The sequence below is a fragment of the Fundulus heteroclitus genome, chromosome 1 (assembly GCF_011125445.2).
Source record: "Fundulus heteroclitus isolate FHET01 chromosome 1, MU-UCD_Fhet_4.1, whole genome shotgun sequence".
Lineage (NCBI taxonomy): Eukaryota > Metazoa > Chordata > Actinopteri > Cyprinodontiformes > Fundulidae > Fundulus > Fundulus heteroclitus.
Window position 1 is genome coordinate 25321328 of NC_046361.1, and position 143624 is coordinate 25464951.

The 143624-nt window shown below is 39.8% G+C and overlaps 6 protein-coding genes across 14 annotated transcripts; 3 read left to right on the plus strand and 3 right to left on the minus strand.

Annotated features, from left to right (window-relative positions):
* Positions 1-6419: 6419 nt before the first annotated feature.
* Positions 6420-11094, minus strand: ogg1 (8-oxoguanine DNA glycosylase). Of its 4 annotated transcripts, none has more exons than XM_036138739.1 (9): positions 10736-11094; positions 10566-10646; positions 10309-10463; positions 9905-10215; positions 9643-9822; positions 7670-7848; positions 7427-7574; positions 7299-7348; positions 6420-7223 (listed from the first exon to the last, which is right to left on the minus strand). In XM_036138739.1, the coding sequence occupies exons 3-9, from the start codon at positions 10416-10418 to the stop codon at positions 7020-7022; spliced, it is 1182 nt and encodes a 393-aa protein (XP_035994632.1). In that variant the 5' UTR covers positions 10419-10463; positions 10566-10646; positions 10736-11094; the 3' UTR covers positions 6420-7019. The 4 variants fall into 4 exon arrangements, with proteins under 4 accessions (XP_035994632.1, XP_012717733.2, XP_035994648.1 ...); XM_012862279.3 differs by having other exon boundaries at positions 10309-10469; XM_036138755.1 differs by lacking the exon at positions 10736-11094 and having other exon boundaries at positions 10309-10469; positions 10566-10677.
* Positions 11095-11554: 460 nt separating this feature from the next.
* Positions 11555-25098, plus strand: qars1 (glutaminyl-tRNA synthetase 1). Its single transcript, XM_012862274.3, has 23 exons — positions 11555-11748; positions 12020-12170; positions 12966-13075; positions 14410-14485; positions 14572-14636; positions 14729-14782; positions 14927-14990; positions 15083-15157; positions 15589-15674; positions 15768-15854; positions 15946-16045; positions 18712-18790; positions 18879-19118; positions 19202-19294; positions 19397-19534; positions 20425-20512; positions 20611-20757; positions 20864-20965; positions 21055-21147; positions 23306-23433; positions 23520-23586; positions 24238-24363; positions 24548-25098. Exons 1-23 carry the CDS (start codon positions 11635-11637, stop codon positions 24596-24598), a joined length of 2334 nt encoding a protein of 777 aa, XP_012717728.2. The 5' UTR covers positions 11555-11634; the 3' UTR covers positions 24599-25098.
* A 1305-nt stretch (positions 25099-26403) lies between these two features.
* On the plus strand, positions 26404-43899 carry LOC105926088 (glutamine-rich protein 1). 3 transcript variants are annotated; one of them, XR_002428149.2, is made up of 13 exons: positions 26404-26625; positions 27242-27532; positions 29538-29636; positions 29733-29873; positions 31615-32391; positions 32478-32655; positions 32762-32916; positions 33194-33308; positions 33478-33586; positions 36317-36465; positions 36890-37307; positions 40840-40930; positions 42848-42870. XR_002428149.2 is itself a non-coding variant. In XM_012862277.3 (12 exons), exons 2-12 carry the CDS (start codon positions 27278-27280, stop codon positions 43032-43034), a joined length of 2256 nt encoding a protein of 751 aa, XP_012717731.2. In that variant the 5' UTR covers positions 26406-26625; positions 27242-27277; the 3' UTR covers positions 43035-43899. The 3 variants fall into 3 exon arrangements, 2 of the variants coding, with proteins under 2 accessions (XP_012717731.2, XP_021171948.2); XM_012862277.3 differs by lacking the exon at positions 36890-37307 and having other exon boundaries at positions 26406-26625; positions 42848-43899; XM_021316273.2 differs by lacking the exons at positions 26404-26625; positions 36890-37307 and having other exon boundaries at positions 27417-27532; positions 31615-31780; positions 31932-32391; positions 42848-43899.
* On the minus strand, positions 43605-51414 carry LOC105926090 (receptor-type tyrosine-protein phosphatase beta). 4 transcript variants are annotated; one of them, XM_021316274.2, is made up of 11 exons: positions 51168-51414; positions 50844-50948; positions 50314-50413; positions 50133-50226; positions 49949-50025; positions 49705-49839; positions 47763-47885; positions 47513-47670; positions 47272-47407; positions 44899-44960; positions 43605-44805 (listed from the first exon to the last, which is right to left on the minus strand). In XM_021316274.2, exons 2-11 carry the CDS (start codon positions 50846-50848, stop codon positions 44580-44582), a joined length of 1116 nt encoding a protein of 371 aa, XP_021171949.2. In that variant the 5' UTR covers positions 50849-50948; positions 51168-51414; the 3' UTR covers positions 43605-44579. The 4 variants fall into 4 exon arrangements, with proteins under 4 accessions (XP_021171949.2, XP_035994689.1, XP_035994694.1 ...); XM_036138796.1 differs by lacking the exon at positions 51168-51414 and adding an exon at positions 51035-51140 and having other exon boundaries at positions 50133-50223; XM_036138801.1 differs by lacking the exon at positions 51168-51414 and adding an exon at positions 51035-51140 and having other exon boundaries at positions 43605-44802.
* A 2104-nt stretch (positions 51415-53518) lies between these two features.
* LOC105926091 (periphilin-1) lies at positions 53519-69521 on the plus strand. Its single transcript, XM_012862283.3, has 7 exons — positions 53519-53971; positions 58000-58041; positions 58144-58247; positions 58342-58583; positions 60036-60094; positions 67985-68143; positions 68909-69521. The coding sequence occupies exons 1-7, from the start codon at positions 53912-53914 to the stop codon at positions 69089-69091; spliced, it is 849 nt and encodes a 282-aa protein (XP_012717737.2). The 5' UTR covers positions 53519-53911; the 3' UTR covers positions 69092-69521.
* An 8163-nt stretch (positions 69522-77684) lies between these two features.
* On the minus strand, positions 77685-138909 carry LOC105926135 (prickle-like protein 2). Its single transcript, XM_012862351.3, has 9 exons — positions 138713-138909; positions 93249-93433; positions 87030-87143; positions 86763-86900; positions 86322-86525; positions 81662-81848; positions 80971-81125; positions 80062-80863; positions 77685-79778 (listed from the first exon to the last, which is right to left on the minus strand). Exons 2-9 carry the CDS (start codon positions 93378-93380, stop codon positions 78826-78828), a joined length of 2685 nt encoding a protein of 894 aa, XP_012717805.2. The 5' UTR covers positions 93381-93433; positions 138713-138909; the 3' UTR covers positions 77685-78825.
* Positions 138910-143624: the final 4715 nt, after the last annotated feature.

Genomic DNA, 143624 nt, shown 5'->3' on the forward strand with positions numbered 1-143624 from the left:
CAAAGCCCATCTCTGGGCCCCAATCAGACCTCCATGTGGGGACCACCTCCCCCGTCCATCAGGCTCCGTCACAGCTGCCTCTGGAAGTGTTAGATTTCACCACATCTAAGGTGAACTGACGCTGCTCCTTAAGCTTTTTCCGTCTTACTACTATATCAAACTGTCTGTCACTACTGTGGAATAATAAAATCCATCTGTGTAAACAGAAGAAGGGGGAAAAAAGAGACTAGTCGTTCCAATGGTTGAATGAGAACACTGTTAGGTTTCTCACAAATCATTGATCATGTTTTTCTCCATCATCCTGATAACCAGCTTTAATTGTGTCAAGACTAAAATAGAGATGAATTGTCCTTAAAGAGATAAAGTTTACTTTTAACTAAAATATATAATTTGTATTATGAACAGACTATTTTAAAATTTTGAGGTCTGGTGTTACACAGTGTTAAATTAACTAAAGTAACGTGTTGAAAAGAAACCAAAGGTAGCTGAAACTGTAACATGTTCAAAATGATTCATACTGGGAATGTGTTTGAATGCAAAGAAGAAACCCATAATATCCTCCAAACCCATAATATACCATGTTTTAAAATGCACAGCCATTATCTAACAACAGTTGTGAATCCTTGTAAAATGTAAATAAAAACCAAATGCAATGACGCAAATTATTTTAACACCGTATTTAAACATATTATAAAAGGTATAACAAGTAGTAAAACTGAGAAGTGTGTTGGTTTGGTCAGATGAAAGTTAGGGAGGGATTCACTACTGGGTGAAGTTTTCAACATGGTCAACAACTGAGTGTCAAAGGCTTCTTATCTCTGAACATTCAGCATAAGAAGCAATTTTGTTGTCTGAATGACCAAATATCACCAAAAAGACCCCTAAAACAAAATGCCAGTCATAATTCACTTTTCTCTCCTCAATTGAAATCAAAAGCCTTATTTGCAAAGATAAGAAATATCTAAATTTTCTTTGTTAAAACTCATAGTACAATCATTAAGGTGAAGGAACTTCTTTTGGTTCTGACAGTCAAACTAAATGTAATTACAAATGAGCTAAAGAGAAGAAGCATCCATTGTTGGAGCTTAACAGTGTGTGTTACACCCCCTCATGTAATATTAATACATTGTAATTTAATATACCTTTCATTATTATATTGTAAAATGAAGTAATGTAACGGATCATATGCCTACACGGTTGTGACACTGCTACCCTCTCAGTAAGTTTAACTCAGGGAACCATTTTGCACATTACAAAACGGCAGGACCAAAACCCTGACCAATCCCTGCCAGTGGGAACGAACACAAGGGATTGGTCAGGGTTTTTGCAGGCCTGCAGCTCCCACAGATTATGTTTTTTTTAACCTTTTTCTGAATATATAATGCAGGGTCACCAACATGGTACCTGTGGGCACCATGTAGTCCCCCAGGAACATATGTGGTGCCTTCAAGCCTGTTCAAAAAATATCACTACCCTCCAGTGAGCTGCACTTAAAATACTATTTTATTCAGTTGCTCTTCCTTTTTATTCATAGTTGTATTCACAGATTTAAAAATAACCAAAGCATTAAAAACATATTTATATTTCGTAAAGTTAAGGTGAGCTTGGACTCTTGTAGTTCAAAGGTCAGTACAGGTAGCCCTTCATATGACACAGTACCGATGAAGTAGCCCTCAGTTTTAAAAAGGTTAGTGACCCCTAATATAATGTATTAAGGACCATTTGCCCAGTATGACAAAAAGTGTTTCAAAACAGGATTACCAATTATAGCTTTAATAATATAAAGGCATCCTCTCGGCTTGAAAACTGACTCGGAGCTTATCGGCATTCCTCTCCTAGATGAGGCCACTAAAGGAGCTAGTACTGCCGTTACCTTTTTACGTTTATCTAAAATAGAAAGTCCTCCTAGGTCAGTGATTCTGTGCTCTTTTTATGTCTCTGCTCTGTCTTCTCAACGCCTCAGTTGGTCAAGGCAAATGGCCGTTCATACTGAGCCTGCTTTTGCTGGAGTTTTCTTCCGGTTAAAGATGAGTTTTCCTTTCCACTGTCGCTACATACATGCTTGGTATGAGGGATTGTGAGGGAAAGTAAAAAACGCAATGTAAGTAACTGTCCTTGTCACTATATGGTCATCCAGGAGTAGTGAATGCTGCTGGTTAGTGACTCAATGCAATCTGCCAGGTTTGCTTAGATAAGAAACTTCTAACCAGTCTATCTGTATGACTCGGTGAAGTGCCTTGAGATGACACATTGTGAATGCCTCCAATATAAATAAACTGAATTCAATATTCTCAGTAAAACAGGCAAGATTAATTTTAAGTGATGAACAGGTTGGCCACTGAGTTTAGACTTCATACTACTCAATTTTATACAACACATTTACTTGTAGTGAAAATTGTATTTTTCATCTATTATTATTATTATTATTATTATTATTATTATTATTATTATTATTATTATTATTAATAATAATAATAATAATAATAAATAGAATAGAGTAGAACAAAACAGTCTTTAAAGTGTTGTTACTTTTAATCAAAATTAACATTGGTCTCAGTTACACAACTTCCTTATAGTTTTGTTTAAAAGAAAATGCTGTATTGAATGATGTTGAATGAGTTACATTTCTTTAAAAGGTTTATTGTAAGGGATGAATAGTGGCAGGTGAGGCAGACAAGCAGAACCAGACTTGAACAGATGAGTAATGGCAGAGGGTGCAGGCGGGCAGGGATGAGCAGGGGAACCAGTAGATGCGGATAGAAAAAGACCAGATTAGGCAATGCGGACCGGGGAACCACCAGATCAGGCAGAACTGCAGCATGCAGACACAAGCAACTTTTAAAAGAAGAGTCCAGCTGGCTGAGCACACATGAACCGGTAGAGGCAGGGCACATCAAACTGGACGAGAAGAGAAGAGTCATCCTGGCAGGAATGAGTTGGCTGAGGCAGTTATATGTAGGCCGGTGAACAGGTGACCAGAGATGAATGTAATTACTGGCAGCAGGTGGAGTTGATGAAGGCTAATTGACTTGTGGGTGAGCTGATTGGATAGTGGCTGATGGCTGAGAGGTGATAGCCTCGTGAGACCATCCTGATCTCGCGAGCTTTCAAGGTTTCACTCGCAGATCAGTCTGGCTACTCTCCGTTAAAGAAAATTTGGAGCCGTTCACCAAACGAACGTCCAATCAGCGTTGGCTTTGAGGCGGGTTGAGGTGTGACGCAACGGGAAGCGCGTCAGTTCAGTCTAAAGAACATGGCGGCTTCAGCCGATGAAACTAGCGTTAGCGTGGCTATCGAGCAAGTTTTATCGGAATTACAGAGTATTTCTCTGCTGAGCTAACGAGCCTTTACCTGCAGCAGCAAGAGTAGCTTGGCTTGTGGTTGTGTTTTCGTCGTCGCTCGTAACAGAGTGACGACGAATCTGATTGGTTCATTTGGCCCGTCTATCACCAACATAGGCCAATCAGCTAACCAGTATTTTCGCCCCTTCCCAAAATTACTTCAACGGAAGGTTTCCAGATGGATATGCGGAGCAAATCTATCTGGCGGAGTCAGGTAAGAGAGGTGACAGGCTGATGGGAAACGTCCAGAAAAGTCAAAAGCAAAACAACCGAAAATCTAAATCATGACAAATGCACCAAATTGGGGAAAAAAAATCTTAAAAGGGACAGTGTGTAACTAATTTGGTTTTTATTCAGCAACAATCAAGTATTACTTTTATAAATACATATTTTGGCAAAGTCTAATAACCTAACACAACAAATTAAAGTGTAACTTAGAATTAGTAGTTTATAAATACATAGGTGCCGGTGCACCCACTGGGATGTGCCGTGTTGTAACAGTGAAGTTTATTTTGGCTTTATATTAGCAACAGGGCAGTGTGGGGCAGGCACTACTCTGTCCTGGTAGAAATGGCTCGTTTATGTGAGATATGTGTCTCGGCGGAGGGATACCAGCCGGCCTGTTCACTGTCTGTAGTTCTACAGCAGAAGCGGGTCTCTTTACTTGTGTTTACAGTGGCTTATATTAGACCCAAAATAAGTAAATACACGACCACAAAAAACACGACTCAAGGAGTTTACAAGCGACTTTAGAAAAAAAACAAGTGGGCTTGGAAACAGTACCAAAAACCGTTTGACACCATATTAGCTATTAGCAATAGCTTAGCACCAAACGCATTGAGGACATGTTTGCATTGCCATATTTATGACCCTCCACAACTTCTTTAGTAGTCTTTACGCTTACTGGTGAGGTCATTTGTAATTCATTTAGCGCACCACAAGATGATGCGCCAGGATGAAAATCTTACACACTGGGGCTTTAAAGCTTAAATGAAAAGCTTTTATATCAAACTACTGGGCTATACATTTTTGTATGGAGTTTACAATAAAATGTAAAACTATTTTTACTCATTGCATTTCATTTACACTCGCATTTTTAAAACCAGCCTAACCTTTATGCGTTATGCTAACCTGGATAAGTCTGAATAATTTGCTAAACAAATCATTTATTAAAGGGGAACCTTTGCATATGACCCACTTTAAAAGAGAAACCGTCTCTGAACACACTCTGGCTAACAGGTCCCAACCATTTGAGGTCTGCTACCACAAAACATCCCCATCCAGAAGCTGTCAACAACTTCTGGAAATAGATGGAGACCTTTCAGCTATATGGAAGCTCATAATAGCAGTCCCTCCAAGTGTTTGCAGGGAAGTAGCGACACTTGTTAGAGAAAGTAGGCACAGCAAAATGTCCTTTTTAAGAGAACCACCCCTGAGGGTACAACACAAGCCGAGACACGTCTTACATAACGTGCAGGCCTCTGTTCTCTTGCTCTTCTTTGTGCCTTCACCATCATCACTGCTCCTACCTTCTGCACACGCTGACCTATCTCTCATCTCTCTTTTTTCTATTTTTTTCCTCCACAGTGACTCTGCCCCTAAGCTGAGCCACAGCTTCTGCCCAGCTGAAGACGAGTGGGGATGAAAGCTGACTCACATTTTCATTAAGTCGCATGGCTGCACTCTCCTCCACAAACAAAACAATGCTATGGATGCAAGACATCCACAGATGGAACAGCCACACACACACACACACACAACACCAGGCCTCTAGTTGCTTGAAGACATGTCAGGAAGCATTTCACAAATTAGAGCCCGACGGCTTCTCTGCGTGTTAAAGGCGAAGCAAAAATGTTGCTCTGTCATTCCCTCACAGAGACAGCCATGCATCAAGCCTCCTAGAAGACGCGGTCATGATGTCACCGGAGCCCGTCACAGCAGCCCCGAGCACTGACAGCAGATGACTGCAAGCCCTGCAATAAAAGGATCAGCTGACACAGTCTGAAAGAGCCTTTAGATAAACATACAGATGCTGTGGTGCTCGGCCAGGCTGGGTTTTAGGAGCCAAATCACAGAAATAAGACTCTGATCCAGGGAATGCTCTGGAGGAACACCCACTGCTTTGGCATCTTTTGGCCGTCTCCCATCACGCACTCAGGCACCATGCATTGTTTTCAAACGATGAGCCAAGAGTTCTGGCAGACATTTTAATCCAAAGGGGGAAAAAAAATATGTCATTTGGTCTAAAATTGATAAAAGCAGGCTAAACCACATGGTCCGCTGTAGGTCTTGAGATTAACGTGTGCTGCCATCTGGAGGCCTATTTTAGCAGGGACCCTACACATTTAAAGGTTTTGTTATTTTCGAGGTCTGTTTATACACCTCTCTGAACATTTGAGGAGAAAACGTTTCCTTAAATTAAATTCTCCTTATCCATACTGTGCCAGTTCACACAGAAAATGCAAACTATGGCACTTTAAGGAGACCGAGCCATCCGGTTCCTGTCCAGATACATGGAAATATACAGTCAAACTAATCCAATATAATCCAGTCATTTAGACCGATTCAACTGAAGCTGCATAAATTCCTATTAGGTCCTCTTCATAATCAAATGCCAACGACGACTTTGCAGAAAGACAGCAAGAGACTTTCAGAGGAACCGGGCTCAGTTAAGAGTGCAGAAAGCAGAACCTGCAGATGAGACAGAGGCACTGATCCGGGAGTGGGTATGGTAAGGAAACACTAAAAACACAGAGAAGATCAGAAATTCAGACTTCTAAAAATCTTAGCAGTGGCTCAAGTGGCAAGGCAAGTTTATTTATAAAGCACTTTTCAGTAGCAAGACGATTCAAAGTAACAGGTACCAAACCCAAAAATTCCTGCTTTGGATACTAAAATTTCATAGTGGAAGAGACCTGTAGACAGTAATATTTTTATTCTGTTTGTAGAAGTAAAAAATAAAAATCAACAATCATATAAAACTTCCTCTCTAATTATTAGATCAGAGATATTACTTTACCTTTTCATTTAATGAATTTTCTGAGGGGGATCCCTCAGAAATTTCCCCACGGTGGTTGATCCGTGATCCTGAGTGGAGTCCTGATAACCTGACTCTCACCAGGTGGATGTAGATCCGCCGAGCTCCACACGGCGTCAACACATCTGGCAAGAGTCAGGTTACAATCCTGACTCCAACTTTGGGAATCCCTATCTTAGACAATAAAATCAACAATAAAGCCAGAAAACGTAAACAAGTCACCAAACTCATCCAGACCAGGAAAATTATAAAAGACAGTTGTTGTTTTTTTTCTTCACCTTTTCAGTACTCTGTAGATACAGTTTTAGTGCAGCATTAATGGTCATTTTTAATGCGTTTGATGTTCTTAATGGCCATAGTTTCTATATAAATATAAAAATACAAAGGCTAACGATCATTTAAAAAAAAATATATAACTATATTATTTTAATTTTATTTTGTAAAACATTTCACATTGCACTCTTTTTTTTTGGACAATTCTGAACTAATATAATAGCACAAGGCAATTTTACAGTAAAAACCTGAGGATAAAAAACCGAGATGTGATAACAGTAACACCAATGCCCATGAAGTTGTAGATACAAACATGACGTTTGAAATTCAAGTCCATTTCGACCTGATCACATCAAAGATTTGTTGTCTCAAACCTCCTCTGTCTTGACGGAGATCTTTGCCTTTTTCCGACGTTCTGCCTTCGGTTTCCTCTTCTTTTCGTGTCCATCGAGCTCTCTTTTTATTTTTACCTTCTTGCTCTCTCCTTCGCGCTCTTCCTCTTTCTTTGACTGCTTCAAACTTGTATCTCCTTTGAGGTTCTGGAATTTCTTGAGGTCGGCACAGAATAAAACCTAAAAGCAGGCAAACAGTGGTAACAGAGGATCCACCGTAAAAGAGAGGGACGTTTACTGGACAACGGCACTTACCGAATGGGCCCAACCCGCATACGGCCCCCACAGCTTTCTGAAAAAATCTCCTGCAGAGAAAAGCTTCGTTAGATGCTTTGTTCTCGCGGTAAGAGAACTTTTTCAACAAAAGTGCGTAAAAAACTGACCGATATCTCTGTGAACCTTTTCCGTTAGGGTCTTTTGTCTGTTATCAGCAGTGAATTTATAGTCTCGCTTAGCAATCTGCCAGACGTGTGTGTCCACAGGCACGGCCTCAGACTTATCCAATGCCATTAGACAAACACAGTCTGCCACCTACAACAAATACAGTTATCGCCCAATGTCTTAATATATTCTCTCCAGGCTAATATGAATAAAATGTAAGGAGCTAACTTGTTGTGCCGTCGTACCTTGGTGCCAACACCAGGGAGCGTCCGAAGGGCGTCACGGGCCTCCAGATACAGGACGTTCCGTAAACCGTCGAGCCACTGGGGCCCGTGTGTGTCCAGGATCTGCTTGGCGCTCTGCTGAAGGAACCGCGCCCTGTAACCAAAGCCGAGATCCCTGAGACGTTCCTCGACGCCGCTGTCTGCGGATCAGAAGGACAACATACACACAGTAAGAAGGCCGTAAGACAGCCTTCAGGTATCTGCAGAAAATGAGATTGAAAAATAATAAAGTTAGGGAGAAGAAAAAACATCAGACGAAATGGATCACACTGCAAAAATGGATCTAAAAATAAGTAAAATCTTCTTAAAATTAGTGTTTTTGTCCTAGATTTGAGCAGGTAAATAATATGATCTGCCAATGTAATGAGAATTTTTACCCCTAAAAAAAGATAACTAGACATCCTGCACCTAAAATAAGATGATGGAGATGAGTTGTTCCTATTTTAAGTGCAAAAATCTTATTCTATTGGCAATTTATCTTATCTACCTGCTCAAATCAAGGACAGATACAGTAATTTTAAGAACATTTTACTTATTTTTAGTTCCGTTTTTGCAGTGCACGGTAAAAGAGCCAACGGCCTTTCATGAAAAATGAAGCACAGTTCATCAGTGTCTTGCAAACATTTTCACTCCCGTTATACTTTTTTACATTTTCCACGCTACAAGCTCAAAGTTCGGTATTAGGATTTAATAAGATAGACCAATACAAAGTAGTATATGGCTTAAAATGTGGAAAAAAATGGGTTTTTCACAGCACTGCACTAGTGGCTTGTGTTTTCACAGTAGGGTGACAGGAAAGGGGGTTTGAGAGACGGGGGGGAAGACATGAGGCAATAGACTTCGGGCCCAAGTCAGCCAGGTAGACGACTTAGGCCTCCATGCACAGGTCGTGCCCACTACCCCTGCGCAGGGTCCGAAATTAACACTCACCAGACGCCAACTGCGAGTAAATTTTCTGCTTGGCGAGTAAATTTCAGAGGGCTAGCTGCCACATGGCGAGTAAATGTTTGCACCAAATAAGTTGTGTTTTTCAGTCATCGTTTGGGTGGATGGCTCTTTATGTTCCTCTGCTTTCAACTCGTATGACAACAAACGCGCACGTACACAAAACACTTGCATACGTGACAGCAGAACTACAGCAACTACGTCACGTCCGTTTGCTAACAACTAGCGTTTAGTTCAAGCTAAGTATTTAGCAGGATAATGTGGAGATATTTGGCAGGGGTCAGTTAGAGTTAATATTTTGGCCAGTAAAAAATTTGCTTGGCCGGTTGATTCTTATATCTACCGGCCAACTTGGCTGGTGAATCAGGAAGTTTATTTCGGACACTGCCCCTGCGCCATCAGAGCACACCAAGGAAACATGCATTTCAACCATTTTAAGAAAAAAGAAATCTGAAAAGTGTGGCAAGGATTTGTGTTACTACATAGCTTATTGTTTTGATTTTGTCTCCAACATCTTTGCATATTAGGAGAATTGATCTTTTGCCATTTTCCATCCATTCATTAATTTTCTAACATGTCTATCCCTTTTGGGGTCGAGAGGGGTGCTGGTAACTATCTCCAGCTATCAATGGGCGAGAAGCAGGGTACACCCTGGACATGCCACTCTCTTTCCATTTTTTGATGATATATTGAACAGAGTTCTGTTAGATGTTCAAAGTTTGGGATAATGTTTAATAAACTAACCGTGCTTTCTGCCTGACAAGTCTGTGGTGTTCCCTGGGCTTCATGAAGCTGTTTGTTCTTTAGTAAACATCTGAGGCCACATTCAAAAATAGATTAAATACACACAACTCGGGTAACTAATTATGTGGCCCCTGAAGCCAGTTGCTTTTTAGTTTTTAATTTCTTCTTCGTAAAAATAAAATAAAATGTGGAAAACGTATGAATACAAAACGAGCGTGCTAAGTCTACTGCGACGTTTCGTCCACCTGCCAGTGCAGACAGTGTAGGGAAGTCATGGTAGGAGGTTTGATCCAGCTGGCAGAGACGGGTGCCCAGAGCCTGACACAACCTCTCCACCATGCCCTGAATGCGAGAGATGTGGTTGTTGGAGGTGCAAATGAAGGAAAACAGGCATTCTGTGGGGTCCTGACGCAGCATCCGCACACCTGCACAAACACCAAGCAACACGTTTCGGTCAGGATTCACTGTGAAGAAGTAATTGTGCACGCATGAAACAATCACACTGACCTGTAAAGATGTCAGCAATCTCCTTGAAGTGGCAGTCTGCTGCCCCCCACTCCCTGTATAGATCCCCCAGCTTCACATGCAGCTGGAAGTAGTCTCTCAGCATCTCAGCTTCCACCTCAGCGTCCAGTGTGGGGGGGACTGACTGTGCCTCCTCCTCATCTGTCCTCAAAGAGTCTGTCTTCTCAGGTTTATTTTTCCCACCAGCGTGATTTGTGTACACATAGTACCAAAGAGTGTCCTCCGTTTGAGTCAGGGTCCACACACGCCCCCCCATCACTCCGGTCCAATGGCCCTCGGAGGTTTCTCGCCAGCTGTGGATCAATGAGATGTGAACTGAAAACTTGGGATCAACCACGTCTTCCTGCGTGTTAAGTATTGTAAGTTATGAGTTAACACCCCCTCACCGGAAAGTTTGTCCACAAGCGAGGGTGAGATCCAGTCGCAGCTCTGACTTTGCGCATGCCAGGGATCTCCATAATTTGGCCCCTGAATAAAACACCGCATGTCTGGCCATCCCTGTTTGGAGCTAAACGAGGCCTTCGCTGGCCGACTTAAAGCTCTGAGTCTGCAGGGAAAATTTTATTTATTTTTGACGGCATGCAACGAACAGCAAAATGAAAAGTGATTTGCGCGTAGATTCCACGGCGGATCCACTCTTTACCCATCAGCCGGCGATGGACCAGCTGGAAGAACTGACGAGTATCGAGGGAGGAGTTTTCGATGTAAATGGAGGGGAATGCAGCTGGGGGAAGAAGACAAAAAATGTACTATATTATACCTGACTAAGAGTGCTTTGCCTCCCCCCGCTTTTACTGACAAAATAGCCCTGACCTGTCAAGGCATGGACTCTCCTAAACCCTCTAAGTTGCGGTATCATCCTCTAAAAGACGCGGGTTCCCTGTGGATCACACGTGTCTGTCACTAAATTCGTTGTTGACTTCCTCAAGCCATTCCTGAACTATTTTTATTGTATTATGTGACTCCGTTTAGCGTTATCTTCTCCAAATATGTGTGCTAAAGGCTGTTGAATTAGACCGCACTGGCAAGGCTTCACTTCTCATACATTTTCAACCAATATGCTGAGCCTTTCAGAGTCTGGATGCCAAACATAAAAGCTTGTACACAGTAAATAATTGACGAAAGCCAAATTAAATTGATGAACGTTGTTTTTGTACTGTACGTATAATCTTGTGCACCACCCAAGCCCAGATATCTCTAACGGCTGTCTCCTCGCCGGCTGGTAAATGGAGCGCAGCCAGCTGAAGGGGCCATAAAAACGTTCGCGGAGTTAACGCCGGTAAACACGGACAACAAAGACGTTACCCCGCGATCGAAACGTTCCAACGTTTTACAGATTTTTATTTTATTTGCACTTTTATGTTGTCAAAATTATCGTTTACCAAAATACAATTTTAATGTGTTTCAAATTTCTATGTCATAACCGAAAGGGGATAATCTGATGCAACATTATTCTAATTTTGGAATCCCTCTGTCCTTCCCTTTATGTCAACAAACGGCTGATTGGTGAATAGTTTGAGACCTCAAACAAAGCTCAATCGCTATTGGTCAATTCAGTATGTAGGCTCTGTGTGTTATTGGCTAATATTATTCCAAGCTTTTTTTTTTCTCTTTGCGTCAGACAGGAAGTCGCTCTTTCGCTCTTCCTCTGATGAGACAGCCTCTGCGCGGCGGCGTTGTGTCTGCGTGGTACTGACTTCTAAAGTGGACTAATGGCCGATAATATTTTAACACTTTTCACCTCCATTGGGCTCAGCGAGCAGAAAGCGAAGGAGACGCTGAAAAATGAAGTCCTGAGTGGCGCACTGAAGGAGGCGGTTATTCAGGTACGAGCTCACCGGGACAGCTGGGAAATGTCACCAACACACTGCTGACCACCGGCAGATTTACTCATTTTGAAACTAACTAAGCAGTAAACTTCAACCTTAAATGCCACTTTCACTTTATTTTTCTACATGCGTACCAATATTTAAACTTATATTTTCCTCATGGGCTGTTTAAAGCTTCGTTCCTGTTTCGGCAGCTTGTTATAACTGTAACAGAGTTTCAAGGAGGACATACAAATTCGGTGTAATGTTTTTGAACTGGTTTTAACAGGCTCAGCGGGTCAATGGGCCATCTGGAGTGGACAAGGCCATGGGCACTTTGCTGTACAGTATGGTGTGTCGCCTCAAAGACAGCAAACGCCTGGCATTTCTCTCAGACTGCATCGCTCAGAAGAAAATCTGCACAGAGCTACAGCTGGCAGGTAATTTCTGACATTTGTCTACATGCTTTATGTAATGTTGGTGAAGATTCTCAGCCATCCAGGTCATAATCAATTAAAAAAAAGGTTAAAAAATAAAACAACTGGACTTCTATTCTGAAGCTGAAGATGTTTCGCTTCCCATCCAGGAAGCTTTATCAATTTAAAATGTCTTGAGTAGTGTGGGAGTTCCACAGCTTTATAGACCTGCTTGACATAGAGGAGAATCTAAGGTCCAATGAGGCCAGCAGATCTATAAAGCTTGGAACTCCACATTACTCAAGACATTTTGAATTGAGAAAGCTTCCTGGGTGGGAAGCGAAACATGTCCCGCTTCAGAATAGAAGTCCAGTTGTTTTTTAACCTTTTTTGTGGGTTGCTTTATGTAATGTGAGTGGGGAACGTAGGGCTGGGCGATATGAGCCAAAAACAATATCTCGATATTTTTAGGCTGAGTCCTGATACCCGATATTTATCTCGATATGATATGAGTTTCTTTTCATAAGGTAATTATAAAAAGGCATCTCTGAATCAAAGCTTTATCCCAAATGTCTCACAAGCACATTTTTTAACAAACAGCTGTAGATAAATATGAGAAACGGCTGAAAAAGAACCCACTGGAATACATAAAAGTAGAATTAGAACAAAGCATAGACCATCTCGATACAAACACCATAGTCTCATCTCATAACTGTTTTTAAAAGATCTTGATATTTTTAAAATCTTGATATATTGCCCAGCCCTAGGTGAAGGGAAAATGTAATGAACTTGATGTTGATTTCTTTTTCTTTTTTGCAGCTGCTTTAGACTTTGTCAAAGGTCATCCTGAGGATCCCATCAGTCAGAAGGAGTTTGATGAAGCGTGTGGCGTGGGTGTGGTCATAACGCCGGAGCAGATTGAGGATGCAGTAAGTGCATGATCGTATAATGAATGCCACTGAAATACAATCGGATACTACTTTTCACATACACATTTCACATTACACCCACATGTATTCTATCGGGATGGGATAGTCACACACAAAGTTGCGCATGATTGCGAAGTCGACGCAAAAGGGTAGAACGTTTTTAGAAATAAAAATCGTAATTTTTTTACGTGCATTTGTGATTAGCTCCGTTTACACTGATATCCCTTAATAAGTTCAGTGCTATCAATTACCACAGGTCCTCTAATTCGTAAATATAGTGTGTTTAATATAACCAACTGAGACTGGAGGGAAGTTTCACGCTTCAGCAGGACAAAAACCTTTTGCATACGGCCAGAGTGTGAATAAAAGGATTTTAGATTAATAGCGCTAAAAGAAATAGAAGTTGCGCTGGTTCTCTGGACACACACACACACACACAAAAATAAAGGATCACACTTTTTGTGTTACATTGAAAAGTTTGGATAATTATCAGCATACAGAAGAAAGGTTCTGTTTCAATGCAAACAGAACTAATTAAAATAAACATTAGTAACAACCAACGAGTTTTATGTTCAAAGATTACTATAAATTAAAGAGACTTGTGGGACATTATGCATTACAAGTAAACTAATAAAAATCCTTTCTTATCTAATACTATACCAGCAGTCTTTCCGCTATCTGTAAAACTCATTCAATAATGGTGGCTCCACATGCTGCCTGATAGACCACATGTATTGTCTTATCAAATTTTAAAGCCTACTTTTCATTTATTGTTCCACTATAAAATATTGATATTGTTTTATTGCTCGGCACTAGATCAAAGCATATCCGTCGCCACACAGATGAAGAAACAAACTAAACTTCAGGACTTTGGACTTCTATAAACCGGGAGAGAAATTACCCTCGGTTGGAAAAGCGTAGAAGCTTCCTCTTCTAAACAATGGATAAAAGAAGTGGATGTTGGAATGTTTAGATCTGACAAGATTAACTTGCATTGCCAAAGGGAAATCAAAAGACTTTGTTTAACTCTGGGAAACATACATAAACATTATAGGCACTGGAAGTTGAATATGTGATCTCATAATAATGGATATAATGGATATATAATTGATGCAAGATGCTGTCAGTATGATAACGCATGTCTTTTCCGCTCATTGGTAAAATTGGGATTTTTGTTCCCAAGATATATTTAAGTTGTGATATCATAAACAAAAATCGATAAAAACGTTGTGGAAAAATAATTCATAGGTCCGCATACCTTTGCCAAGAAGTATAAATCCCCCACTACGTTGAGCAGCCATGGTGAATTGAGTGACGGTGGAATGTCGTTGTAGGTTGAGTCTGTCATCAAGAAGCACAAGGAGCAGCTGTTGGAAGAGAGGTACCGCTTCAACACGGGACTGCTAATGGGTATGATCTCATATTTGGTTACATTTCAATCCAGACGTTAGGTTAAAGCCAAACAACCAGACAGAATGTCTTTGTGTCTGTTGCAGGGGAAGCACGCTCAGCTTTAAAGTGGGCTGACGGGAAGGTGATCAAAAATGAGGTGGACGTGCAGGTATGCATGGAGAAAGGAGAATTTTGCTGACAGAAGTAGGTTTGTCATGATTAAGTAGGGTGACACTATAAGCTGTGTCTTCGCCGTTAAAGGTTCTGCACCTTTTGGGACCCAAGACTGAGGCGGATCTGGAGAAGAAACCCAAGGTGAGGGAACCATTATAATCTAAAGGGAAAGTCTGACCAGAACGACCTACCAAGACCGCTCTTACCTAGCTATGCTTTAAGTCCAGAGCTGGTTTCTACAATGATTCACTGTAATCGCTGCATCCTCTGTGCTTTATTACGCAGGCGCAGAAAGCAAAGGGGCCAGAGAATGATGTGAAGGTGAAAAAGGAGGAAACGATAGCGAATGGTAAGCTGCAGCAATGCAGACAAAAGTGCATCAGACCTTTCTGTATTTGAGTGTGTTTTTTTTTTCCTTTTCTTTATGTTTCCTTTATTAAGGTGACGCAAATTTTGTGGAAGGACAATCTCTAATGGAGCAGCTCAGAGGAGAGGCGCTGAAGTTTCATAAACCAGGTGAGAAGAACACTCTTTAACATTTAGATGAAATGGCAACATCTGGTCTTCGTGCGGTCTTGATACCCAAACAATAGTTGTCAATGTTAACATTAGTGAAATGCTTGTCTAATTTTTTCAGGCTGTAACTCTGTCTATATACTTTAGTAGTTTCGGCTTATTACAATACACCAATTTGCACTAGGTTAGCAATGTATAAGTTATTTCGCTTTGATAATAATCAGTCACTAATAATTGATCATCTGCACTCTTTTGCACTGCAAAATTACATCCTGTCGCACTTCCATATATTGTATTTGTTAGAAACCAGTCAGATGTCTCTCTGACGTGTTAGCGTGTTTTTTTTTTTTTTTCTGTATGTTGGTAACATTTAGAGATTGAACACAGTATTATTTATTTATAGCCTGACCTTCGACTATTGGCATTTACAGGAGAAAACTACAAAACCGAGGGGTATGTTGTCACTCCCAAAACAATGGAGCTTCTTAAGAAGCACATGGAGTTCACTGGTGGACAGGTGCAGCCTAAAAAAAAAATGACATTAGCAACACGCAATGGAAAATGTACGTATTAGACGACCTGTATTGCTGAGTTAAATCTGCTTTAACAGATCCGAACCCGTTTTCCACCTGAACCTAATGGTATCCTTCACATCGGACACGCCAAAGCCATCAATTTCAACTTTGGTTACGCCAAGGTACATGGCTGTTTGTCCCGCTTTGCTATTTCAAATTCAGTTTATCGTGTTCTGTGGAGCAGTCTTCTCTGAATCTGAACTCTTTCTGCAGGCAAACAATGGAATTTGCTTCTTGAGGTACGATGACACCAATCCTGAGAAGGAGGAGGAGAAGTACTTCACTGCCATCAAGGACATGGTGGAGTGGCTGGGTGCGTTTGATTGACCTTTTATCTTATTATGCTGAGGGCAACCTGCATTTACTAGGGTTCATACACAGTCTGGAAAAGTCAAGAACAGAGGTTAAAACCTGCAACTCTGGAGCCACAAGTGGCTTTTAGGATTGCGGGGAGCAATTTATTTTTCAGTCAGCGATAATGACACATAATCTAAAGGTAAAAAAAAAACTCTACCATAAACTACTAATTGAATCAAAGTGTAAATCTGTTATTTAACAAACTAATTTAATGATTTAAACAATATAATTTTAAAAGAGATGAAAACAAGCTTCTTCTACTCAGAATAAAAAGGTAAATGTCCAAAATAATCAACAATCAGCAGTCTTGTTCTTCAACCGATTAGGCTGTAAGGGTTATTTGGTGCTTATTATATTTACAGAAACTTTGTGTATGAATGCTTCCTGTTATTTATGAGATCCAGGTCAAGATCAGCAGAGTAACTCGGAATCATATCATTCATAAATGTCCAAATGGAAACATCGGTCACTGCGAAGTCCCATGCATTTTCGGCTCTCTCTTCGGCTTCTGTCGAAGGAGCCTGTAGAACTGACCTGGGTCACTCTGAGGAACAGGAAGGAGACAGTTTTGTCAAATATAGGTTTAGATGTTTGGATGGATGAGTCTTTGGGTCCCAACCAGGACAGGGAATCAGTGTAAGGGTTACTTGCTGGGTATAGCTGAAGGCATTTCCCAGTAGAATAAGGAAGGTAGAAGTAAAAGACTTCCTAGGAGTTCACAAGGAAAGGTTTCTGACTCGGGTGTTGGTGGCACACACAACTCTCTCTGTTGATTTAAAAAAATAAATAAAACAAAACAAAGGCTTCATTACTTTCCTTTTCTATACATTTCATCCTTGTACCATTTTCCCTGTCTTTCTTCTGTCCTTCCTTCCTCACACATATCCTTTCCTCTGCCCATGTCTTCTTCTTCCCTTCCTTGCATACTTCTGTCTCCATTCTTCCTTTCTTCATTCCTTCCTTCCGGCTGTCCATCAGTATGGGTTTTTTTCAAGGTTCCATAGCTAAAGCCTGACCACAGTCACCTTTGTGTCTTCTATTTTAAATCTGTCGTTAAGGACAAAGTGCAGTGGGAATTGTAGTCTAGAAAATCATTAGAGTTTTGCTTGGAGAATGTGTAGAAATCCTGAATAATGTGGACTTTGAGGATAATATAATTTAAAGCAACCATGTGTTCACAGCACTCTTAAAATCATGTGAAATGGGTTAGACGATGAAATTAGGCAAAGTTATAATATTTCACAATTCAAGAGAAAATATAAGGAGTAGATAATGTGTGTAAAAATTAATGGGTAAAATGCAATTTCAACTATTTAGCTGTGTATTTATTCTAAGCTCTGCTCTATATGTGATAGAGTAGATCTATCTGCAGGAATATTGATAACTGTGTAAGTATACACACGTGTATACAACTATATATGCGTGTATGTGTATTTATGTATATATTGAATCTAGTGATGCACGATATTAAAAATTTCAACCGATATCGATTACCGATATTTTTCTGCTTTTCATGGCCGATTCCGATAAGTTCATATTCAATATAGTTTTTGCCTAATCTGCAGCATGTGCTATGAAAAACAAATTATTTAGCAGCTGTGGCTTATTTATAACAGCAAACAAAAGTTTTTGGCTCTTCAAATTTTTTTTTTTTTTTATACCATCACACAAAAAAGTTGTACTTTGCTTTTAATAACAAAAGACACAAATCAATTTAGAATACAATGAGCATCCCTTAAAAATTACTGAACAAATGTATGGCTTCACTGCAAAGGCATTTGTGAAGTCAAAAAAATAACCACAGCAAAGGTCAAAGAAAAAAGTGAAACTTCTTAAAAATTGTTCAGAAGGCTATCAGCAAAGGTATTTCTGGAGTCAAGTCGAATAATTTTCAAACATGAAATTATCTGTACTAACATATGCATATAAAAATTTAAAAAATTCAATAAAGTCAATAAAAGTGCATTCTCAAAAATGAGGTGCCATGATGACGATTTTTCAGGTGAGCTATTAGGTTTGTTGTGTTAAAACCAAATCCTTCTTTCCTCTCGAAATTCTTGCTGAACAGGTTTTGCAAACTGCAATGCTGTTGTCATCTTCTAATACCCAGTTTGTTTATTTATAGTCAGGCAATAATGGAGCCAAGCCTGGGTCCTGATAGTAAGGAACACAAAATCCACAGATCTTTTCCCGCTTTGGGGCTACTCTGCCTGAATAAAATTCCACCACATTTAATTAATTTATCGGCTATTTTAATCGGAAGAATTTACTTATCGGGCCGATATAAAATTCCACCATGTCGGCAGATATTTTATCGGTCTGATATATATCGTGCATCCGTAATTAATTCACTATTTTTGATAAAGGATTTGTATGAAAACTCAGGGCCAGGACTGGATAAGCCATAGCTTCTTCCCGTTTCCTTTCTTGACACCTTTTGTTTTGTGTTACAGAATATTTTGTTTCCGTGTTTGAGCTTTTCAAAAAAAAAAATTTTACTCTTCGAAATAATAATAGAAAGAAGTCGTAAGCGGTTTTGAGCAGTGCGAGCAAATCTTGACGGCAAAGAAACAAACTGCAATTATTTAAACAGGTCCTGATCAGTACAGCTGTCTCATGCAGGTTACACGCCGTATGACGTCACTCACGCCTCCGACAACTTCCAGAAACTCTACGACCTTGCTGTGGATCTGATCCGCAGGTAAGAGGAGGTCTAGTGGGCACGTGGTGCGTTTCCTTCGATAGACGGTTGGATTCGTGGCGGTTTATTTAATCGTGTCCGCCTTCAGGGGCCATGCATACGTGTGCCACCAGAAGGGCGAGGAGCTGAAAGGCCACAACGTTCCTCCATCCCCTTGGAGGGACCGGCCCGTTGAAGAGTCTCTGGTGTTGTTCGAGAGGATGAAGAAGGGCATGTTTGCCGAGGGAGACGCCACGCTCAGGATGAAGATGGTCATGGAGGATGGGAAGATGGATCCCGTGGCGTATCGAATCAAATACACGCCTCATCACCGAACAGGAGATCAATGGTAATGAAACATAAGCAGTTTTAATGCTTATTTCTTTAACTTAGTTTGAGTTATTTACCGTTCCTGTTTATCTTCCACTCCAGGTGCATCTACCCCACCTATGACTATACCCACTGTCTGTGTGACTCTATTGAAAACATCACACATTCACTGTGTACCAAAGAGTTTCAAGCCAGGTAGATAAGGTCTTTGATCTGTGTGTGATAGCATTTCTTGCTCTGGTTTGAAAGGCAGCTGTCTGATCATGTTTTTCTGCTTTTCTATCAACCTTTTTTAAGGCGTTCCTCATATTACTGGCTGTGTAACGCTCTGGACCTGTACTGTCCCGTTCAGTGGGAATATGGCCGCTTGAACCTCACCTACACCGTTGTGTCCAAGAGGAAAATCATCAAACTTGTTGAGACCGGCGTTGTCAGGTAACGACACAAATCTTTTATTTATGTTAAATGAAATGTCTGGAATTTGATTTAAGTTTTGTTTTTTCCCAGATCTGGATAAGCATGGGAAAAGCTATGCTGTTTTTTTCTAGACTTTTTTCCCCCCTCTGATTCTATCTATTTATAAAGCTGTTTATTCATCAGTTTGTCTACCCGTCCGCTCATGCATCAATCCATCTGTCCCTCGGCCTGTAAATCTGTCTTCATGTCTCTTTATCTATCTGTTTAGTAGTTTTGTTGTTCTTCTGTCCGGATATTTATGTTGCTCTTTCCTTCAGTTCCATCCATCGGCTTATCTCTTCATCCGTCCATTTGCCCCACTGTTACAGAATCAATCAGTGTTATTACAACAACACGTTTATCAGTGCTGTTGTCTCAGTCTAATGTATAAACATGCAAGACCAAAATCCAAGGGTAAAATAAGTGCAGGTTTTTAAAATAAAATGCATGCATTACAATCATTGGATACAACATTTTATAAGAGAGAAGCTTTTACAAGATAATTTGTATGTAGAGTTTTTTTCCATGACCAAGTTTTTATTAGCAGCTGGCCTGCGTTTCTAGAAGTAACTAAGAAAAATGTCTTTATTTTCATTATATAGCATATGCTGTACATAACAAAATGTCAACAGAAATAGTTCTCAATAAAAATCTGCTGATGATTTAATTGGTTGAATTGCTTAATATTCCTAAGGTTTGCAAGAATATTGAAAATGATAAACACAAATCACTTGAAGTGGTTATATTCTGGACTGATGCGACTTACTATGTATTACGCTTCTTTTTATAAAGGTGCGTGCCTTGTTGCTCTAAAAGGTTTGTGATTTTTAACTCTACATCATGTGGAACGTATTTTCTTTTATTTGCAGAGATTGGGACGACCCCAGACTCTTCACTCTGACTGCTTTGAGGAGAAGAGGTTTCCCTCCTGAGGCCATCAACAACTTCTGTGCACGGGTATGCAGAATGGAGGGAATTATTGATCTGCTGCAGAGAGCAACAGGGACGTGAATGTGTTGAAATATGCAGTCTAATAATAAATGCCTGTGTTGCAGGTTGGGGTAACAGTTTCCCAGACAACAACAGAGCCTCATCTGCTGGAGTCATGCGTGAGAGACGTGCTGAATGACACTGCTCCTCGAGCCATGGCTGTGCTGGAGCCCCTCAAAGTCACCATAACAAATCTCCCTAAAGGCACAAAGGTTTCTACTTTTATATTACCTTCCAAGAAAGAACATGTTTGTTAAAGATTTATTTATTAAACCTAACCTCAATAAATCATCCAACTACTCTTGTCTTCTCTCATAGATGGACGTAAGGGTACCAAACTTTCCTGCCAATGAGGCCAAAGGCTCGCACACCGTTCCATTTACACACACGATCTTTATTGAACAGAGCGACTTCAGAGAGGTCAGAGAGATGAAAGCAAAATCAGAACCCCAATATTCTGTTCTTTGTGGAAGTCTTACATTGTGGACTTGTCAATTTTTTATTTGCAGGGGATGGAGAAAGGCTACAAGCGTCTGACTCCAGAACAGCCTGTAGGCCTGAGACATGCTGGGTATGTCATCTCCGTCCAGAAAGTCGTCAAGGTAATGTCAGAGTTACTTCATTTAATATAGGTTTCAAGTGTGTGTTAATGTTTGTCCATCATGTGTTTTTGAAATCCCAGTTTTCTAAGATACAAAGGCAATAGATTTGGCCTGTTTTAAGCTCCATTTTATCTCAGACATTTGTAGAAAATAGAAACATTGAATCAAAACCATTTTAGAGGGTAAACTGAATTTAGGGAACTTAAATTGATAAGAATTAGGTGAACCAATTTAGGTTAAATAAGGATGCTGCAGCTAGTTATTTAATTTGCTTTAGTGCTTTTCAATGCTTTTTATAGTTTTATCTTTTATGGAAAATAATTGTCAAGAAAGCAGACAATGTTTCATATATAAAATATATTTCCCTTTATAGTCCCACAGAAGGGTAGTTTGTCTATTGTTAAACCCATCCCTTAGGGATCAGTGTGCTGCAACACTGAGTGGTGCACAGGGTAGCAATCGGTGGTCAAGGGTCTTGGTAGGGTCATTGGCAGAGAAGAATCGTTTAGGGCTGTCCCCATTTTGCTGTTTATTTCTTCTACTAAAAAAAGCTTGGCCTTGCTCGATTGTGCAATCAATTAGTCAATTATTATGAAATTACATCTTTTAACTAACTACATCTTTTAACTTGTTTTTTCAAGTTCTGAACCCTTAACTATATAGAGTTCGCAAATACGGTAGTTCGGTCTGGCCTTAGCTGACTATTGGAGCCACAAAATGTGCAAAACTTTGTAGTGGGCACAGCTAAATAAGAAGTTAGCTTCGCAAACTCATATTCCGCTCACAAAAATATGAGCTTTGTAGCCGTAAACCGAAGATGAATAAGGAAATTTGAGGAAGCTAATGCTAGCCCCAAACCTCTAACAAATGGCTGTCACTCAGTCTGTCACGTCTTTAGACAAAATATTTTGCATATGACAAACGTGCGCAGCCCTGGATGTTTGAGGGGATATCTGTGTTAGTTCATAATAAATTACTTTTAAACTTTAACTTTTACACGGCAGTGGCAGCTAGAGAATAATATTCTATCCCTTTGTGCCCATATCGAAGCATTTAGAAAATACATTGCGTTCGAATCGGGAACATAATGCCGGTGTTGCCAGTTATTGTGGGAGAAACAAGCAACCAGCTCTATTACCTCTACAATTTAAACAGTATAAATGAACAAGCCCAAAGTCAGTGATAATAAGCAGATATGGCAATACTGCTTGAAGTCCGGAACACAGTGCTGAGCATTTCTGGAGGTCACTTTTCCCCTCTGTCACCATTCTTTGAAAAACATGAAATAAATCATGACATTTAGAGTAACTTATTGTTGTAACATCAATGATATCCTAGATTTAATGTGCAGCATTTTTTAAATTGCAAAGCATGAAAAAAGATTGGCTTCATCATGGTTAATACATGCTGGTTAAATGATTGCCGTAGGACAGCCGCCCCGTGTTTTGTACAAAAGTGTTTGAAAAAAACAAATGGTCCTGCTGAGCCATGCAGCGCCAGCGAACCAAAAGCCCAGCTCCAAGTCCAGTCTCTTTTCACCGCATGCGTTGCCTGTGACGAACCCAGAAAGCTTGGTTATGCTACTAATTAAAAGGATTAGAGTCACACAGTGGCACACTGTTTACAGAAAACAATGTGGATACCGGTGTCTCTGTTTTGGTGAAAACAGCACCGCTTTTTACTTCTTTTTTTTTTTTTGTAGAGCCGTGACTCTTACTGCTGTAGAGAAGTCTGTGCGGATGTGTATTGATAGTCTGGAAAGTGATGTAAATGGCCGATGGATATCTTGTAAACGTTATCATACTTAGTTGTTGAAACCGAATAAAATGGACGATAACCAGTCTGCAAAAAAAAATAATATGATAATGCAATGATCAAAAAGTTAGCCCTGCAATTATCTGTTTTAATAATCCCGACTGTGCCCACTATTGGCAAAAATACATAAAGACACTCAAAGATAAACAAAAAAAGCTACCAAAACTAACAGCGCTAAGCTGAAGCTCATCCTACCAACTTGCTTAAGTTTTACCAATATTGGTAGCTTCCAAGATTGTTCAGTGCAAGTATTGCTTTTGGGACAAAGAGTTAGAATGCCACATGGGAGTGGAGTTGTTGCTCTAGAAGTTATGTGATAAAATATTTGTTCTCTTGTTCTCAGGACTCTCAGGGTAAAGTGGTGGAGCTGGAAGTGACCTGCTGCAGCTCAGAGACTGCAGAGAAACCAAAGGCCTTCATCCACTGGGTCAGCCAGCCGCTGGTGTGTGAAGTGCGCCTCTACGAAAGACTGTAAGTCAGAAGCTCTGGCTGCCATCCACAACTAACACTCTGTACTTAAAAACTCAAATCACTGAAAAGTCTCTCTGGCTTTGTAGCTTCCTGCACAAGCATCCAGAGGATCCATCTGTGGTGCCCAATGGCTTCCTGAGTGACATCAACCCTGTAAGTGGCTGTTGATTGCAGCAGAGGGATGAGGATACAAAAAGTATTCATTGGCCTTTCAACTTTTCTATATTTTATCTTATTGAGATTTTATGTGATGCACCAGCACAGAAGGCTTAAAACTGGACCTCCAGTGGGACAGCAACCCTAAAAACACAGCCAGAGACACAAGGAAACAATTTAGATCAAAGCAATTTATTGTTTTTGAATGGCCCAGACAAAGTTCAGACATAAATCCAATCAAGACTCTGTGGCAAGTTATTGAAATTCATGTTACGAGGTGCTCTTCTTTCAGACTGATTGTAAAGACAGACTGTTTTGTAAAGATTGTTGTCCTAAGATAAGTAAATACCTACAGCTGTAATAACCTAGAAATTGGTTGTAAAACACATTGATTTAGAGAAGCTAAATTGCAATACTTACAGGCATACTTACTGATTTACTCTAGAGCATGTATAACTCTTTCCGCTTCACAAATATGCACTACGTTGTGTTGGTCTTTCACACAAAATAATAAAATCCCAATAAAATTCAACACATTTTTGTGGTTGTGGCAAAAGATGTGAAAAAGTTCAAGGCATATGATAACTTTTGCAATACACTGAAAAGTGTCGGCGGGTAAACTGTTTTTATTATTATTTTGTCCTTCAGAATTCCCTGCAAGTGATCAGCAATGCCTTAGTGGATACATCAGTGAAAGGAGCAAAGGTTCTGGACAAATTCCAGTTTGAGAGAGTTGGTTACTTCTCACTGGACCCTGACAGCACGACCAACAAGGTAAAAACAACTCAAGCGAATTTTTAAATGGTTTTTAATCCATAGCATACGGCTATTTCTAAAAGTATTTTATAAACACTTTCAATTGAAGAAAATGGTAGATGCATCTAAACTGGATCTGCAGTAAATACATACATTATCCAGTGGTAAAGCACGTTGTAATAGTCATTTGTTTCCATTTCAGCTCGTTTTCAACAGAACCGTCACCCTCAAAGAAGACCCCGGGAAGATCTGATTGAGACGCGGTCCTAAGCTACTCTTTCCACCTTGAGCCTTCAGATAACTGGACCACTGTGTTTGCATCACTTATTGTGTAACATCAGCAAGGACACAGACGAGCCTGGCTGGGACTGCTTTAAATGATATGCCTTGTATTGCTGCCTGCAACATTTCTTAACAGCGCCTCACGTGTGATTATTTCACAAGAGAAGCAGCAAACTCTAGGGATGCTATTAGAGCCGTCTCATGGCTCTACCAGTCAGTGTTAGGAGTCAATTTTGTTTTCTATATTTGCTGCAGCAGTAATTACCTGTTATGCGGGTACTTGTTTTTGGAATGTGAGCAACTTTAATAAAAAAAAAAGAAAAAAAAAGGGACTATGTGAAAAAGTAATGACTCAGCTGGTTTTACACGAAGAGGATGCTCTCAAATGCCATATTGACTTTCTAACTTGTGTTTTTAAGAGTCACAGGGGTTGTTTGGATAGCAAATAATAAAATTAATATGATAAAAAAAAAATCTGTCTGTTAATAATTTAGTGAGCATGTGTTCAGATTTGAACAATAGGTTATTTAGTATTGGGCTTTTCAAGAACTGTTCACAATGATGGATTTTGAATATTCATATTTATGAAAAGGTGACACATTTGTTCGTAAACCAAATGATAATGAAAAGTGGGTTACATTTTCTTCTATAAGCTTACTGATAGCATACAATTGAAATGTGCAAATTTATAGTATTTTAATCTTTCAAAGGTTGGTAATTACAGAACTTCCCTTTGAGGCTCCCATGACTTAACTAAGCTTAACTTTTCTAAGCCGATTTGTGAGTGGTTGACTGTTTTACAAAGTAAAACGTTCAAGGTTCGTTGCTATGCTGTAAAAAGGTGCCCCCTCTTATATATTGTTTTTGCATTTTTATTACATTTAAACATTTTAGATTATCAAATGGTTATAAATATTCAACACCGTGAACTTGAATTAATACAAAACGCTGTTTTGAAATTATTTAATTATTAAAGGTGAGAAAGACTTAGACAACTTTATTGGTCTAAAGGCTAACCAAAACAGAACCTGGCGTTTCCTCTTAAAGCTAATAACTGGTTGTACCAATCTTCGTGGCATGGATTGATGCCACGGATTTGGATTTAAGTCTGAACTTCAAAACCTGTCCCGCTGTACAACCAGGTGAGCTTGGGGTCATAAACTGAAGGATTTTCTAATAGAAAGCAGAATTAATTGTTGGGGTACATTATTGAGGTCCTCAAGCAACAAAGTGGCCCAGAGACTGTCACGTTAACACCAAGTTTTACTGTTGGTATTAAGTCCCAAGGAATGTGGCATAAAGCAACCTTTACAAATGGGGTTGAACCCCATTGCAGACTGATTACTGATCATTGTTGTTTTTATTTTATTAAGACACACGTGCCATCAGATAAACTGTTGTGTGGAGGGAGCTATTTCTAAAGATGAATTACAAAGTAAAGGACCACATAAACAACATATTAAACCATAACATTAAACAACGTGGGATCACAACGTGCCAGATTGAGGTGCGTGGGAATTAACTCTCGCCTGCCCAGAGCTTCCGAGGCCCTGGCTAAACACTCGGCGTATCTCTCTGAGACTACCTTAAAATATTTAGAAGCCAGTGAGCCACTAGGAGCGTCTCTCTGGGAGAACTGCGTTTTTAAGGTGGACTGACATCTGCCTCATCCTGCCTGCTGTTCTGCGTTTGTGAGGCGCCTTTAACAGACTACAAGGCAAACGACGTTTCTCGCGATGTTACCAGTTGGAAATACCGCGATAACACCTCGGAGTTACAAATCGGTACCCGATTGGTTTGAGGACGCTGTTGTAAGATGGCGCCCAGCGGAATATGAGAGTAGTGAAAAAAAAAAAGAAAAGAAAAGAAATTGAACAGCAAGCGGAAAAAAAAGCGAAGCATTAAGTAGCTGCTGAAAACACGAATAGCATTTGGTTTCCTTGCGTGTTGGAAGAGGAGCGTTGTGAACGACTTGAACCTGAACTTGTAAACACAGAGGTAGGGAGGATTCATGCTAATGTTAGCCTGTTAGCTTTAGGGAATGATAAAAAATAGTCTGTACAGCGCAACCGACAGAGGAGGCTTAGAAGGGTTGTTTTTATTTTTTACATAGTCATAATTTGCTGCCAGGTAACAACGCTGTCATCGTAAGAGTTGTTGGCTTCAACGTTTATTTCCAACAACGCGCTGATTAGCTTTATTTTTGTTGCAAACAACACGCGGCTAGTTAGCCGTTCACCTGGCTAACCTAGCGTGTTTTGTAGTCAGCAGCTTGGTGACCGGCCCGTTTAGACCGTAAACAGCAAACAGCACAATAAATGTAGCCTTAAGCGTGCCCGCGTCGTCATCATCACCCAGCTGCTACCAACTAAGGCCGCTGCATCAGATTTGGAAAGTGACCGCGCTTTTGTCCCAGCTCGTCTACACTCAGCCGGAATTAACCCTTTCCTATTACAGCCTCTCTCCGTTGCCACCGGTTATTTGCCTCCCTGTCAGACTAAGGCCAGCGCTCAATATGGGATTTTTAGTTTGTATTGGTTTTTAATTAAAACTCTGGAGTATACTTTATGTTCTTATGGACGTATTTCTATATATTTATTTATTTTTACTATAGGTTTCTACCTCGCCTAAGTGATCACAGTGTGCAGCGATGAACAATTCCATGGATGGCACCAGCTCCTATGAGGAGCTAGTGAGACAGAAAGCTCGGAGCATCCCTCAACATCGCATGAAGGAGTTCCTGGAGTCCTTGGCCAGCAAAGGTCCGGATGCTCTGCAAGAGTTCAGCCAGCAAAGTGGAGACACTACAACCACCACTACGACCATGGTTTACCAACAAGATGCCAATTGCATCTATACAGACAGTACAGAAGTGGCCGGGTCGCTGTTGGAGCTGGCATGCCCGGTAAATTACCTAGGCAGCTTTTTTTTTTGTATGTATTGCTTGCAAGTAAAAGAAAAAAAGAAGCGTATAGGAATAAACTGAAAGCAAAATGATTATGCATCAATCAGGTATGTTTATTGCAATATCAGTGCGCATTGGTGGAAATGATATTTCACCGTAACTTTGGTGACTCTGACTTCATTGTGCGTTCACAATGAGTGAATTGCTGGCTTGCTTGGTGAAATCTCATGGCAATAAACATACCTGATCCAGATAACGGCACCCGAGAGGCAAAGGATTGTTGGAAGCATTGTAATGCGTTGCAAAGAGGAAAATGGGAATGTGCGGATTCATCGCTGTTTATGTTTCTTAATGTTATAAGTGTTGTTGTAATCTTGATTTACCATAATTGGGCCGCCCTAATAACATTCTAAACAATGAAATTTGAAGCCTTTTTGAAAGAAAAGAACAAAAGTATGATATTCAATTTTGGGTTACCTACAGTTGGGGTTATCTTTTGAAAGCTCTTAGATTTTAAGAAGCAAATCCATAATTCCATGGTCAAAACAAGCCTTTTACAGTTTTGTCAACTAACTGACCAGAGCCCGGTTTCTTTAACACTTTGAGAATGCCTTTTATCGTCGTTCTTTTAGACTGCTGTAATTCTTTTGTATAAGACCATCATCTGCAGCTGCTGTGAGTGCTGCTCCATAACGTCTTACAGGAACTAGATAATGGGGTCATGTAGCTACAGTGTTGGCCTCAACCCCCTGGTTTCCTGTCTGTTATAGGGTTGATTTTCAGATCGTTTGGTGTCTTGAAGTTCTTGCTTCGTCCCATGTTAGGGCTTTTTAGTAAGTCCAGTAAAGCAGAGTTACAGCTCAAACCAGATGCTTTTAACTGACTGGTAGATTCAGGTGATTGTGCCTTTGCAGTTGTTTTTCTAATTCTGTGGTACAGCTTTTCTTGCTTTCCAGGCGTAGAAACTTTAGAGGCAAATACTCTCTTTTACTCCACGTCTTTCAACTCATGTGGAGCTTCACATTACCTTTCAATTTTATTTATACCATTTATGTGTGAGTTTTATCTCTATAATTGAATTCTAACATGTTCTCAAATCATTTTAAACCTATATTATTTATTTATTCTTGTTGGCTTCTTACTTTGGAGTATTATTTTATTGATTTTTGTTATGTTTAATTATTGCTGTGCAGCAATTTGGTGCAACCTTGTGCTTTAAAAGGTGATTTTAAATACAGTTGACACAGACATGAGCCCCGATGTACTTCATAAAGGCACAAAGAGGTCCAGAAAAAATTATCATGAAAGAAGGTCTTGGTTTAGAACAGAAATCTATTGAGCTAAATCTTTCAGTTTTTATGTTGCTGCATGTGTTCAGACTGGAAGACGTTTAGCCCATAGTAATATGGATTGGCTGGCAGTTACTTACTGAAAGCTATTCCAAAAAAAGGTAAAAAACAAAGCAACTGGACTTGTTTTCCGTAGTTGAAGACGTTTCGCTTCCTCTCCCGGAAGCTTTCTCAATTCAAAAAAATTGAATTGAGAAAGCTTCCGGGAGAGGAAGCGTAACGTCTTCAACTACGGAAAACAAGTCCAGTTGCTTTGTTTTTTACCTTTTTTTGGAATGACCATGACCTGGATGACTGAGAATCTTCACCAGCATACTGAAAGCTACGCCCATCATTTTCCCTTATATTCTAAGAAAGAAAATGAAAGGGAGTTTAGAAAATGTAATATTTGTTTAGCTTAGGGGTTTGGGATTCAGGTCTTGAGGGATAGTCTGTCATTGAGGACCCCAGCATCAAATGGCTGAATAACTTTCTGCAGCGTGCAGTCGGGTTTCACAGTTCTGCAGGTGACCGTAATATTTCCTGCAGGTCTGAGATCCTTAGATTTGCTGAACTCTGATTTCTTATGTTAAATAAAACCATATAGCCTCAGCTGCTGCAATGATTTTGTTTTAGAGTGTTTCTTTTAAAAATAAAAATGGTGCCCTCTGCTGCAGGTTCAGGTGCAGGTCCAACAACAGCAGCAGCAACAGATACAGGAGTCTACATCTCAGCAGCACTCTGTGCAACAGAATGCAGAACAACAGATTGTGCAGGTCTGGATCTCAGATTTTGTGAAGTATAACATTGTGTCGTCTTCCCCCGTGTCATACGTTTCCACGTAATCGTCTCCTGCTTTTACTGGTGCTCAGGTGCAGATTCAAGGCCAGCAGCAGGGCCAGCTGCTTGGTCAGGTTCTCCAGGTTCCTGCCGGCTCCCATCAGCAGCTGCAGGGCATAACCACAGCACAGCTGATTCAACCTGGGGACCTGACAGAGGAACAGCAGCAACAGGTACGTACATACACTGCTGGTGCTGGAATGAAGCATGTGACTTTAAGAATTGGACTTGAACAGTATTTTATTAAAGCTCTGCTGTTTGTTTATGCAAAAAGATCAAATTCCAGTGTTTTGAATAATTCAGTCTAGATTTGACTTATATGCCTTCTGTACTTTTTAAGTTGGACCCTGTCTAGAAAGGCTCTACTGTCAAAAACAGTACAGATATTTCTCTTTTTCTGTGTTTTCTTTAGTTGATAATAGGTTAAACCAATCATGAATGGTCAGTTAATGAATCGCTGTTGCTGAAAATGGCAAACCTTTGAGTTGTCTTCACCTACTCAGTAACATTACCTTAAGCGTTTGAACCTTTCCCCTGAGATCCACTCAACACGAAAGCGCCGCGGGGTGGAAGGGCGCCACGCTTTCTGCCAGGCACCCTTTCCACGGACGGACTTGGATCACGCTAGGATTGCATCTTCGCGTGATAGTAGTGTACTTGTAGGCTTTAAATAAAATTAAAATCGTCGTTCATGGAGTCGAGTGATGTTTCACGGTAAAATGCGATCTACACGTGCAGCCATTTACTTGTAAACTCGACCGGATCCACTTCGCTTTCGATCAACTGACTTCCTGCGCGAACCATCAGCTCTGCTCTAGATTGACGTGGTCAAAATTCATGGATCCTGTTTAGCTGTCATTGCAGTGTTGTTGTCTTTTTTTGAGTAAAAACGTAAAAAGATGTTTGTTTTTTTCGATTTGGCTGCTTAGTGGTGGAATTGGGTCTTGTTGAGGTACCAAAGGTTTCTATCTAAATGAGCCTCTTCCCATTAAGTGGATATGCAATATGCATTTATTGGTTAATGTATAGTGCAGGGGTGTCAAACATACGGCCCGCCGAACAATTTAATCCGGCCCTGTGGCTAAATGCATTATCATTATAAAAAACATGTACTTCGTTTAATTGAAAATATGCAGTTCCTATATTGTCCACGAGGGGCGCTGTGTTTTAATTATCAGATTAAGCTTCAGGTGTGGAAAAATTTAAATCATTTCTTAATTTTTATCTGTTTGATGTAATTTGTCATGAAGGACAGTGTTTTTAGGTTCCAAAAAATGTGAATAAATGTTTTTCAACATTGTATAATCACTGTGATCAGTTCTTATGCATAATGCACAAGTAAATGTTTAACTGAGTAAAAGTGTTGTTGAAATTGCACATACTTTTCTTAAAAATGCTGATATTATTCATAATTTGTGTAAAAGTGAAATTCATTTAATATAAAAATCAACAAGAAGTCCACTTTTATTAGTTCTATTTAATCTTGCAATGAGTTTACTCATGTGGCCCTCTTGAGATCAGATTAGGCTGTATGCGGCCCCTCAACCAAAATGAGTTTGACACCCCTGGTATAGCGTGTGTTTGGATTGATTTTTCTTGACGGAGGTGCAACTGCCCCTGGTATCGGCGGTGCAAGGGTTATATGGCTCAAGGAGGGTTTTTGCCCGTGTGAGAATCAGAATCAGATATACTTTAATAATCCCAGAGGGAAATTGCTGTTTCAGTACAACCGCCATAACAACAGAGTTTACCTGTCAGGAAAATATCAGGTTTCTGGTCGGCGATCTTGTAAGATCAAGATGAAAATGGGCAGATTCTGACCAACCCTGGATTTCTTGATAGCCATTTTTGTAAAACAGCACTGTACTTGAATGGTACTCTTCATTATTTCTTTTGCCCCCCGTTGTGTTTCAGCTGCAAGCCCAGCTGGTGGCAGCAGTGGCGGGCGGACAGCAGATCCAGATCCAGACTGTCGGGGCCCTCTCACCCACCCAGCAGCAGGACGGTACAGACAGAAGGGTGATGGGAACCACAGTTGCCACGTCCCAAGCAGCAGGGGTCCTGCAGCCAGCCAAAAAGCGTAAGGTGGACATGCCCATTACTGTGTCATATGCCCTGCCTGGTCAGCAGGTAGCCACGGTCTTGGCTATCCCCCAGGGTCAGGGCCAGCAGCAAAGTTATGTGTCCCTGCGGCCCGACCTGTTAACTGTAGACAGTTCCCACCTTTACAGTGCTACTGGTACTATCACCAGTCCCACAGGTGAGACCTGGACCATTCCCGTGTACTCTGCTCCCGCTGGATCCGGAGGCCGTGAGCAGGTCACACATATTGCCATCCCCCAGGAGGCTTATGGGACAGTGCAGGTGGCAGGGACAAACACTACGACAATGACCACAATGCCAACGCAGGTCACCGTTGAGAGTGACAAGCTGAAAAGCCCGTCTAGCCAAAGTCAGACCGTGCAGGCGGTGTCCAGCATAACGAGCTCCGCGGGCATGGGCAACCAGGAAGAAGTGGTGCACACGCTGGCCGCCAACACGCTTTTCCCCGCCCAGCTGATGAACGGCAACATCCACATTCCCGTGGCCGTACAGAGCTACTCCAACGCCACGCAGTCCATTATCTGGGACCCGCAGCAGCAGGTGCTGCACACACAGGGGCTGCCGGGGCAGGATGGACAGCAGCTGCAGGTAACGGCGTAGTTCCCGCCCGTGGTGGACCTCTGTCGTGCGTTTCATATCAGCTAAGCGGATGTTTATCTTTTTTTTTTGCGCAGGGTCAGACTGTGGTGGCAGAGGTAGACGGCCAAGGCCAGCAGCAAGTCCAAGTGCAGGAGCTGCTGCTGCCCATCACGCTGAAGCCAGAGGAGGGGCTGGACGTGTGGCGCCTCTGGGCTCAGGGCAAAAACGCAGAGCTGGACAAATCTGATCAGAACAAACTTGCTCCGATCGGACGTAAGCCAATTAGCAGGCGTTAATAAATGTTAAAGAAAACAAACAATTGGTAAATTTCCCTTTTTTCTTTTTCGTATAACCGCTTCTCTGATCTCTGGTGTTTCAGGACGGCAGGCACTTCGTTTCCAAGAGGACTTGGTGTCGTGCGCGGTTGCTGAGCTCTGCATGGGCCTGTCCTTGATGACCACCGAGGCTCGGGGGCTAGAAGGAGAATCATATGAGGGGGATGTACTTTATTATATATTTCTCTGTATACAAAAAGTAAGTTGCTGTCCCATCCCACCACACACACACACACACACCACAAACGAGCATCTCTCAGTTGATTAGTAACATGGTTTTCAGTAGTTTACAGTTTAAAAAATAATGTTCTTCAGAAATGTTAAAGCTCAGCTTGGCTGCCTTTCATAATAAGAACTAAACAACCGTTTCCAGAGTGGATTTTAATGTTTGTTTTGCTCAGCATCACTGCAGCCGATGGACCAGATGCAAACGGTGCCACTGACGAGCAGCTTCTCTCTCTTTATCCCCCCCGCAGTATCTGTTTGATAACGGTCGAGTCGACGACATTTTCTCAGATCAGTACTACACTCGGTTCGTGCAAAGTCTTCATCAAATCTTGGACCCTTGGAGGCCGTCTGTTCATCCGTTAGGTACAACCAGATGTAGAGTTTTTTTTGTTTTTGTTCAGTTTTAAAAGTTTTTTGTGCATTTGCTCTCTTTTTATTCTTTATATTCCTGCAAACATTAATGAGGACTTGCAGCTGGATGCCTAACAGTTTTATGAACCTCCCAACTGTTTGTTCTCTGCTCTTACCCCAGGATATGTTATTCCCAGTCACGTAACAGAGGAGATGCTGTGGGAGTGTAAACAGCTGGGAGCTCATTCTCCATCAACATTGCTCACAACTCTCATGTTCTTCAACACAAAGTGAGTTTCAAAGCCTTCCTGTACCTTCTTTATTTCTGCAGACATTCTTTTGGTGCTCTCTTGATGTAAGTCACGCCTGTCCGGCCGTCAGCATCAATCTACTGTATGTCTTTAACGGTAAAAGAAAGCCGGGGGTGTTCTTTACGTCTGAAACTATCTGTTTTTGCTTGTATCTCTTGTGCGATGAATTGGCTGAGCTGAGATGAAGCAAGTCAAGTTTATTGTAAACAATATGTTTAAGCTAAGGGGCTGAGGCCCCTGGGATTTGTTAATATGACCACGTGGAGCAGAACACACTGATTCCACTTGCAGAGGAGCATAACATTTCCTCCCAGTCATGTTCTTGTAGAGCATCAGCCTCTACCAGCTTGATTTGGATCACCTTGACATGTAGTTTTCCAGATACTGGGCAGGAGGCCTTAAAGAAGTGACAACTAGGGGTGGGTACCAAAATGGCCCCGAGCCACGTCAGACGGTCCTCGCTGACCAATAATCTTGAGCCTTGTCGGTCCCCATAACGGTATTTTTAAGATTGCATACATTTTTTTCAGGGAAACACCAACACAAACAACGTTGTTTTGCCCATCTTTTCCCTAAGAAACACGCCGAGGGCACCGGTGGGAGGGGCTAATGTTCTGCTCTCACATGTCAGCAACTTTTCAGACTGCTCTAGTGACTATTTTATTCAAAAGCGACAAGCAATCGATCCAATTTTTATTTTTTTATTTATTTTTCCCCCTGTCTTGTTTGAGACTTTGGCAAAGTAGTAAAATCACCGATCGTTCTGAGTTTACCGTCTCCCCAGCAAACCTAGAGTGCAGCTGGGAGCCCCTTAAATAAAAAAAAATGTGATTTATTCACCTCATCCACTGTGGGTGCTTCTGCTGTCTTTTGGTTAAAACTGATAACATAAAAACATGTATAAATTTAGTTTGGAATCAGGGAAAATATTATTTAATACATGGAATTATTTGATTTTTTTTTTTTTTTGTCAAGCATATTGTTTTTAATAATTTTCTGTCTTGTCAGTGTTGATATTCTTCTCTCCTACAGCATACTTTTTATTCAAGATATAATGTTTAAGCCTTTTGTTTATATATTCAGTTATTTATGTTTTATGGTCCATTTCTATAAAAAATATTTAGTTTTTGCTTTTATTTTGTTAGCTTTTGTTCCAAATGTTTTTTTTTTAAATTCTTTCGTTTATTTAAAAAATAAGTATTGATAATGGTACCGATAAAATTCCAGATCTATAAGGAGTATTGTTTAGAGTAGCAGTATCGATAAATCCTTAACGATTGGGGAGTTTGTGATTGCCCAATACAACGGATTGCATTTTAGTGAAAAGAAATACCTTATGGTTTTGTTCTTTTTGTGTTTGTTTTGCAAACACAACTCTGAGCAGTGTTCCCTGAGTTGCTATTTGCTTTTGGGGAATGTCTCTACCAGCTGTCTGAAGACAGAAATTTCTGTCAATGCAAAATAACTCAAGAATCATCGGATTGGATGGAGGGCATCTGTGAGCAGCAGTTTTCATACATTTCAACAAATTCTCAATTAGATTTAGCTCTGGACTAACTAAGGCATATGCTCTGACTATATGTTTATTGTCGCCCCGCTGGAATATGCACCTCTACCCCAGTACCAAGTCTTTAGCAGTCTCTCTGGGATGTATTTAGGGCCATTCAACTTTCCAAGAACTTCTTTCCTTTTTTACAATAGGAGATTGAACAGTGCTGCCTGACCTAAACCTCTCTTTAACATCTTCACATCTTTTTCCCGGAGCTGTCAACTGTGTTCCTTGGTCTTCATGATGCTGTTTGTCCTTTAATGTTCTCTATGGGTGTATTCACATCAGGAAAGTCCTTTGACCTTGTACATTTTACAATAGAACTATAACTTGTAACATAGTTATGCGTGTGATGACCGTTGGACAGAGATGACTAGGGTGAGACGTGGTGCAGACTGAGAAATGGAAGAAAACTATGGAATATATATTACTTGACGTAATGTTTCTGATTTTGTAGTGCCGTTGGCGAATGCTTGCTGCAAGGAGACGATGGGTTCCATGTTCTCTAACTAACAATAGTAATGTTAGCAACACTAAGGACTATTTTTTTTTGACAGATGCCCTGCAACAGTGGCTAATTAAGTCCAAAAAGGCATGTTTCCTTTTGTTGTGTCAGATTGAGGCCAGTTTGTATTCACACCAGAAGCGAATCGCACCAGAGTCCTTTTGGAAGCGGACCGAGACCTACTGTTAGTGAGTCTCGGTTCAGTTGTTTTATCTGGACCAGGGTTTGCTTGAATCTATTCACACCTGCACAAACGGGTCGGACCGAGGGGGGGGGAGGGGGGCTTGGCGCGAACTTTAGTCTGTTTAAAGCAGACCAAACGTGGCAGGTGAGAATACACCCTAAGGAACCTCCGATGTCTCCGCAGAACAGCTGCATTTAAACTGAGATGAAACTACACACAGGTGTACCTTCTTTACTGAGTAGACGACTTCTGATAATTGATGGCACTGGATTGTATTTAGGCTCGTGTAATATGTCCTCCTATATGTAATGTTTTTTTTTTTTTTTTCCGCTAACACCAGTAAAAACTATGCTATACTCCAGATCCCTCTCCCTCCATGTACTTTTTGTCGTTCTTTCTAAATCACTGTTGTCACCAAAGAACTGTAAACTGAATACCTGCCTCATAAGTTGATGGTTTGCTGTTTTCCAGGTATTTCCATCTAAAAACTGTGGAGCAACATCTAAAACTGGCCTTCTCGAAGGTTTTGAGACACACCAGGAAGAGTCCCAACAATCCCAAAGACAAGAGCACCAGCATACGGTACCTAAAGTCAGCAGAGAGGTTCATAGGACAGAAAGGTAAGCGCATTTTTTTAATTACATGATATGGTTCAGTTCTGCTTTATACTTCTCTAATTTATTTGAAACTGCAGACGATACCATCTCGGTGTCGGTGGGATCGACTTCATCACTGTAAAGCTGCAGTGATGGTACCTCATCTCCCTCTTATAGTTGTTTTATAACATAATGTTGCATTGATTTAAACAGCACTTTTCTAAAGTGGCTTACGATTGATTGTAGCGTAGTTGAAGTGGGTTTTCATCTGGATTAATTTGTGACAGACTTCAAAGTGTTGTTATAGTGCTGCAGAACTCTGGTTGGTGGAGAAATAAATCAAAGTTCTGCACTTTGCTCATGTAGGAATTACACTTTCCCCAGTTTTCAATCCTTTCTGTTCATTTTAAAATCTAAAATACTAAAGTTGTCTATGAATTTATGGCAGGTATTTCTGAAGTAGGCAGGCTTCAAATATGGACTGTGGGAAGAAAACAAACAAAAAAGAAAGGCCATAAAGAAGGAGCAAGAGAACAACACAAGCAAAGAATGAAGACAAGAGACAAGGAAAGAAGACATTTAGGAATGATTGGAGATGGTATTCAAGGAAGGAAGGAAAGAAGAATAGCAAGGAAGGAATGAAACTTGGGAGGAAGGAAGGGAGACATGATAAAAGGAAGCAAAGATGAAGGAAGGATACAAGAAGGAGGGGAGGTGATGTAGAGCACATGGAAAAAGGGAGAAATGAAAGGAAGGAGGGTAGGGTATAAGGAAAGAAGGAAGCAAGATCATAATGGAAGGAAGGACACAAGGAGAGGAGGAAGTTAAGAAGGAATGGCAGAATCAAGGAAGGAAAAACAAGAAAGGTAGGGAGAAGGAATGACACAAGAATAGTTTAAATGTGTTACCCTGCTCAGCGGTAAACGCAGATAAACATAAAAAATGTTAAGGTGCAATTTTCACTGATGGTAGGCCTGTCAAAAAGATATAAAACATGCAATATTTATAAAAATGAGAGGTGCCACACAAAGTATTTCTCTTTATTCGACAGTAAATAGGACCAAAACCATCCAGTGACTTTCACTGAAAAGCTGACTTAAGCAAACCTGTTTATTAAACTTGGCTACATAAAACAAGATTGAGCCATATCCTGCTGTTGTTGCTGAAAAGACACAAAAATTAGCAAGACAAAAATTATAAACCCAAAAAACATAGGACTTAAACGTATTTTATTAACCAGGCAACCTGTAAGCAGGGTCCGAAATTAACACTCGCCAGTCGCCAAATGCGAGTAAATTTCCCGTTTGGCGAGTGAATTTCAGAGGGCTAGCTGCCACATGGCGAGTAAATGTTTGTACCAAATAAAATAAAAATAACATAAAAATAACGAAACCCATACGATCCGTTCACAGCTCTGTCCATACAGAACTCAGTCTAGACCCGCCTTCTGCGGTGCTGGTTCAGCTTCTTTCACATTCAGAACCAGTCATGGCTGAACGCTGGATCAGAAAACAGATCTGCTAACCAGATACAGTCTAAAACGCCAATTAGTCTGTTTATAAGTTTCGTTCTTATTTATTCAGATTTTTTTTTTAACTACCCGCGCTGCGGCTCTGTGCTTCACCGCTCTTACTGCGCCTCCCCCCCTCTTGGAGCCAAGTGCTTTTATCAGCGGCCAGCATTCAAAACATGAATCGCTACGTTTAATGTCCTTCCACTCGTACGAAAATGTCCCAGTTAAAGTCAGAGTCAGTAACTGTTTTTTCATGCTCTTTTGTTTTTAACGACACAGAACCAGCGGTGCTTCGGTAGGCGTGGTGCGTTGCGCTTGAATTCAGGTGCGCAAAATTACGTTACATGTAACCTGTAACATCGGGGGCGCAGCGCACGAGGGTAAAATCCAGCAGCGAGATCAGCGTAAAGACGCAGCGTGAACCCTGAGTGCTTTAAGTGTTGCAGCTGAGGGGAAAATTTTGAACCATACACAGGGGCGGTTCTGAACAGGGGCCAACAGGGGCCTATGCCCATGTAGAACTGTTCCTGGCCCCTGTTATGGCCCCTGTACTAAAAACATGATGTTACATTTCTTAGGATGATAAAATGCTGACAAAGATAACGTGACTGACTGGTCATTTGGATCAGTTGTATTTTTTTTGTTTATGTTTTTACCCAATAATAAAATAACAAAATAATTAAAAAAATATAAAAAAAAATAACAATTAAAATTAAGCTGTTTCACGTTAAGCTCCCGCTGTATTGAGAAAAGATCAGGGGTCTGCAACCTGCAGTTCCAGAGCCACAATTGGCTCTTTGGCTTACTTAATATTTTAAACAATGAAATGTTGACCTGTTCCCCCCCCCCCCCCCCCCCCCCCCCCATTCTTTTGTTCTGTGCCCCTGTGAAAAAACACTGGCCCCACCCTGACCCACCCTGCTAAATTTGGTCTAGAACCCCCACTGACCGTACAGGCTTGATGAAACTCTGCCTCATTCACAAATAAGACCAACATGGAAAGAATAATGATAATCTGTAGTGTTTTTTAATCGCCTGGATGTGAATCTGACAATTCATATTGTGTCTTTTATAATCAACTACAATATTTTCTTTTTTTTAAGTCAGGAAACAAAGGTTTCTCTTCCAGGGTCCAGTCAGCCACGCCCCCAACCACACACCCCATAATTAACATAATCTCACTCTTAATTTTTATAAAAGTTGAGGTCTGGTCAGGATTAATATTTTGGCCGGTAAAAAATATGCCTGGCCGGTGGATTTTTACATCTACCGGCCAACTTGGCCGGTGAATAACAAAGTTAATTTCGGACACTGCCTGTAAGGCCCTCTTTGTGTTTTGGGTCTACGGTGATTTACAGACTCCTTTTCTACAGAAATCAGACTCTGCTGCTTCTTTCATTAAAACATCAATGTTTCCCATAAATAGACCCTACTTTGGTGGCCCGCCCCAGTGGCCCCCCTACATGGGGGGGGGGGGTGCCTCGCCCTGAGTCCATCCCTGAAAACAGGTGGCTGCTTTATACTTGGTAAACACATTTTTGTTGTTAGATGGACCCCATGAATGGATCAGAAACAGATCCTAAATGTAATGAAAATTAAATCACGGTAAAAATATTCTAAACCCTGGCAGATCTGGATTTAAAGAGCTTTTCATTCAGTGAAGAAGTAGAAAGGAAGAAAGGCAGGTGGTCTTCAAAATACCATGTATAAAGATACATGATAGAGACACAAATACATTAACAGATCAGCTGGAAGACGGTCCGCTGCAGGAGAGCCTTCCATCACCATCTGCAGCAACTCGTTAAAAGAACCCTGCTTGATATGAGTTACACCAGCATTTAATTTCCTTTTGGCACTAATAAAGTATTTTTAAACTAAATTTAAAAAGAGATAGAAAGATGGATAAATAGGAGAGAGGATCGGTTAAGGGAGACAGAAGACGGCTGCTTGTGTAAAGCTATAAATGGAAAGCCAAGTGGAAAGAAAAATCTTTGTAACCCCCCCAAACAATTTCTAGAGGAAACAATGTGTCCAATTAAATTGAGACCCACCCAGCCGGAAGAAACACCACACAGCAAAGAGTCAGATCTGGCAACACAGTGTAGTGCTGGGTCCATTTAATTAACTGAAAAGTCAAGCATAAGCTTTAACAGACGCTCTGATTAACATAAGCACTGATGTCAAGCTTAACACTGAATGAAGTAAACGTTCATACTAGGAGGCGTAACTACAGCAGCTAGGCTGTGTTGCCCTTCTGTCCGCAAGTTTCTTTCATTTGGCTGCTCGATTCTGCTCCTCGTGCTCCCTAGCTGCCTTAGCTAACTCTCCTCCTAGCATGAATGTTTACTCCAGTGCTAACGTTCCCAACAGAAAGTAACAGGCTGCTTCCTGCTCGCTCTCGTTTGCTCAGTTGTCACTTCATGTGTTTGTTTGGAAATAAATCAGAATATTACCGCACTAGCAACGGTGACCACAGTCATCTCCAAGTAGGGTACGAATGTAGTGAGTGAATATATATAAACTGCTTTTTTGCACCTTTTTAACAAAATACATTCTAACACATTGGAGTCTGGAAATGCAACTATTTTCCCACATACTCTCTTTTTCCAAACCTGGAAAATACAATAACCCATACTAGTCTAGCCTGTGCAGGACCTCTGTGTCCGTGTTCATGTAACCAAATGAAACCAAAGGATATGTTAATTATTTGTATTGTGCATATTGTGTCAGATATTAATTTTTTTTTGTTTTTTTATAATTGTCTCATTAGCTTGGTTGATGTAGTACTACAAAAGTGTCACTTTTAAAACCCATAAGCTATCGTTCCCTATTTAAGGTAAACCCCGCTCCTAAGGATGACTGACTGTTTTCTACTTTTTGTTCAGTGACGGATGACATGTACTCTGAACAACTGGAGGACCCAGAGAACCCGCTGCGCTGCCCTATCAAGCTCTATGATTTCTACCTCTTCAAATGGTAAATACAAAACAGCTTATTATGATAAACAAGACTCAGTTTATGTTGGAGGAGCTGCTATCGCTAAATAAAACGGCAAGTTGTAAATGAGAGGGTGACATGTGGCACTCTGCTCTGAATAGTTAATATATAAACAGGAAAATTGCTGCTGATAATCAGAAGAGAAACCCCATCAACGTTGAATTATTCTTCTACAGAGTTTCTCTCAAAAACACAAATAACCTAGCTTTCTTTAATGTTTCAGATTAAAGCTGTTGGACCTTAAAAAGCCTGAACTGTGTTTAGTCAGGGTTTCTGCAAAGTCAGAAAAAAGTGTAACATTTAATAATCTGTTATAAATCTTAAAAAGTCTTTAAATACAGCCAGATGTTCACAAAAACAATCAAATTATATATAGTTATGTCTTAAATTTGCATGTTCCATTAGGGATGCAGCCATATGAAAATTTGGGCCGAGTTTTGCTTTTTAAGCCAAAGAATCAATATTTACCGATATTGCATACATTTCCAACAGACATTTAAAGGAGTCATAACCTGGTATTTTACATATACTATCCTTCTGCAAATGTCTTTTTAAACTCATGTTTAGTCATTTTTAGGAGAAAATTTTTTAAATATCGCTCATTCTGACCCTTTTTCGCACCACTTTTTATTTGTAAGCGCGGGAATTTGACTTGCATGCGCGCACGTTCATGCGCCATGGTTTGTTTACCATCGTTTCTCAGTGTCTGCGGCGGCGCTACCACGAGTGTCTGTGTCTCTCTAAATCTCGCTTGGTAGAGAGCCGCGCTCTGGTGGGTTTTTCTGGCTTGTACAAAGAGGCCACACAAAAACACAGTCAGGTTCACACTGCTGATTTTCTGGTAGGTGTTAACTGAGGCCCAATACTCAAGTTTTAACACGAAAAGGTCCAAATTCCAGGTTAGGACTCCTTTAAATTGCTTCACTGCTACAGTTAAAACACCATCACTGTCACACGGCCAAACAGAAACCACATGGCCGACCCCCCCCCTCCCCATACACCCAAGCAGCTACAAGATGGGGAAAAACTTTACATATTAATATCAGCCCAGTATTACTTATGGGACTAATACTGAGACATTAACAATGATAAAGTTGAATAGAATGGAAATACTTTTATTGTCCCCCAATGGGGAAATTCAGGTGTGACAGTAGCAAAAACACATAGACAAGATCCGCCAGACCTAAACGCTAGATTGAATAAAAAGCTAATTCAAAGTTAAGTTGTAAAGCAGGAAGAGAAAGCACTTATCAGAAAGGGGGAAATATTGCACATGTAATAATGGATAATGTAGCATATTCCGGTAAAAATGCAATTTTCAAGTTAAAATAGAAGAAAAACAGCCGCCGACATACAGAACAATGTAAGAAAACTGCAATATGCATGGTTGTACAAGCACTTCCAGAGGAAAAAATGTAAAATAAATAAGCTGTAAAGTTATTTTTCATCATTGAATGAAAACATTTGATTCAGGTTCACTTAAATAAAATAATAAAGTACTGTTTTGTTTGTGGAACCTCGGCTCCGTAGGGGTATAGCAATGAGCGCGACGCATCTAAAAGTTGCAGTACAGTAACTGGAGACTTCTATCTGGTCAAACTACCTGGTTCTGACATGTAGCTCATTATTGCTTCTCTGTCTTGAGAGATTAATTTATATAACCGGTGTTGGGCTATATAGGGAACACCACATAACCTCATTTATAAAACTATCTCTAATCGCTGATAGATTAGTATGAAATCGAGCCTTCCCTCCTCACCTCTTCTTGCTCCTACCAGAAGCTGCTGTACTTCTCCTCTAAGCATACGTAGGCAGATTGAAATCTGTTGACATTTTAAATAAATCCGTGGAGCCAGAGACTATCCTCACTCTACGCTGCCTTCTGTGTTTCCTCAGCCCCCAGAGCGCTAAAGGTCGCAACGACACCTACTACCTGACCCCTGAGCCGGTGGTGGCTCCGAACAGCCCCATTTGGTACTCGACGCAACCCATCCCCCGGGAGCACCTGGAGCAGATGCTCGCCCGCATCCTCGTCGTCCGTGAAATCCAGGAAGCCCTTAACATGTCGGAGAGCGTGCACTAGTTGGACCTGTACAGAAGGAAAAACAGAAGGGACCCCTCCTGTTTTCATCACCCAGCCTTTGATAGCTCATTATGAGTAGTTTGCTCTTCTCACCTCCCGCCCCATTGTTTTGGGGCGGCATGTATCTGTTTATACTGTGTGCCGGCCTAGCTTGGACACAAACTGTACATAAACTCAAAATCAACAGAGGACGGTGCGTCTCAACGAGGCAGTTGCCTTTTTTTTTTTTTTGTTTGTTTTGGCCAAAGGATATAGTCTATTTTTATTTTTTATTTTTTTATTTTTTTTTTGTGGACCTAAACTTTAATTTAAAAGTTATTTTTAACAGTTTGTTCACCTCACCGATGGAGTCTGGTACAAACGTTAATTTTCGTACCTGTTTTAATCTGTAATATATTGTCACCATTGTTGGCCTACACTATGCTGCTTTTCCTTTTTTTATTTGTTTTGTCTGCTTTGGTCGCTGTCTCACAGTAAATACCTCTGTGGTGTCAGAACTGTATTAGGAAGATGAAGCTAGGTATAAAAAAAAAAAAAAGAGTACTTTTAAGTTATGTAATTTTTCTTTTCTGATTAGTACTTTTGTTTGGGTCCAGCTAACAGCTCATTTGGAGAAGCTGAGCTTTTGAGATTACCTGCTTAAGGGCGCCCTCTGCTGGAGCTCGTCGGTATTGGACCACGTTAGGACATGAATCCTCTCCATGGATTTGATTGCAACATGCTGGCACTTTCCGCAGGTGGAAGGCGTGGCACAGGGACGGCCCTGGACGCTGACCTCTGCTGGATTCTTTCTCTCTCGAGGACATCAACACAAAAGACTAAAGAGGGATCAAATGTATCATGTCGACTGCCCCTCCATGAAAGATTGAAGACTTTAAAAAAAATGTGGGTTAGCCCTCTATGTTCTGTAATAGTTTCTTCCTGAACTGTAATGGGTTTCAGTCAATTTAATGAGAATGGCAGTGCCTGTGGGGTTTTTCAAACATGACCTTTTTTTTGTACAGCCACTACACTGTGTGTCCGTCTTTCTGTTGTTAGCTTTGCACATGTAACCCGATTCGAAGACTTGATTGTGCAGCATGGAAGAAATGCACCAGGAAACCCCAAAGAGATAAAGTACCTATCAACAGTGCTCTATCACCAAAGGAGGTTAAAAAAGAAGAGCTTCCTAGTTGTCATTACCAGGAATCTTTGCTCATCATAAAGGGTTTTTGTCAGTGACCTGAAAAGAATTGTTCCGCCTCCTTTTTTTTTTTTTACCGTGTAAAGGTGGCACCCTCCTTTTCTCATGAATCTGAAGCGATTAGCAGAATAACAGGTTTAACCTGATGCATTATTCCCCTTGTTCTTCCTCCTGGTTACAGTACAAACTGCTGCGTCTGCTAAAAAAAAAGCATTTATCGGCGTGTTGTCAGGGCAGTTCTGTGCCTCCGGGGCCTCTTCGTAATGTACACAACCGCGCTGCATCTGCAGTCATTGCCTACACCCTTTAGAAGTTCAGTATAAGGCAGCATAAAGCAAATTTCCTTTTTACATCCAGTGTCTTCAGAGCATGTCTTCAGGCATTTGTGGGGCCTTATTAGTCTGCGATAAGGAAGGTATTAACCTCCTCAGTAGGTTCCCAGGTTTAAAAAGCTGCAGCATGGCGTTCTGGGGTTGGTCCGCTGGAGGTTTCTGTTGAGAGCTGTGTCGTCTCCTCCTCCCCGAGCTCTCAGGTCGATCCCTCTTGTGTTGGTTCGAATTCAGTCCGGGGCCCTGCTTCTGCTGGCTGCTACGAAAAGAGGAGACGCCCCGTTCAGCTCTCATGAGTTGCAGTAATGCATGCCCGTCTGCGCTCAGCGGGAGCTCGTTTCCTCGTCCTTACCTTGCCGAGGCTTCTGCGCCGAGCCAGTGTAGCAGACAGTGATGAATTAATATGTACTGCTCCTGAGTGCACACAAAGGAATGAGCAGTGTTACAGAATGGCTTGTTTTGGATTACGAAGCATGAGCCGGTGAAGACAGCTGGTCTAAAACAAGCGAGAGGACATTAAAGCGTTTGTTTTAATACTCAGGTTTAACTTTACACAAAATGATATAGTTCATGCGATTATGTTAATTTTCACCATTTATGGCTTGCAGCTAAAGAAAAATTGCGTTTTCCAGAAAACATGAGTCGTACATAAGAACAATAAAGGATTTTAGAATAAAAAGGATTTCTAATACATAAAGGTTGGACTACTTAAAAAATAAAGTACTGTACGATATATTTGCATAATACGTTTTGGATGACTTATTACATTAATGTACCAGATCATGGACTTGAAAGGTCATTCAAGCCTACACCCTGGTGCTTTTAACAGCAACCTTTAGCTCATCTGCAGTGTTGGATCTAGTGTTTCTTGTCTTCCTTTCGATTATACTTTAGAAAGTCTCAATTTGGGAGAGGTAGGTGAACTGACCACTCAAAAACAGCTATGCCATGGTCTTTAAAGCAGGTATTGGTACTGTAGGCAGTGTGGGTGTGTGGCTAGTACTGCTGGAAAGTCAGCGTCTCCATAAAGCTTGTTAGCAGAGAGAATCATGAAGTCCGCCCCACATTTCCTGCTAGATGGCTGCACTCTTTGGTCTTGATAGAATACAGTGGACCAAAACCAGCAGAGGACACGGCACTCAAATTGTCCCTGACTGTGGAAACGTCTGTGGATTCTGTCCCACTCCATCTTCCCTGCAGTCCAATGTTTTTTGTTCTTAGCCCCAGCGAGACTGCCCTGTCACCGTGTTTGTTTTAAGAAATGCAGAACAGATATGGTGCAGGGGTAGCACACGCAACCCATGGTTAGAGGCTGCTGTCCTTGACGCGGCCATCCTGGCATCGAGTCCCGGCCCGTGGGCCTTTACCAGATGTCTTCTCTCTCTTTCTAAATCTGTTTCCTGTTAGTTAATGTTCAAATAAAAGGCCCGAGTGCCAAAACAAAAAAAAGAAGTTCAAAGCAATGTGACTCTTCCCCCAAAGTCTCTAATGGGCTTTGCTTCACACTGTTCCAAGGCTGCAGTTATCCCTGTTGCTTGTGCATCTTTTTTCTACTATTACACTTTTTATTATTCATTCTACTTAACTTTCTATTAACATGCTTGCACACAAAATTATGATCAGCCAACTTCTTTCGCGTGATCCTAAAGGCCATGATCTAACATTTTTCAAATGAAACCCATTTTCATTTTGTCTTATGTGATTTTTGGTAAAACTGAGTTTTGGGTTTTTCATTAGCTATAACCCACTCTCCTCAAAACTGGAAGCAATTTAACTGGTTTCCATTTTGAATGCAGACACAACCTATCTGTGTATTATACTCTGAACATAAAGCTCTGTATTTTTGTATCATTCATCCAGATATATATATATATATATATTTTTTATATTTTTGTAGACTTGTTTAGTGGATAGAGTAGTGTCATTGCAAAGTTGTGGTTTTGAGTCCAGCCCCTTCCTGTCACATGTCGATGGACCACTGGGCAAAGCAGTAAACCCGAAGTGTCTTACCGATCTGCGTAATGATGTACGAACACGTGCAAATTGCAAAACCCAGCATTTCAGCACCACAACTCATACAAACTGTTAAACATTATGGTGGCGGTTTGATGATTTGGGCTCTTTTTTGCACAATGAATATTCTACATTCAGATGTGAAGATATGTGTCTGAAACTTAAAGCTGGTCCCAAACTGAGACTTCAACCATCACAGCAAGCACATCTTCAGCAGAATAACTACAAAAAGTAATAATAAATGTGTTGCAAAGGCCCAGTCAAAGCCTGTTCTGGCTGATACTTTATGTTTGCTAATCAGCTCCTGCTAAGATGATTTTTCAGATTGAAAGTTTGATCCTGAAATGTAAAGAAGCAGTTTAAAAGTATATCTAGTTCTGCTGGATGTTTGTCATTGTTTGAAGACAGAGTTTCCTCTTCACTGTCGCCTCATGCTTGCTCAGAACCAGTCAACTTGATGGAATTGCCTGGGCTTTGTCAGAAAACTTTTAAACGGTGACTTGAATTTGACTATACTTTATCATAATTAAGATTTAACTCAAATGCTTGCAATTGATTTGAATCTGAATGTATGACTGGATGAGTTTGGACCCGGCTGGATTCTGTTCAGCTGCGTCTGAATTAGACCCGTTTGTCCCTTTAAGTGTCTCGAGAGGACATGAGAGGTCATTGTTTTTGCATTTGAGCAAATCACAAGTCGGTGTTGACCTACAAGAGTCTGGACCGTCCACATTCGATGCAGCCGCAGGTCCTTCACAGCAGCTTTGATGTCAGGCGGGATCCCTCTCACGCTGAGCTGCATCAGCCACACCACGGTCACAAACGTCCCCGACCGACCAACGCCTGCACTGAATCACAGGAGTCGGGCAACAAAACTGTTAGAAGGAACCCTTAACCCTTTTTTTTTTTTTTTTTTTTACTGGAGTAGAGGATGTTAAATTCAGAGCTTGCACCTGCAGTGCACCACCGCTGGCCCCAAGCGGGGAAGAGCCTCCAAATGCTGCCGCACGTGCTCGGCGAACGCACACAGGGAAACTGGGTTTGGGACCCCCTGGTCCGGCCAGGACGGGTAGTAGTAGTGCGTGATTATTCTGTCGTTCGGGAAGTCCCTCTGAAAAGCAGACACTTTATCTGTTCAGCTTACAAGGTAAAGATAAGTCAGTACAAAGTTTAAAGGGAGAAAAAAGGGCAGGTCTCTCTCACCTGACGCAGGTTAATGGTCGTAATAAAATAATCTGGACCCTGTTTCCGAGTCACTGTTGTCACTTGGAAGAGTCCGTGATAAACTGTCCCTTCTTCCACAGACCAGTACTTATCACACATGATCTATACACAAAAAAAAAGAGACACACTCAATTATGCAGTACGATTTTGATAAAAAACATAAATGGCACCCCATTTTTAATGTCATGATTTTTATATATCAGAACAAAATATGAATTATTGTGTTTAAGATGATTTCCTTCTAAACTAAACTACAAAAACCTAAATTATACACTGTGATAACATATTAAATAAAGATCAAGTCAGAACGACTCCGCATCAGCCACGTACTAATGGTAAAGTGCACCATATTAACTGATCATCCTCTGTGTGAAAACCTTGATTAAAAACATAGTTTTTGTCACTTTATGAAGTATACAGGTGTGTTTATACAATGGCAAGAAGGAAAGACATTGGTAATCACCTCAGAGAAGCAATTGTTGCTGCCAACAAATCTGAAAAGATTTCTAAAACGCTCTCGAACGATTTGAAGTTCACCCTTCTACAGTGAAAAATATTATTTCTAAGCGCAAAACGGGAATGAACATCCCGGCAAATTCAGCCCAAAATCATGTCGCCCATGTTTTTAGACAAAAATAGCGACAAGAAAAAAAAAAAAAAAGACAGGGACCTCCATGTTAAACTTCTCCAGTTAACAAATTGTATGTTAAAATAATAAAAGTAAAATTGTAAAAAGAGTTAAAAAGTACGGCTTGATTGGAATAGTAGCCCAGCGAAGGCCCACATTGTGCCTAAATCAATCATGTGACTTCTGGAACAATGTCCTTCAGGCAGATCAAACCACTGTAAAGATGTCTGGCCCCATTTCAGAACGGTATGTTTGGCGAAAACTAAACACAGCATATCCGTACCGCCACCATCTGTGGCGCATGAGGGTGCAGGGATGATGATCTGGTCTTGTTTTGTAGCCGCAGGACATCGGCACCCTGCAGTCATTGAGTTGATCATGATCTCCTCTCTGTAACAAATTTGTTCAAATCTCAACGACTACTTGGGATGATTGTCTTGTTTTATGTCTCAGTTTGGGAAAAGCTCAACGACAACGGCAGATCTACACCAGAATAACTGGAATAAAAAAGGCCTCGAGCCAAGAAAGAGAGAGACTCGAAAGGTTAATTATAAAACACCAGTTTCAAGTTACTGGTGCTGAAGGTTGTGCCACAAGCTACTGACTCATGGGGCACTGTTCGTTTTTAACACACAGCTTCTAAATTTTTGATTGGTGTTTTCCTTCATGGATAATGACAGCTTGGAAACTTTAGCATGCTTCCGGGTTCACTTGAAGCAAGCTTTAAATAATTTGAGAACCTGAGCAAACACCAGATCAGTTTCATCTTGTTCTGAAATGTGACATTTTAGAAGGTGAAAAGGGTGTACTTTCTTTTTATCATTATCAAAACTGAATGTATAAAAAAACATAAAGAAATGACGTGAGTTATTGGTTGTTGTTGTTTTTTACATGGTCCAGAGGCTTTCTCTGTCGTAACCCTATGGTTGCATGATTTGCAACATAATTCCGATAATGGTGCAACATGTTAACTTGCAACCCGTGTGCTGACTGGGTGGATTAAGTTAGGGCAGAGCCAGACAACAGGAAAACACAAGCAAGTGTTTCTGCTGCTGAAAGGACCTAACCAGACCCTCCTTGCTGGTCCTGATGTGTAACAGCTCTCCCTGATAGAGATTTTCTGTTTCAGCTTCTGCTAAAATAGCTAAAGCCATGTCATCCTTCTAATCTAATCAAATCTGTCATTTTCCCATTTTAATTTGTTATTCGGGCAAAGCCAGTTACCATGTCCCATGAAGTTAAATAAAAAAAAAAGAATGGATTAAAGAAGGAAGCATCTTAAGAGCATCTCACCGTGCTCTTTTGTCTCAGAGCGGTCACCATGACGATTACCCGGACGTTTTGCTCCCACACCATCCTCCAGAAGTCTGCCACGGTGTTGGGAAGAGGACCCTGGGTGCAGATAAAGTCTCTTTCTGACCCTCCGCCCTAAATGCAGACAAACAGAGGAAACAAAAGTGAGGATGGGTCCTCAGGGAAGATGAATGGGTGAAAAAAATGTTACCAACCAAAACAGAGAATGTGTGGGAGCTCTTACAGGAACAAAACTAGCATTGATGTAATCAGAATTCGGGTTCTGGTTTTGAACTGACAGCCTCACCCGACAGTGATCATCTGCAATTAGATGGAGCAAAAAAAAAAAAAAAAGAAACATTCTCAAACGTTTCCAGACATGTTCAGCTCATCGTAATCGGAGGTACCGTGAGAAGCCGTTCACTCACATGGCAAAATGTAAGGGTATCTGTTTTTTTGTTTGTTGGCCACCAAGGCCCCCGCTCTGCTCGGGAGGTCTTTCCCAACATCATTCAGCTCCTGCTGAGAGTCAGTGGCACAACATTTCATAAACACTTTACAAACCACAACTTTAATGTGCGTGTTTTTTTTAATCTGGGCAGTAGTTACCCTAAACTCTTGTTTAAAGCCTCGGTTGTTACTGGCAGCCAGTTTGCTGCAGTGGAAATTCATCTCCTGCAGAATCTGGGATCTTGAGAAAGTCTCCATCCTTCAAAAACAGATTTCATAACAATAAATTGTATCATATTACTAATAAGTCTGGTAATACAATCCTATATACATTAAGGACCAACAAATACATTTATATCTAATATTGCTGTAACAACGATCTTCTTTCGCCTAAAAATGACTAACCAGATGAGATGTTTTCTAATTACAATAAACACGGGTGCTTTATTTTGTTTCTTTGAGTCATAAAAGCTGCTTAAACTCCTTACCACCGCCTCACAAACACCAAATTTGTGGCTAAACATTAGCACTAAGATTTTTTTTGTTTTAATTAGTAAACATAGAAATAAATGCTATACACAAAAAAAACTAGATAGATTTCTAGGTTATACTGATTTTAATTTAAAAAAAGAATGCTAACATTTCGACAATACGATTTTAGATACTAATGACTTTGTTGTCAAGCTTACCCCATGTTTATACCTGAAGACAGTCCTGTCCTTTAAGAACAAACTCAGCGGCGAGAGTTTAAAGCTGTGGACATGTCGTCAGTGCTGCTGATCATGTGAAAAACCCTGAAACGTGAAATTAAGACAGTAAAAACTCTAAAACTCACGCGTCAACCCATTTTGGATTGTCTTTCAGGTAAAGGATCATTTACCAACTAATCAGAAGTGTACTCTAGATCATGAAAGATTTTCTTTCTCTGTGTTAGAATGAGCAGTCCAAGGCAAACCTCTCTCCTAGCAGCCTCATTGTGACAGAAAGCCTTTTGCGGGGAGGAGCCTACTCACCTGACAAGAATTAAAACCTGTTCCATCAAGTTCTCAGCAGCTCGAGTGTGGTGTGTCTGCTTCAGGTCTGCGTCAGCCAACAGGCCTCAAATCAACCACAGAGGCGGTCCGCGGGGCTGGGAGCGCGATCCGAGCATGCCGCTCTTCCCAGGCTGTCTTAAAGTTGCCAGGTACTGTCCGGGGCTGTCCCCAGTCACAACAAAGTGACAACATGGGGTGGGGGCGGTGGGCGGAGAGAAGCTCACAAAACATCAGGAGGAGGGACAGATATTTGTGAAGGCCTCGGCTATTACCTGCACCCTCGTAGAGCGGGCCCTTTTTTTTATTACAGAACATTCTTGTCAAATCCAGGAAATCTCAATTCAGTTCAATTCTATTTTGTTTATATAACACCAATGCACAACACACCATCTCAAGGCACTTTACAAAGCCAGTTCTACCAAATCAGAGACAGATTGGTCAAACGTTTTCTATGTAAGGGAACCGTGCAGATGGCAGCGAGTCATTGACAGGCAGCATTCACTCCTCCTGGATGAGCGCGTAGCCCCAGTGGACAGCCGCTTACATCGGGCCGTTGACATCGGAGCAATCCCTCATTCCAAGCATGCATGTGGCGACAGTGGAGAGCAAAACTCCTCTTTAACAGGAAGAATCCTCCAGCAGAACCAGGCTCAGCGAGAACGGCCGACTGGGGGTTTCAGAAGACAGAGCAGAGATAGAAAAAGGACACAGAAGCACTGATCCAGAAATACTTTCTATGCTAGAGAGGCTAACGGTAGTTGAGCTCCACAGGTGGCTGTGTCTAGGAAAAGATAACACAGGTAAGCAAATAAGCTCTGAGGCATTTATTAGGTCCTAGAAAGTAAAAGAGAGTGCTGTCTAGGAGCAAAACAGGGCTAGACGCTGAAAGACAGGGCCAACTGTATCATCTTTAAGATGAAGCTGTTGACAGCAGTGGCTCAGCTGATGCCCAGGATGTTGTCTCAGGTGAACTGAACGTCAGGCCAGATGTAGCTACTATGACGAAAAAAACAAAAAAACCCAGAGGCAACATTATGTCAAAACAAGTCAGCTTCTCATGCTCCAGACACTTTCTGGAAAAGACGTGTAAAGAATACATGAATAAAAACATCACAAATGTTGAATAAAGAACTGTCTCGCTGTCATATGAGTTATAACAGATAGATACATTATATTTTCCTGTATAGCATGTTAGAAATAATCATAGGAACCACAGTAAAGCGTGCCCACATCACGACGCTGCCATCACCGCGCCTGACTACGTAGCAGTAATCTGTGAGATGGTGCTCTGTTGCCGAAAGTTTTCAGACGGAGAGAAACTTTTAACAGGTACAAGTAATTTGCTCATTAAGTCACTCAGCCGTCCCTTACTCCTCTCTTGTAAATCTTTGTAATAACATGGGTTTTGATTTGTATTATAAATGGATGGATTCGAAATATTTGATTTAATTTGAACGCAACAGCAGCTACCAAAGATGGCAAAGCCAGATATTAGGTTTAGGTGACAAATACTTTTTCATGAAGGGGCAGGTTGGTTTGCAAAAGCAAATTTCAAATGAAGTTATCTGAAATGACTTATTGTGTTTACGCAGGTCATCTTCGTCTAATCCTCCTCTGGATGGTTAACAAAACAAGTAAACACAGAGGGATGTTGTAAGGGGCTAAATCAGCAGTGTGAGTTATTAGTATATTATATTCATTGCCATGGGGCTATGACAAAAAAAAACAACAACGCAGTTTTAGCAGCCAGTAAAACATTTTTTTTTAATTAAACTAACTTTTGTATTTTAATTGAAGGAATGTGACTGAGCGTTGGTAAGTCAGTACTGTAGGGTATGGATGTTTATGAAATCATGAATTATGTGTAAATGCCGTAAAACATGAACAAACCCATAACCTAGGCAGATCAAAAACGAAACCACATCCTAAGCAAAGCCAAACCTCAGGCCTTCTATGTGTGAGGAATTCTCCTTAAATAGACCAGGAGCATTAAGGCCTGATATTTAGTCCATGGGCACTCCCACTTCCACACCTAGGCAGGTGTTCTCTTGACATAATAATCAAACAAAAGAGTTGCCTCACAATATAATAAATTATGTGTCTATAGAAGTTTTACTGTGGTTAAAATACTTGGTTTTTTTTTTCTTAAATTGTTGTAACTCGTGTACTTTTTCTACATGCTTGTTGGGAGCTCCTTGCAGCAGCAGCAGCCGTCAACAGAGAAACACAAAAACAGGTTTGCCGGCATTCAGGAAACTAAACTACACTCGCTAGCATTCAAACCCCGGTTCTCATGCTTCCCCGTCACGCTGTGACAACGGAACAAAAACACATTCATAAAGCCAAACAGCATGCTGGCCGTGGCGACGTGCCCTCTCCACAGTTGCTGCTCGCTTCTGCTTTCGCTTTTGAACAACTCGTGTCGCCGAAGCCTGGCTCTGATTGGGCAGGAGCTGAATAGGGAAGTAAGAAGCGTCTGTTTTTTTTTAATTTTTTGACCTGCGCATGAAATCATGGTAAATAAGTGAAGGCACGGAACACATAGGTGAACCATCTTTTTCGGGTAATTCGGACACAATAAATGCTCTCCCTACGAGGCAGAGAAAGAGAGGCTTCACTCTAGCGATGGATTAATGTGAGAGGTCACACTTTCTTCCTGTTCGGTTCGACTCCAGGAAGGGAATACATTTCCGACTTTTTTTTTTTTGTTTAAATGAAGATTAATGAGCCGCGAGCGAGCAGAGATGGACCATGCACGAGCGCCTGACACACAGGAAAGCAAGGTAAACGCATTGATACATAATGAAGAAGAAGAAGTATTTAACACCTAGGTCTGTTGGCTGTACTTGGTGGTCATGCGTAAAAGGTTGTCGACCTGCTTTTATTATTTGAATTAATAAAAGGCACAGTGGTTAATGGCCATGTCAGGTCAGCTCAGGCCGTTAATTAATAATAATAATAAAAACAAAACAAAAACAGCAAGTAGTGGGCCCATGCTAGATAGTGAAGACAGTGCGATAAAGGAGCACAAGAGGACGCTGTAGTTCGCTGTTTTTAAAGCCAAACTTCCTAGATTAAACGAGCTGCTGCTTCACTGTGGACAAGTCCAATGTCCAAAACTTGCGTCTTACGGGTTATTTATCCAGTTTGGCAAGCAATAAACGATTTTTATAATACCATATTGTTTTACTGCTGCTTCTCTTGCTCTGTTTTTTTTTATTATTATCATTATAAAGAGGCTGCACAGTGGAGCAGTGGGTAGCACTGCTGCCTTGCAGCAAGGAGGTCCTGGGTTTGAGTCCACCCTGGGTCTTTCTGCATGGAGTTTGCATGTTCTCCCTGTGCATGTGTGGGTTCTCTCCGGGTACTCCGGCTTCCTCCCACAGTCCAAAAACATGACTGTTAGGTTAATTAGCATCTCTAAATTCTCCTTAGGTGTGAGTGTGTGCGTGAACCGGCAACCCCAGCAGGGATAAGCGTGATGGAAAATGGATGGATGAATAAGGAGGCCAATGCATGCTGGTCCTAAACCCTGGCCCTTTTACTCATAGAAATTACCCCACAGTTAGTCCTGACTGAAACAACAACTATTAAATAGTTACTAACCAACAATATACAAAGCAACTCAAGAACAAATCCCAACAAAATTGAAAGTAACTCCTGCAGGTGCAAAGGAGTTCAGTGGCCTACACCTTAAAGGAGCAATAAGTAAAATGCCATTATTTTAGGAGGAACTAAATAGTTTAGTGGAACACTAAAGGTATCTTTTTAGATGGACTAAAGTTAAACATCACACACTCTCTGTGTTCTCCAGTCTCTTGATTACAAAGCCTGCCGGCTAAACAGGTGAACAGCTACCGCCAGGCACAAAATGGCGGAGAGCACGCCCATCGAATCAAAACATTCTCTTGCTAAGTAATCAGACTTTCTGTAGCGAAGGGATGCACATTCTGGTGCACTTAAAAGTCTCCGTCTGCATCAATTAGCACATTGCTGGTGGGCCAAATCATTCTTGAATTGCAGTTGGAGGCCAAGCATCAGTCCATGTTCTGCAGATGCTCCCAGGCTGCACTTAGTAATGAAGATTAGTAATTAAAATATTTGCAAAAATATCTTGAGATATACAACATTTGTTGTCACTGCAAAAATACCCATAAATGGCTTGCGTGAAGCCTTTATTGTTTGGTAAAGTATTAAACAAAAATGGTTTATTAGATAAAAGTACTTTGGTTTTATCAGTATTTAGTTTTGTTATTTTTTTTTTTTGGTATTTTAAATTGAATGTTTACAAAATACATGAAAATTGTTATTGTTTCTATTATCTTATTTTTTTTAACATGTCCAGTGTTTTCTCACTATTTTTGCACTGTTGTGTTTCCTCAGTTCTTCATCTAAGATTAAGTAATTTATCTCTTTTTTTGTGTCTGTCCTGTCAATGTGACAATAAGAATTGTTGTCTTTATGCCAAAAAGAGCCTAACCGATTTTACTTTCACAAGCGGAGCCTTACTGCTTTTGCCCTGGTGCTCCGATTGATTTATATATGCAAGAAGCTTTATTAGATTTTATGCTGGGACTATTTCATGTTCAATGGACACTGAAACGGGAAGGAAAAGGGGGGGGGGGGGGGGGAGAGAAACACATGAGACAAAATGCTAAAAGGGAGAAAAGGTAAAGGAGGAGAGGAAAGGGAAAGAACAATACAACATCCTCTGAGTCTGCTTCTACACCTGCAAAGACAAATATAAAAAGAACAGCAAACCCAACCGATAAAGTATTACAGGTACAAACAACCAACGGCTTGATACATCACTGAAGAATATACAGTATTAATTAATGCATGTATAAAGTGACAGCTAAAGATGATGATAATAATAATGGAGGTTTTCTGAATCTGTAAGTACCTGGATCCAATCACCTGTAGGTGTTTGTGAGAGTGCACTTCTGTATGTAAGGGTTATTAATAAGAAAAATGCTCAATAGTGGTTGTGAGGAGCCACAGACCTGACCCCCCCCCTCCCCCCCAGATCACCGAGGCAGACGCCAGGGGGACCAGAACCCCAGATCTTCAATCTTCATCTTATCATCGTTAATATTATTGCTTTTATGGTTGTTTGTGTACTTAGTTTCATCACTTCTAATATGTGTGTATTACAGCACGTGGCTGCAAGACAGATGTTCTATAAATAAAGTTGGATTAGGATTGAACTGAACTGTATTTAATTTCTTTTATAGCAAAGGCTAATGATCCAGAAAATTAACTGGAGTTGTATTGAAATGGGCTACACAGTGGTGCAGTTGGTAGCACTGTAGCTGGAAACAGACATCGGCTCCCCCATGACCCTGCATGAACACGTGGGCGTAGACGACGGATGACTGGATGGATAAATTCAAATGAATCGGATTGGATGATATGAACTGGGCATTTTTGTCTTGAAAGGGCCTTGAGATTACTTTTATTGTCAATATAGGGCTACAAAAGTCAGCTAAACATAAATTACACCTTTCAAAGCAGCACCTGATATTACTTTAAAATGAGGGAAAGAGCTGCTAGAATCAGCTTTTATGAATGCTCAAACTATCCTTATTCAATATTCATCACCACACTTTTTTTCTCTCTCTTTTTAATTATTAATGTATATTTTATGTAAATCCTCTAGCTGGCCACTTTATTAGGTACGCCTGGCTACGTGAGAGGGGCACCATTTAGCTTCATATTAGCCTTAATTCTTAATTTTTAGGAGCTTTTGATCCATATAAAAAGCATATTTTTAAGCTCTTAATGGCCTTGCCCCACCCTACCTGTCTAAGCTGCTACATCCCTACACACCCTCCCGTTCCCTTAGATGAGCTGACCAGTTGTTACTGAGGGTGCCGAAGACGAAACGTAAGCTCAGAGGGGACCGTTCTTATTCTGTAGCAGCTCCAAAGCTGTGGAATGACATTCCCTTAGGGATTAGACAGGCCTCTTCACTTTCTGATTTTAAAGACCCTTCTCTTTTTCTTGGTTTTTGACACAATCTGAGATGTTGATGTTTTACTTTCTTTAATTTATTACTATTTTTATAAACATTATTGCTTTATGATTGATCATGTTGCATCTTATGTGTATTTTTATAAACATTATTGCTTTATGATTGATCATGTTGCATCTTATGTGTATATCACTTTGGTCCTGTGGGTGTTTGAAGTGCTTTTATACATAAAATTGCTATGGCATAAAGGCATGACCACATCACGCAGCTGACGCAGAAATGTCGCCTGCATATCCATGATGCAAATCTCTTGTCTTCACCACTCTGGATGCCTGAATGCACTGAGTTGCTGCTACATGATTGGCTACTTCGCTGTTTGTGTTAATGAGTAATCGGATCAGATGTTCCTAAAGTGTTTGTATATACTTTGATTTATTATGTTTTTTTATTAGATTTGTTAGATTTGCTCATGCTAAAACTCTCTTTATACACCTCCAACCCCTACTGAAGCGTAAACATTTGCAACTAATGTTTTTTTTTTTTTTCAGTTTACTTGTAAATTGTCTTCATGTATTTGCAATACGTGAAGTTGTCCTTGCAATCCTGAGTTGTCGATTCTTGATGCGACACCATGTTTACAATTCAGTGACATGTGAAACTTTTGCATGCATATGGGGGGGGGGAACAATCATGAAATATGCACAACTGAAACCTTTGAACATTATTTGTACCAAGGAACTCGGGTTAAAGCTAATCGTAAAATATTGCAAGAACTTTCTTATGAAAATGTTTTTTTATTTCTTCCAGTTCTAATTCTGTCATTTTCTACCTTAACAGACTGACAGAAGGTTGATCAACAGCGCTGCTTCCTCTGCTACGGTACAGTAGTAAACTTTTTTTTTTTTTACTCTAAATGATTCTGCAATCTTAGTATCTATGAGGAAATATGTTTTGTATTGACATATTTATGTTTCAATACAGAATAAAAAGAGGCCAATAAGAAGAGTCAAAAGTCCATCTGCACCAAGAGCATGGCTGTCCATGTCTTACAAACCAAAGTTTGGAGGGCATGTCTATAAGCCTCGGTCAGGCTCAAGACTTTGTAATTTATATTCTTTTAACTGATTCACCCTAATTTGATGTAGCTCTAACTTTTTTTTCCCTTGTTTAATAATGCAGTTTTCCAGGACCCAGCCAGTCATACCACAAAGCTGGTGTGAGCAGTCCTAGCCAGCACTACCTGAAGCCCTGGGCTTCCGTTCATCGCAAAGATTACCCTCCACCTAAAGCTCGGCAGCTCGCACTGAGGGAGAAAGAGAAGCAAGTGGAGAGAATTAGGCTAAAGGAGAAGGCGAGAGAGAAGGAGCGCTACGAGCAGAGAGATAGCACTGATGGAAGTTCACCTTCAAAACAAAGCAACAGTAAGTTTGTCTGCAGCAGTAAAAGTCACACAAATCAGCCCACACCAACTTATTTGTAGCTTTGTTTTTGTGTGTGAGAGGGAGTGAATTGACATTAGGGCTCACCCCCTCCCCACTACTGCGCCCACCTGTGGTCCTCGATGAATTTCAACATGAGTTCTGGATTCTGCGCCTGATTCCTGCTGATTCCTGATTCCTGCTGGACCTGGTGGGGTTGGTAGGGCGTTGCTCCTGGTGGGCAGCCAGGCCACCTGCTGATGGGCTGCCTGGCTTCTGTGACCCATAGAGGGCAGCTGGTTTCCTGGATATTGGGGTCCTCTCTGCCTTAATCTATTTCATCCCAATATTATTTACACGATCAACTACATATTTATGATGGTAATTGTAATGTATGGAACTGGGGTACTCTCGGCCTCTTTTTACTGCTGGTAATTTAGATTGGAAAAAGAAAACGGCTCCGTAAAGCTGCACTGTTAAACAGGCCATGACTTTTTACAGTTTGTTAGCTTGCCACTAGGTGGCAGTGTAAGCAAGTCAAGGAACTTGTTTTTTTTCTTGAGCTCTTTGCACAACAAACATTTGGAGAGCAGTTGCTTATTGTGTTATCTGCTGGTAGGTAGGTAGAAACTCTAGTAGCAACAAACCAGAGTTACATAAAGCTGATCACAAGAAACCCTTCCTGCTCTCAGTGTAAGCATTATGTCATCAACGAGCTGCTTGCAGTAAGGTTAGCATGTGTGCTCTCCCGAACAGCGGGGTGCTGCGTTTTTTTTTTTTTTTTTTTTTTTTGGTTTTAGGTTATTTTTTTTTAGAGGCACATCTGTTAGACACTTAGGAATATCTTCATGCTCTGTAAGTGGTAGGAGTTCCCAATTCATCAGCAGAAATGTGGTACGATTCCATGGTTGTAACACTGAAAGTCCACGCATCAGATTTTTTGCTGGTATAAACTGGTGCTGAATATCTTTATCTTCCCTTGCACACAGCCATTTTACTGGTACGCACACTGCAGCACTGTGGAGGTGTGTGTTTGTGTGAGTGTGAAGCAGGTTTTTGTGTGTGTGTGTGTGTGTGTGTGTGTGTGTGCCTGAGTGATGGTGCGATGATGGTGACTCATCGCCGATTTGTGTGTGTGTGTGTGTGTGTCTGTGTGTATATGAGAGTGTGAAAGATGAAGAGAGGGAGAAATTTACCCGCAGAACATAATGAACCATAACAAAGCTACGGCTTTACATGGGAATACTGCAGCCCGGAACTGCAAAGACTGGCAGGTCATGAAAAAAACAAAACAGTATTGATCTCGGATCCCAACAGTGGAAGAAATTAACAAGAGGTGGAACATCAGTTCAATAGAAAAAATACTTGTAAATCTGCAAGGTGTTTCATCTTATTAATGTGGTGGATCCTCTCGATGTGCTGCTGAGTCGACCTTGTGGTTTGTGTGTCTTCCAGCTTCTAGGCCGGTCTTACCAAGGTCCACTTCCAGCAGAGACAAGGACATGCAGATCACTGTAAGTTCATCGACAAACCGAATCTGCTTCATCATTACATAGTTATGTAAAAACACGAGGGATTAAAAACTTTACTTTATTGTAGACCTTTTTTTTATTTCTTTGCTGGATGTTTATCTAATCTTTTGGACCACATTTTAGTAGTTATTGATCTGGTTGTTAGAGCTTTTTATCAAGGTAATCCAGATATAAAAAAAAAGCTAAATCAAATAAATGTGCTGAAAAAGTGGAGCCCAGCTAACAAGGGAGCATTAACAGGTCTATGAACATCCTCTAAAGGTTACTTGAAGGTTGCTAGTGACCGTCACCAAACGTTCTCATTATGGAAAGTTTTTCTGACATTGTTCCAAGTAACAGTATGTATCAGGCAAAAAAAAAAAAATACTGTACCCAGCATGCTGCATGAACTTTAAAGTAACCTTCATTATTTTTGCTCCTCTAATTTAAAGCTACATGTTTGGAACAACTAGGAAAAAAAAGTTACTCCAAACTCAAACATAATTGACTGTGGAAACTGAAGCTTCTCTAAGGGTTACACCAATTTTTTACAATATAACCTTTAGAGGGTATTTGGAGGACATTCTCTAATGGTTTCCACAAGATCACAGTTTGAATGTTGAAGCAGCATTTAGGGAACCATAAGGCAACATTTGCTGAAGGCTCTTTAAGAACCGAGTGAATGTTCCCTGAAGGTTATACACTGAGCAAACATCAGAGAGCCTTTAGAGAGCATTCCCTGATTGTTCCCAGTAGGGGTTGAAACAAACCTTTGGGGAACATCCTGAAAGGTGAGGTTACTGTGTGGAAGTCAAAGGTGGCACTTTTATTTTTCTTACCAGGATGATCACATGATTTTTAATAAATTTACGGAACATTTTTATATTTAGCCACTCTTGGGTATGAGCTATCCTTGGGTTTATACCACATTTTTGCATACTGAATGTTTTGATTTTATTCTAATCTTACTTTATTAGATGAGGAAGATTTAAAAAAAGATTCAAAGTATTTCCAACCAAATAACTGAAGATAAAATACCAGGATCAATGAATATGTCAGACACAAATATTGTTTTCATGCGTGTTGTTGTGGATTATTGTTGCCGGCATCATCAGCAAGCTCTAACATGGTTTTGTTTTCTGAACCTGAAAAATCTTTACATTTTGTGATCATCAATTATTTTGTTCCTTTCGTATTATTCTTTAATTTATGCATCGCTAAGTGCATTAGTAATATGTTTATACAGTGTGAACAGATTTCTTTTGTTCACCAGAGAGGAGGGTGGATCAGAGGCTTTTTTAGTTTTAATTGAAACGGCTCAGCTGGCTGAAATCAAAGGATTGCATGGTTATCTTTGCTGATGTGAGCACAGCTGAGCCGCACGTGATGAACTGCAGCTGGCTGCTGCTGCTGCACTGTGGTTAAAATGAAGAGAATGAGTTTTTTTTTCTAACTTATTAAGATATTTGATCATATATATTTTTGTGTCTTTCCAAAAATGTCAAAGTCTATTTTCTGTATAAATCCACACGAGCAGGGAAGATTAACGGCTGTTACGTCCCCTCCTTTCAACATGATAAAGAAATCAATAAGATCGCCTTACTGGCAAATCAGGATTTTGTATTATACATAAAACATCTTGCTGATTCAATTAAATGGATCTTGAAAGGCATTTGTAATCAAGTGCTCATTGGTTTGGTGTTAAGAAGTCCTCAAATAATTAGGTTGTTTCTTTGTTGTTGGCATGTCTTGATTGAGAGAACATTATCTCCCTCGGCAAATAACTAGAAGGGTTTTTTTTTTTTTTTTACACTATAAATCAAAATTTTGACTGCATGTGTCTTTTCCTGTTATATTTCTTATTGTAGATTCTGTTTGGTTGTTTAAGGGTGTTTAAACCATATTTACTGTAGATTTTATATTTGCTCCTGAATATTTTACTGGTCCGCTGGATTAGTTTTGCCTCTTTTACGCAAACGATTCTAGTCTAGAATTAGCTAAAACAAAGACATTTAATTTAAAATTTATCACTGGAACATTTTCCTTTAAGGCCTAAACAGCTCATCCGTTCTATTTAGAGACAATTGCATATGTGTATTTTTATATGTAATCCCTATTTATGAGCAGAAATTGATTATGAAAGTGAGCAGAAATTGGTTCCTTGATAGAGGTATGGTGCTCTAAAAAAGTATTTTCCCCCTTACAGACTTGTGTTTATTTTTTTTAAATCTCACATCTAAATGATTTTAGATCAAAATACAAATTTCATATCGGATAAAGATTACCCAAGTAAATACAAAAAGCTGTTTTTGAATTATGATTATAGTTATAAAGGGGAAAAATTAATTTCGAAACCAAATTGGTGCTATAAGAACAACCAAGCACAACCCTTTTGTTAAATCATGAGCTAACTTTGATTAGCAAAGTTACCTCATATGAATGAAACTCAGCTTGAGTTTCATTCGTCAGAGCCTGATTACAACATGACACGTTGAATCAAGAAATCACTCATAGAGAACCTGACAACATGAAGTAGGCTGGGGGTCCTCAAAAGGAAAAAAAAAAACAACAACTCGACATGCTCCTCAGGAAATTCAAGAATGGAGGACGAACCATGTCATTGACATCTATTAGCTGTCTAATGCTTTGAAAGAATGAAAACAAAAACAAAACAACTTTGTTTTGTCATTGCAATTGTACGTTCCAACAAAATTTCTCTTCTGCATTTAACCAGTCCCTTAGGGAGCAGTGGGCAGCTTTACAGTGCCTGGGGAGCAACCTGGGGCTAAGGGTCTTGCTCGGGGACCCATAGTGGCAGTCTGCGGGGTTCTAACGGGGTACATTCAGCCTTCTCAGAACCCAAGCGTGCTGCTCTAACCACTAGGCTACCACTCCCACAGGGGGCTCCAGCGAACCACCGTAAAAATGTGGTGAGAATGACCACAAATGGTGAAAATATGAAAAAGTGGTGAACCCTCCCAGGGCATACCAGAATGACAGTCACCCAGGAGGTCCTGAAAGAACCGAGCACAACATATAAAGCACTACAGACTTAATTTGCCTCAGTTAAGGTCAGTGTTCATGAAAAAAAAAACAGTAATTAGTTTTAGGTGGCATTGTTTTTGTTCCACATAGGACCAGGCTGGTTTGGATATTTTTATTTTTCCTTTAATAAAGGAAACCAACTGCATTTTGAACCAACTCTTTAACAGTTTAGATTTGTGTGACATTAAACGTTTTTGATGATCTGAAATATTTCATAAACAGAAAACAGAGGGAATCTGTAAGGGGAAAAATAAATTTTCAATGCACTCAAGCCGTTTAGAATCTTAACAGGAAGTAATTACAATGTTATCTCAATTTATGGATCTAAGCAGATGTTCTTCCAGCTTTGCATGATTTCAAATTAAATGCATAAAAGAACATGCAGTTTGTTAGTGCATTTAGACGCTGAAAGAAGGGGAGTTTTGATGCATTTAATAGAAAGTGAAATATGATCATTTAGTATTTGGACATGTTGAACACTGATAAGAACATCAAACTTTGACCAATGGATGATTGGTTCTCACTTCATTATTTCAAATGCTCCATCTTTTTTTACTCTTGACATTTAAGCAATTTAAGACTGAGACAAGTTTTTTTTCTGTTGATAGGCCTTTTCTGTCATTATTCATGACAAATGAATAACATTTTCATATTACGGTTCCTTTTATGATCTGTTTCCTCTTGAATCCAAGAGTGTATCAATGTAGGAAATGAAAGCCACATACTACTCTTGGTATGAGATTAAACTTGTCATTTTGTTCATGAAAAGGATGTTAAAGACCCACAATGGCAGGTTTTATGGAAGACTACAGAGCTATTTACTTGGTAAAATAAACGTGCTTCAATGCTTAAAGCTATCTCAACATTCATGAGGAGGCGTTTTATAAAGTCCCGAAGTCAAAGCATCCCTTTATGAATGCGGTGTACAGTACTGGAACAAGATTACTTAGACAGATGGAGCCAAGATGAAACCTGGACCAGAACCATCTGAGAGGAAGAGTAAGGAGAACTCAAGCGAGAGATTACGATCCAAGGATATAGCACGTCATCTGTTTAACAGGGTGAGGAGTGAGAAACGTTTGGGACTTTAAAGAGCTGACAGTGGCGTTGGATGCGCTGTTTTTACTGATTTATTTGTCAACAGAAGCAGCAGGATTTTATTTTCATCTCTGATTTAGGAACATGATGCATAACTGGGAGGTTGGCACCTCAGTCAAGCCCCGATGTGGACAACTGGCCAGATTTAAATTTAGCACAGACTTGTGCCGTATGGATGCTGATGCTGGAGCAGATTCTGCCTGTTCAATTTGTTGGTGCATCTCCTAGCAAACCCTATTGAGGTGGTTAGGGTCCTCAAATTTTAGGTAGACCTCGTTTGTCGGGTGTGGGGCGAGATGAAAAACAAAGACAATGAGAGAAGGCATCAATTTTGAATGAGAGGCACAGTGGAAAGACTGAACGCCTGCAGTGGTTAAAGGAATGAGAAAAAGGAAGCTGAAGGATGGAGTAGACTGTCTCACTGTTAGACCACCATTAGCTGTCAGTCAACGTTTAGTTAGTGGCTTTACAGGATTTCCATCCAAATCGTATAAAAACAAAATCCTTATTTTGTCATTTTAATTTATCCAATTAGTCTGGAATACGTAAAAATGTATGTATTATGTACACCAAATGTTTTAAATATTTTTGTCAGGTACTACTCTTAAGCTGATTGCCTGGCATCAAATCCATTGTTATGGAGCACAAAAGCATAATTATGAAATAATTGCAAAATTGAACTTCCTGTCTTACTTTCCTAAAAGTTTTTTTTATTTTATTTTTTAATTTATTGCTTTAAATAATATGTAACTGACGTTTGTTATATAAAGCTTCTTTGGCTGCCAATCATTGAATCGTGACCATATATATACATTGTATTTAGATTTTAATAATTAGGGGATTAAAATCCACCTCTGCCATAATTGCAGACCTGATGCTTATTAGAAGGTGTGCAGGTTGGTGACTCATTAAATCTGGATTAACGGGTTGTTTTGTTCACTTTGGAGTGATTGAAACGTTCTGCTAAGGCTGCATCAATCTATACTCATCCTGTGAAGCTGAGCAGCAAACGGTGCAGCTTAAAGCTCATTTACAGCTGAGGTTCTGGGTGTGTTGTTGAAAACCAGCAACGTTTCTAGTGTCTAACCATGTCTGTAGTGTAAATAGCTTCAAAAGGCGTTTTCAGAGAATCCTACTAAATACTACCCATCAACTGTGTCACTATTTTGTTTTGTCTGTGCCTTGAAGTATTGATAACCTTTGGTTATATTACAGCCACAAAAAACAAATTTTATCTGGATTTTAAGATGCACACCAGCACAAAGTAGATCCCATTGATTTTACGTCTGGATTTTGACTGAACAATCCTAATAAATTTCCATACAGTACTATTATCCTGTTGTCTTGCTGGAAGATGAATCCTGCCAGTCTCAAGTCTTCAACAAATCTTTTCCGATATACGCTGTGTTTACCAGCATCCATCTTCCCATTAACTCTGACTGGCTTACCTTTCTCTGCTGAAGAGAAGCACGCCTACAGCACGATACTTGCATGTTTCACCAAAGGGGGGTGGTGTGATCCGGTTAGTTTTGTTGTTGGCATCTGAGCAGAGCACCTTCTTCCACATATTTGCTGTGTCCCCCATATGGCTTGTGCTAAACTTCAAATAATACTTTCCTTCAACAATGGCTCTTTTCAGTGCCACGTCTCTGTAAAAGGCTAGATTTGTGGAGTACCTGAGTAATATTTGTCATGTCAACAGAGCTTCCTACCTGAGCTCTATGTCTGTGCAGCTCTTCCAGAGTTACATTGGGATTTTGACAGCTTCTCTGATTAATGCTCTTCTTAGCGGGGCTGCCAATTCTTGATAGGGTTACTAATAATCAACTCAACATGAATTTTACCACTACTGCTGAAATTTAACTGTCAATACATTTCAGCAGCAGACATCTGTATACTAAATTTTAACCACAATAAAAATACTTAATAACAATAACTGTTTCACAACTATTTAATATCACAACGATATCGGAAATGATAATAAATGATAAAACCCAAAGCTTTATCGGAGAGTTGGCAAAGAGCAGTCCGAGCTCAATGTTCTTCAGTGCTGTGACTGAAAAAGAAATACTCAATATCGTAAATGTCTGAAAGAACAAAGGGTCTACTGACATGCATTGGATCGACATGACACTGGTGAAGAATGTAAATAACATGTACCTAATTTGTTGTTTTAAATTAGTTAATTCCCAAATGAAATTAAAACAGCCTAAATAATACAATTATACAAAAAAGGGGAACAAACATCTCTTTACCAACCACCGACCTGTCTCTGGATGATAAAAAGACTTGCTGCTGGAGTGTTTGTGGACATGAAAAAAAATGTTTAACACAATCATAATGTATTAATAAAAAATTGTATATGGAATACGAGCAGTTGTACTAGATTGGATTCAAAGTTATCTGAGAGGCAAACACCTGGATATGAAGTTATGAGATGTTTATTCTGAATGTTTGGACGTTGCGTATAGGGTTCCTGAAGGGTCTGTGCTTGGCCCTAAACTGTTCATAATATATGCAAGTGGTCTATGCAAAATATCAGAAGTAATGAAAGTTTTACTATTTGCAGACGACACATTTTTTTTTTCTTGCCCCAGAGACGATGTTGAATAATTGTTTGAGATAACTGATGAAATGAATAAACCTAAAGTATGGTTGGATGAAAATAAGCTGTCCTTTAACCTAAACAAAACAAAACCAATGTTATTTGAAAACTGTCGCTCACATCCAGAAATTCAAGCACAGATAAATGGTGTGAATATTTGAAGAGTAAAATACATTTCAAGGTGTCATTACTGATAAACACAACATCAGATATGTTCAAAGGAAAGTGTCAAAAAACATCTCTCTATTAAAGTAAAACCAGCCATAGAACAAAGAGGCATTGTATGTTCTCTAGTATTCACAAGTCTTACATTATTAAAGTCACTGTGCAGAGATCTGGGGCAACAATTGCAAAACTGTGCTGCAGTCTGTAACAATATTACAAAAAAAGAGCAACAAGAATTATTCATAAGGTCGGATATTTGGATCATACCAACACATTAATTATAAGATCAAAATTATTATAATTCATTGACATAGTGAAGCTACAGACGGCTCTTAATCTATACAAAGCCAAAAAGAATTACCAGGAAACATTCAAAACCTCTTCAGGACGAGGGAGAGAATGTATATTAAGGGGGGAATGTCAGTTTAAAACATGCAAAAAACAAACAAACTGTGTATTATTATGTGGAGTTAAACTGTTGAAAAGTTAGATATCATATGTAAAAATATTATTAATGTTGTTGCTACTTGTGTTTTTTTCTCACGTTTATGAGATTATGTAGGATAAATAGATAAGAAGTGGGAATACATATGGGCATACACTTCCACACACTTAATTGAATTGGGTAAACCAGAAAAGTTCTGACATTATGCTACGTTGTGTAAATATTGTTGTACATTTTCAAAACATTTGTAAATGCTATGAAAAATCCCAACAGAATATATTAAAGTTTGTTTGTAATGAGACAAAATGCAAAAGGGGGGGGGGGGGACTAATACTTGTTCAAGTCACATTATGTGAGCCGAATGCTGCGCTCACTGTCGGAGAGGTTCAAGAAGAATTGATTTCACTGCAAAGTTTCTAGTTGCTCGTTAGCACATCAATCATAAGCTGTGTTTACCGCCATGTTTTTTTTTTTTTTTTTGGCTAATAATGAAGTACCTAAAGCACCCGTTCTGTTTGGCCATCTTTCCATGCAGGTTTTTCAAAACGAGGGGAACCAAAGCAGAGAGAGAGATCACAGAGCGACCAAAAGCAACGACAGAGAGCGAAGCAGAGATGGGGAGCTCCCTTTAACTGCGAGCCAGACGGCAGCACGAGACAGAGCTATCCAACAGAAGAGGAGAGAGATAGATGAGGTGGGGGGGGGGGAGTGTAATTACACAAACAATTCACCCACATGTCTTGGGAGAGGAATAGATATAAAGTGGTAGAGGAAGAGCAAAGAACAGAGAAGCAGGAATGAGAGGAAGAATTTCAGATGCTAGGGAGCGCTGGAAGACATGAGACGGGCAACAAAAGATTTGTTTGCTGTAGTATAAACATTAATTTTGTAGTGCCGAGCCTGAGGCAACAGAAGTGTCATTACTGCCTTTTATTTTGCCAAGCCTGGCAACGAAGGCCTTGTTCACAGTTTAACATGACTGAGAGTGTTTTTCTTTCATGCCCTTTGTTTTTGAATCGACCCAAAAAAAAAAAAAAAAGCATGACAGGCTCACCTGTATCACAAGAGACTCTGGCACGTGCTTTAATGTTGCCTTCAATGTGACAGGCATCACATGATGCGGTACTCATCAGCTCTCTGTTTATGTCAGAGACTGTACTTGTGTTTCCACCCACTTGATGGAGAAGATGCTTCGGTTCCTCCCCCCCCCCCCCCCTTATCTCCATGGTTGCAGGAATATAGAAGCACGGCAGCGATAAAACGTAAGACTAGCGATGGGTGCCGAAGCAAAAATGTCTACAATAGTGGATGCAAAGATGAGGCTTAATAAGTCTGCATGGTTAGACAATCAGTTATTATACATGAGACTTTTTTTTTTTTGCGGAAATCATCAAATTCTTTTTTGTCCTCTAGCACTGTTTCCTTTGCCCTAAAGGCCTGACTATTTTTCGCCTTTCAGGTGTACTACCAGGAGTGTGAAATGTTCGGCCTTGTAGCGAAGATGCTGATTGCAAAGGATCCATCCCTGGAGCGTCCCATCCAGTCGTCACTGCAGGAGAACCTGCGGGACATTGGCAAGCGCTGTGTGAAGGCTATGGAGAGATTTATTGAGGACTATGACTCCAGGGAAATTTTGCACTAATCACACACACACACACGCACACAGCTTTGTGTCTTTAGTGACAGTGATCTTCAATGAGACCTACAGAATGAAATTTCATTTGACCTAGGACAGCTTTTAGTGTTTTCTTGTGTAACCTACTGAAATGTTTTTAAATGCTTCCTGACAGCATTTTACACTGTTTCCAGTCTGTTGGAAAATGAAAAAGCGATGCTGAAGATTTTACTGTGATTGTAAAATGTACACACTAGTGATATTATTGACTAAGCAGGATATTGAAATAGCCATTGGCCCTGACACTAATTTCTTCAAACACAATAATCACTATCGTAGTTGCTATAATGGTGATCAATTATTCTTTTAAAATTGCCAACTGTGTTTCAATTAGTCATTTAAGTTGCAAGAGTCTATATGCTGAATACCAAAATAATAAAGAGTATTTGAGTCTGTTCCCATTCAGTGTTGTGGCTATATCGGAAACATGGTTATGTGATGAGAACGGGAGGGATTTTGAGCTGGAAGGGTATGATTTCAAAGTTATAAATAGAAGATGCAAAGTAGGACAGGGGACAGCTATCTACATAGATGATAGTTTAAACCGTAAGATAGTGGAGGTTATGTCAATGGCTGTTCATGTGTGTGAATGCGTCACAATAGAGATTATGGAGAAACAAGAATATTACGGTGAGCTGTGCGTATAGCGCCTCCAGCTCCAATGTTGCTATGTTAATAAACATAATGGAAAATCTGCTTTCAAAGTCGATGCAAAAGGTCAAATTAATTTGTGGTGATTTCAGTATAAATGTATTAAATCCGTGTAAAATACTGGTGAGTTTGTAGCTGCCATGTATAGCATGGGTCTTACCCAGAATAACCTCTGTCTTATACCCTTATTGATAATATATTTACTAATAGGTAAAAAAGATTGTTAAATGGACTACTAATGAGTGTGTCTCAGGTAGGGAAAGGTATCAAAACTGCTAAATAATAATAATAATAGGTCAAGAACTAAGGACAAAAGCACATTTAGCAGTGAGCTGAAGCAACAGAATTGGAGTAATATATATTAGAGGACACTGAATTCACCTATGGTTGTTTTGAAAAACATTTATGCTATTATACAGTAGATTCTGACCTTTTGTAAAAACTGTAGCAGAATCCTAAAAAAAGCAGGCTAAACCCTGGATCACAAAGGAGTGTTAAGAACAAAAAAGAATACTCTGTATAAAAAAGATTATAAAGTATACATTAAGACATATTATGACAATAAAAATTCTAGTAACTTATTAGCTAATAAAATATTATAAAAGGCACTTTACAAGCATTATAAATAGATTATTAGAAATAGTACTACGTACTCTAGTTATACAGAGTGACTAGTACGAGTGACTAATATGAAAGATGTGGTGGAAGGCTTTGACTTTGTAAGAATTGGACCGAATATGGTTAAGGAACTGAACCCTAAACATATTAGAGAGGATCCTGGACTAAAGGTAGATCGGAAACTAGCATCAATTTTCTTGAGAGAAGTCTTAAAGAAATTATTGATTTTTTTAACAGCTTCAAGAGTAAAACATCCACAGATTGGAATAATATTGTTAAGACTTTGATAAAGCAAATTATAACTGACATTGTTGAGCTTATATTTGTAACCTCTCGTTCAGATCTGGCACCTGCAATGAAGATTGCTAAAGTAATACCATAAAGCAGGAGATCGGCATTTATATTCAAATTAGTTATAGGCCAGTTTTCAAAAATACTTGGGGAAACTCTTTGCGATATGGTTGGATAGTTTTATTGATAAGCATCATTTACTTATAGCTAGCCAAAATGGTTTTTAGAAACAACTGATCCACCTTAATAACACTGGAGTTATTTGAAGATTTAATTCAGTTGATAAACAACAGTCAATTAGAGTATTCATAGATCTGAAGAAAGCTCTTTTTTTTCTCCAGCAAAAGTCTCGGGAAATTAATTTGTAAAGAAATTTTTGTTTCACTCCCATCGTTGTCTCCTGTCTTTTTGTTGTTGTAGTCTTACTCTTCCGTTTACAGATGTATGTGTGAATGACAGTAAAGGTGCTTTATCACCACCAACTGGACTGAAGTGTGAACAGGAATGTGTGAGTGACATGTGCCTCGAGCTGTCAGGGGTGTGATTTTAATCGACAGGTGTCTTGACCCAGAGAACTGTTCCCCAAGGAAAATCTTTAAATATTAAATAATAAACTTTATTTGTAAAGCCATTTCATAAAAAAAAAGCTCTCAAAGTGCTACAAGATAAGTGAAAATGGTACAAAATGAAAATACTAATAAAAAACTAAAAAATCAGTGGTAAATGCTTGTTTAAAAAGGAAAGTCTTTAATGCTTTTTTAAAAAAAGCAGCAGATGGCTGTGGAACTCTTAGCTTGTTGGGGAAGGAGTTCCAAAAGATGGGGGCAGCTGCAGAGAAGGCCTGGTAAAGTAGGATGACAACCATTCCAGGTCAGCATACAGGAGTCCAGTATCGGTGTGTTGGTGACTGAGGAGCATATGGTGGTCAACAATGTCAAAAGCTGCCGTTAGATACAGGAGAATGCATATGAAGGGTCACTGGTCACCCTCACCAGTACTACGATTGAAACCTGTCAAATAAGGAGTGAAGTTGCCAGTGGTCCTGTGGCTGGACAGTGGCAGCTTGGACCAGAGGAGGAGGTGGGAGAAGGAGCGGTATTTGGAAATCATTTCAGGACTGAGGTTGGTCTTTTTCAGAAGAAACTCATGATGGTGGCTTTAAGTGAGGAGCGGATCTGGTCAGATGGTAATGAATGATTGATTGTTTGCATGATGAGAGAACCTGTGGCAGAAAGGTATGATTTTATGAAGACAGAAAGGAAAGTGGGGCTGAAGCACAAGTAGATGGCTTTGCTCTTATAAGGAAGCTTTCAATATCACTGCGTAACTTCATCAAAGCAACTGAAAGTTGCGGACTGTAGATAAATAGAAGACAGGGAAGGACCTGGGAGGTAGGAAAGCTAAGCTGAGACAAGATGGTTTTACATTTGTGAGGATATTGCACTTTTATTCTGATGAATTTGGCTTTGAGGGATGAGATAACATGTTTAACTGCGGAGAAGAGTTGCTAGCCATTTTCTCAGCTGTTCTTGATGATGTTAAATTAGTAGTTAGGTCGTGCATCATAGAGGTATTTTTTGTAGGCTTTTTGATACCTGTCTCTGTATACCAGTTTATGAAGTGAGAGGCCAGAAGATCTGAGGCACCTCTCAATGGCACGGCCAACAGTTTTCATTTAGCATTTGGTGCATCTCACAGGTATACCAGGGTGCGGAGCAAGAGAAGTGCCACAGAGGCCATGAGATGGAGGTCTGTGGACAGGACTTTAGATATAACAGAAATAAATTTGTGTTTGACATCTGAGTGGGGCGATATGCTGGAAACTTCTGGAGAGATGGCTCTGTGATCCAAAACACCCAAATCATCCACCGGCAGATTGTTGATAGATGCGGAGTCAGAAATAACGAGGTCCAGAGTGTGCTTCCTGGTGTGTGTGGGGACATGAACATGCTGTTTGAGGTTGAGAGAGTCCAGCTTTTGAGTAGAATCTGCTGTTTTGGGGGAAGACGGATTGCCAATATGAAAGCTTAGATCCCAAGGAGCAACATTTTTAATGGAGGAGGTGAAGAATGAGGCGTAGAGATCATATATCTCTGGTAGAAAAGCAGGGTGCTCTTTGGGAGGTTGATAAATCAGTACTATGTTCATCTGTAGAGGGGGTTTAAAATGAATTTCCAAGCACTTAAAAGATGCATATTCCTTAGAGAGGTTTCTCAGCGTTTGTGGCCAATCCGCGCCTTTTGTGTCATTCTTTATACAAAATGATTAATTCGTGATACCTGTCAATCACAGTCAACACCCCTGGCATTTACACTAATGCAAACAGAAGAGTCAGGCTACAACAATGAAACGACAGGAGGAAATGGAGGTAGTGAGCAAAATGTGATCGTTTGTTCACAAAATAATTATTCCACAAGGCTTTTGCTTTATTTTATGCTGTCGTTTTTTTGTTGTTGTAAAGAACTGATCAAGAAAGCAATCAGTTGTACATAAGGCTTGGCATGCTTTGTCGTCAGCAAATCCTTAAGTGTGACACATTGCTGCATATAAATTGATGTTTAATTAGGCTACACAAAGTCTTAATTACATGCATTCCTATTTAACAATAAGAAAAATATAACCTGTGTGTTTATGCACACAACTTGGTTAGTCCACAAGTAACCTAGTTGATGAGAGACTGTGTGATCTACCACCTGACAGTTGCTCTAGGACCTAAAAGGTGATCTGTTTGTGTGGAGTGTGCAATTATGAACCTTTAATATGCAAACTAAATTATTTTGAGAACTTAATGTAACTTTTGAAATGCATATATTTGTGGCTGTAGGGACTCTCTTTGTGAACCCTTGGGGCATTTTACTTAAAGAGGATAAATTATAAAAACAAAAACACTTGCTTATTCAAATAGGTGAAGCCCCACTAATACAAAACTGTATGAACTGTATGAACTTCTTAAAAATCTCAACCTTTAACATTCATCATTGTGTATATATATATATATATATATATATATATATATATATATATATATATATATATATATATATATATATATATATATATTGGCTAATCCTACTGTATATTAATTAATTTATCATTCAATTCCATCCAACCACAGTAGTCTACTTAAAGCACAATAGGAAATTGAATCAATCATAACATGACGTTCCATGCCATTTCAGTCTCAGCAGTTGAATGGGGGTGTGAAAAACTGTAACACTGATGCTGGGTCATTGCATTCTCATGTACCAGGAGTGTTTCTCTCCTGATCCAGGCTGTCTCATATCAGACAGTCCACCGTGAAAACACTCGTCGACACATTTTACAGCTTGCCTTATACTCATCCCCACTGTTGCTGTCCAGCCAGGGATGTGCCTCTTCTCACATCTGTGTTTTTGCAAGCATTTGTGTTTCTGGGGACGTGGTGGTGTATCAGGTGTAGTCGGCATTTTTAAAAGGCGCGGGTGTGTGATATCTCGTCTCTAGGCAACTGTGACAGCAAGACATGCAGACAGCGCCAGTCCTGAGCAGGCTGGGTGGTCCAGCATAGACGCCACCATTTTCCGGCCTTGGTATTTCCTGTGTTTTATTTTGCTCATTATTGTTAGATAATGACATACATGTGTTTTGGACATTTCTGAAAATATGCAACAAATCGTTTCTAACAGCCAAATAAAGAACATTTCCGTATTTTACAGGAAGGGTGGCAACCCTGCTGTGCTTTAAGACTTTTTCTGCTTGCTTTTTCTTGGTGTTGGCTCAGAGGTTTTGTGGACAACACTCTCTGAAAAATGCAAACTTGACCGTGATGCTGGACCATTAGGACCTCAAGTTCTTTCTGGCTCATTTTTAAGACTTCATGCCACATATGTTTCTACTTTATGCCAAGCTCCAGAAGAAAATGATGCACTATAGTTCATATCAAAACGGAACATCCAGCAGGTCAGACAGGATTTATCAAAAACCAGGTAAGAATTCCTGTTACTAACAAAAGTGTCACTTTTTCATCATTATCTCTTTCCCCTTTTTTATTTTTATTGTGAACTTTCTTTATCCTTCACAGAAACTCCACTCCATGGTTGAGCAAAGCGGTGAGCTTTTACCAGTAAAGAGGCACCAGGGGGCTCAGTTCAGTGTTTTGTCAAGGCGTTCCAGAAGAGGTGAGTTTCTTTTGTTGAAATCTGTCATTGTCCATGCTTCCATGAAGGTTCGAACGTTTGTTAGAAAAGAAATATGTTTTGGAATGCCATTTTAAATATATCATTGTCATGTTGCAGAGATGTTCCAGTTTGTCAGTTATAATCCCCCCACTTTTTATGTTTTTTTTTTTCTTATAACAAGGAAAAATATTCAAAAAATATTTTGAATCATAGCACAAATGCACTGGTCAAAATAGCACTATATTAATTTCCAAAATCATGCAGCAACACAGGATAAAAGTGCCAACAAAACTAAAAGAAATACATTTTTTATTTTCTCTCCATATGTTTTTCTCATCTTCTGTTCATAGATAGAGAGAAAATTACAACACCATTGTGGGACAAACCAGGGAGCGCTTCTCTTTCGCAGACCATCTTGTGTACTCAACCTTGTTGCAGAGGGACAGGTTTGAGGGACATGGCAGGTCATTTTCATAAAGATGCACCGCACAGCACATTGAAAGCCTAACCAATGCTGAATGGAAGCAAACCGGAGACAGAACTTGGACTCGTCATCATGTAGTGGTGCTGTGGATCTATTCCAGTTGTTCATGGAGAACAGTCTAGAAGAGGTCTTTTCAGAAACCATCTTCATCACCACACCAATGATCTCAGCATGAGCTAAGAGGTGCTTTGCAAACTTGAAAAGAAAACAAAAAAAAAAAACTTTTCTCACAAACACCCACGAAAGGCAGAATGCACTGGTTATGCTCTCCATATAAAAGAGACTTGTTTGTGGAATGACAGATATAAGTAGAATATTTGCCTGCATGAAGGAGAGGAGAGCAGCATTTATGTTCAAGATTAGTGTTGTGTTGTCATCCCTGATCTTTATCACCAGCTGCAATTAACTATACTTTCTTTGAAAGTATATAAACCATTGGATGGTACCAGATATTTTTTTTTAGAAACTTTTTCAGGTCATACCAAAAAGTAAGTAAATGGGTCAATTGGTGACAAGGACACATGGACTTGCAAGTGCCTCTTTCTTTCCATGTTTGATTTGAGATCTCGACCCAGTTATACTTGTGTTAAATGTATAAACGATATCTTATTGCAAATAATAATGGCATTTTATCAGATTACCAATTTTTCTGTAAAATGTCATATGAAATATGAAAGGTGGTTTATGCATTTCAAAAATCTTCACCTTTTGTCATTAAAGGTCATAGCTACAACCTTTTCATCAAAATAATAAATTCACTGAACATCAAGAGTGATGTTAATTTTACTGAAAAATAAACATATAGTACAGAAATATTTTTTATAGATTTTGATGGGTCCAAAATATATGAAAGTATTTGCACCAATAGGAATAGTAGGTTGAAGTAATGCGAGATGGAGCTCAGTTGTTGCCATATTGTAGTAGCTCCGTGATAGTGCTGAGAAATGTCTCAGATTCAAGCAGACCAAAAAAGAAGCAAAACGAGGGAGAACATCGGTCGAGCTTCTCAGTGTTTGTTGCCAACTTAAGGAAGCAAAAAGACTCAGAAGCTACGTGGATGTTCTGGCTTTCCTTCTGGACAGGTAAGTTAAAAGTTTGCTAAAGCTAAGCATTATATACTAATTATATTATATACTTATACTAATGCTACCTGGCCTGGCAGCCGGCTGGCAAACAGTACAGTTGGAGGTTAGAATGAGAACAGGCGAGCAGGAATATGCTACCTACTGTCCAGGAGGAGTTAAACTTGCAGCTATCTCCTTTAAGGTCAAATCTTGTTGAAACAACCTAAACATTTTGGCACGTTGGAGCACGGATGTACTTATACAATCCGAATTATCAGAACCAGGAAAAGGTATATTTTAATGATCAGTGATATTGTCTTTGAAAAAACTCAATTTCTAATGTATACTGTTTCTGTACTGTCTGAGAGAGCTGACATAAAATCACAGTGTTTGTTAGGGAGACATTTTTGCAAATATCTTTAAAGAAACTGGTCCATTTCATGCACCTTTAGAATAAGATTCACAGTATCGGTGAGACTGTACTGACTGCTGCATATTCCTGTCTGTACCATGTGACCAACTCTCGGTGTCGGGGCACAGCTGCTTTGAAAGCAACTTAAACATTTGTTATTAAATTAAGAGTTTCTTGTAAAGTGCTGAGTTTATGAAACAGACTTTCCTCCCCCTGCTCATGATTAACTGCTTCAAGTTTAAACATTTTTACAACCAAAGTTTACCAGCAAGATACGTCCGAGTTAACATGCTAGCGTTAACCTAGCTACAAATTGCTTTGCATGTGAACATTGTCAGAAGTAGCAAGACGCGGGTTTATTTCAAGACTGCAGATAAATGTTTAGAAATAAATGACAAAACTCTGCTTGTTTAAGGTAACACACATTCTCAGGACATCATAGCAGCTTTCTTGACCAAGTTAATCTGCTGTCATTTAGAAAAAGACATTGCTGCGTTGGGAGTATGACTACATACTACATTTTGAAGTGCATATTTGGCATTGGTGTTTTTTATTTTAGTAGGGTCAAGTTGGAGTTAAACGACTCGGATCAGTATCAGGGACATAAAGAAATCATGATTGAGACTTTCCTACTTGTGAGCAGTTTACTTTTGTGGGATGAGCCGTGGGTCATTAGAAAAACATAAAAATAATCGCAGCCTTTCGGACCCTAAAGTGCTGCACTTGGCACAATCACAGGCATTTCAGTTGCGTATGCTTGCCTTGTTATTTCATGTCAACTCATCTGTTCCCCTAAAGGGCATTGGTGATTTTTGTCCCGCCTCAGTAAAAACATATATTGAAACGTTGCTTGGAGCAAAATAGTACAGTACAACTTAAGTTCGAGTTTCCTGGTTAAAGTACACTTTATTTTCAGTATGAGACAACAACAACAAAATTCACATGCAAGCCTCCCCATTTCTATGTTATACAAATAATGATTCTTTTGTTACAAAATATATAAATATTTAAGACAGTATGTACAAGACATTTACAGTACTTCATCCATTATTAAACTGTATTACTATATATACATTTAGCAGGTATTTTTTGTAATATCATTATAATTATTGTTTGCATTAGTATTATTATTGGTAGCATTGTTATTATTAATATTCATTTATTCTTAACCATCTATAAGTAAAACAAAGCATGTTGCAGAAAAGAAAACGGGACCATACCTGACGTTACTGTGCCTGAATGGGCAAGGAGCAGAGGCTGCCCGGCGCTCTGTCCTTGGTAAAGCATGGAGAGCTGGCTATGTAGAGCACAAGGTTCAACAGATTTTTTATTTTTGTACAAGGTGATAACAGGGCTAGCAAGCCAACACTATATTCCAGCAGCATTTTGGATTCCACGGAGGTAAACAATCACATAGCTTGGAATCTAGCACATAGCTTTCACTATCCCAGCACAATTTCTCGTTGGTCCACGTAGAAGACGTTGGCTGCTCAGGGCTCGCTTCTCTGAGCCGCGGAGTTAACTGGCAGATCGCTGCAGTTTTACTTTCCGTTTCAGACTAAAGAAATTGTTCAGGTTCTCTGTAACATGAATACACTCACAGACAGACACGCACGTACACCATGTTATTTACCTTGACCGCGGCGTATTAAGCAGTCTAATTCATCAGTGCTTCCTGGTGCCATCGTTGAGTTGGTCTCAGTCACTGTAAACATTCTTGTTGTGTAAGCCAGCTGAGCTTCCTCTTATGATTAGATCACTCTGTGTAGGTGTACACAACTATAACCCGGTGTAGAGTTGTGTAAGCTCACAAGCCCAAAAAAAAAATTGGCTTTTTTTTTCTCATCCTCAAACCTTGGCAAACACAGAAACGCACACAACCTGCACACACTCTCACTCTCAACCGTCTTACTCTCACCTTCCCACTCGTTCTTTTTCTCCTGTCAAGCGCTTCCTTCAGTCTTCTTACCTTTCTAATTCCTTTCACTCTCCTTCCCTTCCCTTCTCATCTCCTTGCTTTATATCTAGGAAATTATACAGTTTTTGCTCTTCCTCCTCTGGCGGCTGTGCAGCTGGCCGTGAATCGGTCCGTGCAGAGGTCCGTGATGGGCCCCTATCCCAGATGGGCTGTAGCGGTGGCGCAGCTCCTCGTTGTTGATGTAGCACAGCTGCACGGGCCGAGGGATCGGTTCGCTCAGGTAATACCCGTCATCGGCCTCGGATTCGGAGGAAGAGGAGCAGCTGGAGCACCATGGATCGGCAGCCTCCATGTAGCCGTCATTCCAGCATGGCCCGTTCAGTCCCACTGGTTGCCAGCCAGCGTTCTGCAGAGTAAGGTCAGAGGTGGTGCGTGGGCAGGGCCGGTGGGGCTGCTGCCTGTACCCGGCCGAGTCCAGACCGTACAGCTCTCGAGCAGCTTGGCCGGAGGGGAAGCGGTCGTAATCTTCTTGGACGCGGCGGTAGGGAAGCTCCACCATTTGAGCGGGACGGTCTGCCACCAGGTGCAAGGCGTTGTCGGAGCGGGAGCGACGGGAGCGTTTGTGGTGCCGACTGCCGCGGTGCTGACCGTTCCCGTTGGTCCCGCGATGGTGTTTGTGAGGTCTCGGTTGCGGCTGCTGTTGCTGGGAAACAGACTCCTGTGCGTTTATGCGCCGGCGGGGCATTCTGTCGCTCATGGGAGCCATCCGCAGGTTCCCACTGCTGCCCACCAACCCGGCACGACTTTTACCGTCAAAGCCAAGCTCTGGCGGGCCGTCCCAGTACTGTAGAGGGTATCCGACCCTCAGGGGAGTGTACATGTTGTTGTTATAAGGGCGAGAGGAGGACAGCGACTCTGTGCTGTGGAACTGGACTGAGGAGCTGAGGGTGCCCATATTGCTCTTCTCAGACACATTTACACCTGAGTCTTTGCTCAAGTCCGGCATGGAAAACCTTGACAGATGCTCCTGGCGCTTGGTGGCCCCGTCCAGAGAGTTACCTGTTAGAACAGCAAAGCAAACATCATCTTTTCCAGTCATAATATAAAGGTGCATCTTAATAACCCAGAACATGATCTGAAATTGTATTTATTTTTGCACAAAAATTCCTATATCATATGGAGTCATTACACCCAGAGTGATTCATTTTGAAACAATTCTTTGCAACAAATCTATGCGATAGTTCCCTTTTTGAATTCAATGAATTAAATTACCTTTTTAGTGATGTTCTAATTTATTGGGGTGTACCCGTGTAGGTCTAAACAACATTGTGCCATGTGTTACCTGCAGTATTGGACATAGTGAGAGAGTCCATGGATCCACGAGGGGTCTGTTCTAGTGGAGTGAGGGGCTCATTGAAGCTCATGGCAGTGATGTGGTTCCTCCTCGTCAGCGGGGGTCGGCCGTCTCTCTGGAATCCGTGAAGACTGATGCTCCTCTTGTCAGAGAAGCCCGGATTCTGGCTAGACATCTCATTGAAGCTCATCTGGGTACGGAGCTTGTTGGGCCTGAACTCATCCTGGCTGTGGTGGATCCAATTTTCATTAAAGGAGTGGCCCCTCAGGGCCGCCATAGGGGTCCTCTTGGCGTTGCCTTGCTCCTTCCCCCAGGAATCAGGCCTCTTGCCTGGGTTGGCAGGACTCGGGGCAGGTGGGTGAGCGTTTGTGTTTGGATTGTATCCCTGCCTGGGATTACACTGACCCAGCAGATGTATGGGCGCAGGAGTTGGGGAGGGATCCCTCTGGGGGCCCTCGTACGAAGCCGGGATGTAGGGTTCGTCTCTGCTCATCCACACCTGGTTAAGGCTCGGGGCTCGGCTTGGAGTGCGGCTTGGTGTACGGTTAGGTGTCCTGCTTGGAGTCTGGCTGGATGAAAGGCTTAGTCGGTCCATTGGAACAGAAAGGGGATCGATTTCAGCAGACAGACGGTCGGGCATTGGCGGAGGAGCAGACTGGCGAGGCTCGGTACTCCGACGTTCCTGCTCGGCATTCCTGCGCTCCTTCTTCCCAACCTTGGTACTGTGGCGGGATTCTCGTGAGCGAGCGCTTTGGAAAGCGGAGTCAGAGGAGTCAGACTCCTCTGGATCCTGAAACATGGAAATAAACCAGATTTGTTTAATTATGGAAATGTTAAAAGGGATTCTTTTTTTTTAAAACATGTTTGACGACATTCAGTTGTTTTCAGTTCCCGTACCTGCCCAGCACTGCAGGACCGTGAGCAGAAGATCTGGCCCTGCTTTGGGAGGAAGGGACGTCCCAGCAGGGAGCGCTTACAGCGGGCGCAGCAGAAACATTCCTCTGTGGCGTGCCAGTGCTGCCCATCATATGTCATCTGGCCTTGGTCAATTCCTTATATCACATAGGGGAAAAAAAAAAAAACTCCTTTCAGCAACTTTCCAGAAACAAGCAAAAATATGGCTTTATCTAACGCGCTGCGGGTGAATAAGCATGCTTCTCCGTTCCATTTTAACCAGCAGATTAACCTCTCCTCTGTTATTTTTTGTTTCCTGAAGTCAAACATTTGTGATTCCGTGCCCTTACATGATTGCCTGATTTCTAAGATAGCACGAGTACATTTCACAAGTGCTGCTCTCAGACTGGCGGAAGTAATCATCTTTCACAGCTCCCATCTGGTTACAGTTTGGGGGCACTCTCTGAAACCCACTCCTTCACTGTTAGCGGAGCCGGGGATGATAATAACCATCCACATCTCGCTGCACTTGATCCGCCTCTCTGCAGCTGTGCCCCGCGAGACTCTGAGCCGATACCAGCCGCACATACATTCATTACGAGGCCGTTTGAGCTGCTGTATTAAAGTGTGGAAAGAAAAACATGCCCGTGTGTTTTCTCAGCTGTACGCGTGTGTTATTGTAGACGTCTTGTACCTATGTGCTCTCCACAGGCATCGCAGTACTCGGCATAAAGAGACTCGAAGCAGTTGCAGCAGTGTGGCCGTCCGTCCTTCATGATGTAGCGCTGGCCCCCGAGGGTGGTCTCACATTCATAGCAGCAGAAGTGCTTCATGTGCCAGTGCCTCCCCTCTGCCTCGGTGCATTCATCAGCAAAGATTAACTGCGTGGTTCAGATATTGCAGTAATTAGCAAAGACATAAGGTACGAACACCGGACAGTCAAAACATCTCGTAGGACATTTAGGGTTGTTAAACAGAGGTTGTGTGGAGCCAGTATATCCAGTATATCCAGTATATCACCAAAGGGCTGATAAAACCAATGGATTTTATGAAGTCACTCCTATATTTTATTTCTCTTTTTTTTTAAGTTTTCACACTTAAACTTTTCATTTAATATTATAGAAAGGTTGCCTGTGTAAATACAGAAAACAGGATTTGGTTTAGGTTTATTTTGTAACATGATCAAACACACACTACAAGTCACACCTTTCATAATACTTGTTCCGTGTTTGCAAAGGATTGGGTAGAAGTATACCTAAATGCTGGTGAAGATTCTCAGTCATCCAGGTCATGGTCATTCCAAAAAAAAAGTAAAAAATAAGCAACTTGACTTGTTTTCCGTAGTTGAAGACGTGGACTTCGTTGAACGTCTTCAACTACGGAAAACAAGTCCAGTTGCTTTGTTTTTTTACTTTTTTTGGAAGTATACCTAAACTACAGAAAGCTGTTTTAAAAGGATTTCCTTTATTAACAATCTAAACAATCCTTGTCATCTCATGGATTAACTGTGATCAACATCAATGTTTTTGGTTAATTTCTCAACCAGATGTAATTAATAATAATAATTGAACTTTATTGATCTCACAATGGAGAAATTCACTTCTGCATCTTAACCCATCCCCTTGGGGAGTAGTGGGCTGCCACTGTGCAGCGCAATCTGGGGTTAAGGGTCTTGCTCAGGGACCCAGAGTGGCAGTCTGTGGGAGTTGAACTCAGAACCTCTGGAACCCAAGCTCAGTGCTCTAACCGCTAGGCCACCACTCCTCCTTTTTTGATACTCAGAGAATCAACAGATCACCTAAACATCACTGTTCTAACATGAAGGCTACACAATCTCAAAAATGCCCCAATCTAAATAAAATCATAAACAGAGAAAAAAAAATAAAGGGATGTATCTATTTTTGATGAAGATAACAGAATTCCCAATGAGAGCCGTTATTACTGTGTGCATCAGTGTATCAACAATGGAGCGTTCAGGTGATTTATTCATGCAACAGCACTGCATCCTACATCATTTGTAAAGGGACCGCTATCTGACTCTTTGACTTGGATATGAGTCTTATTATATCCTAAGGACTACATTATCCCACAATCCACTGTGTGGAATGCATTCTACAGGACTTAGACACAATTTATGCAGCACAAGTCCACAAAAGAGCTTGACGTATTGCCACAAACCTCACCACCCAGGGAATGCACCGTTTGTCCCACTTTCATCACGGAACTGATTCAGGAACATTAAATCCAAAACTAACAGACTTAAAAACTGTTTCTTTCCCTAAGCTGCAAGGGCTTTCGTCCCCTGCTGAGAATCAACAAACAATCATCCCAGTTCATAATCTGCTACATGTTACTAACACACTACTGGTTACCCAAGTGAAAATAATTTATTCTGTCTCTCACTTGCAAAAGTGTATTTACACACTTCAGTCTCTCAGGGACTGTCTGTTTAGACATCCATGCAAATTGCACAATTCTGCAACTAAATTTATCGCACAGTATTGCAGACTACTATGTTTTTGACTTGAAAATAAATCCATTAACTGCCGAAGGACTATATGCACGCTTAAGTCCCACAGGGAGTGTTATTGTTGGCCAGTGCAATCAACAGTTAATAAAACAAAAAACAAAGACAAAACAAAAAACTAATTAAAATCAAAACATGAAAGATTATGTCTTATTGTGTCTGTGTATTATTTGTATTTTTGTGCATTCTGAGCTGGTGTCTGCCTGACCAAAATTTCATGACGGTAAGACATAATGACAATAAAGATTATTGATTTGCATTTTTCAAACGTTTCAGTAAGCATTGTTGGACAGTGCAATGAACAGATTTAATGAAAAAAAGGTGCGGAAACATCACGTCTTGTCTGCGTATTTTATGCAATCTGTGTGGATCCTGAGCCAACGTCTTTCTCATAAAAATGTTAAATATGGTAACACATAATGACAAGATTCTTGATTATCCACAAATAGAGAAAATGTGGAATATTGCGGCGACTCTTCCCAGAAGTGAACGGCTGTAGGAGCGCATTGACGACTCATCCAGAAGGTCACACAACAACCCAGAACAACATCTAAAGCACCAGTCACCTCACTTTGCTCAGTTAGTCATTGTTCATGATTAAACAATAAGAAAGACACGGGGTCAAAATTTAAAGGAATAAACCATGGCTTACCAACAAGAGCACAACGGTCCATCTCACATATGCTAAACAACTACTCATGGTATCTTTGTGTAATGTTGAAATTAGTTTGATGATCTGTTACAGAGTGTAAAAGCGCACAAAATGTCAAAACAATTTTTGACTATGGCTGAATTACTTGATTGGATACTTGCCATTTCTCATGGTGATAATTATCCTAGGGTGCGGTTTATCCTCCTTAAAAATGCTCTGGAGTATCCCCCTATTTCTGAGTGTGCTCTAACACATTTTAACACTTCGGGTATATAAAAAAAAAAAAAATCACAACCAAAAAAAAAACCAAACAAAAAACAATACGTTGTAACAAACAGATGTACGTATTTTAGCTTTAGGCTATTATTTCTATGACAAAATGACAGCTGTGGGTAGATCTGTTACAAAACAGGGATCCTGTCTGTTCTGAAAAAGGATGATGACTCATATCATTCAATCGGAGTAAAAAAAAAAAAGCAAAAAAAACCCCCAACAAAACAAACCAAAACAAAAAAACAGAATAAACAAGGTCAGAAAGTTTACAGCGCTAAGAAGTATAAAGGCCTGCAGTGTGTCGAATTTCATGCTCGCTGCAACCGAATCAATGGCCAGATGGTCTACTCTCTGAAGACTGAGAATCCCCATCTGCTCATGTATATATGTATAAGAAAAACAACAGACAAAAATATATACACTGCACTCATCTAACTCTATCGAAAATGCACACATTTTATGGATTGCCTTGCAAAAGTATTAATGCCACTGAAACTGTAAATTATATCACACGCAGTAGGAAAATTTCCAAAAAATGTTCCCTACATATTAAAAGTGAAAAATATGGAATGGCTTTTCTGTTGAGCTCCTCTTGATCCCATACCCCCAAATAAAATCAACCAATTACCAAGATTATTATTGTAAAGTAAAACTAGCAAAATTCTGAAAACTACAACAAAAAAGTTTTAGTTAAATGAAATAAATATAAAAACGAGACCTTGCAACAAAGAAAAAAAAAAAACTAAAACTGTAAAAAGAGTTTACAAAACTAATTTAAACTAACTGAATCTTAAAAGACAATGTCCGTGGTTTTCGTTTGTGTGTCTTTATCATAATGCATTGACATGAAGTCTGATTTCCGCTTGCAGTTTTTTGCTTTTTTCGATGTACCGCATCACGCAAAATCTATGATTGTTTTCTGGGATTTTGTTACACAAAACTATTTCTATTTAAGTTTTTTCAGTCTTTCCCCTGGTATGTAAGTCGTATTACATAAAAAGACAAAAAAAAAAAACTGAAACTAAGAAAAACTACATTGAAACCAAGCATTTTGAAAAAAATAAATAAATAAAAGCTAAAGTATACTACCAAACAAATACTAAAGACTAATTAAAACTAAAATGAAATTGAAAATCAGGAGTCAAAACAAAATAAAAATAAAAACTAATGACAATTTCAGAACTATTTAAACCATACCAATTACCAATGATATTTAATGCACAGAGTTCATGTGAGTGTAATTTACTACTAACAGAAAATTAGCTGCTCTTTGAAGGTCTTAGATTATTAAAGAACATAAATAAATGAACAATATAAACAAAAAAAGACCAAAGAGCACATCAAAAGGCAGAGAACCCACACATGAAAGGGGAACAACATGCAAACTCCATGCAGGAAGACCCCAAGCTGGGATTTAACCCTAGACCTTCTTGCTGCAAGGCAAAAGTGCTATCAACGGCAGCTCGCTTTCTATCCAACAGATTTTTATTTTTTTTATTTTTCATTCGACATGTTTGCTTTGAGAAAACAAGACCTTGTAATAAAAGTGACAAATGATGCCCTCTTAAAAAGAAATCTGGATCACACTATTTTCAGATAGTTTACACACAGGGAACTCCGCAGACTTCCGCTCTGTGGGGAAGGACTACATGCTTGGCATGTATTATAACAAGGAGCCATCTTTTTTTCAGTTCCAAACCTTTTAAATACTTTAAGCTTCGCCTTTCTTTGTTTTTTTTTTAACCTTTTCTTATTCTAATGTGCAGCACTTTGGTCACCCATGGCGTTTTTAAAATGTGCTCTATAAATAAAGCTGATTGACTGATTCATTGATTGATTGGTTGAATTGTAAGTGGTTTAAACTTTCCAAACCCAAAGGACTTTAGGCTCAAACAGACGCACCTCGTCACATGCGCAGCAGCGCGGTTTCAGCCTCTCGGCGTGGTGCCGGCCGCAGTAGATCTTCCCATCCTGAAGGAAGTAGATGAGATCCACCAGCAGCTCCTCACATGTGCCGCAGACGAAGCAACGAGGGTGCCAGCACTGTCCATGCCCTGCCCTGGCAGCGAAAACTACAATGTCCCCTCCGTTTATCTGACCGCCACACTGTAGGTGAGGAAGAGGATGAAGAGAGGGAATGGGAAGAATACGTGAGGTAATTGTGAGAAAAGGAAAATAGAGGAAGTTCGGTTGTTGTCGAAAGAAATAACGCAAACTGCTAAATATTTAGAGGAACGGTAAACAAAAAAAAGTGAAGGTCTTATGAAGTTGCTGTTTTAAGCTTTATTTGTGTATGAGTAACAAATTGGTCAATAAGTCAAAAAGTGAAGCCCCTCTGGTTACCTTCTCACAGACCATCCCGGTAACGTTGAGGGGGAAAGGACGGACGTTCCCTCGGCCCAAGTTGTCCTTTTTCCGCTGGTTACTGAAGATCTTGAGCTCTCGTTTCTCTTCCTCGTCCAGTGCATTACAGTAACGTACCTGAAACATCACGGCTCATCATCATAATCAGGACAGCATAAAGACGTGGAATAACTACAAACACCAGACATCTTCAGCAGTCACACGTTAAAACGGGAAAGTTGTGATTTGATGGAGGAAACGTTTTACCTCATTATCATGTGGAGGCAACTGGTGAAGCAGCTGCTTGATGCGATATTTCTCTCCGGGACTGTTTATGTAGGGTACTTTCTCCTCGGGTAAAGAATTATAATACTGATGCACCTGAAACAGACAAAGGAAACACATTTAAAGATCTGTTTTTTTCTTGTTTTAAAAGGTTCAAAATCTCTGCCATGTTATCGGTTTTCAGCAACGTTGATGTACAATGCTATAGAAAGGTATTTGAGCCCCTTCTCTTTTTACATTTTTTGTCACACTTTAGTCTTTCTGATCATCAAACAAATTTTAAAACCAGACAAAGATAACCTGAGTAAATAGAAAAATACATTGTTGAAACAATAATTTCATTTATGAAGGAAAATACCCAAACTATCCTGGCCTTGATTGAAAAAGTTATTTCTCCCTAAACCCAAATGGTTTGAACTTTGTTTTGCATTTTGTCACATTAACAGTACAAACCTCTGTGTGTTTTATTGGGATTTCATCTGGCAGGCTAACACAGTAGTGAGTCATAGCAATGGGAAAGTAAAAGGATACATCGTTTTAAACATTTAGACAATTTTGCATATTGTGGCGCTAAATTAGTGGCACAAATCACCCTGAGCACACGTTATGGGGAGATGAACCGTATATATAGCAATCTTGGAGGAAAACCATGATACTGCTGAAACCTAAGACTGGGACGAGGGTTCACCTTCGACAGCCTTAAACACACAGCCTGAGCTACAATGGAATGGTTTATGTCAAATGATATCAATTTGTTTGAATGGTCCAGCAAAAGTCAAGACCTGTTTAGACCTGCTCTCTGACCAGTCTGCTTGAGCTACATAGAAAAAAAGATTACGCAAAAAAAAAGCGAAAAAAGAAAAACTGTCTCTACAAAGTTATACAAAGTATGTAGTAAGTACCGACTATAAATGCATTTTGTATTTTGTAAATGCATTATTTGTAAAAAATGTCCTTATTCTTCACAAATATCTAATGTTTGGTGAGGGGTGTGGATACTTTTACAATGTGCTGTCCGTGTGGGCACATTGCTTTGAATTAAATGTGAAGTAGTTTACATATTCTGCTTCGTTTAATAATTCATGCAACGAACCCATTTAAATAAATGTGAGATAACATTTAAATGAATTTACTATGCCCTTCATGCCAACAGAACCTGTTTATGTTTTGCCCTCAATCCCTGTTGCCCTTGGAGGTCAGCGTGTAGAGTTGAAAGTGATTGCACCATGAGCTCTGTGCTCCTGCGGCCGCGCACCCAGCCCAGACCACAATGGGCTTCTTTAAACTTTTAACAGCTCATATTCACGTTGCTGAAAGAAAATCTCAGTTATCCAGACCCTCCCTGCAATTTGAATTCATCATGCAGTCACGCTCAGCATCCTTGGCCTGAACCCCCTCTAATGTATTTGCATGTTAGTTGGTGAAACAAAGAAAACACTGATTGGTGTTTAAGAGGTAAACACTTTCGGGACGGAAAGCAATCTTGTCGCTTGTCTGATTTTGAGCAAACCGGCCTCCGAATCAAAATTATTTGTGCTCAGTCAAGTTTCTCAGATTCGCTTTACATAATTACTCAGGTGGAAAATGACTGTGAAAATAAAGTGCTGTTATGTTCTGTGTATGGATTTGTTTATACTATACTATACTATACTATACTATACTATACTATACTATACTATACTATACTATACTATACTATACCAAATCTGCATGTTTAAATGAGCCTACAATAAGGAACAGGCATGATTTAAAGGATGATGATTTATTTTTACCCTGCATGACCTCAACTGTCACGCTGGAGAAAATGGGACACACATTAATAACTATACAAAATCTTTCTCTGTCTAAACATTTAAAGAAATCTCTTAAATACTATAACTTCTGAGCAAAAAGCCTGGATTTTGAGACTTATGTTGACAACAATAATTGAACTTTATTGATCTCACAATGGAGAAATTCACTTCTGCGTCTTAACCCATCCCCTTGGGGAGCAGTGGGATGCCACTGTGTGGCGCCTGGGGAGCAATTGGGGGTTAGGGGTCTTGCTCAAGGACCCAGCACGGCAGCTTGTGGGAGTTGAACTCAGAACCTCTGGGACTGAAGCTCTGTGCTCTAACCACTAGGCCACCGCTCCCCATTGTCAGCTTTGTTTTAGAATATGAAATGAAGTTCAGAAAAAATAGGCTACTCCAATTCCTTATTGGTACTCTAGCAAGATATTATTTTTTTATTTACTAGCTGGCTCCTGATTGGCTGGTCAGATCTTCTTGCTGTCTCCACACCCAGAAGCATATTGCCCTCAGTGAGGTGGATACTTTTGTACAAGGCCGTGGAAGATTCCAGTTTCTCTTCAACCACCTTGAGTGTTTGTTCCATGACACGCAGAACAGATCAGTACAACCACGTATTGATTGTACGAAAAGTATTAAAAGCTGGATGTGTCAAAGTTTCTTTAGCTAAATAAAGAGCGCATTACACTACAGTCAGTCACCAATTCATGGTGGTGAGTTATGTTAGCAGCCACAGCTGCCCTGGGTCAGGGTGAGGTGAGGCTGCCATACACCGGCGCCACTGGGCCCTCTGACCATGGCCAGCAGGCAAAGGGAGTGAAGTGTCTTGCCCAAGGACACGACGACTGAGGCAGTCAGCGTAGGGGATAGAACCATCAACCCACCAGTTACAGACGGACTCCCTAACCCTTGCACCACCATCGCTCACAAATAAGGATAAAACTGAAGATTTGTCAGAAACAATGTTACCAGAATTAGACAATTGATGTCCCAATGGGACTGAAAAATTAGTTCATGCATTTGTTTTCACCACAATGTTTTAACAGGACTTTAAAAAAAATAAAAAAAATAAAAAATCAGTAAGACATCCACAACACATTCAAAATGCCGCTACTAGAGTCTATACAAAGACAAAAAGATCATCATATTAGTCCAAAGCTGAGGTCCTTCATCTGGTCAGAGAGTAGAAAATGTAAAATTGCATTAATGGTCTACAAAGCACTTAAAAGTCAGAGCCCCAATTGCATCTCTAATCCTCTTTAGTGCTATAAACGTTAAGACCTTTAAGATCATCTGAATCAAACCTACTCACCATTTCAAGTGTCAGAACAAAACATGCAGAAGCAGCCTTCAGTTTTTTTGCCCCAAAATCTGAAATAAACTCTCTGTACACCGAAAGACTGCTCCCACCCTTAGCTCATTTAAAACAAGATTGAAAAGTTTTTTTATTTGCCACTGCCTACTCTTAATTGATTAGTTTAAACATTTTAAAATCTACATGGTTGCCTTTGGCCAAAATGCGCTATCGAAAATAAATTTGCCTTGCCTCAAGAGCATGACAAGCAGGACAAAAGGATGCAAAGGAAACTATGACCCAAACTAAGAATCAGAATCAGAATCAGAAATACTTTAATAATCCCAGAGGGAAATTATTGTAAGAGGTGGTTAAATTGTAGCAGTGAGTACTGGATGAGGATGAGACTAATGAACAAAAGGCAGCAGCTTCGGGGTGAGCAGGGAGCTCGAGAGAGATGATGGGGAAACCATTTGATAGGATGACTAATGGGTAGAAAACAAAAGACACAGAAATCTCAGAAACAGATTTAAAAAGGAAACAGGAAGTGAGTGGATGACAATGCATCAGGGAAGACGAAGATACCAAAATAACAGGAACTTAGAGTGTTGAAATCAAACCGAAACAACACTAAAAGTACAGTAAAGACTACCATAAAATGGCAAGGTCATGACAGACCACAGTAATGCCCTCTTTTCCTGTTTTATGGTTGCTTTTCTGGTGTTGAAAAATGACAAATTAATGATTGTCTAGACTTTGAATTCACCCCCACTAATTTTGATTCTATACAATTAGAATCCAAATTAAACTCCAGAGGGATCAATAATCTGATGATGAATGTTAGATAATATTTTGAACAGTAAATTCCTTCATCATAAAACGTTCCCCCTTTTCGTCAGAATTAATAGTAGAGTAAACATGGTGTTGGATCATTGCTTTAATATGCTTTGTTTTCATCTTTTTTTGTTTAATTAATCACTCAGAAAAAGATTTAACTGTCGTTAATGCTAAATCTAATTAAAAGAAATTGCCTGCTGGAGAGAGGCACCAGTCCCCTGCAAATTCTTCTCGGATTAAGCGAGTATTGAGGATGGATGGATGGTTGAATGGATAATAAATTGAAGTCATGATTCCTTTACTAGTTCCTGTAGATCTTTTATAACCTTTGTTGAGGTGTAAGCATTCTCGATCCATCCTAAATATGTCCTAAGCCTGAGAAACATGCTAAAATCTCCTGTAGAAAAATTAACATCCCCTGATTCTTTATAAAATGTTTGATGAAGATTACTCAATGCAAGGGTCAAGAAAACTTATAAACATTGATTGATTTGACGATTATGAGTATGACTAAATTTTGATAGTTTGTGAGACTGATTGCTTCATAAACCTTAATATAACTTAACTCATCATGTTCGTGCTGCAGTTTTTTTTTATGAATCCAATTATTATCTCTGAGAAGTTAAGCCGGAGTACAAGTCCAAATTTGGGGAACAAAACCTTTCAGTAAGACAACCCGAACACAGTTGAATCCTAATAACAGAGTCAGTGTAGACAAATATGAGGATTTTGATTCCTGACAGCTCAATGAGCCATTGCACATGATTAGTTCCTTTTTAATGGCATTGTACAGAGAGACACCAGAAGTGACAGGCTTAAAAATCATTATATTCAAGTGCATTAAAAGACAAACAGGCAGCTTCAATTGCCTGCACCTCCTGCTGGATGACAGAGGCTGCAGCCTCTTTCAGCATCCTGTCAAGATGGCTGACTGGAGAAAATCACTGTTATCAGCCTTCCTGTCATCTGCTAACAGAGCCCTAGGTGGCCTGTTGTATTAGTGTCTTTCTCTTACAGAATAAAGACAAAAGCGTTTATTGTTGACACTGTTGAAGAAATGTATGTTTTTCTTTTTAATATCACAAGGGACAAAAAAAAAAACACAGAAGAAATTAAAACAAATGAAGCAAAGATGCAGAGATGGTTTCTGCTAATTAAATTAGCGTGGTCAGGCATGGAATTAGAAGGCATTTAAGATGCAAATGGGTCCAAACAGTGAACCGAAGAGTCTGCGAGCTCAGTTTAACTCAATTGAATTTTCGATAAGATTTGGAGCAACATTTACTGACTCTAGTTACTTTCATTTCCCTGGGTTTAAACATGCAGGACTACATTTAAATAATGCACAATTAAGATTTACACATTGATGAAACATAAACAGTATTTGTTTCATTTGCACGGCTGTGTTTGAAATATGACATTGATCTCAGATAATCCGAAGACAGTTGTTGGAGAAACATACTTCACAGCACTTTACTTTCCTTCCATCTTTTTCTGGTTTTGGTTTCCATTTTAAAGCACTTCATATCATTTTGGCTGAGTTGCCAAGCATTTTCTGCCCTTCTGTATACATTTCCCTTCTTCAATCCAATTTTTTTTTTATCAAAGTGCACGGTTGGATGGGTCTGGAATGGCCCACTTTACTCAGATTATTTGAGAGGAAACCACTAGTGACCAGCATGTACAGCATTGCTGGCTTCTCAAAGGGCACTTGTTTGCACCTGTTTTTTTTTTCCTTTTTTTTACAGCGCGAACGAGCTCATTGATTTCCCTGTACACTGCCATTATTTTTAGCATTTCCCATTCACAGGGCTGTAGGGTGGCACAGTTATTAGCACTGTTGCATTGCAGCAAGAAGGTCCTGGATTCAAATTCAGGCCTGGGGTTGTTCTACGTGGTATTTTACTTGTTCTCCCCATGTGTGCGTGGATTCTCTCCAAAAAATAGCATGTTAGGTTTATTGGTTACTCTAAATTATCTTTAGGTATGACACACCAGTGTGTGTGTGTAATTAATCCTAATAACATGTTTGACTTAATGAATACCAAAATAAATGAAGTTTTGAATAAAATTATATTGCATTCTATTTTGTTGAAGAATCATGTTTTTTTTTTTACAGCTCCTTAGTTTGAGGAAAGTGTTGCAGATTGCACAGATGAATAAGTCCTTTCCATTGCTTCGGTTTAATTGACAAGGTCTGGGTGTTCAAGATGAAAATAAGCAATAAGCAATGAAGCATTAAGCGTGAAATGGGGCCTGAATATCAGTGAGCCCATGTACCTGCTCTGGACTGAGGCCAGGCGGAACCCAGGCGTATTCCTCCAGAGCGCAGCCGGAGTCGTCGTCGGAGGTGGAGTTCCTCTGGAAGTCATACATCAGCTTGGTGATGGTTTTTTCCATCTCCAGAGACATGGCTGTCACAACATGCTCTTCCACACACAACCGTTTAGTGGACACAGGTATTCCTGTGGAGGAAACAGAGAGGAGCGTGTCAGGCAACGAGGACAGAATAAATGTGTGAGAAACCTGGGCAAGATTCACAGCCATCACGCTTTTCTCGTTTATTGATCGCACTATGTCACGGTGGCAGATATTGTCATGGGAAGTCTTGTTTGTGTCTTCCTTTTCCCTCTTTCATCCTGCCTGTGATCAGGAAAATCCTTTACCATCTAATCTCAGAACATAAATAACACCTGAAGGAGAGCGGATCGGGAGGAGAGTACGGCTGCTTGAGAAGGAGCAAACAAAGATAGCCATAAAACAGTGGAAAACCCTTTTCACCTTTAGGGACATCCCAGTATGAAAAATTATTTTAAAAACAGTTTGCCACGTCTCATACTTTATAAAAGCTGTTTTGAAAAAGATGGGTCCAACCCAAAGATTCTAGGAAAAAAAGCTTGTTATCGGGACTCTTGTCTCCTTTGGGACTGTCTTTATTTATTCTGCTAGGATCTGTGGTGACAGAGACAGAGCTGCCAAAAGTATAGCTGAATATAAATTATTTAGGCAATAAAATATGTTTTGGTATAGTCAAGTTTATTCTGATCAGTTTTTTTTATTGACTTTTTTTTTTTTTCAAAGAAAAAACTGTGTACACCCCTTCGGCTCTTTCCTGTTATATCATGTAACAACTACAAACTTTAATGTAGTTTATACAAATTTTATACAATGAGCAAACACATTGTAGTTCATAATTGTGAGATGAAAGTTTTTTTTTTAAAAAGAAGTCATAATTAAAAGAGGGAAAAATTTATCTTTATACCCTGAAGACAAAGGTTTGTGGAACGACCGTTTGCATAATTCCTGTGGCAAGTCTTTTGAAGTTTGTCTCTACCAGCTTTGCACATCTAGACTAAAAGTTTTGCCTATTTCTCTTTGCAAATTATCCGTGAGGTTGGATGAAGAGCAGTAATGTAGAAGTCTTGCTACATACTGATTTTTTTTTTAAAGCTCTGCACTTTGTAAAAGCCAAACAAACACATGAATAGGCTTTGATATAAACCAGCCTCTTGTAACTCTGGTTCTGTGTTTAGGGTCATTGTCCTCCTGGAAGGGGAACTTCTCAAGTTTTCTTCATCATCTATCATGTTTTCTTCCAGGATAACCGGCATTTAGCTCCATCCAATCGTTCCTTCAACTCTGATCAGCTCCCCTGTCCTCGCTGAAACAACCCCACAGAATGCTTCCACTTCAATGTTTCAGCAATGATGCATTTAGGGCGAGTTGCAGAGTTGGTTTTCTTGCATCTGACTTAGAATGCGCCTTGGAGGATGAGCCTCCATGTCCTTAAATACAGCTGTGCACCAACTACAGGTTGCTCAAGTACAAGCCACCAGAACTGACAAAAACTCCTGGATAGGTGTCGAAACGTTTTCAGAAAGAACTGAGCGAAAGTCCGGTAGCTTCCGATTTAAGCCTGTCTGCTGTTGCGATGACCCGGATAACTGAGAATTTGCACAGCTGTTTTCTTCCAAGGTTGTGCACATAAGGCAAAAATAATAATATTAAAAAATAAATACATAAAATAAAATAAAAACTTTGGTATCATCTGGCCAGAGCACATGCTTGCTGCATTCTTCTAGGGGTTCTGCCAAATTGCAAGCTGGACATAGTTTTCAACAATAGCTTTTTTCTTTCCACCCTTTGATAAAGGTCAGACTTGGCGGAGCTTTTATCTTTAGTTTTTACCTTTTTAGTCCACCATGTATCTTGTCTGAATCGTGATACCACTGAGCACACCTGTTCCCATTACGCTTTTCCTTTTGAGAACTGTTTTACTACAAACATTCTCTGTGAATTTACCGGATTTACTTTTTGTCTTCAGGCAAACAATGAGCTTAGGATGTTACAGGCTGTGGTAAAACACATTTGAATCCAAAACCAAAGCCCAACGAAAAAAAAAAAAAAAAAAAAAAAAAAGCTTTCTGATTTAGTCTGCGCAAATTCAGTAAGGGATACAGAAACTGCACAGTCTGTGATTCTGAGGCGGCATGAGACATGCTGATTGTGTTACAGCCTCTGACTCGGCTTCAATTGGTGCCATAATTAACCTGCAGACATAATATATTCAGCGAGAACAAATACGAGGATATAATCAGGAAAGAAAGTCTGGGGAAGGTTTTTCTTTTTTCTTTTCCAAACTGAAACAGATTAGGTGTTCACCATGAGTTGCCATAGTGATCTCTCAAGGTTCAAAGGAAGCCACCTTTCTAGCTAAAAACTCTTTAAGCTGAAAATATGACCTTAAAAAAAGCTTCAGTCTGCATCACTGAGATCAGAATCCCAAGGCCAATCCCAGATGCAAAAACACATTCAGGCAAAAAGGGCACGACTCCGTCTGAATTCTTATCTACTGCCCCCTTTTTAGCTTTCCAATACAGATTTACAGGTGACTGGTATGAAGGGTAACATTTCCTCTGTGCCCATAGAGTTCCTACAAAAGAAGAAGCACAGTATCCCCCAGGAATATTATCCAGAAAACTTTAGCAGCCACACAACCCAATCTATCTGCAGCTGATCAGTTTGCATTCCTCCTCCTCCTCCTCCTCCTTTCTGTCCAAGAGGAGAACAGATGTACACATTTCTGGCCCATGAATAATTAACAGGAATAGGCGTCACCTCAACCACCAAAGTATGAAAATGACATGCAACTCATTTTCCAGGCAGCAGGAATATTTAGCGAGCCGGGATTGAGCACGAGATTGAGTTGTGTTTACGTAAGTGGATAGATATTAGAATCAGATCATTTAAAAGGAAACCACAGAAACATCAGAATCTTCTACAAATTAACAGGCGGAAAACGATTGTTACATTTCTGGTTGTTGTATGTCATCAGAGAGAGCAATCAGACATGTCAGTACAAAAAAAACCAAAACAACCCAGCAGCACACAAGGCCTTTGTTATGTCTGCAGGTCACGTATCGAGGTCTTAGCAGTTCACTGACTGAAACAACAGCAGATGATGGCAGGTGAGAAACTGTGAACAGGGCCTGACATCCGCAAATCAAACGGATTTCTCTCAAAAACGAGCAGACAGCCCCTCTCTGTTATAGTTTCAGGCAATAACACTATTTCCTATGGGGGGGTAGGGAGGTGACCAAGCTGTGACCAAGGAACAGCAGACACTTGAACAGACTGAGTCTGTGAGTCAGCTTCTATCCCAGCAGATCTAGATTTGCTTCATTTCTCCAAGATGAGGGTTGCTGATTTTTTTTTTATTTCGAAGATGGATCAGAGGAGAGTAACCTTGAACACCTAGCCTGGCCTGAGGCTCTTGGTCGTTAGTGCAGAGAGCCTGACTTCAGCAGACATCGATTCAAACATGACTTACTGTGTGGAATGAGATCAGGAGTACGATTCTGGAAAGGCTGTGTGCTAAATACACTCTGGGACTGACATCAAGGTGTGTGTTGTATTGAAATTTCTTGGCTGTTTTTCACCTTTATCTTTAAATTAGAAAAAAACAAAACAACCAAAAGCCATCTTCATAAGCTCGAAGCATGAATATCAATAGCATTCTTGCTATCCCCTATTTTGTCATTGAAACTGCTGGAATTGATATTTAATCCACAGATGGGTAATACTGTATCATTTATTATCACCAGAAAAAAAATAAAAAGCTATCCTGTGATATTAACAATTAGTCGATGATACTTGCAAGCCCCAAAAACTGATGGTACATGAGGCGTTGTTAAATTTGATGTTCAAACCTTTTTTCCATTATTCTTTCTTTCTCCCTATTAAAAGGAGTCGATACTTTGCCCTGTCGTCACGTGCTCTTTATATGAGGAAGGTTGACATAAGGTTGACACAATCCACCACTTTATCATGAATTTTACTGCACTGAACTAGGGTTGAATAGGAAAGAACGTGACTCAACTTAAATCTGTCTTATATTGGTTTCATTGAATTATATATTTCTGGATATTTGTCTTACAAAGCTCCTAACGGTAACATTTCCTGTGAATTGGAAAAATGGATGGATGAATGTATGGATGGATGGCTTACCACTATTGAAAACCTACAGTTCTATCATGAAATATTGCACAATAACAATAAAACAACAAAATTTAATAAAATAATGTAAGAAAAATAGCCCACACAATCATTGCAAAGACTGCTGAAGTGACGGTTGTTCAGAAGGACCTTCTCTGTCTGCCCAACCGAAGCCACAAAAGACTGATGCTGTAGGAGCTGGGTCTTATCATATATAAGATGCAAGCATATTAATGGTAAGTTTAGTGGAAGGAAAAAAAATGTGGTAGGAAAATGCACTCGCTAATTGTTGCCGTGAGGGGATTGTGACGCAAACCTCATTCTAGAGTTTGGGGGAGATTTAAAAGTACAAAAGCCCATTGCATTAACATTATGTTCTTCCAGGGGAGCCCAGTCTGGTTGTGAAGCAACAATTTAGATGTCATAACTGTGCTTTGGATCACAGATATGATCTCCTCACTCTAAGTCTCAGTAACAGACCCTTTTTAACACGTATTGTTCAAGCCAAGTAAAGTTTGAAATGCCTATAAGGAATTATACTTGCGTTTTTCTGTGACATGGTTTACTCTAACCATGTGTGCAGACGGCTAGGCCTTTTAATGCTTCCATTACTCTGGACTTAATGAAAGTCCTAACACAGTCTAAGAGTAGAGTGCTTGACAGATTGAAATTAATGCAATGTTCATCCTCTTTTTTTGTTGCATAACATTTAAAAAATGCCTGAGAGGGCTGTGGCATCTACGCACACACTTTGAGACGGAAGCGACGACAGGGTCACCGCTTGCACCAGTGCTCGGATTAATGGTCCCTCACACTCCGCTTATCAAGATGTACTGTAAGTCTCCGCTGTGCATTGTTAAACAGAGACAGCTTCCGTGTCCGGCGGCTCCGGAGCAACGTGTCATCCTCACACCCAAACTTTTGACTGAACAGTCACATTGTACAGAAGGCCGCTGATGAGTGTGACTTTTTGACGTAATCCAAACTCGCCAGCACGGCCGGTTTGTCACAAACACGCTCCTCCGTTTTTTCCCCAGCAACACACGCAGAGGAAGACAAAGTTGTGAAGTTCTGCTTCCTGGAGGGGGCTAATTTTGGGCCATTTTTTTCTGACAGATGGATTACAACACTGAGGGGGAAAAAGAACAATATTGCACTTGTGAGGGTTTATTTGTGGTGCTCTTGTTTCCTTCTTCGTGAAGTTGGACTGAGCGGATGTTTGGCTTCCTGCTTGCTTTTAGTTCAGTGCAAGGCGAAAGAAAGTCATTTTATTTTACAGATTGTGGCAGGTATAATTAGTTGTAGGTTTGGCTGCTTTGTGTGTTATTTGTCACAGAAACTGACAAAGCTTTACAGCATCCAGCGAATGTGAGTAAGAAAATAGCATTTTATCTATTCAGCACCATTCACTGGTCAAAAACAACTAAGTGCTTTACACAAAAACAACCATAAAAACATCACTGAAGGTAAACTACAAGAAAATATAAAAATAGTAGACATGTAACATCATACAGCATTAAACTAGCTAAAGCCAATCTGAATAAACGAAAAAGAATCAACAGAATCAAGACAGCACAAAGATGGAGGAAACTCATTCCACAATCTAGGGGCCACTGCTCTAAAGGATTTAACCCTTAAAATGTGTTTGTGGTACCAATAAGAGTCGGACCACTAACTGGAAGATCTCAGACTTCTGGGTTCTGGAAGGTCAGAGATTATAGGCTGGGACTTGAGCAGGCAGGGCTCTAAAAGTAAAGACTAGATTTTAGAAATGAATTATAAAATGTAGCTGTAGACAATGTAAAGAGATATGTCTTGTGTTGGTCAAAAGGCTTCGCAGCAGCCCTTTGAACTGACTGGAAGCGGTCAAGATCTTTCTTATTCTAAAACCCATCAAAAGGCTGTCACAACTATCAGAACAAGATTAAATAAAAGCATGAACAATCATCTCTAATTTGGCTTTTGACATCAAACATATGAATCTTAGAAAAAATTCTTAGCTGAAAAAAACAGTTTCTGATTAATCCATGAAAGTAGCACTCTAATAACACTGCACAATAAAAATTTAAAATGATACCAAGGTTTCTGAAGGTTTGGTCTGAAAAACAAGGCCAGAACACCAAGATATCGCACCAATAGGCTCACCAGATCATTTTACGTGCCTGGCTGACATGAAAAACTCTAGACTTGAGCTTTCTTTTTGCCATGGAGGAACCTTTTGCAGGAATCTGGGTTGTTTTCCGGGGTTGTATATTCTACATCTGTTGCTTTAGCTGCAGGAACCAGAGGCAAATTTGATTACCGGGGCTGGAATTTACCACAGAGAACTGGCACCGCCATGCAGGTTGTATTTTTGGGGTGGATCCTTAGCGAATGATGAAGTTCTAGGATGAGAGGGTGTCGAACGTTTCAAGCTGGTTGAATATTCCCCTTATTTTAGTTTCAGTCATCTCCCAGTTTAAACTCATAAATAGCTGTATTTATTTGAAATTATTGGATAAATATGTGTTTAAATCTAGCCACTCACGTTGCTTTTCAGTATTTGTCCTTGCTTACACTCAAACGAGCTAATCTTGGGTGAAACATCCCAACATCATTAAATAAATTAATTACATTGATCATGAACTTTTGCTTTCAGTATCTATAAAGGGAGAGAGAGTAAATGCAGGGATTCAAGTTGGTAATGATATAATTTGTTACATTGTTTGATCCTTTTTTTAAAAAAAACGTATTAAATAGACCTTAAGAGAAACAAACTCGGTGCTGCAGCTGCTGCATGACTGTGTGGTTACAGTTTCACACATTTTGGAGTGACTCTACATAGGTTACAAAGTGTAATTTCTGCATCAGAATCACTGGTTATAGTTCAATTGTTGATAATCGTGTCTTTATTTTTGTGACTGGACCTCAACCGTCCCACTGTCCCCAGCTGGACACTTTATTTAACATCCAGTCTGAAGTGCCTTTACTAACATTTAAATCACAACGGCTATGAAATAGCCAGACATTAATGCTGTATTGGTCTAATTTCACGGTTTTTGTTCACATTACATTTGCATTTGAATCTGCACTTGAGGTGGGCAGCAATCTGTGTTCCAGGCGCACTGACACTGAGGCAGAAACACTTTTAGAGGAGGACCCTCTCAGCATCAACAAACGTTATTCACATAAACACCCTGGGTTTGGACCTCATAGTGGACATGTGCACTGCTGACGAAAAAGGGCAAAAATAAAAGGCTCAGGGGAAAACTGTCACATTGTCTAAACACACATTCTGTGTCCAACACAGAACTTGTGACCTGCAATCATCTTAAGTTACAACACGTCTTAATCATATCTCACGGATTTTATTCAACGTCTGACCTTTGTAATCAACTAAACAGATTCTCAAATGACTAGAGGAAACTTGGATGGTGATTAAATGTTAGTGTCAGGCTCCACTTTTTCTTTTATGTGTATTATTTTAATGGAATAAATCAGAGGTCTTTATTTGAATATGAATACTGACCGTACAATGATCTTTTAGCGTGCTGTCATCCTCCTTCCTGAGATTGGAAGAAGGCAGGAAGATGCATGAAGAGAGTTCAGAAGAAGAAGCAGCAGGCGTTTAACAAAACGAGACAGCATCAAACAGACCTGACATGTGGCACAGCTGCATTGCAAGCCTGACGCTGTATTTTATGATCTGTCAGATGAGCAGTAACGCTGATGGTGACAACTTATTTATGTACTTTTAATTTCATTTAAAGCGTGAAATGATGCGTCATGGCCTTTTTATATGTCACAGCTGCCAAAAAGATTTCTACACAGTGGCTCTTCATTCACCCCTCTCCTCTTTCCTAACTGAGACGTTTCTCTTTGAATGGTCCCCTCATATCAAATTTCAGGTATAAGATGAGGCAGAAAGCAGAGGAGACAATGAGACAGAAAAGGAGAATAATGTGAATTTGATGGCTTTTTATATATATATATAAAAAAAGAAAGATCAATGTGGGATTTTAGTGACATCTAGTGGCCAAACTACAGAGCGCAAACAACTAAACATGTTTCCCTTTTTATGCTCGGAGGAGAATTATTAAAAATGTTGAAAGCCTATTTGTTCATAAGGAGCTTCTGTAGAAACACTTCAATGCAAATAACCGTGGGCAAGGAGGCATGTCACCACAAGGTAGGTCCAAGAAAATAAAAGACCCAGCTTAACACCATGAAGCTTTCAGGATGATGAGTGATGGGATTCATGGTTCTCGGCTGTGACCGGTGAAGTGCTCGGGCAGCTTGCTTCTGGTCTCCGGGTAGCCTCCATAACGGCTCTTGTTGAAAGGTCACTCTGTTTTTGAGGACAGCTTGTCCTGGATCCTCTTTCCATTTCTGAATAATTTATCTGAGTGGACTCTGAGGGATGTATTCTGGCTAGGTTTGCTTTTTTTCTTCTTTTTTTTTTTTTACCAGTTTATTCTCAAATTTACTGGGCCATGACAAAGTGCTTATACCTCATGCACTTTTTCAAATTTTGTCACATTAAAACCCCAAACTTTAATATATTTTCTAAGGACTTTATGTAATAGACAAACTAGAAGAAAAGTGATGCATGACTTTCAAAATATTTTACAGATTATTATCTTAAAAAAAAACCCCTCTGCAACCCAAATCCAGCATGACAGGCAGCATCATGAAAGCCAAAGGATACAGCCAACAGGTCGAGTGTAAAGTTATGTGATAAGTTTAGAGCTTAAGTTTGTTCACCAGCAGGCTGGTCAAAAAGAGCATAAAATCAATGAAGCAGCCAAAAGGCCTGTTGCAACTCTGGAGGAGCTGTAGAGATTCAAAGTTCAGAAGATGGGAGAATCTGGCGACAGGGAAACTAGTGAAGCACTCCACAAATCTGGCCTTTATGAGTAGACTCACAGGGTTGTTGGAAGAAAGTTGAACAAAGCCCAGAAGAAGTCAGAATGTAGGTATTGCTAATAAATGAAAGCTTCTTTACTGGAAAACTTCGACATTAAGATCATCAAGTTGCGTCTGTCTGCTCTATTACAGTCAAATTGTCATTTTGACTTTCCATCCTTCTTCATCTTAAAAACAACATTGTGTGTTATATTCCAAAGTTTCCCTGCAGGGCTCATATTGGAAAAAAAAAAAAGATTTCAAAAACAATCAGTGTGCAAACAGGCTGAAATTGAATTATGTGTTCAGGGTTTTTAATGAGAACTACTGTCCCCCACCTGAGCAATCTAGTTTAGATGGCACACTCCCAACATCAGCATAACAAGCAACTTCTAGTAGAAAACTGCTACTAGAAGTTCTTTCTTTAATACATGTGTGATTTAATGGAATGCAACATACTTAAAAACACTCATACAAGCCTATTCTTACACCTAAAATTTTAGAAATTGCACAAACCCTGTTTTAAAATTGCTCTTCACTTATATATTAATGTTTTTTATGCATTATTCTATTTACCTCATTTAAGCCTTTTGTTATTTTGAAAAATTGTTAATTCTGCATTGTGGCTGTTTTTTATATTTAAGACCAACAGCTACACCAGAAACCAGTGCTTAAGTATATGTAATATGTCATATTCGTAAGATTGTACTACTGCTGGTACATTTTACTCTAAACTAAAAATCAATTAACCAATCAATTATTACCATAAACAGCAAACATGTGCATGAACTCATCTGCTCTGGTCACATAAGATCAAAATTGAACTTCCTGGCCAACATTCAAATTATTGCACATCATCCAGCAGATAACATATCACCTACTAAATATGTCATATTTTTGGGCATTGTAAAGTCAACAAAGCCAATATTGTAATGAGAGGCCAATAACGTAATTACATTTTTGAACCAATAACCAAATAACATTTTGCAAGTAATTTAATTATGTTATTGGTATAGTTTTTGAAAGAATCCTTTCAAAATGTAATAACTGCAGTGGATAACCATAGGCTAGTCAAATAGGACCACAATGCTTAAAAATAAAATATGTTTTTGTGCAGTTTCTGTGCAATTTGTGCTCTTACAAATTAGGCAAACACACCGCTCCAATTTTAATTAATTCCTTCAACTGGTAGCAAGTAATTGAATGAAGTTGATCCAACTTAATTTATTTTGTTTTACATTGTCAAGTGAACTCATTGTAAATAAATTAAGCTGGGTATACTTAATTCAAAAACTTGTTACCAATTGAAGCAATTCATTTAAGTTGGAGCTGCATTCCCTTTTTAGAGTGTCTGAAATGGCATAGTCCTCAAATTTATTCATCAAGAATACATACTTCACATCAATCCCTCTTCTGAATTAAGGATCAGTATTATCTGCTTTATAAAATCTTTCTTTAGACTATTGTTTATTTGCTTTGATATGTAAATCCACACTTCCAGAAGAAAACCTTAGAAGAAATATTCAGAACCTTTAGTGGTTAGATAACGGTGAAATATGCTAAAATTCACTAGGAGAGCGTTTGACCTACATGTGTAACCCAGTTATTGAATTTTCGGCAGATATCTTCTAATCATAGACTGATAAACTGGAAAACTCCCTATAACATGACAACCTTTTACATTATTGGCACACTTGTACTACCTTTTTTCCTGCAACTTTAATACTTTATCAGCCAGTTAATATATTATTAACTTTATTACACTTTAAATAGCCATCATTAAATTATTGGTTGATACACACCCTGAACACATCATCTCACACATGGTGGTGGCATTGTCGTGTTGTAGGGATGGTTTTCTGCAGAGAGGCCCTAGAAGCCGTTCCAGGTTGGTGGGAAGATAGACGGGGCTAAATACAGCATAATCCACGAGGGAAAACTGCTAGAGGCCCGCCAAACACTGGAGACTCGGGCAGAGGTTCACCTTTCAGCAGGACAGTAAGAGTAAGCATAAAGACAGAGCTACAATAGAAACATTTACATAAAATCACATCTGTATGTTAAAATAGCCCAGTAAAAGTCCAGGCCTGAGTCCAAATGAGAATCTGTGGCAAGACTTGAAATTTGCTGCTCACAAACACTCTCCATCCAAACAGATTGAATTTAAGCGACTTTTCAAATGGGCAGAAATTTCAGACTGTAAATGTACAAAAGTGTGTTAGAGACATGCACCCAACAACCTGCAGGTGTAATTGTAGCCAATGCTGGTTCTACAAAGTATGGATTTTGGATTAGGGCTGGCATGATAAATCAATAACAACATATATCGATCGATAGACGTATATCGATGATAGGAAAAAAGGGTCAATAAAAAGTTCAATAGAATAACCGTTGTCCTTTTTTTTTGCATTCGAGTCATGTAGGTTAGTACTACAGTCGTTACATCCTCCCAACCAATCACAAACACAGACCCAGGAACCAAGCTCCGCCCCCTTCAAAGAGTTCAGAGAGCATGCATTCTTTTTTAAGAACTTGCAGAATTGGTAAAAAGTTGATTGAATAAAGGGTTGAGTTTGAATTCAGTGTTTGTGTGTTTTGTATCTCCAAATAGGTCACTAAGCAACAGCAAAAAAATGACCAGGGCTGCACTTAAAACACGTTTTCAATTTGTTGATAATTATCGACATCGATCAATATGACTTCTATTTTTACGATAAGCTTTTTTTCTATATTGTCCAGCCCTACTCTGGATGGCTGAATGCAAATGCACACCACATATTACAGATTTATTTGTAAGAAAACATCATACATTAAAAAGCAGCCAGCCTTTTCCTTTCATTTCCCGATTGTGCACTGCTAGGTGTTTATGTGCTAGGTATGCTAGCACATAAAATCTGATAAAATATGTTGAAGCTTGTGGTTATATTATGCTAAAAAAATGAAAACAGTGGGGGTCTCATATGTTTGCAAGGGACTATACTTATGTATGATTTTAATGGCATGCAAGTGGGTTTGTACTTACAAAAGAAAAGCAACAGTTTCTATAGCGTCGCTGTTAAAATTTGAAAGTAAAATGAAACCTCTATTTGGCCACTTTCAAAGTACACCGCCTCAAACCTTTAGGGATGCATTCAATAAAAAAAAAGAAGACCCAGCCATTTTGTTTACTTACATCTGACACTGATGAAAGCAATTTCAGCCAGGTGCAATGACTTGTATATGGAAGAGGAGACAGCTCATCTCAAGTGTGCTTAGTGAGGCAGCAGCCATCTAACCATCTAACTGTAGGTCAGCTGAAAAAAAAAAAAAAAAAAACACCCTGCGAGCTACCATGGCAACCAATTGGTGTGCAAAGTCTTGAACAACAGCCATCCACGAGTATCTGCAGAAATGTGCGACTTTATTGATGTAGCATGAAAGTACGCGCGCAGAAACAGACCTGGAAGTAATGGCCTTTATTTCTGCTCATCATCTCTGCTGGGAGGACTTATTCTCTGAGCTTTTCTCCCCTCATGCACACGGACAGGGTTAAACAAAGGATGATGTGCCTGCTCTAACCCTTTTATGGCTCACAGATCCCAAATCATCACTGATCCTGATATTTTTAGCGTTGCTTTTATCCCCCCCTCTATTCAAACCAATTTGCAGAGCCCTCGTTTACACATGAATAAACTGAGAATAATCAAAATCTGATGTTCACAGGACTATAGGTAATTTTCAGAACAAAGAGGGAAGGCTTTGAGTGAAAATTCACAATATCTCAAATACCTCTGAGAGGAAATACACTCGAAAACATGCTTTCTGCGAAAAAGAGGGACAGAAGGAATACTGCGAAACCACAGATAAAGGGCTGCGGATGCAATGTTAAGAGCAACGCTGTTCCTTTTTTCACGTGTCATCCTTCACCCACCTCCCTCCCTCCTTCCTCCACCCATCCTCATGTGCCTCTGACAGGCTCTGTGTGGGTGTGCATAAGAGAAAGAGAAGGATAGCGAGTGATGGAGAGAAAAAGCTCTTATTTATGTAAAAGCTGACATGAGAGAAGGTGCTCAGCTGAAGCACAGAGTTGGACCGAGGCTTTATTAACTCTTGACATGCAGAAAAAAAAATCAGCATGTCAAAAAAAAAGAGGTAATGCCAAAGTAATCTCTTCGTCCTGCTCCATAAAAAACCATTCAAATCCCTTCCTATTTCACACTTTGTGTTACTTTATAAAATTAATCTAAACACAATTTGGGTTAAGCTTTCTTAACCTACATCAAATAGCCAATATTGACAACGTCATAACACATTTTCAGTCATTTTTGTGAACCTGTAAACAATCTAAGGATTTAAATGACTTTTTGTAATAGTCAAAATATAGTTTAGGTGCATCTTATCTCCACTGATCATCCTCAAGATGTTTCTGCAGCTGGATCGGAGTCCAGGTGTTGGTAAATTCAGTTGACTGAACAAATTCAGAATGAAGCACACTTGTCCACATAAGGTCTCATAGTTAGTAAAGGGAAACTGGCCTCAGACCTCAGAGAAGGAATAGTGTTTGGGGAAGGATTTGTAAAAAAAATTGTTGAAAAGGATTGTGGTCTCCGTTATGCACAAAGGGAAATTTGAAACCACCAGGAGCGTCCTGAGATCTGACCAAACTGAATAATCACGGCATGGGCTCAGTCAGAGAACACAATGGACCATTAGAGCCAATACCTACTCCGCAAGAATAGAGAAATTTGTTCTCTCTTTCAGGCAGAATGTACAGTGGTTCTTTCTGGCAAAGACATTTCATACTTTACAATAACTAAAGTGTAGAACTCCCAGGAAGTCTTTGTACGTCTCCACCACTGTAAGCGCACCCGCTTCATATTTCTTGGATATCGTGCATGAAAAAAAGTGCTGCCTAGAATATACATCAAAAACAAGCTCCAAGAAGTCCCAGACAAGGGCAGCAAGAATATAAGTGTATGTTCAAGCACCCTCGTGAGAAAAAACAAAACCAATGTATCTGTTTTTGTAGAGTGTGTACAGGTGGAGCACCAGTGTTCCCATGCAGAGATAAAAGGATGCTCTAAAATGTTCTGCGGTTTGATTAAAAAAAACAGGATTTTGGGACTTTTTTTGTAGTTATCTCTGGATGACGAAAACGGCTGATTATCACCTGGCCAACATGGTTTCTACTCTGAAGAATGGTAGTGCCGGGTAGAAATTATTCTGTGGTAGGAATTTGGTGACTAGTCCACAGGATAAGCAACCAAATATAGGGATATTCTTCAAGAAAAGCTTCTCCAGAGTAGCCCTGGGTGAAAGACAAAAAATTTGTCTTTCACCCAGTATTGTCAGTATTTTCGGTATTTAAAAAAAAAAGAAAATAAAAGTCGTTTTTATAGGTAAAGGTAGGCTATGGTCATGTCCCTTTAAGACACTTCACTACGTGCAGTCTGTAGTCACGTGACTCCACCTCATCCAGTCTGAAACAAGAAGCGAAGGAGACGGTGAGTTTGAGAAGATGGAGGAAATTTCAAATGTTGAAGCGGCAGCTCTAGAGCTGCTTGAGAAGGAAGAGGAGCAGCTGTTAAGTACGGTGCAGCCACATCCAATCTCTGGTCTAGTTGCACGACGGAGCTGTATGTTAGTCTGACTGTACATTACATTAACGACGAATGGAAACTACGCACCCAGAGTGCTCGAGACAACAAATTTTCCAGCCGATATTGGGGAGATGGTCGGAAAAGGTTTAAGCCCGATGCTGTCTGCATAGGACATTAAGAACGAGGCTCAGGTCTGACAACGGTGCAAACACAATGGTTCAAACGCATAAAGCGGAGGAGAACTGCTCCATGTGTCGCAATGTTGATTTTAGGCCATATTGCCCAGCCCTACTCCGGAGTGCTCTGGAACACAAATCAGCGTTTCCAATATTTCTCAACGCAAGAGTGACCCACGCAGCCAAAATAAGAAAGGAGTGCCTTTACAAGCAGTCTGTTAATGTCCCTGGGTGCTCCAGCCAGAAACCAGACTTAAATCCAAAGGCACTTATCTGAAAAGACCAATAACACACGATGGATGGGCGTCGACAACACTGCCCATCCAACCTGACAGAGTCTTTAAGGATCCACAGAGAAAAACGGAGGAAAATGCCAAAACAAAGCTTGCATAGATAAAATGTGAAGCCAAGGGTTTAAATATTTAGAAAACGACAGATTAACAAATGGCGAGGTATTTGCTTTACTATTCTCGGTTACTGTGTAGAAATCTCTGAGAGAAACAAACCTTCACGATTATTTTAGAACAAGATTGTAATGTAAGAAAATAGGAAGAGGCATGGTCGCTTTGTGGAGGCACAGCATTTTTCTGCAATAGAATGGGACATTAGTTTTAAAAATTTTTCCATTCACTGACAAAGTCCCTTCAAAACAACGCAAAGATGAAAAATAATGCAGGAAATATTACTTATGCAATTAGACAGCTGCAATCTAAAACACTGGAGGTCTTAAATTGACTCCCCTTACACACAAACGCCAAACAAAAGGAGGACGCTAATTGTCTCAGCAGGTCCGTGGTTGTCAGCTCTTGTCAGTGCTGTATGCAGGCAATTATGTAACAGTAAACAAACACTGAGTGAAGTTATTAGTCCAACATACAGTCATTAATCAGCCAACGCCTTTTACGGACTGCGCAGCAGGATTTTTAGTTAGCGTTGCTTCTGCGCCGTTTGTGAATGCGGTTGGATAATTTATCATTCTGCAGGAGAACACTGATAGCAGATGCAGTGTGTTCATCTCATTCGCTCCTCTGTAGGTAATGGAGGCTCTTCATACATTTCACCAGCCTCGCCCAATAAAAGACCCACGACATCCTGTAGCGTAGAAGTGGGTCTAAAGGTTTTGGCTAAAACGGCTTCTGTATCTGTCGTCTTGAAGAAATGCAGATCATTTAGTTTACCTACACACTTCAACTATGTCCTGTGAGGACTGTTCCAACTCTGCAGCCTTCAGTGTAAACTCATAAGTTTGATAGAATTGTGCAACATCAAAAAGAGCCGGATTCTAGTGATACTGCTTCAATCTATAGGGCCACTTTATTAGCTGGATCTTGCTAGTACCAGATCAGACCCTGTTTTGGCTTCAGAGCTGCCTTTATTCTTTGTCTTACAGATTCAACCATGTGCCTGAAACACTCCCCAGAGATTTCGGGACCACATTCACAAAAGATTTCACAACGCCACAGTAACCAGCTGAGAAATCAGCTGGTCACTGTGGTGCAATGGCCTCTACAGTAACCAGATCTCAGTCAGTAACCAGACTGAGATCCGGCTACTGTGGAGGCCAATGGAGTACAGGAAACTTGTCATTTTCAAGAAACCAGTTTGAGATAATTCGAACTCTGTGACATGGCGCATTACAGTTGGAGGTGGCCATCAGAAGATATATATTACTGTGTTCATAAGAGGATTGACGTCATTAGCAGTAACACTCCGGCTGTAGTGTCACTTTAGTATCCCTCACCCTATTACAGCACAAGAAACAAGGCAGAATGAATCCATGATTTCATGTTGTTTGCACTGAGTTCTGGCCCTGCCATCTCAACAGCAGAGCTGAAATCCAAACTCATCTGACCAGGTTGCATTTTTGGTAAGTCTGTATGACTTGCAGCCTTAGTTTTATGTTTTCAGCTGACCTTGTTTGGTCTTCTGCTGCTTCTGCTTCAAGGTTCGACATATTTTTCCTTCACACACGTGTTCTTCGGAGTTCTTAACTGTAATGAGCTGTTGTTGCCTTTTCTATCATCCATTATCATCAACGAGGCACTTTGTCCACACGACTGCTGCTCACTGGGTATTTTCTCTTCTGTGAACCATTCCCTGTAAACCAGAGGTTGATCTTGGATAAAAATGGCGGTAGATCAGCCATTTGTCAACATCTGACAACCATGTGTCCTTCTTCTAAAGCCCCCTTAATGTTTATGTCCATAATGCATGATCCAGACCCGCAGTACGCAGCCGTTTCTCCTCCAGAAGGACCATAAATAAAGCTGTACTAGCACAACCATGAAACAATTAGTCAAAATCTGAAACTGAGATAGAAAAGAAAAAAAACAAACAAGCAAAAAAAACAACATCAAAGCTGTGTCTTACATTCGGAAATATTTATTTACTCGTGCAAATTTGCCTGTAGTACACAAATGAAAGGGTTGTTTAATTGCTGCTTTCTGATCATTCAACATACACAATTTAGGGACTCTTCATTCATATCCGACTCACCCTCAGAGCACCTTTAATCAGGGCCATGTGCCCTTTCATGCCTAGGAAAAAGAAGCTGTGGCCGTGCGATGGGATTTAGATTATAGTTTTACTTTAACTAATTAAACTAATTTGCTTTGCCACCCTCTTTTAAATATTGCTTTCATCAGCCGACACTGGCACCCTTCATGCTGGCACCCGCAGCTACACTGGAACTAATTTGATGGCTCATCATCTCATTCCCTCACTTACATAATCGACTGATATAATCAATTTTACAGGACAGCAGACGGATGAAATCTGGTATCCTCCTTTTTCACCTCCGCTGGTCCTCTGATGCAAATGACTTTTTAAACGATTCAGCGAGGACCGTTTTCTTTGGTGTCCTGCAGGGCCGAGTGTGTGATAACACTCGCAGCAACAAACCAGACAACAAGGCGTGGATCGGTATGAGGTTATGATAACCTTCAGTGAAAATAAAGCAGCTTCATGGGATCCCTGTAAACAAAAATGACCTAATTGCTTTTACTTATACAAGAAAGCAACTGCTATTCCTGCCGTTCACTAATGTTATTTCTAAGGGTAGCTGTCAGTTCTCCGTCATTTCGTCTTTTGCCGCTTTGGTTGTGTTGTACCCCTACTTTTTCCAGGTACAAAAAGAAAGTCAGCTGCTGTTGGACATTTCATCCAAATATTTGTCAAGTTTGTATTTGTTTTGACAACTGATGATTTAAAGTGGTTTTCTGCGATCTGCCTATATGGTTCTGTAAGGAAATGTGGCTGCATGACAGCAATAAATACTATCTACAAGCAGGAGGCAGCTTTGAGCAGTTTGATCTGTCGCACTTCATCAGAGTAACTGGCTCAAATGGGGAATGTAACAAAAATAAATGAAAACAGGTAGTTAAACAACATTTGCACAAAATGTCCAACCCATTCTTAGATGGCATGATCTGTTGAGTAATTTCTTTTGACAACTTTCGATGCAGAATTTTCACATGTTAAGAAAGCTCTGTTGCGGAGCAAATATGTATAAAAACAGGTGGGAACAGTAAATGTAGCATCTTAAATGGTATAATATTGCCTAATCAGTCCCTTTGTCTTTCAAAGATTAGGGGGAAACATTGTTTATTTATACCAACATATGTCTCTTTTAACTCCACTGTTACAGAAAAAAACTGAGTGAAATAAAACTTATCCATTAATTAATTAATGTATTAATTTATTAATGTATTAATTTAATGCAATTTCTGGGCTTTTAACTTACTGAGAGCATTTTAGCACTGTAATTGACTATTTTAAGTGCAAACTTTCTATTATATGGTTGATAATGCAGTAAGGAATGGAAAGACCAGAATTTCATGCACTAATGAACTATTCTTGATCATAATAGATGTAACTATGTTACTTGTTATTGCTGAAATCTAAAATCAAACCTGATATTTGTTTTAGCATTGCTGCTAATCCTTTTAATATTATTTTTTTTCCCTTTCTGCTTATCGTAGTCCAAGCAGTGGTGTAAGGATTTTCAGACCACCCTTGCAGGGGTTTTTGCGGTCATGTTAAATTTAGATCCTTCAGTCACGTTCATCTTGTTTCCTTGTCTGTCAGAAATAATCCACTGATCGCAGGTATAATCCATTTTTAACGCGCATCAACTGAAGCCACAAGTTAAGCTTTATCAAATGATAGGTGACACAAACAGCATGAAAGGCATGCATAATTGTCCATCTCTGAGCTTTTGTAATTACGTGTTTGAAGGTGTGGGATTTTCAAGACGAACAAAAAAGAAGAAAATTAGCCAAACTCACAAAACGCAGCAGCCAGAATAAGGTGGGTGCAGTTAAATTTCATCATACGGGGAGAATATTTCTCTCTCTAGTCAATCCATTACAAAGAAAAATAAACAGACAAGAAACACTTGAGGTACATGGGTTTTAAATTGTTTGTTTATGTTTATCGAATGGACATATGAAAGGACAAAATTGAAGTATGAATTGGGGAAGGGATTTAGTGGCCCAATTATAATCCATAATCTTAAATATGTATCGCAGACTAGTATAAATTTTTGCTTTATAACAAACTCGGTCAGTTGATTAAAAGGAAGCATCTTTTAGCTTATCAGCTATCCTAATAAGTAGTCTTTTAGTTTCCAAACTATGGTAGTGTTTTCAAGCAGCCCAAAATTATCTTTTTTTTTGTAAGCGAGGGAAAAAGGTAGCAGCAAGTTGGGGAGGGACAGGGCTACGTTATTATTTGCTCCATGTAGCTAGAGAAAATTATGCTCACTCTGGAACTTTCTCTCAGTAAAAGGACTTCAGGCAGCAAGGATGGTATGAACAGAAATATTAGTGGTCTTGTAACTTTTTAAAATCTATTAAAACATAATCTCTCTAGCCCCCCTATGCCTAGAGATAAGAGTCAAAGTTGTACTTTTGCTGTGGAAATAAAATGGCACGTTTCTCACCGAATGCTTAATAGCAGCATCTGCACTGATTGATGGTGACAGAACAACACGCCGTTGACAGGACCAAAACAGTAACCCACCGCTCCAGACGCTGGTGATTAAGTCTCTCTGCTCGACCAACAGCAGGCCCAAACGTCAACCTTTGGGCTCTTTCACCTCCCCTATTGACCTTGCAGTTATCTCTGGTTAATTATACGGCGGTATAAACACACAAATATTCAAACGTTACCTGAACACACGCATTTTTACAGCCTTTTTTTTAACCCTGTTTCTCCCAGAGATGACAACAGGAACTATTCTACCCAGCAGGGAACCACTGTGACAAAGACTCATGACCTTCCACATTCTACTTGAGTAAATACTGTAAACAAGTCACTGAGATGTGCTTCCATACACTGAAACAGAGAACTTCAGCAACAGTAGAGCAAATGAACAAGCGTGACAGGAAATACAAGTTGACATCTAAAAGTTTACAGCAGGAAAACATATTGGAAGTCCAAATGGAAAAATCGGAGATTTTTCAGACAACCTTCAACTAAAAATCAAATATGGCTGCTTTGCCTTTTAAACTTAAGGCTGGATCAAAAAAAAATTGCCAGTCGATGTTTGAAGCCTGAGGCCTAGTCCACACGTAGCAGGGTTAAAAAAAAACCCACAATTGCTCCCCTACACCATTTTTGAAAATAATACCATACACATGGGAGGTTTTCATCCTCACCAACCCAATGATATATGCCACTGAGCATTTTTTTTAAAATACACCAGACACATAGGGGGCAGTGTACCACAAAACTACTGTCAGCCAATCAGAATCCTTCAAAACAACCTCGACTTCCTGTTAGTAATGAATCAAGGCGCCGGGGGGGTTCAATCTTGTGGACAGATAAAGAACTTGACCTTCTCTTAAACACCACATTAGAATATAAAGTTAATAAAACTCAAGACAATGTCGATTGGGACTCGTGTCAAACCGCTGGCGCCGTTGAGTGGCATTGTGCCTCTGTAGTGGGAGAGAGAGCTGGTGCAATGCAGCTGGTCTCCAAGCGCTCTTTCTCCTCTGCTCATCACTGTATTGCATCAGCTGGTCTTGTAAAAAAATACAAACAAAAAGTGTCTGAAGCAATGTAAAAATCAGCACTCCTCTGACAAAATTAATTTTTAGCTCCACCGTATGGCCAAGTGTATAAACAATGATCGCACATGTGTGACTCAGCGCAGCAATATTCGTCGCAGAGCTTAATCTCCGTCTTTTCGTGTATACACACGCCGGCTCAATACCGGAGCGTTTATAAATCTCCACTTTGGCCAGAGTTTGTAGGATCATTCGTATACCGCATTCATAACCACATAAAAATTTCTCGTTTTCCCCCGATATGCTACGTGTGGACTAGGCCTGAGAGACACCACGACTAACAATAAAAATCGTAGATATGACAGGTTTGCTCGTACAGTGTGTAGTGTCGGGTCAGACAGCAAGCACAACACACCTCACACAAGCAGATTTCACGCACATGTCAGACGGAAAGTCTTGCAAAACCTCTCAAGATTAAACGGGAATTGAGAGTAAATAAACATAGGCGATGAGGAAGAATAATGGCGATGGCTTGTGGACTAATTTTTAACAAAAAACATATACAAAAGAGTGGAAACAATGTGAATGACATGGAGGAGAGTTATGTGTCTTTTCTCTCAGGGTTTCCCTCACCTCGCTTTCTGATTGGCTACACATCACATTCAACAGGCTGCGTGTTCGTTTGTCCTCGAGGAACACCGCACCCACTAGGATACTGGGGCTAAGACAATCCAACATGTTGAATATCCCCAATTTGAGAACCACCCCAATAGTCAGAGCCTGTCGGAAGGGGTAGATCGGAACAAAAATCAGGCTAATTATCCTGCCGTGTGAAGCAGCCTTTAGAGAGTAAAGCACACAAAAAGGTCTCTATGACCACTAAATACAACCCGGCATGTGGATAGAGAAACTCCACCATTTCAATCACCTTTCGCTTTGTTCTTTACAATGATTTCACTTGCAATAGACAAGATTTAAAGTGCTGTGAGATCACTACAACAGGCAAACCTTTGGCTACTACCAATGCTAACGTTGACGTCTGGTTAGGGGGCCGATGTCAAATGTTAGCATTAAATGGCTAATTCAAAGTTTTCAATGAATTAGGACCACATTTATTAATCTGTAGTTATAAATCTACTGAACAGGGATTCCTTAAAACACACTTTGATTAAAACAATAATACTTCTGTTTCTTAAAACACAAAATAAAACAATTAATGCTTTTTTTGGGGGGGTGGATTAGGACTACTTTTGAGTTACACACAAGAACTTCAATATGTGGCGTAGTCAAACCTGACTTATTTAGCACTGATCACTGAATCTTTACAACAGTTTGTGATTTATAAGACCTCTACTCTATTTATGCAACAAAAAAAGTTTCCAGGATTTCTCCAAGAAAATTGCATTACTCATCTCAGAATTTGGATATATCATCCGACCCCTTCTGATCAAGGAGTATATTAGTTCACAATAGGTTTTGAGCTGGGTTTGATGACATGCTCAATGGGGCATGTTTTTGGCTCATTACCATCCACAACATCACAGTTAACTCATTTAAATTTAACTTGTAAATAATTAATATGCAAATGCCCTCTGACTACCACTAAATAAGTGGTAGTGAATCACTGAGAGTAGTACTTCCAGCCTCCTCACCCTCCCAATGTTGGATCTTAATGGCAAGTTGCTAAAACAAAATGTGTTTGAATGTGTGTGACTGTTACAAAAGCTCTTTGAGAGGCTGGCATGACAAGAAAAAGTGCTATAAGTTTGATCTAGTTGCAATTAAAAGGCAGCCTAAGTAGCACCAATGGTACTTGTGCCACTCTTTGGAAACCAGAAATCTAGAAGATGAATCTCATAAAAAATGCATCCTTTCAAGCAAATTCCCTTCCTGTACTCCTCCATCTTGTTTGCTAACCCGAACATGCAGAGAAGAGGAGGTGTTGATCAGCTGGTTCTTTGGAAAGATTATTATCAAGGACACTCATGAAAGCAGCCGCTGCGCTGAAGACCAGTTAGAGATTCTAACAACACAACTGCTCATTAACTTATCGGCTCTGATTGGCTGTCAATTTCACCATCCATCCCGAGTTTACAAAATTCTCCGTTTCAGTCACAAACAGCTCTCTTGTAGCGCCAATCAGCTCATAATCCAGTTATGAGGATTAAACTCTTACCGCAGCTTATTTGGATCAGGACTAACAAGAATCTAATTGAAAGGGGCTGACCCTATAGGAATAAAGCTCTGCCGTTCAGCTTGCAGAACAGACTGAGGAAAAAGCTCGGAATAAGTGACAGTGCTGGTGATAGGAGTTGGGACATGACACACACACACACACACACACACACACAGGAACTGGTCGTTTGCATTACTCAGTGAAAAGCTGCAAGGATATAATTTCAATATGCTGATTTGGAATGTACATTCAACTAAATCCTAAACCAATTAAACCACACACACACACACACACACACACACACACACACACACACACACACACACACACACACACGCGTGCGTGCGACTATTCATATCCCTGATGTGCTAATTGCTGTAGATGTGTTCCTGAAATCCAAAGTGGGACTCTCTTACCTACAGATGCACAAATTTTCACAAGGACCTGAAAAGCTACAATTAAAGGGTGACACATTTCTGCTCCTCTCCCACTGTGTGGGATGGCCTGAAATAGAATTGCAGGGTTTCAACGAGCAAAGCGCTCTCCACTCTGCTGCACATGCAGGCTACATCCTGCAGCTCGAAGAAAGGAAACGGGAGGTCGGTTTTGCAGCAACAGTGCTTTTACCTAATGCGTTGCATTATGCAAGTTCAGGTAATACGACTACAGGCTGACACAAGGAGGAGCAGTCCACCAGACTGGGGTAGCACCTTCCAGCTGGACTGGGTGTTCTCCCTCTGCTGCCACTGAACCACAAACTCAAGCTTATTCCTATTGCATGATACCATTTATGTCACTTGCCCGGTGGTTTACTTTTCACTATTGGAGCTCTTATTATTCCGGAGAGCCTTGCATGGATGCTGGAGTGTGGGGTACATGTGTGCTATTTCTGTGCATATTTATTTGTTTCTCAAGATGTGTGTTTGTGCTTGTGCTAATGTGCATGTGCGAGAATGTGAGAGGTAGAGAGGGAACAGGAGAGAAAGAGTCTGTTGCTATGCATTTTTAGACGTCCTCCCACTGGTCTCTTCACATGAAACATGGTGGTAGAGAAGAGTTGAACACACAAATCAGGGCTGTTACTTCTTTCTGTTTTTTTTTTTTTTTTTTTTGGTGATGTGCTGAAAGCTTTAGTAGAACATTGAGAGGTTGGGCACATCTCAAAGCTGCGTTGATGCAGTGAGGGAAAAAAAGGGCTTGAACCCCTTTATTGCTTCTTATTTTGGCGTATGGCTCCATTACTTTGATGGATTGCAGCGCCAGAGCAGGGTGTGGGAAGTCATCAGTTTACTGTTGGATCAGAGATGTATCTTGCTCTCCAATTTCACCTGTAGTGAAGAATTATGTTATATGGGTTATTATGTAACTTAGGGATTATGCAACGATTTTCAGTTTTAATATATGGAAATAATGTATGACTTTCCATACGCATATCATTTTTGTTTTGGTGTTCAGGCTGGTTTCAGGGAAGATTTCCCAAACGGAGAGACTGAATGCATAATTTGTCCATGTCCAGGCACTTTTCATCCATTATGGATTCGTGGGAGGACTTTTTTGAGTTGATTTAATTTAATTAGTGCCTACCATAGAAATGAATGGAAGGCAATTTGATGCATTGACTGCATTGCTTTGATGGTCTTGCATGGAGGCACACGTTACTCTTCACCTCAGAACAGGTTTATGCATTTTGCAAGCAAACAGTATAACAAAATTTATTTTAGCTGTTCTGTAGTTTAACAAAAATGTTGGTAATTAATAATTAATGAACGGTAATTGGGAGAAAGACAAAAAGCTAGTCAATCACAGAGCCACACAGGACTAACATGCACTCACACCCAAGGGCATTTTGGAGAGACCAATTAACCCAACAATTGCGTTTCTGGACTGTGGTTAAGCTAGACAGCCTACGCATACACAGGAAAACATGCAAACTCCATGTAGAAAAACCCCACGCTGGGATGTGAACCAAGGACTTTCTTGCTGCAAGACAACAGTGCAACCAATTGCCACTCTGCAGCCCTGATTTGATCAAACAGCAAAAAGTAACATAAAAAAATCCTAAATGCATAACATTTACAAAGGTTTGAAACAAAATATCTTCAACCCATACTCTTTGCCCACCTAGTACCTCACATTTCCACACTTACCATATTGACAATTCTATCTATTAAGTTAGGCTTCATTATATGTAAGAGATATTTTTATCCATATACATTAGAGTTTTATATTCCTTTTATGTGATGGGGTTTCTTGAGGAGTCTAGGGATATTTTTCAAAACGTGTTCTCCCATTTCACAACATAAAAAACCTTTATAGTCCTCAGAGGGGAAATCTGTCTCTGCGTTCAACCCATCCCTTAGGGAGCGGTGTGCTGCCAACACTGAGTGGTGCACAGGGAGCAATCTGTGGTCAATGGTCTTCTTGCTCAGGGACCCAGAGTTGCAGACTGAATTTCGAATCTGGTGACTTTTGTAGTCTCTCCACGACGCAAACGGCCAGCTATCTAACCACAAGGCAACACTCCCACAGGCACATCAGACACCTATGGCAAACAATACGTACATGAGCGATGATAAAACTAGACTTTCATAGTCAGGATCGCGAAATGTGTGTTTTACTGTTTTAAAAGTGATAATACAACTATAGAAAGCTTCCAGAATCCTAACTGACTTCAACTAAAGATTAAATAGGGATTTTATTATGGAATTTAAAGGGGACAGTGTGTAACTAATGTTGTTTATAATTAGTAAAAATCAAGTATTGCTTTTATAAATGCATATTCTGGCAAAATCTAATAACCTCACATCAAAAATGAATGCATTCACATAATTTAGAATTAGTAGACATGGAGGACCATCCATACTCTTTGCCCAGCGAGAGGGAAGAGAAAGTAACCAAGAAAAGAAAAAGTAATAACCAGGGGGGAAAAACAAGAGTCTATATCGGCGCAGCTATTATTACCAGGCGGAGTGGAGATAATCCTGAGGGAGCCCAGACAACTCAATACAACAGTGAAGTTCATTTTTTATGTTATGTTACAACCAGGGCAGTGTAGTCCAGCAACTACTTTGTCCTACCGGCAGAAATGGGTCTTTTGGTTAGCCCTTTTCTCCCTGACACCGGCGAAGGGTATGTATGTACAGTACGCGGAGGGATATCGGCTATAGTACAGCCGCAAGACTGGCCAGGTCTCTTTACTGGCGTTTACAGTTGCTTATTTTAGACCCCAAATAAGCAAATCCACGTTCAGAAACGAGGTCAAAAACCACAACTCACGAAATTTACAAGCGACTTTAGAAAAAAAAAAAAAACAGGCGGACTTGACAACTGTGCCATTATCCATTTCACAATGATCATAGCTATTATCTAATACTAATACTAATACATGGAGGACATTTACATTGTCAGACTTATTATACGTTGAGGCTTCCGTAGGCGGTATTAAGGAGAAGTCATTTGTCATTCATTTAGCGCCCATCTTGATGGTGCGCCAGTGTGAAAATTTTACACATTGAGGCTTTAAAATAAAGTTTATATACACCGGGTTATTATAAGAGTAGGCTTCAAGTTCCCAGTGGCACAAAACAAACCAATAACAAGAGACCATTTGGACTTTAATACATTTTAATAAATTTTTTACTAACCTAAATTAGTAATGAAAATGGGATTATGTTAGCCTTTTAAAATAAAGTTCATATATCCTCTGAAAAATAAAAAATTCAATCTTTAAGAGATTTACTTGATGCAAAACTAGGTTTTATAACATGAAAAAAGTGATACTTGTAGCCTTTCAAAAGGAAGGTCACTGATAAATTTGAAATTAAGTTTTAAATCTTTAACTTTTTATGGTTTACTTACTAAACAGCTAGATTCCTTAATGAATTAATGAATCAAGAACAAAGTAATAAACCAGGCTTTTCCTGGTTTATTAATTAGCTCTTCTGCAGTATTGCTGAAATCAGTGCACTAATTAGCACTTTTGTCTCAGAGCAAGATATTTGCTGCTTTAATTTGCATGGGATTACAATTTAGCTTCCTCCCTTGGTTAAGTGAAATATGCATGTGACATTGGTGAGATTGAATTGCATGTGTACATGAGTGTGCATGTGCTTTTGTTGACTCGATAATGGACTGACAACCTGCGTAGCGTGAACTATCATTTGTTGACTGGTCCAACACCAAACGGGATCAATCATTGCTCGTATTCACAATGAAACCTAGAAGACTAAAAGTAGCTCTTCCTTTTTTAAGCAAAATTCTTAAAATGTCCCAAATTCTAAGACCTTTCTTTAAATTTTATGTCAATAAGATAAAAGTTATCCATAAAGCATCTTAGTCCTTCACAGAGCTCCTAATGTGAAAAAATGTTAGGAGTGAGGAGGACTTTTAGCCAGCCGAAGAGTGTCTTAAGCAGGGAAGATGGTGGAAACAGAGAGAGATGTTTGGCCGATCTACCACCTAAACAGTGGAGAAAATTAGCACATAGACTTCTTTAATAATCATACAAATATTGATATGCAGATAAGACAAACTTTATCACCTCCATAAGGGGAAATTAATTAATTTCAGGGGCTGTGCGGGTTAAAGGTAGGGCTCCAGTAACATATTTTTATTGAGGCTATATTAATAATAGGGACAGTATTGGATCATGAATAAAAAGTGGACACATTTACAATCTAGTACAGAGGAATTGAAATATTATTCACAGACAAATGCTCTCCATAATAAAGATTATAAATAAATTAGAAAACGTTGCGGAAAATATATACATATATACTTACTCTAGAAAAGATAAAGTACAACAACATACATTATATATACACAGAGGAAAGACGCAGAGGTGAGCATTTGCTATATTGTACATGATGATGTCAGTTTCAATAGCCTGAATGGTCTTCTATAATTTTCTTTATGAATATGGCTCCAAGAATCCAGGTCACGTCATAAGTGTAATTTGTGTGACTAAGATGCATCATAAAACCCACTGCACTGTGGAACAGGTGGTAGCACCTCGGTTCGAACCCTGGCTATGTGGGGATTCTGTACAGCAGGACCCCTGCTGTACAGGTACTCTGGTTTCCTCCCATAGTCCAAAATTGGTCTCTCTAATGTAGCCTGATTGTGCATGTTTTTGCCTGTCCTGTGTGTCTAGGTGTTGCTCTGTGATGGACTGCTGACCGGTCCAGGGTGCTTCTTGTACACTGAGTGCTGAAGGTAGGTACCATCTAACCCACCCACCCTACAAAGACAAGCAAATATAGACAATGGCTGGATGGAAGTGCAACTCAAGTTGGTGTAACCACCTGAGAGACATGCACAAAATATCACAAACATAGATGAGCTGTCCTAAAGAATATTTAATTTGTCCCTCAGGAGAAAAAAAAATCATAAATTTCTGCTGCTGCAAATACTGGCCTAAGTAAATGCTACACAAAACTAAGCATATGGACAAAATACCTGTAATGATGTCAAAATTTAAGAAAAAAATCCAATTTATGAATACAGCAACTAAAAAAAATGTATTGCATTTTGACAGAGGCTTCACAGCGGATCATTGTACTCTTATCTAGAATCAATAGTTTTCACCGGGCGCTGTGGCGTTCGGTCTAAAAACATGAATGTCAGGCTGATAATCAATTCTAAATTGTTATGGGTAACCCGGTGTTGGCCCTCAGACGAAGCCCCCCTCTCACTCAGCAGTTCCCCTTGTTAATCTGATCATGACTGAGTACAAAAAAAACAGATAGGTGATATAATCGCAAAATTTGAAATCTTTTATGTCTGCCATAGGAGCAGAGCTGGTTTAAGAGTCTGACAGCTGCAGAGAGCAAGGACCGGACCTCATGTATTTAGATTGCAGACACTCCTGTGCCATTACAGTGTCATAGATTGGGTGTGAGAGATGTGGAGCAGGGGGTGATGAAAGCTTGGTTAGTACCCATCTGTCTCCCACCACCTGTGCTGCGTCCAGAGGGCACCCAGGGACAGGGCTTTGTTAGGTTTCTTTCGCTAAGCTTCGGAGATGCTCCTAGCTCAACCAGGGCTGTGCAGATTTAACAGACACGAAATGATTAAAGCTTGAAAGCTTTTGTAAAGACCAAAACCTTTTTTGTATGTCTATTTTTTGCTAAATACCCATTTTCAACAAGGCTGTTAAAATAAAAAAAATAAAAAAATTGGTTTTGTGAAACTCAGTTTGTTTATGGGGAATTTGCAGACTGGTTTAAGCCTCAATGATTTTCTCCTTGTTTTCTGGGTTCAGAAATATGAACTGAAATATCCAAATTCAGTAACTCTATAAAGTCTTTTTTCCTAGCAAAACGTAAACTGAGGAAACCTTCACTGAAATGCAATCTATAGATGATGTCTGCTCTGTTAATTTGTCAATATGCATTACTATGTCAAATTGTCTTTTATGTGGGGGTGCAAGCAGAAAAAAACATGATTTAGGACATGTGGATTTGTCTCCCCTCTGGTTTCATCATTTCTATACTTTTTGCTGTACTGGTATACTTAGGGATTAAAATAACTTGGTTGCAGACAGGAAAGTAATATGTTCTTCTGAACATGAAAATGTCTACTGGATAACATGAAAAAAGTGCCACTATGTCAATCTGTTTAAAGTTTTTTTTTCTTTTTCCTCAGGGATACTTATTTTTCAACAATCTATATATGTTGTATACATTTCAAAAATAAACAGAATAGAAAATAGAAGCTGTAACCAAAAAAAAAAAAAAAAAAAGTAGCACAGAAAAGCCTTCAGAGACCTCAAACTAGGTTTCGTCTGGCCCTTACATAGGCTCACATGCTAACAGCAGTGTCCGTTTGCTGTTAATGTGATGAATTTAAAAGAGGTCATTTATTTCTGTGGCAAGTTTGAGAGGCTTTTTTCTGCTCTGACGTCTCTGACTGCTGATGACTTGGCAGCACAGTGCGAAGTTCACAGATTTTCCAGTCTCTTATGCAGAAATCTCAATATCTCATGATATTTTTATAATCAGTCCGTGATGCCAGCAGAATAGCCTCTAAGGGTTTTTAAACCCTGAAAGAAGCAGCTCTTGACCAGATTATCCGTGCTTCTGGGATGAATTGGACAAGGGGGATTCTGAAGAAACTTGCGTTGAAATGCAGGTTTCTCATATCCCGTACATGCACTGAGAAGAAAACTAGACAAACATGAATAGGTGTGTTTTTTCTTCTGAACTAGATAAGCTCTGTGCCTGGCACTGAACCCTGGGGTTTATAGAACAACCCACGTTCAAAAAAGCGAAGAGAGTCACCACTGAAGGCGTGATTCGTTTGACACCCTCTGTCATCAAAAACCAGTTCTTTTGTGAAGGCAGGCGACAAGAATCAACAATGGACCTGTAATGACTCATGACAGAGTTGTTTCAGAAGCAAACAAAAGCATGGCAACTGACAGTGACAGTACAAAAGGAGCCGACAATGAGATGGGACATATCGATCAGATCTCCTTAGACGAGTCCAACCTAAAGATGTGGAGAAGGAACAAATCATTTTAAGTATGAGACTATAGCAGGTTACCTGTGAAGCTCTGCAACTGGGAAGCTGGACTTTCATGATACATTCCCAGGTTCCACTCAGTTCATTCTACAGATCTTAAAAAGTAAAATTGTGAAAAAAAGTGAACAAACCTCTCAAGTCCTCTGTTAAAAACCATAGAAATATAGCTGAGTACAAAATTATTTATACCCTGGTAGATTTATTTTTATTCAACCAAGAAGTTGACCATTTATTTTTGGTGTTGATCTCCATCATTCTGAGGCTGGAAGATCTCTTTGCAATGACCCTAATCTTTAGCTTCCTCCAATGATTCTCTATTAGATAGTCTTGATGCTGGCTGGTCAACTCTAAATCTGCCAGGTGCATAAATGCCATACCATATCTTTATTTGTAAAGCACTTAATAACAGCCAACAACAGAAACAAAGTGCTGTACATGGCCACAAACTAAAATACATCCACTAAAAAACAAAAATAAAAAGATAATGCATAAAAACACTTATAAAGAAACAACACAACCAATTTAAAACGAAAACTAAGTCTCACTAGTGGTAAAAGCCAAAGAATAGTAGCAGGTTTTAAGCTGAGTTTTAAAGGTAGGCAGTGAAAGACCCTCTCTTATGTGCAGGGGCTGGTTATTCCATAATTGAGGACCAGCAATATAAAACACAGCAATATTAAACCTTTTTCAATTTTAAATGAAAGCAATTAGCTCATGTTATACATTTAGGAATCCAAATGTTGGGTAAATACCCTGAAACCAAAGTGTTTTCAATCATCTTATCATATAATGAGAATCTGATACTGGTCCATGCCTAATTTTGACCAATTATTCTTTTAGTTTCAATCAGTTTCCTTGTTTTATGTTAAAATTAACTTCACCAACCGATATTTCATAGTCAGACGTGTTCATTGTTGGCGCTGCACACATGAAGATAGCCGTTTCCACAAAGATTGTTTTTTTTTCTTTTCTTTATATAGATACCCTTATTTCTCCCAAGCCATCACCTCTTCAGAAATGCATATGTTTTAAAGCCTTTATCTGAGGTTTAATTTATTATAGTTTATTTCTACACTTAAACAGTGCAGGAATATGAAAAAACCCTACTCAGCCTATTAAAGCCTCCACCCAAGTCGAAAAATAAGAGTAAGAAACACCACGTTCAAAAACTTAAAAAAAGAATACATAAGCAATAACAAGGGTCATAATCACAACTCTTCAATTAAATAGAGTTTCAGATGCATTTTGAACCCTTTTAAAGAAGACCTGCCTTTTGCTGAGTGGAAAAATTAATTCCAAAATGTTCCTCCCTTGTTTTGAAAGGAGAACGGACCTCTATTGGATGGAGATTTAGGAAGACGGCGCACTACACTCTGGTAAATTTATTGAGAATGAATCTGCAAATGTGACGTGACATGAGTAACGAGATAGATTGGTATATTCCATTGGCTCTGTAAACAAAACTGCACATTTTTTAGAGGAGCAGACGGGCAATGATTAAGGTCTTCATATCCTGCAGGACATTTTTGGGAAGGGATGTCAGATTATGTGGGGTTTTATATAAATTGTCTTCATGAACCTTGCTGAACGAATGCAGATGATGCAACTCGGACTACATTTATATCTTTTAAAATTCTATTCTGACTTCAGTAAAACTGAAATGTGATATAAGAAAACTTCACTTGGGTTCATCCAGATAAACACTAGCATTTCCGAAAGGCTGAAAAGTATTCCACACAATGCCCCGGCAGTCCCAACAAAAGGTGCAAAACATAACAAATGTGCACTTTTCAGGTTCTGCAGAGAGGAGATTAGTTTTCATGAGCCTCAAAGCTAATACAGTTAATAGCTCGAACTGTAGACATTATCGCAAAACATAATTAGTTAATGAGAAAAACTTGGAGGCCATTAGAGCTGAGCTTCTGCAGCTGAAGGGCAACGACAAGATGTCGCACCTAAATGGGTTACAGAACAGCAAGGCTGACTCTGTGTGTGTGTGTGTGTGTGTGTGTGCGCGCGTGTTGGAGCGTTGGTGCTGCATAACAGGAAAAGAAAATCATCAAATCTAGTTATTTTGTTATACAGTCTGCCTCCATGCTGGAAGGAAAAATAAGATCATCAAGCAGCTCAGTAGATGGCAGATCACATAGTGGGATTTAGTGAAAGACAAGATATAAAGAAAGAGATTATAAGAAAAATCACTCAAAGGATAAAAGGATAAAACAAAGGTGAAGAGAGAAAGGGTCTAAGAAAAGAAGTGCCTCTTCCTCTCTGAACTACAAGTCAAAATGTATCAGCCTTAAATGTCAAAAGGCTGAAATGTAAGAGTAGCTCGTCAGCTATCAGACCATCTAGGATAAAAGGTTTACCAGAGATAAACAAACTTCAGTCTCCACATATACATGTAAGCCAGCATTATGATATACAGCTGAAACCAGCTCTGTGTTTTTTCAGCCACTTTGTGACTCATTTGGTGTTGAGTTTAGGTTAATCGATCAGTTGGAAGATCCATTAGTGGCCAAACTTCTTGCTTCATGGTTTGGGATGTTGCCTCAATATTTCCATGTTCTTCCTTCCTGACCTTATTTATTTTTTGAAGCCCGCCAGTCAAAAACCTCTAAACAACATAATGCCGCCACCCATGTTCTTTACAGTTTGGTTGACGTTCTCAGGCTTGTACCATTTTCCTCAAGATGTTACAGTGGTTGTTATAACCAAATACCTCAGCTTTAGTCTCATCAGACCAAAGAACATGTCTCCAAAAATTAAATTCCTTGTCCATGAATACATTTGCAAACCATTAATCTTGCTTTTCATGTTGCTTTTTGTATATGGCTTCTTCCTCTCCGATTGGCCTTTCAGTCTATGTTGGTACAGAGCTCGTTTCTATCAAGGAATGATTCTGACATAATCAAAAATAAATACAGAAATAAATACATGCTCAATAAATATAGAAGCATAAAATAAATGCACAAAAATACAGCAACTGTGGAAACTGCAATGAAATTATACAATGACACATACATGTAAATATCGGCTTTCATTAGCCTATTTATTGATTCCACTTTGTAATAATCACCTCATTTCTTTATTTTTCATTATAATTGTTAACTTTATTCATTAATTACTTAGTTTTTAAATGTATTTATTTATGTCTGTTATTAATATTTTTGTCTGCTTTATTATTCCTCCCTATAATTCTACAGCATCTATTCTTTCAACCGTATATATATATATATATATATATATATATATATATATATATATATATATATATATGTATATATATATATATATATATATATATATTAAACGCTAAATTTATCTGATTGACATTCTTCATCTCCCTAACTGCTTTTAAACCACGTTGTTTTGTTCCTGTGGAGGCAGTAAATCTAGTCTAACATCTGTTCAGTGAAGCCTGTAATTCAACATAAAACGGTAACCTCTATATATGCCATAGCATTAATAAGTGCTTCTTTAACTGCCAGTTAAAGTGTAGGAAGTACTTATTTGTAAAGACTCTAAAGCTATTACTGGATGACATAGCTTGTGTGACTGGCATGCTGCAGAGGCCATGTGAGACACTGGACATCCTCAGTATGGAAGCTTTTTTTTCTGTTACAACAACAACAGCAACAAACAATTATTTTGAACCTTGAATTCAATTACTCTGTAGATCTTCCATTTTGGCCAAACTAATGTCCTAAATAACTCCCCAATCTCCAGCGCTTATCTGACCCAGATCAGCCAGAATCTGGAGGTGCCGGCAGAACAATAAAAAACAGAAATACTCAGAACCTGGAAGGGAGTGGTTAATGTAAACAAATACAAATCAAAACATAGGAGTTATAATTTATTTCGCTGGCGGATTGACCAACAGGAAACTGAAACCTGTTTCCAGTCAACTGTCAATCAGCTCAGAGAGGCAGTGGGGGAAAACAGTACTTTAGCCAAAAGACAGCCATAGAGTTCAACTGCATGTTCAAGTATCACGTTCAGCCTATGTCATACAGGTGGTATGTCAAATATTTAAAAATTAGAGAAGGAAATTTAATCAATGACTGTTAGAAAAGCAGAATGTTTTTTTTTTTTTTAGCAAAACAGAACAGAATAGAAAACATTTTGTAATTCTATATTTAAATGCAGAAGTAAAAACGATTAGTTAATTTTGTAATCTAGTCCAAGTTGTGTGCAAGTGAAGAGGAGAGATGGCTGGGTAGAAACGGCAAGCAAAGCAAAAATTCTGACAGTGAAAACTAGATGAAGAGGGGAACAAAGTCAGTGTGTAGGCTGCTCTATACTCTTGGCTTCCAGGGAGCCCCGAGGCCTTCAGCAGGAGGTTTGCTCGTACCCCATGCAGTGGGACAAGTATGTAAAATTTTAAAGAGACTTTAGCTGTTTTTCCACCAAAAAACATTGTTCGACCAGCCGCAATCACAACTAAAGCCTACAGACATGTTTCTGTATGCATGGAAACGCCTGATGATTACACTTCTGAGACCCCTTGCTTGGTCATCCATCTAACACTCTGAATGTATTCTCATGGCCTCTTCATCTTCCTCTTATTATGGCTTTTCCCTTTTCAGGGGTCGCTACAGCAAGTCAGCTGTCTCCATTTAACACCGTCTTCTGTATCTTCTTCTGTAAGGACCAATCTCAAATATTCATGTCAGCCAAACACACCTGATACAAACAGAGACACTTGCAGTGTCAAACTAAATTTCACACGACCAAACATTATTTGAATTTGCTAAATGCCAGTAATGAGAGAGGTCTTCCTGAGATTGTTCCTCTAAAATGGAAAGTTTAACCCCATAAAGGTGGCTATGTTTTAAAACAACAGACACACTCCTTCCTTGATTGACAAAATGGAAAAGGCTAAATAAATCAGAGATTCAAGGTGTCACGTTTGTTTGTTTGTTTGTTTGTTTGTTTGTTTAAATCCCTCATTGCAATATGACACACTCTGAAACATCACAGTCTCATAGATTTTACTCAAATGGTGGTCTGGATGAGAAAAATCATGTTTTCATTGTGCTCAGGATGATCTGTGTGGTATGGAGCCACACCATCTTTGCTGATTTGTGACCACATGATCAAGCATAAGCTAATTAGGTTCTGGCCACAAGTTCAGATGCCATGGAAATGAGTCCGCTGAACTGTGTCCAAGCCTTTAGAATGTTTTCTCTGCATGAAATTGGTCTATTATTTACCTCCTAATAAGTTAATGGGAAATTTGATTAAGTTTTGTCAGATTTTATTTAAAAAAAATCCACTGCAGTGTACGGTTATGTATGCTGCTACTGGAAAAACAAACTTCACTCTGCGGCTGAACATACTAAAACAGGAAGCAGACATACTAAGCGTGTGCATAACTTGAACCCGAGGTCCATGATGACTCTGGGGAAGCTGCGGAGATTCAAAGCTCAGGTGGGAGAAGCTGTCATTGGGAAAACTATTAATTGTGTACTCTCCTAGTCTGGCCATTATGGGAGATATGGGGAAACAAATCCTCTGCTAAAAGAAAGCCATTGGAGTAAGATTTGTCACAAGCCATTCTGTGAACAAAGCCAACATGTGTAAAAAGGTGTTCTGGTGAAATCTAAAATAATTTTTAGGCCTACATGCGGAACAGTACATAAGGCAAAAAACTGACATCATACATCTTCACAAAAATTTCCGCTGTACAGTTTTAGATAAGAAAGGTGACATTATGCAGTGAGATGCTGGTTACATGAGAACATGAGTGGAGCTAAATACAGTCAGTCCTAGATTCCTATATGGTCAATGCAACAAGGAAATGATTAAGATCAAAGCACTTTCACATGTTTATTTTGGTCCGCTCAAAGCTCAGACCAAAATCCAGTAGAAAATCTGTAGCAATGGTTAAAAATTAATATTCATGAGAGCTCTTCATTCAAGCTGAGCTTGAGTTATTTTACCAAGAATGGGCAGAAAATCCAGTCTTTATATGTGTAAACATGGTAAAGGCCAAACTCGAAAGTAGAGCTCCACACTATACTGAATCCCAGTTGTCATCTCAAAAGTCATTGTGTGCATCTCTGTCATCGCAAGGGTTCTTTGAATGCAACATTTGAAGAGCTTCCTATTTCGAGGGCGATGCATTCCCACTCATCATGGGAACAATTAGTTTATGAAAAAAAGATGGAATTTTGCAGCCCATTACCCCCTATTTTTTTTTTTTTTTTTTACATTTTCCCTTTCACTTTACCATAACTGTCATATTTCTTACATTTTACAGGGTTGCAATATTCACTTGCAAAAGTTATTGTGGCGCTAATGGAATAAAACCTAATAGTTCCCACTTTCAGTCGCTGCAGGCTCTAGTAATCAAAAAGGCATGCATGCATGACCGATCTTCTACTTTCACGTCTGTCTCAGAGTTTTTAAATGTGAAGCGTGCCGCCTTTTCAGGCGCGTGAGAGTATGAAAGTCCATTCTCACAGGCTCCCTTAATGATGCCATTAGAGCGAAGATGGAGTGAGCGCTGAACCTCAGGGCTCAGGCGCACCGCAGATGATTCCCCATGAGTTCACTTTCCTCGTATCCATCACCCCAGTGAGGCCAATCCAACAACCACAACCAAACACCAACAACGCCACCAGCAGAAGCAGCACAGCATTTACATCATGCTGTCTCTGTCCCCCCTGGCAATAATCCGCACACCTGCACGATGACTGCAGCCTCCATTTGTACCTGGATCTCTCTGAGGCCTGTAATTTCAGGGAAACGATCTTTCTCTGACTAAGCATAAATTGCAGATATTCTCGCTCACTGATCCTCGCTGTAAGCTAGTCAGCGCTTTGTTGGAGACAAAAAAGATTGGCTGGAAACTGCTGCCACTGCACCAAAGGGACATGCTGCTGTAAATCAAGTTAAATCCCCCGTCTGAACAAATGTGTGTTCCTACGTCCTCACCGTCTAATTGTGCTTTCTTGTGTTCTTCCAGCACAGTACATACAGTGCTGTGAAAAAGTATTGCTTAGCCACAGATTTCTTCTACTTTTTTTTTTTTTTTTTTTTTTTGGTAACAAATGTTGCAGAAAATCAAGCAAATTCTAATGTCAGACAAATATAACTCCGTTAAGTTCAAAACCGGTTTTAAAATGATGATTTCATTTATCATTGAAAAGAAATTATCCATACTCTCCTGCCCCTTTGTTCCAAAGTTATTGCCCCCTAATCCTAATAACTGGTTGTTACACCCTAGGCGGCAGCAACTGCCATTAAGCATTTGTGACAGCTGGCAAAGAGTCTTTTATGTTGCCGTGGAGGAAATTGGCCCACTCTTTGTAGAACTGTTTTTAATTCAGCCTCAGCAGAGGATTCTTTGAAGCATGAATGGTCTATTTGAGGTCATGTCACCACATTTCAATCTAGTTTGAGATAGGACTTTGACAAGGCCAATTAAAAACCTTCCTTTTGTTTCCGAGCCATTCAGAGATGAACTTGCTGGTATGCTTTGGATCACTGTCCTTCTGCACTACCAAAGTGTTCATAAGTTAGATGTCCCAAATCGATGGCTGGACGTTCTCCCTCAGGATTTTCAGCTGGAGGACATACATTTCATCAATATTACCAAGTTTCCCAGGTTCTGAAGTTAGAAAGCAACCATCACACTGCCATCACCATGTTAGACTATGATGTTCTCTTTTGCATAATCCTGTGCCAGTTTTACACCATGAGTTATGCTTTTGTCTTGTCGGACCACAGAATATCCGCCTATACTCTTTGGGATCATTGAATTTTATTTTTTATTTTTAAGAAATATGAGATGGGCCTTACTGTACTTTTTGGTGAGTTTAGTATCCACCTTGGAACTCTCTAATGGATGCCATTTTTGCACCGTCTCTTTGTTATTGTTGAATCATAAACATTACCTAAGGCGAGCGAGGCCTGCAGTCCTTTAGATGTTGTTCTGGGCTCTCTTGAGATCTGGATGAGTCATTATTGTGCTATTAGAGTAATTTTGGTAGGCTGACCACTTCCTTCTGTGAAGCCTCGCCACTACGGCTTATTCTCTCATTTGTGAATCATGGCCCTCACTGTGGTTCGCTGACGTCTCAAAGTCTTGGAAATAGCTTTTTAACCTTTTAAGAATGAAAGATGTCAAGGATTTGTTTCTCCTCTGTTCTTCGATCTTGGCACGATGTGTTGCTTTTTCAGACTTTTTTTTTTTTTAGCTTGCTTCATATTGTCAGACAGGTTCTGATGTTTTGATTCTACAGGTCTGGGGGTAACAGGCGTTTGAGTGGCTAGTGAAACTGAACCAAAAATTCTGGTTGATCATTAATCAATAATTTGAAATGGACTTTGGCATCCACTCAAATGAACTCTACATAATATAAAATCTTGTTTGACAATCAGAATCATCTACGTGTGACAAAAAAAAACAAAAAAAAACAGTAACAGCAGAAATTTGCCGGGGAGCAAATACTTTTTCAAGCAACTGCTTGTTTACAAAATAATAAGCGAACTGAGAAGTAAATCAAAGCAGAACTGCATCCAGATGACAGTGAAGCAAATTTATGTGACAGTAAATGTGGAATATTTATAGTGAACAAATGTTTAAAGAGCTAAAGTGAGTCAGGATGTTAATAAATCCTGAATGTCACAAACAGGACCAAGGAGCAGCTTTGGGGACAATTACAGGAGTTTGCTAAGATCGAGTCACAGTGCGGAAATCTCAGCACTACAATAAGCGGTAATGAGCAAGCTAATGATTGGTTTATTCTTACCAATTTGGGGACTTTAGTATAGCACTTGGGAGGACATTAGTCATCAGACAGGAACGGGCTTGGGGAACAATCCTACATCCACTTGAAAGGGGGCTTGATTGTGGTAACAAGTGGTTGTGGGAGAAATATATTTCACCTTTCGCTCCACATCAAAATCAGATAAAATGTTCCGAACCTCTGACATTTAATGGAGCATGATGCACCTAATTTCCTCACAGTTGGCTTTACCATTACGGGTTATGTGTCTCATTTTTATTTGCAAAGGTTAACAAAGAGATGACCTGAATTCAATAATTGTTTTGATTTCTTCTAGAAGAACTATTTCAAACCAGGACACTTCCACCAAAATTCCAACTTTAATTATCTTAATTAATAATATATGAAATGATACTTCTTTTTCTTTTGCATTTTGAATTTACACATTCTTACACTAAAAACAACATTAAAAACTACATTAAAAATATGAATTAGGACAGAAAAGATTGTTACTGTTACCAGACAAATTATATAGCATAGTATCACCTTTTTCTATAAATTGAGAACACTTATTTATGAGTCATATCAGGTGTAATGACTCTAACATTGCTGCATGCCAACAGAACCAAACTACTATGAGAAAGATTAAGCAGTACTAACTTTTGGAACCTGGATGTGCCAAAATTATTGAAACATTTCACAAGAGGTTCGTGTGTTGCTACAACAATGCACTAAGTGGGGTATAATTGAAATGTGGAAAGATAAGGGAACATGGTTTTCAATATTTCTTTACAAATAAAAATCCTAAAAGGTGGTATACATCTTTACCTAGTCTCCGGAGGTCAATACTTTAGATTTTTTCCCCAGCTTTGTCCATTTAAAGTCTGAAATTTCCGCCAATTCTCCTTTGCAAAATAGCTTAACTTGAGTCAGATGTACTAGTGGATTTAGGCCTGAGTTTAAGCTGGGTCTCTTTAATACATAACTGTACTTTGATATAATTTATTGTACTGTGGCCCTGGCTGCCTTTTTAGAGTTGTTGGTTTCCTGGAAGGTGGACCTCTGCCCAAGTCTCAAATCTTTTAGAACCACTTTGGCTCGGATGCAGCCGGGCTGACCAGGATTTAGCTTCATTCATCTTTCCACCAGCTCTGACCAGCTTCTTTGTCCTTGCTGAAAAAAATAAATCCTCATATGGTTACCGTGTCACTGTGGGGGTAGTGTGTTCAGGACGATCTGCATTGTAAGCTTCTCCTCTATATCCTATCCTGGACCAAAAAGTAAAATTTTGGTCTCATATGATCTGAATTCCTTCACCCACGTTTGCTGTCCCTCCCACACGGTGTGCGGCAAACTGCATACTAGAGTTTTTATTGTTTTCTTTGAATGATGGATTTCCTCTCCCCCTTCTTCCATTAAGGCCAGATTTGGGGAGTGTACCACTAATCTTTATCAAGTTAATAGATTTTCCCACATGAGCTGTGGGTGTCTGCAGCTCCCCCAGAGTTACGATGGGCCTCTGGGCTCCCTCTGAAATTACTGCTTTCCTTCATTTCTATGAGGTGTTCAAAGATTAGAATATAGTTGTCCTATCAAACTCTCATCAAACCTCTTCACAACTTTCCATTCTTCAAAGAAAATCTGTGTTTATAAAGAGATTTGATTACACTATGTACAGATTACATGACTTCTGAGGGTAATGTGTTTTATTTAATATCAGTAGATTAAAAGTTGATAACCCCTCACATGTTGTGATGATCAAGAGGTTCCAACTACCCCGACTCACAGGAAAATTCAGTTTCATTTTAAAGTCATCAGAAGTCACACTGAAAACATTAAAAAGTAAAAATACACCCTGAAGAAACTGTATAGTCTTAGGTAGAACGTTTTACATCCTATGTATGATAGCTAGCTAGCAAACAAATCAGTTTACAGCAGGATACAGGTTCTAAATCAAAATCTAAAGTTTTATGTTTAATTTATTTACTTTCCTTTAATTTTATTTAAATAGCATGTAGTTTATCTAATTTTAAGCACAAAAAGTGACTGAAACATCTTCCATCATCAACGTTCAGCAGACTTTCTGTGCATGTAAGCATCAGGAGCCAATCAGGTTCCAGCACACGGCCTCATTCTATAAGTCAGCCTTTCCATTTGATGTGTTTTGTGAAGGCGGCCTGTGTGTTGAGTTCTTCTCTTAGATGACGGTGTGTGCTCTTTGTTCTAGCTGTGTCTTATGACGGGTCTGCAGTGTGCCGGATGAGTCTGGAGCTGCGTCACCACTGACTGTAATGGCAGAACACTGCAGGGAGGAAAAAACTACAGCATTCGACTAGTACCTTTTGTTCCCAAAAACTTATATATATCCTTGCAAAGATGGAAGATTGAATGAAATATATTCAGATGTACGGATTCATAATGGACACTATGCTTTTCTTGTCACTGCTAGATATAACATTGTGAGTATAATAACTAGAAGAAGTGTTTGTGTTAAGTAATCATGTAATAGATATGAACTGGAAAGACTGTGACAGCGTGATTGGTAAAATGCTTGTAAAGTGAAGATATAAACATCAAAAGCTCAATTTCCATGGAGCATGACAGAGTAAATGGAGGCGGTCCTTGTTATCTCCCCTGTGCACAAGGCTCCCATTTTAATTTAAAAAAGGCACAGCAGGACAAATTCATGGCGTCCTGTTTGGAATTGACTGCAGTGCAACCCAGGTTTCATTTTCCCACTCACCAACATCTCAAAAAGGCAGCGCTTGAAGCTACTGTACAAATTATCACCAAGGCAACCGGAGCGCTTCATAAAAATATAACAAAACCAACAATACGACACAAAACAAGAAGGCTACTTCTGATCCATTCAAACGGGATCCCAAAGGCAAATGTTTCTTTCTAAATTAAGAAAGTTTCCATCTTTTTTACCGCAATATGGCACTCCATCACATTTGCTCTGTTTTATCAACCTCATGTACAAGAAAGGTCACAGCATATCTATTATTAAACGACTTGGTTGGGGATATTACATTATTGATCAGCTCAGAACAGCCCCTGAAAACACCCTCTGTGTCATTGGCCCAGCTGTCATGTGCAGCACTTAAAAAATAAATAAATACATTTTCGTGTAAATTTCTTCTATTTGTTTTCATACTTGCTTGTTTGAAATAATGTCAGTAAATACAAAAAGCACTTCTCAAATGACTTAGGGGATCTAAACTAACCTGGCACTGTGTGAATGCCATATCCCCATAAATTAAATGATGAGTTAACTGTGATCAAGTGTTTTTATGAAAAGCGTAGTTCAACTTCACGAGCCACTTACTGGCCTGATTCCTGTCAGAACTGTAGAAATAATTAATCACAAGTAGGATAAAGAAAATCTTAGAAAGCAACACATCGATGCCCTGATCTAAAGGAATTCAAGAACAGCCCAGATGCAAAGAAATGACATGTGTCAGTTTGGAATGGCATACACAGATATTTGTAAGACTTTGGACACTTCTAATCTAATCACAGTAGGAGACGTCATCCATAAATGGAGAAAACATGAAATAGTGGCAAAACCTTTCCAAGCCTACCAAAACCCAAGAGCTGATGAATGGCTTATCACAAGAGAACCCAGAACAACATCTAAATCACCACAGGCCTAGCTTGTTTAGTTAAGGCCAGTGTTGATGAAAAAAGAGACATCCATAGGAGAGCTTGAGGAAAAAATCACAGCTGTCCACAAATGACATACTGACCTGTCTCACATTTGCTAAAGGAAACATGTTCTCCAAGACTTCTGGGGACATAATTCTGTTGGCTGAGAAGAAACATGGTGGTGGTTGTGTTGGCGCTTCGGGACACGGATGACTCATAATAAATGGAGCCATTCTACGTTCTTGTAAAACATCTTGAAGGAGAATGATTTGTTTCCTCAATTTCAATAGCGCTATAGGTTATGAGTCAATGATTCACAGTACGCAAGGAAGTTCGCCTCTAGACGGCTCTAACAAAGCCAACTTAAATAAAGATGTTGTGGCATGCTCATACTTTAAACCCCCGTGATAATGGCTAAATTAAAACAATTGGGAAGATAAAAGCAGGCCAAAATGTCTGCATGATGTAAAAGCTGCCAGTTATCACATATGATTGATGTCATTTGTTGCCACCAAGGCAGCACCAACACGTTATTGGCTTAAATTACTTTTTTGGCTTTAATTACTTTTTTTTTTTACATAGATCAGGGTTGTTTTGGACAGCCCCCCCCCCTCTAAATAAACCAAATCATACTTTGAAAATTGCATCTTATGTGTACTCACATTACCTTTAACGATCTGAAACATTTCAATTCAATTCAATTCAATTCAATTTTATTTATATAGCGCCAATTCATGAAACGTGTCATCTCAAGGCACTTTACAAAGTCAAATTCAATCAGATTATACAGATTGGGCCTGATTATACAGATTTCAGAGTGACAAAAGCAAGAACTCAAGAAATCTGTAAGGGCCCGGGGGCAATTTTTTTTTCGCAGGACAGTACATACAGGAGGAGTACCCCTAATCAATCAGAATCATAAATCATATCTGAACTTTTCAGCAATTGCTGGAGGACAGTTCCCACAAATGTGAAAACAGCTCTACGTGGCGCACTTACTCTCTCAGGTAACCGAACAAGGCGGGTTTTGTGTTGTTGATGGGAGTTGTGTAACATATGACTGAGCCACCTGAACTGTCAGCATATCAGGGCCATAGAAGCAGCTCAGGAGCAAAAATGTACTGTGAAAGCACCGCATGGGGCAGAGCAAGCAGCGAGAGCTCAGAGACACCCGCCCACCTTTCCTGAATCAGCCGTTTCTGTGGCGACCGGAGCGGAGAGGGGTGGAGGGAGGCGCGCGGCGAGGAGACAAACATTTCAAAACCGGGTGGGAGAAACATGGAGGAGTGGATCGACTGATGGCGCGGTGGTGGTGGAGGTGGTGGGGTGTTAACTTGAAGGGTGGTGGTGGCGGGGGGGGGATCATTGGGGAGCTGGGGCTGATTCCTCAGCATCACAATCTGTGACAGATTGACAGTCAAAGGCAAACAACAGCAGGATTCGGTGAAAGACACAAACACCACAGGGATGTTTTCCCTGTCAGGCCGTGGCCATGGCTCAGGGGGTTAAATGTCTTTCTGTATGAACTCGAGCAGCAAGTCCCTTTTTTTAAAAAAAAAAAAACCTTCACTTTACAGAATTCATAAAAAGCTGTAAATGAACGTAGCTAGGGACTTACTCTTAAATTTCAGACAAAAGTGGACTCAACAAGTGGTGTATAGCAGGATTCTGAAGTAAACATAGAGCTGCCATTAAACCCTTGCTGAGATCACGCAGCAAGCAACACAGAGAAAGAGGTACTAAATCAGAGCAAAGGTCTTTATCATAGATATGAACAAACAAAAATGCGACACATAGAAAGTGACTCTTTGACATATGTACAAAAAGATTTACCTGTTGTTTTATTATTTAATTGTTATTATGTAATAGCCTCAGCAATGACTTTACAGTCTTGTACCACCTTCTCTTCTCACTGTGTCAAAGCAACAACAGTTAAGAACGACTGCAGAAGATCTCTTGCGCAGTTTGTACCAAAAGCTTCCACTAAGCTCGGGAAAAACAAAAAAAGCCTGGGGCTCCTCCTGACAGTTGTTGTTAAACTCCACGCAGACCCACTGCGGGCTGCTCAATCTGCATTCCAGCAGATACTACAGTCTGCCTTAAGCCCGGCAGCTGAGACGCCACTGTTTACATTGTGTTTTCTCCTGTTTATCCGCGTATTAAAACCAGCGAGAGATCAGTGTGTGAGCTGGAACGCGTTCCATGTAAACCCAAGTCAGGGACACATGGATGCACACAGGGGGGGAAACCAAGACGAAATATGACGGTTTCTCTCGAGCAAGGAGCAACACTTCCCTCCAAGTCTGAGCGAACACGCAGATGTGAAAGCAAAACCCGTCACATCATCGAGCACAACAAAAGGTAGATACACCTCATCCCATTGCAAGCGTCAGCAATCGATGATCGCTGGTTTTTCAAACAGCTAAAAGCAGCAGAAAGCACATAAACAATCATAACGAAGCATCCTCCGAAACTGCTCATTGTTTAATCCTGATTTTATTCTCACTCACCTGTTTGTGATGCTGATGTCAGACTCCTGGCGTGTGAGTGAGTGAGTGTCTTTGTGAGTGTGTGTGTGTGTGAGAGAGAGAAAGGGCTGCTCAGATAGTGGCAGGAGTGCACAGAGACTGGGCTGAGTTGGTCACACTGGCATGAACCAGAAGACTGACTGGGTCTGTTCTCTACCTCGCAGTTCCCTCCTCTTCCCTCCGCATCTCAGAGACAAACAGCAGCTCTTCCTCCGCTGCCTCTCCCTCCCTTTGCCTTTCGCACAGACTGCGAAGCAGCAGCAGCAGCAGAGCAAAAGCAGGAAAGCAGCAAAGGTTGGGGGGGCTGCAGATTCTCTGATGAGTCTTTCTTTCTCCCTCTCCCGCAGGCAGTGTCTCTCCCCAAGTATGGCCAAAGACAACAGTAGCCGAGGAAATAAAGGGGAGGTATGATGGGGGGGGGGAGGCTGTGTGAAGTGGTTTATGTATTAAGTTGCAGATGTTTATGTTGTGTATTGTGATGTGACACACTCGGCGTGCTCCATCAACATCACTGCGCACAAGAGCTCATGCGGGCGGAGCGGGGTGGGGGGGTGGAGAGCTTCACTGCCACCTTCTGCTCCCCCTTTTCACAAACGCCTACCCACCCCTCTTCTTGCCAGCCCCACACCAGCCTGTTGAAATGAGTCACCGGCCCGTCAGCCAATCAGAGCGTGGCACACAGCTCACAGATTAGAATAACAGGAGTATTTATGCACTCCCATAAGGAGATGAAAATGAAATGGAGAATTGTCTGGGAGGACCTGACATTCTTGGTGAAGTGATCGAAGCAACAGCGATGTAGCGCTGACACGCTTCAATTTAAACGAAGCGAGTCAGCACTACATCGTATATGTAATTCGGTGGCCGTTCAAAGTCATATTGGGCGGTCGAAAATTGTTTTATTTGGTCTAGCAATTCTAAGAACAGCAAAAAAATACATATTTGGAAAAGTACAGTGCTGATCGCTGCATGACATGTACGGCGTGACTCACTGGCGTGTGATTCATTCAATCAGGGCTTCAGCCACTTTTGAGTAAAAGTTCAGGCTAACACCCGTACCTGCCCTAGAAAAAGAAACCTAAAGGTAAATTACAAAAATAGGACATGTAATTTTCAGCTGCAGTGCAATTTAAACCTACGCAATAAACCACAGAGATGTGACTATGCTTAGAAGTAGGAGGGTTTATTTAAAGCATAAAAAGAACCAGGAGTTAAATTTATTATTTCCACTCAAACAGGGACTAATGAATCTGATATCTGTCTCATATTTATAGTCTTAAACCCCTTTTTGGTCAGTTGAATGGTAAGATTACAGTTCAACCAGACATTTGTTCACAGTTGTTCTTTTTTCCGGTTATTAGAAGCAATGTTCTGATTGGTATTTTTGTTGAATCATCTGAACAATAAGCACAAAAATAAAGCTCGGATTTAAAACACACACACACACACTCGCGCGCACACTTAATAGGTGGAAAAGATGAAAAATTACATCTTTTGTGAAAAAGACTCAAGGATGGATGTCTAACAAATTCCAAAACATTTTAGAAAGCAGACAAAGCAAAGCCTGTCCTTCAAAGACAAAATGTTTCAGCCGTTTGTCTTGGCATACTAGGTTTCTCTTTTTGTCAGAATCATAGAAAAGTGCTGTATTTCATATTTTTTGTTCAGTGTCAACTTAACACTTAAGTTTTTCCAGATGTATCAGAAAAGTTTACATCGAGTCAAACAATTATGTGATTTGACTGATGATCAACCATCTCATGCTTAGACTCTGATAAAATTTAGCTATCATGGTGATGACTGAGAAATCAACTTTAACAATTACGTATATCACATTGACGACTGTGCGTAAGCTGACTGTCAAATAAGTACATGAAAGCAAACTGGGGAATTTGTGGATTTTTATTTCAATTTAGTTCAATTAAATTTTATTTATATAACAGCAATTCTCAACACATGTCATCTCAAGGCACTTTACAAAGTCAAATTCAATCAAATCATTCAGACAGATTGGTCAAAAAGTTTCCTATCTAAGTAAGCCCAGCAGATTCATCAAGTCTCTACAAGCAGCATTCACTCCTCCTGAAAGAGCGTAGAGCCACAGTGGACAGTCGTCTGCATTGTTGATGGCTTTGCAGCAATCCCTCATATTGAGTATGCATGAAGCGACAGTGGAGAGGAAAACTCTCCTTTAACAGGGAGGAAAACTTCCAGCAGAACCAGGATCAGTGTGAACGGTCATCTGTCTCGACCGACTGGGGTTTGAGAAGACAGAGCAGAGACACAGAAGAGCACAGGAGCACACATTGATCCAGGAATCTTTTTGGTTAGAGAAAGTAATGGCAGATGATCTGCTCCCCAGGATGGTGTCACAGCTTACAGAAAGCCAGGTCAGATGTACCATAAAGCTAAAAGTTGTATACAATGCAAAATTTGAGAACAGTAGAAGAACTCAGCAGAGTGAGAAAAATAGACCCTGATGTCCTACGGCAGCCTAAGCCTATAGCAGCATAACTTTAGAGATAGCTCAGGATAACCTAAGCTACTCTAACTATAAGCTTTGTCAAAAAGGAAAGTTTTAAGCTTAGTCTTAAAAGTAGACAGGGTGTCTGCCTCACGGACCAAAAACTGGGAGGTGGTTCCACAGGAGAAGAGCTTAAGAACAAAGATCTGCCTCCCATTCTACTTTTACAGACTGGATGATCCACTGATAGACCAGCATTCTGAGAGTGAAGTGCTCTGGTAGGAACATACGGGGTAACCAGGTCTCTAATATATGACAGAGCTTGATGATTAAGGGCTTTATATGTGAGAAGGAGAATTTTAAATTCTGTTCTTGATTTAACAGGAAGCCAATGAAGTGGCTTGACATGCGGCAAGAACTTGTGTGCAAACTATTGGCGCTGTATGTTGGGTTTTGTTTCAAAAAACATGTTCAATAAATAATGTTTGGAAAGAATAAATAAACGGATAAAAAACATTGATAATTCACATCAACTGACATCTTATGCAGCATGAGGAGTGTGATACCATTAGAGCTTTCTTATGTAGCTTTGGGCAAGTGATCTACTAGTCTAATTTCGCTTCTGCTTTTTTGGAAACTGATAATGTACTTAAAGAGGAATATAAAAAAAATTAAGGTGACTTTATATTAGTTCTGAAAATCAAACAAAATTAGCTTAATTTATAATAAAAATGATGGTTTGTCCGCCTTACACTGAATCAGCAAATGGACAAATGACAGAAGTAACGTGTGGAGAAAAGGCATAGAGCTGTTTAATTGGCCGTAATGTATTAAGCAGCAGGATACCGTGGACACAAAAGGTCACGGAGATAATTCCTTGGGGAACACTTTTTTCATCATCTTTCAATAACATCAGCATTTTCTCTAAGGTAAAGAGCAGACACAGTATGTATGATGGCAGACCACTGCTAATTAGGACTTTAGGGACATTTTTTACACTCTTGGGTGTGATCTGTTTGCAGAAATACAAGTTATTTCTAATTTCTAAAATGCATGCTGAATATTTTGGTGAGTAGCACATTCCCAAGCAACATTCATGTGAATGCACACATTGCACAAATTACAATGTCATGGCTGTGTGATGTTTGTGAGATGAGATTTATTCTGAAGCAAATCTTTTAGGATGTGGGGTGCCTGTGAAGTGGGCAGCATGTCATACAATAACTGTAATAACTGTGGTCCAAAAAAATTCTATAAGAGTCATGGACACTAAACTGGAGTGGTCTATTGTCAGAATCACTCATCTTCTGTTCAGCAGGAGAAACAATTTGAGCTGAAAGTGAGAGGGTGGGAACAGAGATTATAACGATCAATAACGGTGAACAGAATGGCAGGAAATGGCAAACATCCGAGGAGAGCACATACAGGTTGTTTGTCTACCAGGGGGATGCTGCAGGGATGATTTGAAATGATTTATCTGGTTACAGACTCATTGCAGCCTTGCAACCTTATGCAAATCAGAAAATCTATCCGTTTTTTTCTCCTGATTTGATACAGAGGGTGCTATGTTCTATTTGGTATAGTTAACACTCAATGTATGTTTAAATTTACTTCTCAAAGATCCACATTAGGGCACTGGACAAGGAGGAAACAGTAAGGTTTATAAAAGAAATACCCACAAACTGTTTTTTTTTATCTGTAGTAGTGCTTACTGTACATCCACACACTTTAATGACAAAATAAAAGCTTTTAAAGATGAAAATCAAGGAATTTAATTTTTTTTTTATATTTTACGCATTAGCCACAATGGTAACATATCTGCAACTGATTCCTGGTCAAACTATTGGCAAAAGTTAGCTGTCATCAAGTTACTCACCACTGAGCAGGAGAAACTCCTGGATGTTCTGATAGGGCACATAGTTGAAGTAAACATCAGTCTGTCTCATTTAAAAGCGTTAAAGTTAAAAATCATGAGTCACTATGGCAGACTGACTATATGTTTACTATGTGTCAAGCGAATTTTGAGCAAACATGTGAAATATCATAAAAGAAGGGAAAAAAAGCGAATTAGCAGTGCATTTCCATTCACTGGTTTGGAGCGAATTAACCAGGCTACGCAAAGAGCTTTTTTTGGAAGAGACTTTTTCCCTCAAAGATTGCAACAGAAATTGTGGTAAAAATACAAGATTTTGTCAATTTCTCTCACTGAGTTAGAGTTTTTTGCTTTGTTACCTGTTCAAACTTTGCATGTCGACATATAGTCAAATTAGAGGCGTTGGGTTTTTTTTTTTTGAAGAAAAATAAATGTATATGTTTTGAATTCTTTTGTTATTCCAGTAGGGTAGTTTGAGAAAAGGAGTTTTTAATTTATTTATTTTGGCTTATTCCTTTGTGTAAACAGGATGACGTTTGTCTTTTGATTACTTTTGT

Coding starts and splice junctions, on each gene's coding strand:
- LOC105926088 (XM_012862277.3), top strand. CDS start 27,278: ATGAACAATTCCATGGATGGCACCAGCTCCTATGAGGAGCTAGTGAGA. Junction 29,637..29,732: donor CAGAACAACAGATTGTGCAG/GTCTGGATCTCA, acceptor ACTGGTGCTCAG/GTGCAGATTCAAGGCCAGCA. Junction 32,656..32,761: donor CAAACTTGCTCCGATCGGAC/GTAAGCCAATTA, acceptor CTGGTGTTTCAG/GACGGCAGGCACTTCGTTTC.
- qars1 (XM_012862274.3), top strand. CDS start 11,635: ATGGCCGATAATATTTTAACACTTTTCACCTCCATTGGGCTCAGCGAG. Junction 11,749..12,019: donor TGAAGGAGGCGGTTATTCAG/GTACGAGCTCAC, acceptor TGGTTTTAACAG/GCTCAGCGGGTCAATGGGCC. Junction 23,587..24,237: donor TCCTGAGTGACATCAACCCT/GTAAGTGGCTGT, acceptor TTTGTCCTTCAG/AATTCCCTGCAAGTGATCAG.
- LOC105926090 (XM_021316274.2), bottom strand. Junction 50,227..50,313: donor GCTTTAAACAAGAGTTTAGG/GTAACTACTGCC, acceptor ACTGACTCTCAG/CAGGAGCTGAATGATGTTGG. Junction 47,886..49,704: donor CTCTGAGACAAAAGAGCACG/GTGAGATGCTCT, acceptor TTTTGTGTATAG/ATCATGTGTGATAAGTACTG.
- LOC105926091 (XM_012862283.3), top strand. CDS start 53,912: ATGAGCCGCGAGCGAGCAGAGATGGACCATGCACGAGCGCCTGACACA. Junction 53,972..57,999: donor CTGACACACAGGAAAGCAAG/GTAAACGCATTG, acceptor CTACCTTAACAG/ACTGACAGAAGGTTGATCAA. Junction 58,042..58,143: donor GCGCTGCTTCCTCTGCTACG/GTACAGTAGTAA, acceptor GTTTCAATACAG/AATAAAAAGAGGCCAATAAG.
- LOC105926135 (XM_012862351.3), bottom strand. CDS start 93,380: ATGTCTCTGGAGATGGAAAAAACCATCACCAAGCTGATGTATGACTTC. Junction 87,144..93,248: donor CTGGCCTCAGTCCAGAGCAG/GTACATGGGCTC, acceptor TGTCTGTTTCAG/GTGCATCAGTATTATAATTC. Junction 79,779..80,061: donor CACTATGTCCAATACTGCAG/GTAACACATGGC, acceptor CTGTTCTAACAG/GTAACTCTCTGGACGGGGCC.
- ogg1 (XM_036138739.1), bottom strand. CDS start 10,418: ATGGCCAGACATGCGGTGTTTTATTCAGGGGCCAAATTATGGAGATCC. Junction 10,216..10,308: donor GCTTGTGGACAAACTTTCCG/GTGAGGGGGTGT, acceptor ATTGATCCACAG/CTGGCGAGAAACCTCCGAGG. Junction 7,849..9,642: donor TACACTGTCTGCACTGGCAG/GTGGACGAAACG, acceptor TCTGATCCGCAG/ACAGCGGCGTCGAGGAACGT.